Here is a 144,179-nt window from a genome sequence, read left to right on the forward strand (position 1 = left end):
ACACCCCAAAGACGTACAGGTGTGTACGTTAACTGACTTGGTGTAAGTGTAAATTCTCACTAGTGCGTGTAGGATTGTGTGAGTGTGCGGGGATCGCTGGTCGGCACGGACTCAGTGGGTTGAAGGGCCTATTTTTCTGCGCTGTAAACTAAACACCATTCTCTCTGCACAAGCATACATTGTAGTACAAATCTCCACTGTATATTCATCCAGTCTTTAGGATTGAACAAAATATCAATTGAAGGAAGTATTTCCCTGGGAATGTTTTCCTTCTCAGTTGAGAAATAGATGTTGGTTTTTATTTGGTGTGTTATTACTGCTGGTGTGTTATTTTCCTGTCGATAAAACTGACCATATTTTGCTTGGATTCGATTTCTCTCTCTACGTCTCAACATGCTTCCCATTCTGGTTCCATTTCTTTGTTTGTCCGTGCATTTTCCCACATTGCATTCCCAATTTCCATTTCATCTCCTCCAAACCTCTGTCTTTAGGATTAAAGGGGAGGTCATTTAAGACTGTGGTGAGAAAAAAACCTTTTCACCCGGAGAGTTGTGAATTTGTGGAAAATTCCCTGCCACAGAGGGCAGTGGAGGCCAAGTCACTGGATGGATTTAAGAGAGAGTTAGATAGAGCTCTAGGGGCTAGTGGAGTCAAGGGATACGGGGAGAAGGCAGGCACGGGTTATTGATAGGGGACGATCAGCCATGATTACAATGAATGGCGGTGCTGGTTCGAAGGGCCAAATGGCCTCCTCCTGCACCTATTGTCTATTGTCTATTAGAAACATAGAAACATAGAAATTAGGTGCAGGAGTAGGCCATTCGGCCCTTCGAGCCTGCACCGCCATTCAATATGATCATGGCTGGTCATCCAACTCAGTATCCCGTACCTGCCTTCTCTCCATACCCCCTGATCCCCTTAGCCAGAAGGGCCACATCTAACTCCCTCTTAAATATAGCCAATGAACTGGCCTCAACTACCCTCTGTGGCAGAGAGTTCCAGAGATTCACCACTCTCTGCGTGAAAAAAGTTCTTCTCATCTCGGTTTTAAAGGATTTCCCCCTTATCCTTAAGCTGTGACCCCTTGTCCTGGACATTTGTAATGAGGCGAGCACAACTGCACGCTATACTCACGCCTGACCTCTGTCTCTCTCTCTATAGATGCTGCCTGACCCGTCGAGTGTTTTACAGACACTCTCCGGTTTTGGATCAGCTTTGCAACATCTGCAGGGTGCGATTACTTTGCTTTTGTTTCTCCGACTGATCGGGGAGACTGCTTGCGGAAACTCCGGATGTACCAGATCTTCCGCTGGGGTCATCCTGGTTGGCTCAGGTCGGCCCGCAGGAAATTCCGTGAGTAAATATCGGAGAACGGAGGGCATGAGTCATTGTAATCCAACTCCTGCCAAGTCCACAACAAGGGCTTGTCCATATACGTGGCTCAAGCTCCCCCTCTTCTGGCGGGACATCGACATAGCAGGTAGCTGCAAATAATCGGTTTTGTCCTCAGATTGAGGCAAGCGTATTTTATTGTGTTCAAGAAGGGAACTGCAGATGCTGGAAAATCGAAGGTAGACAAAAAGTGCTGGAGAAACTCAGCGGGTGCAGCAGCATCTATGGAGCGAAGGAAATAGGCAACGTTTCGGGCCGAAACCCTTCTTCAGACTGGTTTGGGATAAGGGAAACGAGAGATAGAGACGGTGTCGTGGAGAGATTAAGAACAATGAATAAAAGATAGTCGGCATGAGCAGGAGGCATCACGTTGGGGGGGGAGCAGCGAGAGAGGGCGTTTCAGAACTCTCGTGGGAGAGAGGAGGGAAACTTCTTCAAAGTAGACATACTGTATCTAGGTACACATGACGGTAAGGTTTGGGAGATTTTGCAGTGGAGCGGACAAAATGTGTAGGCAGGAACTGCAGATGCTGGTTTACACCGAAGATGGACACAAAAGCAACTGCAGATGCTGATTTCTCACTTGCAGCAGCACAACAGAATGTGCTCAGTACACAGTGCACAATAGGCAATAGACAATAGACAATAGGTGCAGGAGTAGGCCATTCGGCCCTTCGAGCCAGCACCGCCATTCAATGTGATCATGGCTGATCATCCACAATCAGTACCCCGTTCCTGCCTTCTCCCCATATCCCCTGACTCCGCTATTTTTAAGAGCCCTATCTAGCTCTCTCTTGAAAGCATCCGGAGAACCGGCCTCCACCGCCCTCTGAGGCAGAGAATTCCACAGACTCACCACTCTCTGTGAGAAAAAGTGTTTCCTCGTCTCCGTTCTAAATGGCTTACTCCTTATTCTTAAACTGTGGCCCCTGGTTCTGGACTCCCCCAACATCAGGAACATGTTTCCTGCCTCTAGCATGTCCAAGCCCTTAACAATCTTATATGGTACACAAAATTGCTGGAGAAACTCAGCGGGTACAGCAGCATCTAGGAGCGAAGGAAATAGGCAACGTTTCGGGCTGAAACCCTTCTTCAGACCCGAAACGTTGCCTATTTCCTTCGCTCCTAGATGCTGCTGCACCCGCTGAGTTTCTCCAGCAATTTTGTGTACCTTCTATTTTCCAGCATCTGCAGTTCCTTCTTGATAACAATCTTATATGTTTCAATGAGATCTCCTCTCATCCTTCTAAACTCCAGAGTGTACAAGCCCAGCTGCTCCATTCTCTCAGCATATGACAGTCCCGCCATCCCGGGAAATAACCTTGTAAACCTACGCTGCACTCCCTCAATAGCAAGAATGTCCTTCCTCAAATTAGGAGGAGTCTGCCTCAACACCCGCCGCGCCTCAACATCCATGTACCCACCACCCTTTGTGTGAATATGTTACCCCTCAGACTGCTGTAACATTTTTCCCTCTTCACCTTTATCCTATGCCACCAGGTTCTTGATTCCCCTTCTCTGGGCAAGAGATTTTCTGTGTCTACCCGATCTATTCCGCTCATGATTTTACACACCTCTATAAGATCAGAAGATCATTGAAGTTAGAAACAGAAACATAGAAAATAGGTGCAGGAGTAGGCCATTCGGCCCTTCGAACCTGCGCCGCCATTCAATATGATCATGGCTGATCATCCAACTCAGTATCCCGTACCTGCCTTCTCTCCTTACCCCCTGATCCCTTTAGCCACAAGGGCCACATCTAACTCCCGCTTAAATATAACCAACGAACTGGCCTCAACTACCTTCTGTGGCAGAGAATTCCAGAGATTCACCACTCTCGGTGTGAAAAATGTTTTTCTCATCTCGGTCCTAAAGGATTTCCCCCTGATCCTTAAACTGTGACCCCTTGTTCTGGACTTCCCCAACATCGGGAACAATCTTCCTGCATCTAGCCTGTCCAACCCCTTAAGAATTTTGTAGGTTTCTATAAGATCCCCCCTCAATCTCCTAAATTCTAGCGAGTACAAGCCGAGTCTATCCAGTCTTTCTTCATGTGAAAGTCCTGACATCCCAGGAATCAGTCTGGTGAACCGTCTCTGCATTCCCTCTATGGCAATAATGTCCTTCCTCAGATTAGGAGACCAAAACTGTACGCAATACTCCAGGTGTGGTCTCGCCAAGACCCGGTACAACTGCAGTAGAACCTCCCTGCTCCTATACTCAAATCCTTATTTAATGTGCATCAATGAGATCAAGCACAAACTCGGTGACCACTTTGTCGATCCACTTGGGAGGTCATGTTGCAGTTGTATAAGACGTTGGTGAGACCCCATTAGGAGTATTGCGTTCAGTTCTGGGCGCCATGCTATAGGAAAGATGTTGTCAAGCTTGAAAGGGTTCAGAGAACATTTACGAGGATGTTGCCAGGACTAGAGGGTGTGAGCTGTAGGGAGAGGCTGAGCAGACAATAAACAAGTAGGCTGGGTCTCTATTCCTTGGAGTGCAGGAGGATGAGGGGTGATCTTACAGCGGTGTATAAAATCACTCGAGGAATAGATCGGGTAGATGCACAGAATCTCTTGCCCAGAGTAGGGGAATCGAGGACTAGAGGACCTAGGTTCAAGGCGAAGGGGAAAAGATTTTATAGGAATCTGAGGTGTAACTTTTTTACAGAAAGGGTGGTGGGTGTATGGAACGAGCTGCCAGAGGAGGTAGTTGAGGCTGGGACTATCCTAATGCCCCTGTCCCACTTAGGAAACCTGAACGGAAACCTCTGGAGACTTTGCGCCCCACCCAAGGAATCCGTGCGGTTCCCAGAGGTTTTTGTCAGTCTCCCTACCTGCTTCCACTACCTGCAACCTCCGGCAACCACCTGCAACCTCCGGGAACCGCACGGAAACCTTGGGTGGGGCGCAAAGTCTCCGGGAGGTTTCCGTTCAGGTTTCCTAAGTGGGACAGGGGCATTACTGTTTAAGAAACAGTTAGACAGGTACAAGGATAGGACAGGTTTGGAGGGAGATGGACAAAGTGCAGGCAGGTGCGACTGGTGTAGGTGGGACATGTTGGCCGGTGAGGCCACGCTATATCACTCTATGACTATTACCGAGACCCAGTAGATTTCGTGGTAGCCATACATATCAACAGGGTGGCTCAGCAGTAGAGTTGCTGCCTCACAGCTCCACGGACCCTCAGTTCAATCCTGACAACTATTTTTGTTCCAACTATTTCTGAAATTTCGAAGCCCTCCCTTGTGCAGAGGCAATCGTGTGTCTAAGGTTGACGATAAATATGACACAATATGCTGGTGTAACTCTGGGGGTCAGGCAGCATGGATAAGTGACATTTTGGGTCAGGACTGAGTCATATGATGAGCGATTGACGGCACTGGGCCTGTACTCGCTGGAGTTTAGAAGAATGAGGGGGGGGGGACCTCATTGAAACGTACAGAGTAGTGAAAGGCTTGGATAGAGTGGGTGTGGAGAGGATGTTTCCACTAGTGGGAGAGTCTAGGACTACAGGTCATAGCTCAGAATTAAAGGATGTTCTTTCAGCATGGAGGTGAGGAATTTCTTTAGTCATAGGGTGGTGAATCTGTGGAATTCTTTGCCACTGAAGGCTGTGGAGGCCCAGTGAGTGGATACATTTAAGGCAGAGATAGATAGATTCTGAAGAAGGGTTTCGGCCCGAAACGTTGCCTATTTCCTTCGCTCCATAGATGCTGCTGCACCCGCTGAGTTTCTCCAGCTTTTTTGTGTACCTTAGATAGATTCTTGATTAGTACGGGTGTCAGGGGTTATGGGGAGAAGGCAGGAGAATGGGGTTAGGATGGAGAGATACATCAGCCATGATAGAAACATAGAAACAAAAAAAATAGGTGCAGGAGTAGGCCATTCGGCCCTTCGAGCCTGCACCACCATTCAATATGATCATGGCTGATCATCCAACTCAGTATCCTGTACCTACCTTCTCTCCATACTCCCTGATCCCTTTAGCCGCAAGGGCCACATCTAACTCCCTCTTAAATATAGCCAATAAACTGGCCTCAACTACCTTCTGTGGCAGAGAATTCCACAGATTCACCACTTTCTGTGTGAAAAATGTTTTTCTCATCTCGGTCCTAAAATACTTTCCCCTTATCCTTAAACTGTGACCCCTTCTTCTGGACTTCCCCAACATCGGGAACAATCTTCCTGCATCTAGCCTGTCCAACCCCTTAAGAATTTTGTAAATTTCTATAAGATCCTCCCTCAATCTTCTAAATTCTAGCGAGTACAAGCCGAGTCTATCCAGTCTTTCTTCATATGAAAGTCCTGACATCCCAGGAATCAGTCTGGTGAACCTTCTCTGTACTCCCTCTAGGCAAGAATGTCTTTCCTCAGATTGGGAGAATAAAACTGTACGTAAAACTCCAGGTGTGGTCTTACTAATGCCCTGTACAACTGCAGTAGAACCTCCCTGCTCCTATACTCAAACCCTTTTGCTATGAATGCTATGGCAAGAATGATTGAATGGCAGAGTAGCCTTGATGGGCCGAATGGCCTAATTCTGCTCCAATCACTTGTGATCGTATGAGTCCATTGTCCACCAGGTGGCGGTGTTGCCCACTGCTGTGCTAAACGTATCCAGCATTTTATTAGTAACCCCCCCTCTCTCAGACTAGATTTCTGCAACACCCTCTCTCGCTGTTCCCCCTCTGTGATGCCCCCTGCTCTTTGTACCCTTCGACATCTCTAGTTTAACTCTTCCTTGACTCTCAGTCTGAAGAAGGGTCTCGACCAGAAACGTCACCAATTCCTTCGCTCCATAGATGCTGCCTCATCCGCTGAGTTTCTCCAGCATTTTTGTCTACATTTCCTTGATCATCGTCTGCTTTGATCTGTTGTTTTCACGCCTTCCCCTTCCCCATCTCTACATCTCCCTCTCCCCTGACTCTCAGTCTGAAAAAAGGTCTTGACACAAAACGTCACCCATTCCTTCTCTCCAGAAATGCGGGTGTCAGGGGTTATGGGGAGAAGGCAGGAGAATCGGGTTAGGAGGGAGATAGATTAGCCATGATTGAATGGCATAGACTAGATGGGCCGAATGGCCTAATTCTGCACCTATCACTTATGAACTTAGAAACATATGTTGCCTGTCCCACTGAGTTGATGGGCTGAATGGCCTAATTCTGCACCTATCACTTATGTTGCCTGTTCCGCTGAGTTGCTCCAGCATTTTGTCTTTCTTCGGCTTAAACCAGCATCTGCAGTTCCTTCCAATATCGGACTTGTGAGGACGGGCATCACCGGCTGTTTTTAACAGTTTTAAATACTAAAACGAGCAACACGGTGGCGCAGCGGTAGAGTCGCTGCCTTACAGCGCTCACTGCAACGGTGACCCGGGTTCGATCCCGACTACTGTACGGGGTGCCGTCTGTACGGAGTTTGTACATTCTCCCCGTGACCTGCGTGGGTTTTCTCCAAGATCTACGGTTTCCTCCCACACTCCAAAGGCGTGCAGGTTTGTAGGTTAATTGGCTTGGTATAAGTGTAAAATGGCCCGAGCGTGTGTAGGGTAGTGTTGATGTGCGGGGATCGCTGGTCGGCGCGGACTCGGTGGGCCTGTTTCCGCGCTGTATCTCGAAATTAAACTAAATTTACCCTAACACCGCCATATCATCAATATCATCAAAGACACCACCCACCCAGCACACAAACTGTTCACCCTCCTACCATCCGGCAAGCGCTACCGCAGCATGCGGAACAAAACCACCAGATTCAAAAACAGCTTTTTCTCTCAGGCCATCAGACTACTCAACACACTCAAGAAAATTCCATGAACATTACACAAACAAAGACCAACTGACTGTCAAAATAACTTTAACTCAATGTCTGCAGTATGCTATTTGCACTTTTCTATATTGCACCTTTTATTATTGCACCTTAATAACATACCTCAAAATGTTACTACACTCTGGCACACTGTGAATATTTTATATAATGTATATGTCCATTGTCTATCTTTATTGGTATATAGTCTGTCTGTGTTATAAATATTACTTGCACATTTGGAGTATGGGGAAACGCAATTTGTATTGTATTGTATTGTATTCAAATTTATTGTCATTGTCTCAATTTGAGACAACAAAATGAATTTCCCTTACAGGCAGTATCATTAAAAAAAAAAAAAAAAAAAAATCATTCAAAAAGTAAATAAATAATAAAACATTAAAAATAAAATTGAAATTGAATTTTAAAAAAAGCACAAACACAGGAAGTCCACGACACAACATAACATAAATGGCACCAAGGTGAGGATGGCACCATAGTCCAGCCAGCCTCCCCTCCGTGTCCATCCGTGGTCGGGGCCTTCCGAGCACCCGCAGTCGCCGCCCCGGGTGGCCCGATGTTCAGGCCCTCACGCCGGGCTGGTGGAACGCCGACGCCGAACCCCGACGGTGAGCATCCTCCTCCTCAGCGGCCCGGACCTCTGTGTTTCAATCCTCTGTGTAACTACTTGTTGCATTATTTGAATTGGCAATAAAGTTTAGACTTTGACTTTGATAATGGCACCAATGGAATATGTGAAAGACCCAGTCACTAACAAATACTAAAAAGTTTATTATCTTGCAAAATGCTTTAAAAAACCATGGGATAACGTGTGTGTGAAGTTGGATTTCCGAAAATCATAGAACGATACAGCACAGGAACAGGCCCTACAGCCCACAAAGTCTAATGCTCTAGGCAGAAAACTACCAGTTTGGATGTCTGAAGAAGATGCTGCCTCGCCCGCTGAGTTTCTCCAGCATTTCTGTCCACGTTTGGATGTGGAAACCATTGGTGGGAGTCTCGGACCAGAGGTCATAACCTCAGAATTAAAGGGCGCTCTTTTAGAAAGGAGGTGAGGAGTAACTTCTTTAGTCAAAGGGTAGTTAATCTGTGGCACTCATTGCCACAGGGGGCCAAAAGTCAGTGGATACTTTTAAGGCAGAGATGGACAAATGCTTGATTAGAATGGGTGTCAAGGGTTAGAGGAATGCAGGAAAATGGGACTAGTTGGCAGAGATTGGCCATGATTGAGTATAGAAGTTGGGATGTAATGTTAAAATTGTACAAGGCATTGGTGAGGCCAATTCTGGAGTATGGTGTACAATTTTGGTCGCCTAATTATAGGAAGGATGTCAACAAAATAGAGAGAGTACAGAGGAGATTTACTAGAATGTTGCCTGGGTTTCAGTAACTAAGTTACAGAGAAAGGTTGAACAAGTTAGGGCTTTATTCTTTGGAGCGCAGAAGGTTAAGGGGGGGACTTGATAGAGGTTTTTAAAATGATGAGAGGGATAGACAGAGTTGACGTGGAAAAGCTTTCCCCACTGAGAGTAGGGAAGATTCAAACAAGGGGACATGACATGAGAATTAAGGGACTGAAGTTTAGGGGTAACATGAGGGGGAACTTCTTTACTCAGAGAGTGGTAGCTGTGTGGAATGAGCTTCCAGTGAAGGTGGTGGAGGCAGGTTCGTTTTTATCATTTAAAAATAAATTGGATAGTTATATGGATGGGAAGGGAATGGAGGGTTATGGTCTGAGCGCAGGTATATGGGACTAGGGGAGAATACGTGTTCGGCACAGACTAGAAGGGTCGAGATGGCCTGTTTCCGTGCTGTAATTGCTATATGGTTATGATTGAATGGCGGAGTAGACTCGATGGGCCGAATGGCCTAACTCTGCTCCTCATAGAGCGGAGGGAGACCATCGAGAGAGAGGTGGATCGTTGACAGCGATGTCTGCTGCATGATTTTGACCAGGTTAAGAGTCATAGTCATAGAGTGATACAGTGTGGAAACAACTTGCCCACACTGGCCAACATGTCCCAGCTACACTAGTCCAACCTGCCTGCGCTTGGTCCATATCACTCCCCACCTGTCCTATCTATGTACCTGTCTTACTGTTTCTTAAACGTTGGGAAAGTCCCAGCGTCAACTACCTCCTCTGGCAGCTTGTTCCATACAACCAGCACCCTTTGTGTGAAGCCATTATCCCTCAGATTACTATTAAATCTTTTCCCCTGTACCTTGAACCTATGTCCCCTGGTCCTCGATTCCCCTACTCTGAGCAAGAGACTGTGCATCTACCCAATCTATTTTTCACACAGAGAGTGGTGAATCTCTGGAATTCTCTGCCACAGAATGTAGTCGAGGCCAGTTCATTGGCTATATTTAAGAGGGAGTTAGATGTGGCCCTTGTGGCTAAAGGGATCAGGGGGTATGGAGAGAAGGCAGGTACAGGATACGGAGTTGGATGATCAGCCATGATCACATTGAATGGCGGTGCAGGCTCGAAGGGCCGAATGGCCTACTCCTGCACCTATTGTCTATTCCTCTCATGATTTGTTTTAGTTTTAGAGATACCGCGCGGAAATAGGCCCTTCGGCCCCGGGTCCGCGCCGACCAGCGATCCCCGCACATTAACACTATCCTACACCCACTAGGGACAATTTGTACATTTACCAAGCCAAATAACCTACAGGCTTGCACGCCTTCAATGTACCCATGTACACATGACAAAAAGTATAATTGAATTCCTCACGGTCATCAGACTAACAGTCCTTCCATAAGCTAAGGGTGTAGTCCTGATCTTCCAACCTACCTCGTTGTGGACCGTGCACATTTTTATTTCTGCACTTTGTCAGTAACTGCAACGCTGTAACACTGTATTCTGCAGTCTGGTATTTTTCTCTGTGTTGGACTTGTGTGTGCCTTTCTTGTACTCGTATATGGTATGACTTGACAGGATAGCGTGCAAAACAAAACGTTGTTTACGTGTTTATGTGTTGAAAATAAACCAATATTGACATCGAATCCCACGCTCCGATGTTACTCAACCTTGTCCACTGCCTTTGGCATGACATCTTTGGGTGCAAGCAGTTCTTGAACCCATTCTTTGATGTCACTAATCTCAACTGTTACACAGTCCTCCAGTACAACATGGGACGGCACAATGGCGCAGCGGTAGAGTTGCTGCCGAGACCCGGGTTCGATTCCGACTACGGGTGCTGCCTGTACGGAGTTTGTACGTTCTCCCCGTGACCTTGTGAATCTGTGGAATTCTCTGCCCTAGAAGGCAGTGGAGGCCAATTCTCTGGATGCTTTCGAGGGAGAGTTAGATAGAGCTCTTAACATTAGGGCTTGTACACTCTGGAGTTTAGGATGAGAGGGAATCTCATTGAAACATATAAGATTGTTAAGGGTTTGGACACGCTAGAGGCAGGAAACGTATTCCCGATGTTGGGGGAGTCCAGAACCAGGGGCCACAGTTTAAGAATAAGGAGTAAGCCATTTAGAATGGAGACGAGGAAACACTTTTTCTCGCAGAGAGTGGTGAGTCTGTGGAATTCTCTGCCTCAGAGGGCGTTGGAGGCCGGTTCTCTGGATGCTTACAAGAGAGAGCAGGATAGGGCTCTTCAAAATAGCAGAGTCAGGGGATATGGGGAGAAGGCAGGAATGGGGTACTGATTGGGAATGATCAGCCATGGTCACATTGAATGGCGGTGCTGGCTTGAAGGGCCGAATGGCCTACTCCTGCACCTATTGTCTATTATTGTGCATTGACGGCGTGGGTTTCCTCCGGGTGCTCCAGCTTCCTCCCACATCCCAAAGGCATGTAGGGATGCACGTTAATAGTCTTGTGTAAATTGTCCCGTGTGTAGGGGAGAACTAGTGTATGGATGATGGCTGGACGGCACGGACTCGGGCCGAAGGGCCTGTTTCCGTGCTGTATCTCTAAATTAAACCATATTCTGGACTCTGGCATTTTTCTTTTATCACTTCGTGGTGGGGCGTGGCTGTTGTACTCTATTTATTTTAGACTTCAAAGTTTAGAGGTACAGCGTGGAAACAGGCCCTTCGTCCCACCGAGTCTGTGCCGACCAGTGATCCCTGCACACTAAAGGGCCTGTCCCACTTTCATGACCTAATTCACAACTTGTGGTAATTTTTCATCGGGCTAGAAGAACGCCCCAACCAACTTGATGCCACGAGTACCTACGACTAGCACCACGACCTACCTACGACCTCGTGACGACCATGCTGCGAGGATGAGTCAAGGGCAAACTCTGCAGAGGTCGCGAATTAGGTCGTGAAAGTGGGACAGGCCCTTAACGCTATCCTACACACACACAAGGGACAATTTATAACAATATAACAATTACAGCACGGAAACAGGCCATCTCGGCCCTTCCAGTCTGTGCCGAACACTTACTCTTACCTAGTCCAATCTACCTGCACTCAGAACACAACCCTCCATTCCTTTACCGTCCATATACCTATCCAATTTATTTTTAAATGATAAAATCGAACCTGCCTCCACCACTTCCACTGGAGGCTCATTCCACACAGCTACCACTCTCTGAGTAAAGAGGTTCCCCCTCATGTTACGCCTAAACTTCTGTCCCTTAATTCTCAAATCATGTTCCCTTGTTTGAATCTTCCCTACTCTCAGTGGAAAAAGCTTATCCACGTCAACTCTGTCTATCCCTCTCATCATCATCATGACAATAAAGTTTTCATTCATTCATTCATTCATTCATCCATTCATTCATTTTAAAGACCTCTATCAAGTCCCCCCTTAACCTTCTGCGCTCCAAAGAATAAAGACTTATCTTGTTCAGCCTTTCTCTGCAACTTAGGTGCTGGAACCCAGGCAACATTCTAGTAAATCATCTCTATTTTGTTGACATCTTTCCTATAATTTGGCGACCAAAATTGTACACCATACTCCAGAATTGGCCTCACCAATGCCTTGTACAATTTTAACATTACATCCCAACTTCTATACTCAATGCTCTGATTTATAAAGGCCAGCACATCAAAAGCTTTCTTTACCAATTTTTACCGTAAATTTACAATTTACAGAAGCCAATTCACCTACAAACCTGCACATCTTTGGAGTGTGGAAGAAAACCTACGAGGCAACCAAAACGTACACTGGTTCAAACCCGTTTCTCTGGCGCTGGGCTAACCCCAAAATGCGCGGAAAGCATGCAAAGTTTCACAATGTACCTTGGTACACATGACAATAATAAGCCAATAACGACAGATTAGGGGGTCAGAAACAAGAGAGTCTTCAATGTCTAGATGATGCTGGTATTATTTATTCATGGTACGGGCACAGATAAACACCAAAGTCAATATCCCCCCACCGTCCCGTATGGGGGCTACATGAACGCACATCATTTCATTAAAACCCACTCTTATCTTCAGTACAACTATCCCAATGGATGAGTAACTTAGAGCTTCAAACTTTTTTATTTAAAAAAAGGAAATAAATAAGCAAACAAACCAAACGGCGTGTGTTTCTGGCTCCATCCATTGAATCTGGAGAGGTCCTTGTTCCCGATCCGCCCCTCTCCACTGGGATGGCGCCTTGGATAATGGTGGCCATCTTGGATCGCCATTTGTGGTGGGAGTGGTTGGTTCCCAGGGGGTTTGTCTCCGACAGGCTGGTCGACGTTCGCTGCTGGATGGACGCCAAGGGGCTCGGAGGATGGGGGGGGGGATGGCGTCTCGCCCCATTGCTCCGTCTCACACCACTGAAGCACGGAGAAGGGGGCCATCCTCAAGGTTACCTCGCAGCTTCGCGGCGGCGTTTAGTTTCAGTTCCGGTCGGCGTGTGGAGGTCCCACGGGGTCCCCGCGGTTTCAGGATGAAGGCGGAATGGGAGGGGAGCCGTCCCCTTCTCCGTCACCAAACGACGGCTTTCCGTTGAAGCTGGAGAGTTCCTTGTTGTCGGTACTGCCCCGCTCGACTGGGATAGCGCCATGGATAATGGCGGCCATCTTGCATGGCCATTTAGGGGTGGGAGCAGTTGGTTGGTCAACGTTGGCTGCTGGATGGACATTAAGGAGGGGGGGAAGGAGACTCAGTGCCATCCAGGAGGATGGGAGGGGAGTCCACGCCGTCTTGGCCCATTGTCCCGGCACGTCATCGGAGCACGGGAAAGGAGGCCATTCCAAGGCCACGTCGGAACTCCACGATGGCTTTTAGTTTCAGATCCGGCCAGTGTGTGTAGGTACACGGGGACCGCGCGGTGGCTGGAGGAAGTCAGAGGGGAAGGGTGGGGGGCCGGCCCCAGCCCAGCCCTCGTTGTAACAACATGGCAGGATTTGTCCGCCTGGCGCCTCATCGTCCCCGCTTGTCCCTCACGCTGTATTGCAGGACCATCGGCGTGGGCTGTAAGGATGAAGCAGGTCACAAAAGTGTTAGACAATAGACAATAGGTGCAGGAGCAGGCCATTCGGCCCTTCGAGCCAGCACCGTCACTCATTGTATCATGGCTGATCGTCCCCTATCAATAACCCGTGCCTGCCTTCTCCCCATATCATATAACCATATAACAATTACAGCACGGAAACAGGCCATCTCGACCCTTCTAGTCCGTGCCGAACACGTATTCTCCCCTAGTCCCATCTACCTGCGCTCAGACCATAACCCTCCATTCCTTTCCCGTCCGTATAACTATCCAATTTATTTTTAAATGATAAAAAATGAAATGAAAAAATGAAATGATTCAATTAATTGTCATTGTCAGTGTACAGTACAGAGACAACGAAATGCATTTTTAGCATCTCCCTTGAAAGGGAGACACAGGGCGTCGCGGTGTGCCCGCGCCTGCCGCCGTACATTCCATTTCAGTTCAAAATGTGGGTGAAACTGTGGCCCCTGCCCAAGGACTCCCCCAACGACAGTATGTTTCACTCCAAGCGTCCATTTAGTAACCGGCTACCTTCCGGTGACCAGCTCTCATCCTAAAGCCCATGTGTACAACCTGTCTGCCCCAAAATCGAACCTGCAAGAACCACCTTCACTGGTAGCTCATTCCACACAACCCCAGAGACCACTCTGTACTGAGTAAAGAACGTTCCCCCGTCATGTGGGTTTTCTCCGGGTGTGGTTTCAATCGGTCTCCATTCGTTCTAAATGGTATTACCCTCTTGGAGAATTCAAGAAGGCTCTTCCTGAGGAGACTATGGTCCCCTGGTCCTCTCCTGGACTCCCCCGCTGCACATCGGGAGCATGTTACCAACTGCCTCACAGTATGTGTCCAAGCCCTTAGTAATCTTATACGTTTCAATGAGATGCCCTCTCATCCTTCTAAACTCCAGAGTGTACAAGCCCAGCTGCTCCATTCTCTCAGCACACAAGAAGCACGGTGGCAGTGGTAGTTGCTGCCTCACAACCCCAGAGGTCGAGGAACAGCCCGGGTGTTGTCTGTACGGAGTATGTACGTTCTCCCCGTGACCTGCGTGGGTTTTCTCCGGGTGCTCCGGTTTCAAATCGGTCACCATTCAAATACTCTTGTATTGTTCATGCACTCTTGGAGAATTCATATAAGTCAGAGAGGGATATGGGCCAAACGCAGGCAGGTGGAACTACTGTAGATGGGACATGTTGGGCGGTGTGGGCAAGTTGGGCTGAAGGGTTTGTTTCCACATTGTATCACTCTATGAACCATCAGGCTCTTTAACACTGCAGCACCAACAAAACCGAGGAGCACCTTCATCAATCTGATCATCAATCATCAATCTATTATCTGAATGGTGGCCGATTAGGAAAAGGGGAGATGCAACGAGACCTGGGTGCCATGGTACACCAGTCATTGAAAGTAGGCATGCAGGTGCAGCAGGCAGTGAAGAAAGCGAATGGTATGTTAGCATTCATAGCAAAGAGATTTGAGTATAGGAGCAGGGAGGTTCTACTGCAGTTGTACAGGGTCTTGGTGAGACCACACCTGGAGTATTGCGTACAGTTTGGTCTCCTAATCTGAGGAAAGACATTCTTGCCATAGAGGGAGTACAGAGAAGGTTCACCAGACTGATTCCTGGGATGTCAGGACTTTCATATGAAGAAAGACTGGATAGACTCGGCTTGTACTCGCTAGAATTTAGAAGATTGAGGAGGGGGGTCTTAAAGAAACTTACAAATTTCTTAAGGGGTTGGACAGGCTAGATGCAGGAAGATTGTTCCCGATGTTGGGGAAGTCCAGAACAAGGGGTCACAGTTTAAGGATAAGGGGGAAATCTTTTAGGACCGAGATGAGAAAAACATTTTTCACACAGAGAGTGGTGAATCTGTGGAACTCTCTGCCACAGAGGGTAGTTGAGGCCAGTTCATTGGCTATATTTAAGAGGGAGTTAGATGTGGTCCTTGTGGCTAAAGGGATCAGGGGGCATGGAGAGAAGGCAGGTACGGGATACTGAGTTGGATGATCAGCCATGATCATATTGAATGGCGGTGCAGGCTCGAAGGGCCGAATGGCCTACTTCTGCACCTATTTTCTATGTTTCTATGTCTAACTTCTTCTCCACATCAACTCTATCCAGGCCTTTCACCATTCAGTGAGTTTCAATGAGGTCCCACCCCCTCATCCTTCTAAACTCCAGCCAGTACTGGCCCAGTGCTGTCAAAGGCTCATCATACATTAACCCAATCATTGCGTTTAGTTTATTTTAGAAATACAGCGTGGAAATAGGCGTTTCGGCCCACTGAGTCCACGCAGACTAACGATCTCATAGGAAATAGGTGCAGGAGGAGGCCATTCGGCCCTTCGAGGCAGCACCACCATTCATTGTGATCATGGCTGATCGTCCCCTATCAATAACCCGTGCCTGCCTTCTCCCCATATCCCTTGACTCCACCAGCCCCTAGAGCTCTATCTAACTCTCTCTTAAATCCATCCAGTGACTTGACCTCCACTGCCCTCTGTGGCAGGGAATTCCACAAATTCACAACTCTCTGGGTGAAAAAGTTTTTTCTCACCTCAGTCTTAAATGGCCTCCCCTTTATTCTAAGCCTGTGGCCGCTGGTTCTGGACTCGCCCAACATTGGGAACATTTTTCCTACATCTAGCTTGTCCAGTCCTTTTATAATTTTATATGTTTCTATAAGTTGCCCCCTCATCCTTCTAAACTCCAGTGAATACAAGCCTAGTCTTTTCAATCTTTCCTCGTATGACAGTCCCGCCATCTCCACATACTAACACTATCCTACATACACTAGCTGCAATGTACATTTATACCAAGTAAATTAATCTACTAACCTGTACGTCTTTGGAGTTTGGGGGGGAAACTGAAGATCTCAGAAAACCAACGCAGGTCACGGGGAGAAGGTACAAATTTCCAACAGACAGCACCCATGGTCAGGATCGAACCCAGGACCCTGGCGCTGTGAGGCAGCAACTCTCTACCGATGCTCCACTGTGCCGCACATTCCTGGGATTATTCTCGTGTTACAAGGATTACAATGATTAATTTATTGAATTTGTGATTATTATATTTACCTGTGTATTTAGTTTACAGGCCTTTTAAACTGCTGCAAGTCAGAAGTTCATTGTTACGTTGTCAGTCCATATGACAATTAAACACTCTCGACTGTTTTGGTCGCCTAATTTGAGGAAGGACATTCTTGCTATTGAGGGAGTGCAGCGTAGGTTTACAAGGTTAATTCCCGGGATGGCGGGACTGTCGCATGCTGAGAGAAGTTTACCAGGTTAATTCCCGGGATGGCGGGACTGTCATATGCTGAGAGAATGGAGCAGCTGGGCTTGTACACTCTGGAGTTTAGAAGGATGAGAGGATATCTTATTGAAACATATAAGATTATTAAGGGTTTGGACACGCTAGAGGCAGGAAACCTGTTCCTGATGTTGGGGGAGTCCAGAGCCCAGAACCAGGGGCCACAGTTTAAGAATAAGGGGTAAGGCATTTAGAACAAACACTTTTTCACACAGAGAGTTGTGAGTCTGTGGAATTCTCTGCCTCAGAGGGCGGTGGAGGCCGGTTCTCTGGATACTTTCAAGAGAGAGCTAGATAGGGCTCTTAAAGATAGCGGAGTCAGGGGATATGGGGAGAAGGCAGGAACGGGGTACTGATTGGGGATGATCAGCTATGATCACATTGAATGGCTGAAAGGGCCGAATGGCCTACTCCTGCACCTATTGTCTATTGACTCAGAACAGATTTGGTGCCTGACTCTAGCCTCTCCACTCCCACAAGATATCAACCAGAGAGGCTGCATCTTTACAGTCTTACTTGGATCCCCGCCTAAGTACAGTGCAGAAAAAGCCACTTCGAAAGCCATTCATCAATGTCACTACCTAGTCTTTGGAAAATGTGGTGCTCTAAAAGCATAGCTAACTGTTAGAGAGCGTGACGGCACAGACTTCAATCACTCGTCTCATGCCCTGGAACAAACACACTCTGTCCACCTCCTCCAAACCTCAGCCAGCCTCGTCAACCTTCCTTTGTCATAGAGAGGCACAGAGTGATACAGTGTGGAAACAGGCCCTTCGGCCCAACTCGCCCACACCAGCCCACCACACCACTGGTCCCATCTACACTAGTCCCACCTGCCTGTGCTTGGTCCATATCCCTCCAAACCTGTCCTATCCATGTACCTGTATAACTGTTTCTTAAATGTTGGGATAGTCCCCGCCTCAACTAGTTGGCAGCTTGTTCCATACACCCACCACCCTTTGTGTGAAAAAGTTACCCATCAGATTCCTATTAAATCCTTTCCCCTTCACCTTGAATCTATGTCCTCTGGTCCTCGATTCATCTACTCTGGGGAAGAGACTCTGTGTGTCTACCTGATCTATTCCTCTCATGAAACATAGAAATTAGGTGCAGGAGTAGGCCATTCGGCCCTTCGAGCCTGCACCGCCATTCAATATGATCATGGCTGATCATCCAACTCAGTATCCCGTACCTGCCTTCTCTCCATACCCCCTGATCCCTTTAGCCACAAAGGCCACATCTAACTCCCTCTTAAATATAGCCAATGAACTGGCCTCAACTACCCTCTGTGGCAGAGAGTTCCAGAGATTCACCACTCTCTGTGTGAAAAATGTTTTTCTCAACTCGGTCCTAAAGGATTTCCCCTCTATCCTTAAAGCTGCGACCCCTTGTCCTGGACTTCCCCAACATCAGGGACAATCTTCCTGCATCTAGCCTGTCCAACCTCTTAAGATTTTTGTAAGTTTCTATAAGATCCCCCCCTCAATCTCCAAAATTCTAGCGAGTACACCTGAATTTGTACACCTCTCGTCATAAGACATAAGATCAACCCTCATCCCAGCCTACGGGACCTCTCCCTGTAGCTCAGACCCTCTAGTACTGGCAACATCCTTGTAAACCTTCTCAGCCCAAACCCAATCACAATGGGCCTGATCCCTGAAATACAGTGGACTGCACCATAAAAGCAGGGCGAGAAGAGACAAGCTGCTAAACTCGAGTCTTTGCCTCGGTTAAGTTAATATTTGTCCTAAAAAAAAAATGGGCAGGTCGGTAACGCAGCGGTAGAGTTGTTGACTTACAGCGCTTACAGTAGGTTCGATGCTGGCTGTGGCTGCTTGTCTGTACAGAGTTTGTATGTTCTCTCTGTGTCCGTGTGGGTTTTCACCAGGTTTCTTCCCACAATCCAAAGATGTACAGGTTTGGAGATTAACTGGCTTAATATAAAAAGTTTAAATGATCCCTTATGTAGGACAGTGTTAATGTGCAGGGATCGCTGGTTGGCGCCGACTCAGTAGGCCGAAATGGCCATTTCCGCGCTGTATCTAATTTGAGGAAGGACATTCTTGCTATTGAGGGAGTGCAGCGTAGGTTTACAAGGTTAATTCCCGGGATGGCGGGACTGTCATATGCTGAGAGAATGGAGCAGCTGGGCTTGTACACTCTGGAGTTTAGAAGGATGAGAGGCGATATCATTGAAACATTTAAGATTGTTAAGGGCTTGGACATGCTAGATGCAGGAAACATGTTCACGGTGTTGGGGGAGTCCAGAACCAGGGGCCACAGTTTAAGAATAAGGAGTAAGCCATTTAGAACGGAGACGAGGAAACACTTTTTCTCACAGAGAGTGGTGAGTCTGTGGAATTCTCTGCCTCAGAGGGCGTTAGAGACCGGTTCTCTGGATGCTTTCAAGAGAGAGCTGGATAGGGCTCTTAAAAATAGCGGAGTCAGGGGATATGGGAAGAAAGCAGGAATGGGGTACTGATTGGGGATGATCAGCTATGATCACATTGAATGGCGGTGCTGGCTCGAAGGGCCGAATGGCCTACTCCTGCACCTGTTGTCTATTGTCTCTAAATGAAACGAAATAAAGTTCACAAGTTGCATCTTTGCAGTACTTTCCTCTGGCTTGAGATGTCCATAAGTGATAGGAGCAGAATTAGGCCATTCGGCCCATCGAGTCTACTCCACCATTCAATCATGGCGGATGTCTTTCTCTCAATTCCATTCTCTCACCTTCTCCCCATAACCCCCCGACACCATTACTGATTAAGAATCTGCCTTAAAAATATCCTAAGTCAGCCTCCACAGCCGCCTGTGACAAAGAATTCAACAGATTCACCACCCTCTGGCTAAAGAAATTCCTCCTTGTCTCCTTTCCAATAGTGCGTCCTTTTATTCTGAGTGAAGTCAGGTTGTAGTCTAAAACACAACCCCACAATACCTTGACAGACACAAAATGCTGGTGTAACGCAGCGGGACAGGCAGCATCTCTGGAGAGAAGGAATGGGTGACGTTTCGAGACGAGACCCTTCTTCAGACTAGGGTCAGAAGAGTTTGAGAACCAAAGTCAGTTTAGTCTGTAGAAGGGTTCTCGACCCGAAACGTCACCCATTCCTTCTCTCCAAAGATGCGGCCTGTCCCGCTGAGTTGCTCCAGCATTTTGTTTCTATCTCAATTTAAATCAGCATCTGCAGTTCCTTCCTCCACAACACCCTGATGGAAACCAGAGCATCCGGAGAAAACCCACGCAGCCACGGGGCAGAACGTGCAGACTTCGAACAGACAGCACTCGTAGTCAGAATTGCACCCCGAGTGGGTCTTTGGCGCTGTGAGAGGCAGGAGCTCTGCCGCTGCGCCACCGTGCTGCCCCTCTATTTATTAACAGGTTTGCTTACTGCGGCAAATGTCTCATAGACATAGAAACATAGAAAATAGTTGCAGGAGGAGGTCATTCGGCCCTTCGAGCCAGCACCGCCATTCATTGTGATCACGGCTGATCGTCCCCTATCAATAACCCGTGCCTGCCTTCTCCCCATATCCCTTGACTCCACTAGCCCCTAGAGCTCTATCTAACTCTCTCTTAAATCCATCCAGTGACTTGGCCTCCACTGCCCTCTGTGGCAGGGAATTCCATAAATTCACAACTCTCTGGGTGAAAAAAAGTTTGTTCTCACCTCAGTCTTAAATGACCTCCCCTTTATTCTATGACTGTGGGCCCTGGTTCTGGACTGGCCCAACATTCCTCTCACGTTCTCAGCCAGCCCCTCCATCCACAGTGTCCCATTATGCAGCCGCAACTTACCTTGCCATACCATTTCGAGAGCCAGAGCTGCTTCATGGTCATGTGTTCTGGCAGAGGCTCGTTGTCAAACAGAATTTGCACCTGCATGAAGAAAGGTGAAAGGTGACAAAGAAGGGGGGTGAGGCGCTGTGAACATAGAAACATAGACAATAGGTGCAGGAGTAGGCCATTCGTCCCTTCGAGCCTGCACCGCCATTCGATATGATCATGGCTGATCATCCAACTCAGTATCCTGTACCTGCCTTCTCTCCATACCCCCTGATCCCTTTAGCCACAAGGGCCACATCTAACTCCCCTCTTCAATATAGCCAATGAACTGGCCTCAACTACCTTCTGTGGCAGAGATTACACAGATTCACCACTCTCTGTGGGAAATGAATTTCGTTGTCTCTATACTGTACACTGACAATGACAATTAAATTGAATCTGAATCTGAATCTGAATCTGAAAAATGTTTTTCTCATCTCGGTCCTAAAAGATTTCCCCCCGATCCTTAAACTGCGACCCCTTGTTCTGGACTTCCCCAACATCGGGAACAATCTTCCTGCATCTAGCCTGTCCAACCCCTTAAGAATTTTGTAAGTTTCAATAAGATTCCCCCTCAATCTTCTAAATTCTAGCGTGTACAAGCCGAGTCTATCCAGTCTTTCTTCATATGAAAGTCCTGACATCCCAGGAATCAGTCTGGTGAACCTTCTCTGTACTCCCTCTATGGCAAGCATGCCTTTCCTCAGATTAGGAGACCAAAACTGTACGCAATATTCTAGGTGTGGTCTCACCAAGGCCCTGTACAACTGCAATAGAACCTCCCTGCATCTATACTCAAATCCTTTAGCTATGAATGCTAACATACCATTCCCTTTCTTCACTGCCTGCTGCACCTGCATGCCTACTTTCAATGACTGGTGTACCATGACACCCAGGTCTCATTGCATCTCCCCAATTCCTAATCGGCCACCATTCAGATAATAGTCTACTTTCCTGTTCATTGGGACCTGGCTTGGTGGGGGGGGGGGGGGGGGGGGTTTGTGGTGAGGGAGGCGCTGAGAACAAATAGGGACCCAGTGTGCGGTGAAGTGGGGGGAGGGTCATGAAGGAAGAAGGGACCGTCAGGACTATATTGGATTTTGTTTAAGAAGGAACTGCAGATGCTGGAAAATCGAAGGAAGCCAAAAGTGCTGGAGAAACTCAGCGGGTGCAGCAGCATCTATGGAGTGAAGGAAATAGGCAACGTTTCGGCCCGAAACCCTTCTTCTTTTATCTCCAGAACTTCAGTTCAGTTTAGTTCAATTTAGTTAATTGTCCCGTGTATTGAGGTACAGTGAAAAGCTTTTGGTGCGTGCTATCCAGTCAGCAGAAATACTATACATGATTACAATCGAGCCATTTACAATATATAAGATACATGATAAGGGAATAACGTTTAATGCAAGGTCAAGCCTGCAAAGTTCGATCAAGGGTAGTCCGAGGGTCGTGTGGGGGAGGGGGGTGGACGAGATACAGACGATGATATCGAGGATAAAGAACAAATCAATAAAGGATAAAAACAAAAAAAGTAACGATGACAAAGGAAATAGGCAACGTTTCGGGCCGAAACCCAAGGGGTTTCGGCCTGAAACGTTGCCTATTTCCTTCGCTCCATAGATGCTGCTGCACCCGCTGAGTTTTTCCAGCACTTTAGGACTATATTTTTGGATACTATCTGCAACGTTTTTGGCGGCCTATGCGTGGCGACTCTTTGCATAGTTGTCTTGTACCCAAAACAAAGACTCTCACTGTACCAAAGTACACGTGACGATAACAAATCCATCAAACTATCTACATGAGGTTCGTTGAGCACTGTCCCGCGCCCGACACAGTCACAAAGAAAGCCCACCAACGCCCCTGGAGATTTCTTAGACTGCAGAGGTACAACTTTAAACACTCTCGACTGTTAACAAATTCGCTGCTTGCCTCGACTTTCTCCGCCCTACCTGCTGCTGATCCAACACGTTTATTCGGTGGCACAGGACCCTCCTCAAGTGTCGGATCTCCGCTCGGACTGAACACCGCACGTACTTTTGCTGCAATGGTTGGAAAAAAAATAAAGGTTTACGACGCAAAATGCATGACGGGGATCGAGTTGTGACTTGGGACACTGCACACGCATGTACACACTTCTTCTGCTCACTGCGTGTGCATCTGCTAGCAGACACAAACAAGGCCCGCCAGGGCTTTAGAAACATAGAAAATTGGTACAGGACGAGGCCATTCGGCCCTTCGAACCAGCACCGCCATTCATTGTGATCATGGCTGATCGTCCCCTATAAATAACCCGTGCCTGCCTTAGCCCCATATCCCTTGACTCCACTAGCCCCTAGAACTCTATCTAACTCTCTCTTAAATCCATCCAGTGACTTGGCCTCCACTGGCCTCTGTGGCAGGGAATTCCACAAATTCACAACTCTCTGGGTGAAAATAGTTTTTTCTCACCTCAATCTTAAATGACCTCCCCTTTATTCTAAGACTGTGGCCCCTGGTTCTGGACTCGCCCAACATTGGGAACATTTTTCCTGCATCTAGCTTGTCCAGTCCTTTTATAATTTTATATGTTTCTATAAGATTCCCCCTCATCCTTCTAAATTCCAGTGAATACAAGCCTAGTCTTTTCAATCTTTCCTCATATGACAGTCCCGCCATCCCAGGGATCAATCTCGTGAACCTACGCTGCATTGCCTCAATCACAAGGATGTCCTTCCTCAAATTAGGAGACCAAAACTGTACACAATACTCCAGATGTGGTCTCACCAGAGCCCTATACAACTGCAGAAGAACCTCTTTACTCCTATACTGAAATCCTCTTGTTATGAAGGACAACATTCCATGAGCTTTCTTCACTGCCTGCTGTACCTGCACGCCAACTTTCAGTGACCGGTGTACAAGGACACCCAGGTCTCGCTGCACCCCCCCCTTACCTAACCTAACCTCATTGAGATAATAATCTGCCCCCTTGTTTTTGCCGCCAAAGTGGATAACCTCACATTTATGTGTACTGAGCTGTCGCCACCGACGAGATCCCAGGTTCCAGGGAAGGAACGGCGCACAAAAAGGGCTCAATATCCATTGGGAGAGGAGAATGTCACGCAAACCAACCTCCCCCTTCCCTCGACTCCATCTACACCCTCACAGAGCCGCGTGTACCTACGAGCGAGCGGCCATTACCGTAAATCTCCAGTTCGAATCAGGGCAAACTCAGGAGAACTCTTGGAATGAACTCGTACAGTGGGACAGGGCTATTAGGGGTAAGCCTTTTAGAACGGAGACGAGGAAAAATGTTTTCACACAGAGAGTTGTGAGTCTGTGGAATTATCTGCCTCAGAGGCCGGTTCTCTGGATGCTTTCAAGAGAGCTGGATAGGGCTCTTAAAGATATACTCTCTAGAATTTAGGAGATTGAGAGGGGATCTTATAGAAACTTACAAAATTCTTAAGGGGTTGGACAGGCTAGATGCAGGAAGATTGTTCCCGATGTTGGGGAAGTCCAGGACAAGGGGTCACAGGTTAAGGATAAGGGGGAAATCCTTTAAACCCGAGATGAGGAGAACTTTTTTCACACAGAGAGTGGTGAATCTCTGGAACTCTCTGCCACAGAGGGTAGTTGAGGCCAGTTCATTGGCTATATTTAAGAGGGAGTTAGATGTGGCCCTTGTGGCCAAGGGGATCAGGGGGTATGGAGAGAAGGCAGGTACGGGATACTGAGTTGGATGATCAGCCATGATCATATTGAATGGCGGTGCAGGCTCGAAGGGCTGAATGGCCTACTCCTGCACCTAATTTCTATGTTTCTATAGCTATAGCGGAGTCAGGGGATATGGGGAGCAGGCAGGAACGGGGTACTGATTGGGGATGATCAGCCATGATCACATTGAATGGCGGTGCTGGCTCGAAGGGCCAAATGGCCTCCTCCTGCACCTGTTGTCTATTTATGTACAGTATTATCTGATCTGTTTGGATAGCATGCAAAGATGAAGCTTTTCACTGCACCTCGGTCAGCGTACAGGCAGCAATAACATAATCCAAACATAATTTGAATTCTACTCCACGCAGCAGCTCCAAGATTATTCACTGCACGCACGTGCTCAGCGGATGCAAGGGGGAGGGGAGGAGGGGATGGAGCGGGGGACTCAGTCTGCCTCCTGACAACAGTGGGAATAATTGAATTTTACTTCAGTGATCTGAGAACACAGGACATGGAAAAAAAAAAATCAATAGACCCCCATCTGCTGCAGCGATGTGAAATGATTTGTGACCCCTGAGCCTTCACATTAACTGCAAGCTTTGTATCTGCTTCATGTTAAATATGTTTTGGATTTACTGTGAGTCTGGCTATTGGAACAGACACACACACACACTGAAACAGCTCCTGCATCTGGAAGCGGTGTCAGGGGAGCGCTGACTGCGCTGACGAAATGTTTCCTGAACAGAGAACCAAGTGGTGGAATCACAGAGTGATACAGTGTGGAAGCAGGCCCCTTCGGCCCAACTTGCCCACACTGGCCAACTGCACTAGCCCCCACCTGCCTGCTCTTGGTCCGTATCCCTCCAAACCTGTCCTATCCATGTACTTGTCTAAGTGCTCCTTAAGTGTTGGGATAGTCCCCGCCTCAACTAGTTTAGTTTAGTTTATTGTACAGAGAAGGTTCACCAGACTGATTCCTGGCATGGCAGGACTTTCATATGAAGAAAGACTGGATAGACTCGGCTTGTACTCGCTAGAATTTAGAAGATTGAGGGGGGATCTTATAGAAACTTACAAAATTCTTAGGGGGTTGGACAGGCTAGATGCAGGAAGATTGTTCCCGATGTTGGGGAAGTCCAGGACAAAGGGTCACAGTTTAAGGATAAAGGGGAAATCTTTTAGGACTGAGATGAGAAAAACATTTTTTACAGAGTGGCGAATCTCTGGAATTCTCTGCCACAGAATGCAGTTGAGGCCAGTTCATTGGCTATATATAAGAGGGAGTTAGATGTGGCCCTTGTGGCTAAAGGGATCAGGGGATATGGAGAGAAGGCAGGTACAGGATACTGAGTTGGATGATCAGCCATGATTATATTGAATGGCGGTGCAGGCTCGAAGGGCCGAATGGCCTCCTACTGCACCTATTTTCTATGTTTCTATGTCTAATTTTCTATCCATGTACCCGTTTAAGTGCTTCTTAAGTGTTGGGATAGTCCTCGCCTTAATTAGTTTAGTTTAGTTTATTGTCACATGTACCGAGGTACAGTGAAAAGCTTTTTGTTGCGTGCTAACCAGTCAGCGGAAAGACTATAGGTTTAAGGTGAAGGGAAAAAGATTGAATAGGAATCTGAGGGCTAACTTTTTCACACAATGGGTGGTGGGTGTATTGAACGAGCTGCCAGAGGAGATAGTTGAGGCTGGGACTATCCCAACATTTAAGAACCATTTAGACAGGGACATGGATAGGACAGGTTTGGAGGGACATGGGCCAAACGCGGGCAGGTGGGACGAGTATAGCTGGGACATGTTGGTCAGTGGGGCAAGTTGTGTCGAAAAGCCTGTTTCCACACTGTATCACTCTGTGACTTCGTACAGCCAGCGCCCGTAGTCAGGATGGATCCCGCTGCGCCACCGTGTTCTATTCGCACTGCCTCTTGCCTTTATGTTTAACTTGATTGATTATACTGAAGATAAACACAAAATACTGAAGTAACTCAGCGGGTCAGGCAGCGTTTCTGGGCAAAAGGAACAGGTGACGTTTCGGATCGGAACGCGTCTGAAGAAGTGATGTAATACTGAGGCTCTATAAGGCGCTGGTCAGGCAGCCATTTTAGGCACCATATATATCTGAGGAAGGATGTGCTGGCTCTGGAGAGGGTCCAGAGGAGGTTTAGAAGAATGATCCCAGGAATGGGTGAGTTAGTTAACCTATGATGAGCGTTTGACGGCACTGGGCCTGTACTCGCTGGAGTTTAGGAAGAGTGAGGGGGGGGGACCTCATTGAAACTCACAGAATAGTGAAAGGCCCGGACAGAGTGGATGTGGAGAGGATGTTTCCACTAGTGGGAGAGTCTAGGACTAGAGGTCACAGCCGCAGAATTAGAGGACTTTATTATAGGCAGGAGAATGTTTTTTAGTCAGAGGGTGGTGAATCTGTGGAATTCTTTGCTGCACAAGGCTGTGGAGGCCAGGTCAGTGGATATTTTTAAGGCAGAGATAGATTCTTGATTAGTAAAGGTGCCAGAGGCTATTGGAAGAAGGCAGGAGAATGCGGTTAGGAGGGAGAAATAGATCAGCCATGATTGAATGGCAGAGTAGACGATGGGCTGAATGGTCTAACTCTACTCCTATTGGGCCTGTCCCACTCGAACAATTTTTTTAGGCCACTACAGGCGACTAGGCTGTCACCACATGGTGCCTGTATGGTCGTGAGTCGTCTCCTCAGTCGCCCAAAGAGTCGTAGTTAAAGTAATAGTTAAAATATTTCAAAAACGTAGTTAAAGGGGGGGGGGGGGGGGGTACAAAATTCTGGGGGTTTCGGTGACCCGCAGGACAACTATGACAGTCGGGAAGTCCAGGACAAGGGGTCGTAGCTTAAGACAAAACCGTAAATCCTTTAAAATGAGATGACAGAAAACCTTTTTTCACACAGAGAGTGGTGAATCTCTGGAAGCAGTGCCACAGGGGTAGTTGAGGCCAGCACACTCATATATTTCAGAGGGATTGACTCCCCTTGTGGCTAAGGGTCACAGCTTATGGAGAGAAGGGGTACGGGATTTAAAATCAGAGATGATCACATTGAATTTTTCACACAGAGTGGCCGAATGGCTCTCCTGGACCTCTCTGCTATGAATGCAGTTTCTAAGTAAGATTCATTATTTATATTTACGTCGAGGGGGGGGGGCCCTTGTGGCTATGGGGATTTTCGGGTGATGGACAACTATGACAGTCGCGGGAGACAATTCATTGGATGATCAGCCATGATCCGTATTGAATGGCGGTGACAGGCTTGAAAAAAAGAATGGCCTACTCAGTGCACCTAATTTCTATGTTCTATGTTCAGGATATGACTCTTCATCAGAAGTGAGGCGATTACTATTTTAGGTTTGGAGGGATATGGATCAACCACAGGCAGGTAGGACTAGCAGTGATGGGGCATCTTTGCTGGCATGGACAAGTTGAGCCGAAGGGCCCACTTCCATCTGTATGACTCTATGAGTTGGATCTGCTGACCTAAGCTGGGAGTGATATGAGAATGAGAGCAAGCGAGGCAGAGGAAAAGCTGGGTGAAGGCTTGCAAACTAAGATGGTCCAAGCTCAGTCTTACCGGTAACACCACTTTTCCTTTCTCTTTTCCCAAAGGAGAGCTGCAAGAATCACAAGGAAAAACAATATTAAACGTAGGTGCTGCAAGCCGATTATAGTCATTCAGTATCTTCCAACAAACAATGCACACAGCAGAGAAATGATCCAAACGTTTAGCAATCTATTCGTTATAAGCAAAAATATACAAATGGAGAAATAGATGAATGGGGGACCAGAGGACATCAGTTTAAGCGAAAAAGATTTAAGGGCCTGTCCCACTGTACGAGCTCATTCAAGAGCTCTCCCGAGATTTAAAAAAAATCGAACTCGTGGTAAGTACGTAGCGGGTACGTCGGAGCTCGGGACGTCTCTTAGCGGCTCGTAACGCTAACGGCAGGTACTCGGGAAACGCGGTAAGATCGTGAAGAATTTTCAACATGTTGAAAAATGTCCACGAAACCTCCGAGTACCTACGAGCGGCCATTACCGTAATTCTCCGAGTTCGAATCAGGGGAAACCCGGGAGAGCTCTTGAATTACCTCCTACAGTGGGACAGGCCCTTTAATAGGAATCTGCAGGGTAACTTTTTCACACAAAGGGTGGTGGATGTAAGGAACAATAGGATCATGGCTAATCATCCAAAATCAGTACCCCGTTCCTGCTTTCTCTCCATATCCATTGATTGCGTTAGCTCGAAGAGCTACATCTAACTCTCTCTTGAACACATCCAGAGTTCAGAGGGCAGAGTTGGATTCATGGGAGGTTGGTCTTGGAGGGGAGGATGTTCCTCAAACTGCGGAGCATCCTGGACAATACAGCTCAACCCCTCCGTGACACACACTGGTCAACCTGAGGAGCACCTTCAGCAACAGACTGGTTCCACCAAGATGCAGCACAGAACGCCACAGGAGATCCTTCTTCCCTGTGGCTATCAAACTGTACAACTTCTCCCCCTTCTGTCGTGCGGTAGACTGAGACTGACTCCCCTCCCCCCCCCCTCACCCCCCAATCTTTGCACATCCCCAAGCCTTTCCACTGGTCACTTTAATGTTGTGTTTCATGTATTTTGTGTTTTTTATGACTGTTGACAAATCAATTTCCCTCCTGGGAAGATCTACATGAAGTTCTATCGTATCATATCGTGAGTTCACCTCCCGCTGTAGAACTGCAGCAGTAATGGTCACACGCAGATTATACAATACATCGCATTAGGGCACGGTGGTGCAGCGATAGAGTCGCTGCCTTACAGTGCTTACAGCCCCAGAGGCGCAGGTTCGATCCCGGCCACGGGCGCTGTCTGTACGGAGTTTGTATGTTCTCCCCGTGACCTGCGTGGGGTGGGGAGATTGCAACCTTCATGTGGTCCGCCCTGTTTCAACCAATGCAATCGACCTGGCGTGCACAATCAAATAAGATCAATCAGAACAAGTTGTCCGACAACTTTAGGCTATGCACGCCATACGCAAGAAGAAGAAGAAGTGACCCGCGTGGGTTTTCTCCGAGAACTTCGGTTTCCTCCCACACTCCAAAGACGTGCAGGTCTGTAGATCAATTGGCTTGGTGAAAATGCAAAATTGTCCCTAGTGTGTGTAGGATAGTGTTAAGGGCCTGTCCCACCTACGCGACCTTGGCTCGCAAATTACGCGACCTCGTGGTCGCTTGAGGTGTACGGGCACCGTATGGCCGCTCGCGGCCGGTCCCACTTAGAAGCACGGAGTTGTGCGGGGCTGGTCCCGACATCACGTGGGACTCAGAAATTCTTGCAGTGGCCGAAATCTTTGCTTGCCAACGGCCTGTCGGCACGCAGGTGCATTGCGACGTACGCAGTGTCTTGACATCGTATGCAGCGTCTTGACGGCCTACGCCCAGCACGTGGCGTTGTGTGATGACGTCACCGGCCGGCGTGGCGTCGGCCTGCCTCCTGCCCAGCTGATTGGTAAGAATGACATAAATAACGTCACGAGCGAACTTGCGTGCGTTTGGCGCGACCAACTTCGCACGAACTCTGCGAAGTTCACGCGAAGTTGGTCACGCCAAACGCATGCAAGTGGGACAGGCCCTTTAATGTGCGGGGATCGCTGGTCCCCGTGGAGTCAGTGGTCCGAAGGGCCCGTTTCCGCGTTGTGCCTTTAAACTAAACTACGGGCAGATTGCGGTGACCCCCCAATGTTTTTTTCTTCCTTTGATTTTTGCACAAAATTTCATCCCATGAGCAATGGTTGAATATTAAGCTGATTTACATCAGCCTCCCCGAGTCAGAACAAGGTTACCCCGTCTCATGAATTAAACAGCCCGCATCAATTCTCATTATTGCGCTGGAAGACTTAACTCAATATTTGTGATGAAATTTGCTGTGCCGTTATTCCCTTGTCCCCCCCCCCGCCCCCCCATCCGCTATGTTTATTTTTAAAGCTTGCCTTGGCACCTGGACAGAGCAAAGGGTGAACTTTCAAGAGCCCGGTTCTTCCGCCTGGCATGAAACCAAAAGTGACAATTTTGTGACCAAGGTAGCTGGAAAAAAGCTGGAGAAACTCAGCGGGCGAGGCAGCATCTGTGGAGTGAAGGAACAGGCGACGTTTCGGGTCGAGACAACTTATTTTTCCTTCGCTCCATAGATGCTGTCTCACCCGCTGAGTTTCTCCAGTATTTTTGTCCACCTTCGATTTTTCAAGCATCTGCAGTTCTTTCTTAAACTCTGTGACAAAGATTAATTGTGCTACAGACGGCAAGCAGGTAGACATTCTATTTAGGGGACTGGGGGAAAGGGATGTAAGGGGGCCATGCTGTGGATCTTAGCACCCTGTCCCATTCCAACCTTGCTTCTCCTGTGATATTTTCCACACCAACAGCGTGGAAAATTCCGTAGACACAAAAAGCTGGAGTAACTCAGCGGGTCAGGCAGCATCTCTGGAGAGGAGGAACGGGTGACGTTTCGGGTCGCGAGACTGAGTCAGGGGTTTGGGAAACGAGAGATATAGAATGGACAGAGAACAAATGAGTGGAAGATCTGTAACCCAACCTCCCTTCCATCGACTCACCCCCTCTTTTCCATCAGGCAAGAAATACAGAAGTTTGAAAACGCACACCTCCAGATTCAGGGACAGTTTCTTCCCAGCTGTTATCAGGCAACTGAATCATCCTACCACAACCAGAGAGCAGAGCTGAACTACTGTCTAACTCTTTGGACCTTTGGACTGTCCTTGATCGGACTTTGCTTGCTTTACCTTGCACTAAATGTTATTCCCTTTGCATTTATCTATACACTGTAAATGGCTCGATTGTAATCATGTGTTGTCTTTCCGCTGACTGGTTAGCACGGGACAAAAGCTTTTCACTGTACCTCGGTGGATAGCACGTGACAATAAACTCAACTGAACTGAAACTGAAACTGAGATACAGTGAAACACTATTTGCATTCTATGCAATTACATAGAAATTAGGTGCAGGAGTAGGCCATTCGGCCCTTCGAGCCTTAGTTTAGTTTATCGTCAGTGTTCGGCTTTTTGTCGAGCGCTGTCCAGTCAGCGGAAAACAACCTATGATAATGAGAATAATGTTTAGCGCAAGATAAAGTCCATTAAAGTCCGATTATTGATAGTCTGAGGGTCTCCAATGAGGTAGATGGTGCTTTCACCAGCCGGAGAGCGATCCTGCCCTACCATCGACCTCATTGGAGACCTGCGAGCTATCTTGCACTAAACGTTAGTCCCTTTATCCTGTATCTTTGCACCGTGCTCGGCTTGATTGTAATCTTGTACAGTCCTTTCATTGACTTGATAAGCTCGCAGCAAAAGGTTTTTCACAGTCCCCCAGTACACGTGACAATAATAAACCAAACTAAACATATCCAAATGCCTCTTCAAAGCCACCATCGTATCTGCCTCCGCTTCTTCCCAGCTGTTATCAGGCAACTGAATCGTTCTCTTACCAGTTAAGAGTACGGTTCTGACCACCCACCTACCCCATTGGGGACCTTTGAACCAAAGATCATAGAGCGGAGCTAGGATCTTTGCTTTGAACTATCTATAAGATGTCAGGACTTTCATATGAAGAAAGACTGGATAGACTCGGCTTGTACTCGCTAGAATTTAGAAGATTGAGGGGGGGATCTTATAGAAACTTACAAAATTCTTAAGGGGTTGGACAGGCTAGATGCAGGAAGATTGTTCCCGATGTTGGGGAAGTCCAGAACAAGGGGTCACAGTTTAAGGATAAAGGGGAAATCTTTTAGGACTGAGATGAGAGAAAACAATTTTACACAGAGAGTGGTGAATCTGTGGAATTCTCTGCCACAGAAGGTAGTTGAGGCCAGTTCATTGGCTATATTTAAGAGGGAGTTAGATGTGGCCCTGGTGGCTAAAGGGATCAGGGGGTATGGAGAGAAGGCAGGTACGGGATACTGAGTTGGATGATCAGCCATGATCATATTGAATTGCGGTGCAGGCTCGAAGGGCCGAATGGCCTACTCCTGCACATATTTTCTATGTTTCTGTTTCTATAATCGGACTTTATCTTGCACTAAATGGTGTATCCTTTACCCTGCATCTTTGACAGGATAGCACTCAACAAATGCTTATCGCTATACCTGGGTAAACATGACCACAAACTAAACTAAAACTTAAACAAACAAGGAGAAGAAGTGCCCCTCAATGGCCAGAAAGCCTCTCAAAGCTCATTCAAAAGAGTTGTGTTTAGTTTTAGAGATACAGGGCGGAAACAGGCCCATCGGCCCACCGGGTCCGCGCCGACCAGCGACCCCCGCACATTAACACTATCCTACACCCACTAGGGACAAATGTTACATTTGCCAAGCCAATTAACCTACAAACTTGTACATCTTTGAAGTGTGGAAGGAAACCAAAGATCTCGGAGAAAACTCTCGTGGGTCACGGGGAGAACGTACAAGCTCCGTACAGACAGCGCCCGTGGTCGGGATTGAACCCGGGTCTCCGGCGCTGCATTCGCTGTAAGGCAGCGACTCTAACCACTGCGCCACCGCAACCGTTGAGTATTCTCAATCTGGTTCTCCCTGGTTGCCCTCTCACACGTTCTCTCCATCTCGGGGGGAGGCCATGATTGAAGGGGGAACGCGGTGGGGGGGGGGGGGGGGGGGAGGGGCGTAGAGAATGAAGGTGGGACCCATCATGGGGCCCCTAGACAATGAAGGGGGGGCGGGCAGGGGCCGTCTGCAGCCATGTTCCCAGGTACGAGTAAAAGATAAAGCTTTGAATCCCTTCATCTAAATGATTAAGATGAAGGGATTCAAAGTAACATTAGCAAATTTGCAGATGACACAAAGCTGGGTGGCAGTGTGAACTGTGAGGAGGATGCTATGAGAATGCAGGGTAACTTGGACCGGTAGTTGGGTGAGTGGGCAGATGCATGGCAGATGCAGTTTAATGTGGATAAATGTGGGGTTATCCACTTTTGTAGCAAAAACAGGAAGACAGATTACTGTCAAATTGGGAAAAGCGGAAGTACAATGGGATCTGGGGGGTCCTTGTTCATCAGTCAATGAAAGTAAGCATGCAGGTACAGCAGGCAGTGAAAAAAGCGAATGGCATGTTGGCCTTTATAACAAGAGGAGTTGAGTATAGGAGCGTAGAGGTTCTTCTACAGTTGTATAGGGCCCTAGTGAGACCACACCTGGAGTATCGTGTGCAGTTTTGGTCCCCTAATTTGAGGAAGGACAGTATTGCTATTGAGGAAGTGCAGCGTAGGTTTACAAAGTTAATTCCCAGGATGGCGGGACTGTCATATGCTGAGAAAATGTTGCGGCTGAGCTTGTACGTTCTGGAGTTTAGAAGGATGAGAGGGAATCTTATTGAAACATATACGATTATTAAGTGTTTGGACATGCCAGAGGCAGGAAACATGTTCCCGATGTTGGGGGAGTCCAGAACCAGGGGCCCACAGTTTAAGAATAAGGGGCAAGCCATTTAGAACAGAGATGAGGAAACACTTTTTCACACACAGAGAGTTGTGAGTCTGTGGAATTCTCTGCCTCAGAGGGCGGTGGAGGCCGGTTCACTAGATACTTTCAAGAGAGAGCCAGATAGGGTCTTAAAGATAGTGGAGCCTAGGGATATGGGGAGAAGGCAGGAACGGGGTACTGATTGGGGATGATCAGCCATGATCACATTGATCGGCTCAAAGGACCGAATGGCCCACTCCTGCAATATTGTCTATTGTCTAAAGCCGTTCGATCGACTTTTTGTAACTTTGTCGGTGCCAGAAACGTGGCGACTCTTGTGTACTGCCCAGTTGAGATTTGGTGTGCTGCCTAGCTGCATAACCAGGTTGTATGCCAAAAACAAAGCATTTCACTGCAATGTTAAAAGTACCATTGAATCTTCTCTCCCGAGCTGTGCTCTCTTCCCCAGCAGCTTGTGTGACATCCCATCACTACCGTACCTTCCCACCCCACCCCCAACCTGAAACCACACACACAATCCTCTTGTCCCCAACCAACACTTCTACATCTGCAACCAACCTTTTGCTGCCCATTTCTTCACATTCATTCACCCAGCGTCCAAGGCTGTTTCCTACCACTCGCTGCTTGGCTCCGTAATACGCAATTCGTTGAAATTAAACTCGACATCATCCAAAAGGTATGCGTGCCCACTATGTTCTGGTGTGCTAAAGCAAAGCAAGAATTTCATTGTCCTATCAGGGACACATGACGATAAATTATCTTGAACTTGAACTCTTGAAATGCCGGAAAAGCTCGCCTTGCCCAAGGGAACCTAACAAACCACAGGAGATGCAACACCTGACCCGATACCCTCTCCGTCCAAGGATCCCAATCGTTTTATCAGATGAGGCGGAGGTTCCTCCAACCTCATCTACTGTATCTGCTGTTCCAGGTCTGGCCTCCTGTATACTGGTGAGACCTACACCAAACCCAAACCAATTAGGAGCAGACGAGGGCATTCGATCCAATTTGTGATCCCAGCTACAAAGACAGACGCGTACAGCAATTCGTTCTTCCCCCGCACAATTAAAGCATAGAATAATCTCCCCCCAACTATAGTTACCCAACCAGACGCAACTAAATTTAAAGTAGCTCTTTCTTCCCAATAACCCTTTCTGGCTTAATCCCTCCCTTCACCACCTCCAGTTTAAATTCCATTTGGAATATTTTGGAGGACCAAGAAACCAAGAACCAAGCGCAGGCTCGGTGATTGTCTTGCTGAACACCTCTGCTCAGTCCGCCCAAACCTACCTGATCTCCCGGTTGCTAAACACCCTATCTCCCCCTCCCATCCCCACACTGACCTTTCTGTCCTGGGCCTCCTCCATTGTCAGAGTGAGGCCCAGCACAAATTGGAGGAACAGCCCCTCATATTTCGCTTGGGCAGTTTGAACATTGACTTCTCTAACTTCAAATAGCCCTTGCTTTCCCATTCTCTCCATCCCCTTCCCCTTCCCGGTTCTCCCACCAGTTTGAGAATGTCCCTGATTACATTTTATCCCTGTTGACTTTGTTGTAACCTTCTCCTAGCTAACAATGATCTATTCTACATTTGCCTTGATCTCCATCCCCTTTGATGTTTCGTTCTCACACCTCACACTTCCTTATCTCTGTACCTCCCCCTTCCCCGACTCTCAGCCTGAAGAAGGGTCTCGCCCCGAAACGACACCTATTCCTGCTCTCCGGAGATGCTGCCTGTCCCGCTGAGTTACTCCAGCATTTTGTGTCTATCTTCTAGCAATTCTTCAGTGTGTCCAGCAGATGTTCCATATTAATGGGTATGTATTTTGAGCAGTTTTGGGCCCTATATCTAAGGAATCATGTGCTGGTGCTGGAGAGGGTCCAGAGGAGGTTTACGAGAATGATCCCAGGAATGAGTGGGTTAACATATAAAGAGGGGAGACCTCATTGAAACTTACCGAATGGTGAAAGGCCTGGATGGAGTGGATATGGAGATTGTTTCCACTAGTGGGAGAGTCTGTACCTTTAGGAAGGCGATGAAGAAGAATTTCTTTAGTCAGAGGGTGGTGAATCTGTGGAATTCATTGCCACCGAAGGATGGGGAGGCCAGGTCAATGGATATTTTTAAGGCAGGGATAGATAGATTCATGATTTGTACAGGATTTAGTTTTAGAGGTACAGCATGGAAACAGGCCCTTCTGACCACCAAGCCTGCATCGACCAGCGATCCCCGCACATTAACACTATCCTACACACACTAGGGACAATTTACATTGACACCAAGCCAATTAACCTACACACCTGTACATCTTTGGAGTGGGGGAGGAAACCGAAGAACTCAGAAAAAACCCACGCGGGTCACGGGGAGAACGTACAAACTCCGTACAGACAGCGCCCGTAGTCGGGATTGAACCCGGGTCTCCGGCGCTGCAAGGCAGCAACTCAAGTTCAAGTTCAAGTGAGTTTATTGTCATGTGTCCCTGATAGGGCAATGAAATTCTTGCTTTGCTTCAGCACAACAGAACATAGTAGGCATTTACTACAAAACAGGTCAGTGGGTCCATATACCGTACTTTTAAATATGTACACACATGAATAAATAAAATTATAAATTGCAAATATCAGATAATCTACCGCTGCGCCACCGTGATCGCCCAAGGCAGGGAGGGGTATGGGGAGAAGGCAGGAGAATGGGGTTGAGAGAGAAAGATAGATAAGCCATGATTTGAATGGCGGGGTAGACTTGATGAGCCAAATGGCCCAATTCTGCCCCAATCACTGGTGAACCGATGAACATGTACTGGGGTAATGTTTAAGAAAGAACTGCGGATGCTGGAAAAATCGAAGGAGGACGAAAATGCTGGAGAAACTCAGCGGGTGAGTTTCGGGTTGAGACCCTTCTTCACACTGGGGTAAGGTTCATTCGCACCCAAAGGAGAAAATAAAAAATCAACTTGGAAATGATTGGCAGGCAAGCAGAAAAGAACCAGCCCCCTTACACACCGGCAGTAAACTATTTATCAGAGTTTCCAAGAGCCCTGTGCGAGAGCTTTGCTGATAGCAACACTTCCAAACTAATTGCTTTAAAATTAGTATCGACCCCAGAGCCTTCCAGCTGCTGCAAATTCACCAGATTGAGTGATGAATCTAGACTCGAACAAGCCGCTCGATAAGAATTTTTCTTTTTTTTCTCCCCCCTCTGTGTATTGATTGTACAAGCTCCTGGCCTTCTGTGCTATACACAGCAAACTCTCCCCCTTGCCCATCCCTCGCCTGCTGTCAAGGCAACACTCCACAAGTGCTGTGTACTGTAATTAAAACCAGCGGCGGTGAAAATGCCAAGTAGCCGGGACACACACACGCACACACACACGCACGGGCGCGCGGAGAGTTGTAAAAGCAGAAAGACGGCCACCGAGGGCTTGTACATCAACGCAGGCGCCCGAGGCCAGAGCACAAAAACGGCAATCAGTCTGAAGAAGGGTCTCGACCCGAAACGTCACATTTCCTTCGTTCCATAGATGCTGCCTCACCCGCTGAGTTCCTCCAGCATTTTTGGCCACCTTCGATTTTTCCAGCATCTGCAGTTCTTTTTTAAACATCAGTCTGAAAAGGGGTCTCGACCCGAAACGTCACCTATTCCTATAGGAGTGGAATTAAGCCATTCGGCCCATCAAGTCTACTCTGCCATTCAATCAGGGCTGATCTATCTTTCCCTCACAACCCCATTCTCTTGCCTTCTCCCCGTAACGCCCGACACCCGTATTCATTAAGAATCATCAATCTCGCCATAAATATATCCATTGACAAGGCCTCCACAGTTTTCTGTGGCAATGAATTCCATCCTCTGGCTGAAGACATTTGTCTTCGACAATAGACAATAGACAATAGGTGCAGGAGTAGGCCATTTGGCCCTCGAGCCAGCACCGCCATTCAATGTGATCATGGCTGATCATCCCCAATCAGTACCCCGTTCCTGCCTTCTCCCCATATCCCCTGACTCTGCTATTTTTAAGAGCCCTATCTAGCTCTCTCTTGAAAGCATCCAGAGAACCGGCCTCCACACCGCCCTCTGAGGCAGAGAATTCCACAGACTCATCACTCTCTGTGAGAAAAAGTGTTTCCACGTCTCTGTTCTAAATGGCTTACCCCTTATTCTTAAACTGTGGCCCCTGGTTCTGGACTCCCCCAACATCGGGAACATTTTTCCTGCCTCTAGCGTGTCCAAGTCCTTAACAATCTTATATGTTTCAATGAGATGCCCTCTCATCCTTCTAAACTCCAGAGTGTACAAGCCCAGTCTTAATCTCCTTTCTAAAGGCATGTCTTTTTATTCTGAGGCTATGACCTCTGGTCCTAGACTCTCCCACTAGTGGAAACATCCACTTATCTGGACCAGTAAGGCTGGAGCAAATAAGAATTACATTGTTCTGTTGCCGGTACATAGAACTGTTGAACAGCAAACCCAGAACACAGTAAATCCAGAACAAGACTTCAGGCACAGGAAGACGAGAGTCACCCACAAGATAGAGTTAGATTTTCACGAGTCAAGGGCGTTTTTTATCATGGATATCCCAGAGAGAAAAATTAAATTCTTAATTCTTACTTGCAGCAACACAACACAATATGTAAACACAGTAAACAATGTAATAAATAAGAAAAAAAAAAGTTTTGTGTGCGTATACACGTTCTCACATATATACAGATCATAGACAGACAACAAAAAGCAGGAGTAACTCAGCGGGGCAGGCAGCATCTATGGAGTGAAGGAATGGGTGGCGTTTCGGGTCCAGACCCTGTTTCAGACCTTCATCGAGGGTCTCGACCAGAAACGTCACCCATTCCTTCTCTCCAGAGATGCTGCCTGTCCCGCTGAGTTACTCCAGCATTTTGTGTCTACCTTCAGTTTAAACCAGCATCTGCAGTTCCTTCCTACAATATATATATATCTACAATTCCTACAATATATATATATATATATATATATATATATACACACAAAAAAATATATATATATATAGAGAGAGAGAGAGACATGAAGGGTCTCAACCTGAAACGTCACCCATTCCTTCTCTCCAGAGATGCTGCCTGTCCCGCTGAGTTACTCCAGCATTTTGTGCCTGTCTATATATATATGTGAGTATGTCTAAGCGCACATCTAACTTTCTTTTTTCTCGTTTATTGTATTGTTTACTGTGTTTACATATTCTGTGGTGCTGCTGCAAGTAAGAATTAAGTATTTAATTGTTCTTTCTATACACCCACACACACACCAAATATATACACACTCACACCAAAATAATTTTAGCAAAGGAATGCTTTTAAATGAGCTGTACTGTTTAATTACAAGCACCTATTGGGATGTCTAGGAAGGTATTGGAAATGCTGGTTTAAACCAAAGATAGAGAGTTTCTATCAGCGGGTCAGGCAGCATCTCTGGAGTCAAGTCAGGTTAAGTCGTCACATACATATACGAGATGTGCAGTGAAATAAAAAGTGGCAATGCTCGCGAACTGTGCAAACAAACACACAAACAAACTACAAACAGAATGGAACAGAATCACATATTCACATATTTCATATTTGTGGGAGGGAAGAAAGGAATAGATGACGTTTTGGGTCAAGATTCAAGTGAGTTTATTGTCCTGTGTCCCTGTATAGGACAATGAAATTCTTGCTTTGCTTCAGCACAACAGAACATAGTAGGCATTGACTACAAAACAGATCAGTGAGTCGAGACCTTTCTTCAGACTGAGAGTCAGGGGAAAGGGAAATGAGAAATATAGATGGCACATAGAACAAATGCGTGAAAGATACTGTACGTAAACCAACGTCCCTGCCATTGATTCCAATTAATTCAATGCAAGATATGCATAAAACAACGATGATGAATAATTGATGAATAATAAAAGCCTTGATGAATAATGTTGAGGATATTGCCACGGGGCAGGCACGAAAGAAAACCAACTTGCTGCCCCTTTGCCCTTTGCCAAGATGTTGCTGTGCGCAAAATATGCCTACAAAGCAAGTCACTGAAGTAATTCCTTGCACATGAAGCACTTTGAGATGTTAATGAGTGATGTGATGAGTTGTTATGCAAATACACATCTCTCTCTCTCTCACTCTCTCCTCTGCCCCAGGCAAAGTAAGAGAGTGAACGCTTCCAAAATGCAGCAGGTATTTATGTCCAAATCACACAGCTCATCAGTCACTCTTCAAATTAACACTCACCTCCATACTCGGATGCGCAATTTATTTTCCAGATTCAGAAGATCATAAGTCATAGGCGTAGAATTAGGCCATTCGGCCCATCAAGTCTACTCTGTCATTCAATCATGGCTGAGTCGCTACCTCAAAAAGGCTGGCAGCATCATCAAGGACCCACACCATCCTGGTCACACACTCATCTCCCCGCTACCTTCAGGTAGAAGGTACAGGAGCCTGAAGACTGCAACGTCCAGGTTCAGGAATAGCTGCTTTCCCACAGCCATCAGGCTATTAAACTTGGCTCAGACAAAACTCTGAATATTAATAACCCATTATCTGTTATTTGCACTTTATCAGTTTATTTATTAATGTGTGTATATATTTATATAATGGTATATGGACACACTGATCTGTTTTGTAGTCAATGCCTACTATGTTCTGTTGTGCTGAAGCAAAGCAAGAATTTCATTGTCCTATCAGGGACACGTGACAATAAATTCTCTTGAATAATCTTGAATAGTCTCCCCCTCCTAACCCCATTCTCCTGCCTTCTCCCCATGACCTCTGACACCCGTACTAATCAAGAATCTATCTATCTCTGCCTTAAAAATGTCCATTGACTTGGCCTGCACAGCCTTTCCATGGCAAAGAATTCCACAGATTCACCACCCTCTGACTAATGAAGTCAACATTTGGCAAAAGAAGACGCAATTAGCCTCCGTTTTAGGAATAAAGGTCTTCGCTTCACTAATCGAACATTGACTATTACAGACACCGAGTGCTAGAGTCACTCAGCGTGACAGGCAGCATCTCTGAAACAAAAGTAAGTGTGGCGTTTCTTCAAACTGAAGAAGTGTACCAACCGGAAACGTCGCCCATCCGTTTTCTCCAGAGATACTGCCTGACCCGCTGAGTTACTTTGGGACTTTGTCTCTATCTTCTGTATAAAGCTGCATCTACAGTTCCTTCCTACACATAGACACAGCATAGCACAAGAATAGCTTCTGCCCACAATGTTATAGAAACATAGAAAATAGATGAGGGAGGAGGCCATTCGGCCCTTCGAGCCAGCACCGCCATTCATTGTGAACACGGCTGTTCGTCCCCAATCAATAACCCGTGCCTGCCTTCTCCCCATATCCCTTGATTCAACTAGCCCCTAGAACTTTATCTAACTCTCTCTTAAATCCATCCAGTGACTTGGCCTCCACTGCCCCCTGTGACAGGGAATTCCACAAATTCACAACTCTCTGCGTGAAAAAGTTTTTTCTCACCTCAGTCCTAAATGGCCTCCCCTTTATTCTAACACTGTGGCCCTGGTTCTGGACTCGACCAACATTGGGAACATTTTTCCTGCATCAAGCTTGTCCATTCCTTTTATAATTTTATATGTTTCCATAAGATCCCCCTCATCCTTCTAAACTCCAGTGAATACAAGCCTAGTCTTTTCAATCTTTCCTCATATGACAGTCCCACCATCCCAGGGATCAATCTCGTGAACCTACACTGCACTGCCTCAATCACAAGGATGTCCTTCCTCAAATTCGAAGGCCAAAACTGGAAACAATACTCCAGATGTGGTCTCACCAGAGCCCAATACAACTACAGAAGAACCTCTTTACTCCTATACTGAAATCCTCTTGTTATGAAGGCCAACATTCCACTAGCTTTCTTCACTGCCTGCTGTACCTGTAAGCCAACTTTCAGTGACCGGTGTACAAGGACACCCAGGTCTCGCTGTGCCCCCCCCGTACCTAAACTAACCCCATTGAGATAATAATCTGCCCCCTTGTTTTTTCCACCAGTGGATAACCTCACATTTATCTATATTATACTGCATCTGCCACGCATCTGCCCACTCACTCAACCTGTCCAGGTCACCCTGCAACCTCCTAACATCCTCTTCACAGTTTACACTGCCACCCAGCTTTGTGTAAACCACAAATTTGCTCGTGTTGCTCCTAATTCCCTCTTCCAAATCCTAAATATATATGGTAAACAGTTGCGGCCCCAACACCGAGCTTTGTGGCACTCCACTCGCCACTGCCTGCCACTCTGAAAAGGACCCGTTCACTCCTACTCTTTGCTTCCTGCCTGCCAACCAATTTTCTATGCATGTCAACACCCTATCCCCAATAAAATGTGCTCTAAATTTAGTCATCAGTCCCCCGATTTTAGTCACCAGTCTGCACTTACCTTGCACTAAATGGTATTTACGTTATTCCCTTTGTTCAGTGTCTGTACACTGTGGACGGCTCGATTGTAATCATGTATTGTCTTTCCGCTGACTGGTTGGCACACAACAACAGCTTTTCACTGTACCTCGGTACACGTAACAATAAACTCAAAGCTCTTATCTGCTGGTGTATGACCCACATCCCTCCATTCCCTGCAAATTCATGTCCAAAAGCCTCTTCAATGACCCATTATATCCGCCTCAACCACCAACGTGTTCTGAGCACTCATGGTTCTCCATGTGTAAAAAAAAAAATTGCCTCACATGTCGCCCTTAAAAGTTCCCTCTCGCCTTCACACTACAGTGGCTTGCAAAAGTATTCATACCCCTTGAACTTTTCCACATTTTGTCACGTTACAACCACAAACGTAAATGTATTTTATTGGGATTTTATGTGATAGACCAACACAAAGTGGCGCATAATTGTGAAGTGGAAGGAAAATGATACATGGTTTTCACAGTTTTTTACAAATAAAAACCTGAAAAGTGTGACGTGCAAAAGTATTCAGCCCCCTTTACTCCGATACCTCTAAATAAAATCCAGCGCAACCAATTGCCTTCAGAATTCACCTAATTAGTAAATGGAGTCCACTTGTGTGTAATCTAATCTCAGTATAAATACAGCTGTTCTGTGAAGGCCTCAGAGGTTTGTTAGAGAACAGTAGTGAACAAACAGCATCATGAAGCCCAAGGAACACACCAGACAGGTCAGGGATAAAGTTGTGGAGAAGTTTAAAGCAGGGTTAGGTTATAAAAAAATATCCCAAGCTTTGAACATCTCACAGAGCACTGTTCAATCCATCATCCGAAAATGGAAAGAGTATGGCACAACTGCAAACCTACCGAGACATGGCCGTCCACCTAAACTGACAGGCCGGGCAAGGAGAGCATTGATCAGAGAAGCAGCCAAGAGGCCCATGGTAACTCTGGAGGAGCTGCAGAGATCCACAGCTCAGGTGGGAGAATCTGTCCACAGGACAACTATTAGTCGTGCACTCCACAAATCGGGCCTTTATGGAAGAGTGGCAAGAAGAAAGCCATTGTTGAAAAAAAGCCATAAGAAGTCCCGTTTGCAGTTTGCCACAAGCCATGTGGGGGACACAGCAAACATGTGGAGGAAGGTGCTCTGGTCAGATGAGACCAAAATTGAAGTTTTTGGCCTAAATGCAAAACGCTATGTGTGGCGGAAAACTAACACTGCACACCACCCTGAACACACCATCCCCACTGTGAAACATGGTGGTGGCAGCATCATGCTGTGGGGATGCTTTTCTTCAGCAGGGACAGGGAAGCTGGTCAGAGTTGATGGGAAGATGGATGGAGCCAAATACAGGGCAATCTTGGAAGAAAACCTATTAGAGTCTGCAAAAGACTTGAGACTGTGGCAGAGGTTCACCTTCCAGCAGGACAACAACCCAAAACATACAGCCAGAGCTACAACGGAATGGTTTAGATCAAAACATATTCATGTGTTAGAATGGCCCAGACAAAGTCCAGACCTAAATCCAATTGAGAATCTCTGGCAAGACATGAAAATTGCTGTTCACAGACACTCTCCATCCAATCTGACTGAGCTTGAGCTATTTTGCAAAGAAGAATGGGCAAAAATGTCAGTCTCTAGATGTGCAAAGTTGGTAGAGACATACACCAAAAGACTTGCAGCTGTAATTGCAGCAAAAGGTGGTTCTACAAAGTATTGACTCAGGGGGGCTGAATACTTTTGCACGCCACACTTTTCAGTTTTTTATTTGTAAAATATTTTGAAAACCATGTATCATTTTCCTTCCATTTCACAATTATGCACCACTTTGTGTTGGTCTATCACATAAAATCCCAATAAAATACATTTACGTTTGTGGTTGTAACGTGACAAAATGTGGAAACTTTTGCAAGCCACTGTATGTCCTCTAGTATTAGATTTTTCCATCTTGGGGAGGATAAAGTTCCTACCATCTACCCCATATATACAACTCATAATTTTATACACTTCTATCATGTCTCCCTTCAACCACCAGATTTCAAGAATAAAAACAATCCAACCTCTCCCAGTAGCTTATAGCCGCTAATCTACTATGACTAAGGCGATCTACTTTCATCAACTATATTCATTCCACCCATTTAAATCAATGCCTATTGTATTTGTGCATGGCTTGATGTGTACTCATGTATGGTAGGATTTGATTTAGAATCATAGAGTGATATAGTGTGGAAACAGGCCCTTCGAACCAACTCGCACACGGGCCAACAATGTCCCAGCTGCCCGCGCTTGGTCCATATCCCTCCAAACCTGCCCCATCCATGTACCTGTCTAACTGCTTCTTAAACGATGGGATAATCCCAGCCGCAACTACCTCCTCCGGCAGCAGTGTGAAAAAAGTTACCCCTCGGATTCCTACTTGACTAGATATCAGACAAGCAAAAGCTTTTCACTGTATCTATAAGGGGGGGGGCTTGATAGAGGTCTTTAAAATGATGAGAGGGGTAGACATGGATGAGCTTTTTCCATTGAGAGAAGGGAAGATTCAAACAAGAGGACATGATTTGAGAATTAAGGGACAGAAGTTTAGGGGTAACATGAGGGGAACGTCTTTACTCAGAGAGTGGTAGCTGTGTGGAATGAGCTTCCAGTGGAAGTGGTGAAGGCAGGTTCGTTTTTATCATTTAAAAATAAATTGGATAGGTATATGGACGGGAAAGGAATGGAGGGTTATGGTCTGAGTGCAGGTAGATTGGACTAGGTGAGAGTAAGTGTTCGGCACGGACTAGAAGGGCCGAGATGGCCTGTTTCCGTGCTGTAATTGTTATATCGTTATCTCGGTACATGTGACAATAGTAAACCAGTATCAGAGGAGCAGGCTTTGTAGTCAAGTGTCATACAGTGTCGAAACAGGCCCTTTGGCCCAACTTGCCCATGCCAACCAACACGCCCCATCGATGCTAGTTCCATCTGCCCGCATTTGGCTCCATATCCCTCTAAACCTTTCCTATCCTTGTACCTGTCCGAAAGTCCTTTAAATGATGTTATAGCACCTGCCTCCTCTGGGAGCTCATTCCACATGCCATTCACCCTCTGTGTGAAAAAAAAATGCCCCCTAGTAAATGTTTTGGTCTAGATCTCTCGTTCCCCTTTCCCTTCTCTCAGTCTGACCCGAAACGTCACCTATTCCTTTCCTCCAGAGATGCTGCCTGTCCCGCTCAGTTACCCCAGCATTTTGTGTCAGTCGTTAGTAAATCTTTTCCCTCAACTTAAACTCGTGTCTCCGCCGTTGGTGGTGAGAAAACTGAACAAAACTAGGAAGCTCGGCACAAAAAGTTGGAGTAACCCAGCGGGCCAGACAAAATCTCCGGAGAAAATAGGTGACGTTTTGGGTCAAGACCCTTCTTCAGACTAGAGTAAGGGGGAAAGGGAATCAATAGACAATAGGTGCAGGAGTAGGCCATTCGGCCCATCGAGCCAGCACCGCCATTCAATGTGATCATGGCTGATCATCCCCAATCAGTACCCCATTCCTGCCTTCTCCCCATATCCCCTGACTCCACCATCTTTAAGAGCCCTATCTAGCTCTCCCTTGAAAGTATCCAGAGAACCGGCCTCCACCTTCCTCTGAGGCAGAGAATTCCACACTCACTACTCTCGGTGTGAAACGAGAAATATAGCCTGTGATGTAGATAGATATAGAACAAATGGATGAAAGATATGCAACTAAGATCAGCATCTGCTGTTGCTTCCTAAACTAGGATGCTATCGGCAGTGCGAAAGAGACACAACATGCTGGAGAAACTCAGCCGGACAGCAGTGAGAAGCGTTTAAGAGCTTACCCGTGTCTCTCCAAACATAGTGAAACCTGTTCGTCGTACCGGTAGTAGTGGGCTTTGGAGTGATCGAAGGTGGTGTACGGGGAACTGGCCAGGTCTGGTGTCATAGCTGTGGAGGGAACAAGTAATACGAATGATTACAACGTCTCCGTAAAAGATCAAAATGCATGCACACTCCCCCCCCCCCCCCCCCCCCCAGCTATCCCGAATGTCAAAGCCTTTGCATTTAATCCCTCTGCAGTAAATTTACACGAGCCCTGTACGTGGGAGGAATTGAAAGTCATTCTGACTCGCTTTAGATATCGGGAGAAACTCCAGTTCAATTTTTTTTTTTTTTAATTTAACAATATAGACGTTTTCGAGAAACAGTCAGGTCAATGTTTGAGCAAGACAATGCATCTCAGCTAGTCAGCCACAACTCTGTTTTTCCCTCAAAAGGGCACAAATTGCTGTAGCACGTCCACGGGTCAGACAGCATCTCTGGAGAACATGGATACGTGACTTTTCAGGTCTGGATCAATTGACAATAGACAATAGGTGCAGGAGTAGGCCATTTGGCCCTTCGAGCCAGCACCGCCATTCAATGTGATCATGGCTGATCATCCCCAAACAGTACCCCGTTCCTGCCTTCTCCCCATATCTCCTGACTCTTTAAGAGCCCTATCTAGCTCTCTCTTGAAAGTATCCAGAGAACCGGCCTCCACCGCCCTCTGAGGCAGAGAATTGCAGACTCACCACTCTCTGTGAGAAAAAGTGTTTCCTCGTCTCCGTTCAAAATGGCTTACTCCTTATTCTTAAACTGTGGCCCCTGGTTCTGGACTCCCTCAACATCGGGAAGATGTTTCCTGCCTCTAGCGTGTCCAAACCCTTAACAATCTTATATGTTTCAATGAGAAATCCTCTCATCCTTCTAAACTCCAGAGTGTACAAGCCCAGCCGCTCCATTCTCTCAGCATATGACAGTCCCACCATCCCGGGAATTAACCTTGTAAACCTACGCTGCACTCCCTCAATAGCAAGGATCCTTCTTCAGACCCGGACATCACCTATCCATGTAGCCCGCCAACCCGCAGAGTTACTCCAGCACTTTGTCTCTTTTTGTGTAAACTAGCAGTTCCTTGTTTCAACACTTTCTCCCTCCCAGGTCTGCATCCAGAAATATCTTGTAAAAATAGTAATGATTTAATCCGTCCTTCCGGTACTCAAAGGAATTAGGGGACGTTTGGGTCAAAACCCTGCAAACAATAGTCTCCAGGAAACAGGCCCTTCAGTGGACCATCACTTTAGGGCTCATGCATAAAACAGGCCTGCAGAGGCCATGCTGCCCCTTCATACGAGTTCTATGTTATCCCATTTTCTCAGCCACTCGCAACACACTCCAGGCAAGATGCAGTGGCCAATTAACGTTCAAACCCGCGTATTATTGGGACATGAGAGAAAACGGGAGCACCCCCCGAGGAAACCCACGCAGTCATGGGGAGGACGTGCAAACTCCACACAGAGAGCATCCGAGGTCAGGACCGAATCGGGGTTTCTGGCGCTGTGAGGCAGCGGCTCCACCAGCTGCGCCACCTTGCCCAACTTGTCCAAACTGACCAAGATGCCCCATCTAATCTAATCCCATTTCCCTGTGTTTGGCCCATATCCCTTTAAAGAGAGAGTCGGATATAGCTCTATGGGCTAACGGAATCTAGGGATAAGGTGAAAAAGCAGATTCTGGATGATCAGCCATGATCATATTGAATGGTGGTGCTGGCTCGAAGGGCCTATTCCTGCACCTACTTTCTATGTTTCTATGTGAACCTTTCCTATCCTTGTACCTGTCCAAATGATTTTTAAATGCTGTTATAATATCTGCCTCAACCACCTGCTCCGACAACTTGTTCCATCACCCTCTGTGTGATAAAGTTGCCCCTCTGGTATGTGTTACATATTTCGTCTCTCATCTTAAATGTACGTTCACTTGCTCTCTATTCCCCTACCCTGGATAAAAGACTGTGTGGTGTGGGTGGGTGTGTGGGTGTGTGTGTGTGTGTGTGTGTGTGTGTGTGTGTGTGTGTGTGTGTGTGTGTGTGTGTGTGTGTGTGTGTGTGTGTGTGTGTGTGTGTGTGTGTGTTCACCCTGATCTCTGTGCATTCCTATGGTTTGGAAGAACGCTCTAAACACAATCGTACACACACACACACACTAGGGACAATTTACATTTATACCAAGGCAATTAACTGAACACAATACTCTTAATAGAATAGAGTGCAATTTATTGCTATTTTTAAGAGCCCTATCTAGCTCTCTCTTGAAAGCATCCAGAGAACCTGCCTCCACCGCCCTCTGAGGCAGAGAATTCCACAGACTCACCACTCTCAGTGTGAAAAAGTGTTTCCTCGTCTCCGTTCTAAATGGCTTACCCCTTATTCTTAAACTGTGGCCCCTGGTTCTGGACTCCCCCAACATCGGGAACATGTTTCCTGCCTCTAGTGTGTCCAAGCCCAAGATAAATGAATACCGTTCCTCTCAGCCCTCCTGTGGGCTTTTCTCTGGGTGCTCCGGTTTCCTCCCACATCCAAAAGTGGTAGGTTAAAAGGCTTAGGTAAAATTGTCCCTGGTATGTAGGATAGTGCTGGTGTAACAGGGATCGCTGGCCACCGCGGACCTGGTCAGCCCAAGAGCCTGTATCTGCGCTTTTTCTCTAAATCAAACAACTAAACCATAACATGATCTCCCAACGTCTATACTCAATACTCTGACTGATGGAGGCCAATGTGCCGGAAGCCATTTTGACCATCCCATCCACGTGTGATGCCACTTTCAACGAACTATGTACCTGCACTCCTAGATCCCTCAGCTCTTGCAGTTTCATTATTGTTTTTAAAAACAGAAAGATAAATGAATACCGTTCCTCTCAGCCCTCCTGTGGGCTTTGCTTCCATATTAAATCTGCGATTATTGCCTCGCCGTTTTGTTCTTGGGTCAAAGATTTCCCATCGGGCCCACCTCGCCAGCAGACACAGTCAGTCTGCGAGCTGGCTTCGAATATCTTCCTCATCACACTGCCGCGAAAGGTCACCAACCACCGCTAGATCACTGTCCAGTCAACTGGTTTTAGACTTTAGAGATACAGTGTGGAGACAGGCCCTTCGGCCCACCGACGTTGGTGCCGACCCAGCGATCACCCCGTACACTAGCCCACACACACTGGGGACAATGTTACAACTTACCGAAACCAATTGACATACAAACACGCACGTCTTTGCAGTGCAGCGTAGGTTTACAAGGTTAATTTCCAGGATGGCGGGACTGTCATATGCTGAGAGAATGGAGTGGCTGGGCTTGTGCACTCTGGAGTTTAGAAGATTGAGAGGGGATCTTATATGAAACATATACGATAATTAAGGGTTTGGACGCCCTAGAGGCAGGAAACATGGGAGAGTCCAGAACCAGGGGCTACAGTTTAAGAATAAGGAGTAAGCCATTTAGAACGGAGTCGAGGAAACACTTTTTCTCACAGAGAGTGGTGAGTCTGTGGAATTCTCTGCCTCAGAGGGCGGTGGAGGCAGGTTCTCTGGATGCTTTCAAGAGAGAGCTAGATAGGGCTCTTAAAGATGGCAGAGTCAGGGGATATGGGGAGAATGCAGGAACGGGGTACTGATTGTGGATGATCAGCCATGATCACATTGAATGGCGGTGCTGTCTCGAAGGGCCGAATGGCCTACTCCTGCACCTATTGTCTATTGTGTGAGAGGAAAAACCCCACGCAGGTCACAGGGCTGAAGATACAAACTCCGTATGGACAGCACCCGCCGTTAGGATCGAACCCGGGTGTCTGGGGCTATGTTTAACATCAGAACGCCGCACCAGCAAGTCGGGCCATCGCTGCCTCAGCCCCGAAGACGGCCAGCCTCTCGTTGGTGAGTCCTGGCTGGCTCTGCCTCCGGATCCTCGGGGTCGGTCGCAGGCTGGAGGCCGCCAGCTCCGCCATTAGGCCTCAGCGCAGACGGAGGCAGAGAAGGGGGATACGGCACGAAAAAGTCGCATTCCCCCCGAAGGAAGAGACAGAGAACATGTTTCACCCCCTCTAACACAACCCAACAAACTAAAACTTAACCAAAACAGAAAAAAGTAAAGACAGACGGACTGCAGGCGAGCCGCAGCTGTTAACAGCGTCGCCAGTTCCAGAATGGTTACCCTATGGTCATCATAGGTTAACCCACTCATTCCTGGGATCATTCTTGTAAACCTCCCCTGGACCCTCTCCAGAGCCAGCACATCCTTCCTCAGATATGGGGCCCAAAATTGATCACAATATTCCAAATGCGGCCTGACCAGCACCTTATAGAGCCTCAGCATTACATCCCTGTTCTTGAAATAAATGCTAGAATCGAGTTTGCTTTCATTACTACTGATTCGACTTGCAGATTAATTTTTTGGGAATCCTGCACCAGCAATCCCAAGTCCCTTTGCCCCTCTGATTTCTGGATTCTCACCCAATTCAGAAAATAGTCTACGCCTTTATTCCTACTACCAAAATGCATGACTCCACACTTTGCTACACTATATATTCCATCTACCACTTCTCTGCCCACTCTCCCAACCTGTCCAAGTCCTTCTGCAGAGTCACCTGCTTTCTCCACACTATCTGCCCCTCCACCTATTTTCGTATCATCCGCAAACTTGGCCACAAAGCATTCAATCCCCTCGTCCAAATGGAAGTGGTGGAATATACGATGGCAGAGTCCCGTGTAATGAGTTAGGGACGTGTACACACACACACACACACACACATAGTGTACCTTCATTGACTGGTTGGATGACCCTGTCCAACCCTCGAGACTGATAGAATTCCCGAATTCGTTTCTCTTCACCTGCAAGAGGAAAGGAATGTCACGCTGTCTGAGTGGGAATGTAGAATGAAAAGGGGGCAGTGGGGTTGGGGGAGAGGGGGGGGGGGGGAATTAAACAGTGGGGAAAATAAGCTTTATACCAAATATAAATGATTTTCAGCAATCATGGGTAAAAGAAACACAGCCCAAGGAAATTGGCGGCTTTGCAACTGGACAGACAGTAGACAATAGACAATAGGTGCAGGAGTAGGCCATTCGGCCCTTCGAGACAGCACCACATTTTAAATGTGATCATGGCTGATCATCCCCCAATCAGTAACATGTTCCTGCCTCTCTCCCCATACCCCTGACTCTTATGCCATCTTTAGAGCCCCCTCTAGCTCTCTCTTGAAAGTATCCAGAGCCCCTGCTCCATTCTCTCAGCATATGACAGTCCCGCCATCCCGGGAATTAACCTTGTAAACCTACGCTGCACTCCCTCAGTAACAAGAATGGCCTTCCTCAAATTAGGGGACCAAAACTGCACACAATACTCAAGGTGTGGTCTCACTAGGGCTCTGTACAACTGCAGAAGGACCTCTTTGCTCCTATATTCGATTCCTCTTGTTATAAAGGCCAACATGCCATTCGCTTTCTTCGCAGCCTGCTGCACCTGCATGCTTACTTTCATGTGTGGTTTTGGTGGGAGAGCGGGAGAGACACTATCAAACACAGATAAAAGAATCAAGGCAAATTTGCTTAAACTACAGCTTTAGACTTAGATACAGCGTGGAGACTGGCCCTTGAGCCCACGCAGACCAGCAATCAACCCTAGCATTAGCACTATCCTACACACACCAGGGAGAATTTACAATTTTACCAAAGCCAATTAACCTACAAATCTGTACCTCTTTGGAGTGTGGGAGGCAACTGGAGCACCCGGAGCAAACCCACGCGGTGGGAGAGCGTACAAACTCTGCACAGACAGCACCCGTAGTCAGAATCGATCCCGGATCTCTGGCGCTGTGAGGCAGCAACTCTACAGCTGTGCCGCCGTGCTGCATTAAGCGCCTGTCCCACTTGGACAACCTAATCGACGAGTTTAGAAGACCCTAGACGAGTTGAAAAAAATGTCAAGGTCGTGATGACTCGCCGAAGTAAAAGACCTCCTATGACTATGTCTACGACCCCCCCTCGACCTCAGTCTTCGACACCTAAGACCAACTACGACTAGCTACGAGTGGAAAATGATCACATGATAAAATAATGTCATGTTTGCATTTTTTCTTGGGCCAGTTACCGACCTACGACCACCATCACAACCTACTACAACCTACCTACTAACCTATCTACGAGTAAAAACATAGAAACATAGAAATTAGGTGCAGGAGTAGGCCATTCGGCCCTTCGAGCCTGCACCGCCATTCAATATGATCATGGCTGATCATCCAACTCAGTATCCCGTACCTGCCTTCTCTCCATACCCCCTGATCCCCTTAGCCACAAGGGCCAAATCTAACTCCCTCTTAAATATAGCCAATGAACTGGCCTCGACTACCCTCTGTGGCAGAGAGTTCCAGAGATTCACCACTCTCTGTGTGAAAAAAGATCTTATCATCTCGGTTTTAAAGGATTTCCCCCTTATCCTTAAGCTGCGACCCCTTGTCCTGGACTTCCCTAACATCGGGAGCAATCTTCCTGCATCTAGCCTGTCCAACCCCTTAAGAATTTTGTAAGTAAAAAGTATCAATTCTTTCCATGCCGACCTTTTTTTTAACTCGTGGACATTTTTGATCAGGCTGGAGAAAACGCCGCGACCTACTTGAGGCCACGAGTACGCGGAGACCACTCACGGGCATGAGGAAGAGCGACCTACGACCTCCTGCGACCTTGTGGCGACCACGCTGTGAGTACGAGTCAAGGGCAAACTCGGCAGAGGTCGCCAATTAGGTTGTGAAAGTGGGACGGGGGCTTAATAACAAGCTATAAAAAGGGAAAGACGTAAGATCTGCTGATCAATAGTGGCGCCGCTGGTCGAGCTACTGCCGAGAGTTCCAGAGACTTGGGTTCGATCCTGACCTCCGGTGCTGTCTGTGTGGAGTTTGCATGTTCTCCTCGTGACCATGTGGGTTTCCCCTTTCTGCCATTTGAGTGAATGGACGGTGGTTGGAGGGCTAATTGGTTTTGGCAAATCACAGTGGTGGTAGGAGAATTGGATAAATTTGGGATGGGATAATGAAAGGCCCAACCACTCCCTCTTCTCCCATCTCCCATCTCCCATCGGGCAAAAGGCTTAGAAGTGTGAAAACGCACACCTCCACATTCAGTGTTTAAGAAAGAACTGCAGATGCTGGAGAAATCACAGGTAGACAATGGAGTAGACAAAATGTTTAAGAAAGATTTCTACCTCCAGATTCAGGGACAGTTTCCTCCCAGCTGTTATCAGGCAACTGAACCATCCTACCACACCCAGAGAGCAGTCCTGAACTACTATCTTCCTCATTGGAAACCCTTGGACTATCTTTGATCAGACTTTGCTGGCTTTACCTTGCACTAAACATTATCCCCTTCATCATGTATCGGTACTCTGTGAATGTCTCGATTGTAGTCGTGCATGGCCTTCCTGCTGACTGGTTAGCACGCAGCAAAAGCTTTTCACTGTACCTCGGTACACGTGACATTAAACGTAACGAAACTGAATAGACAGGTGGATGAGGACAGGATGATTCCAATAGTGGGATAGTTCAGGAACGCCTTCGGAAAAATAGGCCCAGCCTTAAAACGGAGATTGATAGGTTCTTGATTAGTACGGGTGCACAGGGAGAAGACAGAATGGGGTTGGAAATCAGAGCTTTCTGCTCCTGTATCTTGTAGTGCTATACCCTAGCTAAACTGATCTCATCATCTGCCTGTAATAGAAGATTGACACAGAATGCTGGAGTAACTCCGCGGGGTCAGGGAGCGTCTCTGGAGAAAAGGAATCGATGACGTACCTTCTTCTTGGGGTTGGCACGTGACATTAAACGTAACGAAGACTGAATAGACAGGTGGATGAGGACAGGATGATTCCAATAGTGGGATAGTTCAGGAACGCCTTCGGAAAAATAGGCCCAGCCTTAAAACGGAGATTGATAGGTTCTTGATTAGTACGGGTGGTAAATGTTACAGGGAGAAGGCAGGAGAATGGGGTTGGAGCGAAAAATAGATCAGCCGTGATCAAATGATAGAGCAGACTCAATGGGCAGAAGGGCCTCATTCTGCTCCTGTATCTTACGATAGTGCTATAGAACAGTACGGCCCACAATGTTTGTGCCGAACATGATGCCTAGCTAAACTGATCTCATCCATCTGCCTGTAATAGAAGAAGGGTTCCACAGCAGAGATGCTGCCTGAGTAAGTTACTCCGCATTTTGCGTCTATGTCAGGGCATCGTCCTCTACAGAAATTTCATCTGCCTGAAAGATCCACACCCCTCTATTCCCTGCATTTGCATGTGCCCAACAAAAAGCCTCTTACACACCACTATCGTTTCTGCCTCCACCACTATCCCAGATCCCCCATCACTCTCTGTGTAGAAGAGAAACTCTCTCCGTATATCTCCATTAAACGTAGCCAGCCTCTGCTTATAACTCGAGCCCTCCAATTCCGGCAATGTCCTTGTGAGTATTTTCCGCACCCTTTCCAGCTTAAATGACATCCTTCCTCTAGCGGGGTGACAAAAACTGCAGACAACAGTACGTGCTTCTCCAGAGCGAGCCAGTGTGCATATCGGGACCTGACTACGGACTTGCACGTGGAAAGAGATCCCAAGCAAAAAACAAACTGTTGGAGGAACTCAGTGGGTCAGGCAGTATCTGTGGAAGGGAAATGGACCCTTGACGTTTTCGGTTAGACTTTAGACTAGAGCTTAGAGTTTACCAATTGGCTTGGTAAATGTAACAATTGTCCCTAGTGGGTGTAGGAAAATGTTAGTGTGTGGGGATCGCTGGTCGGCTCGGTCCCACTGGCTCCTGTTTCTAAACTAAACTACAGCCAGGAAACAGGCTCCAAATATGATGCCAAACAACCTTTATGTTTGCATATAATCGATATAATTTCCAGGCATCTGTGTATAAATGTCATGCATCTCCTTGATGTTGTCCCTCAGTGTGTGTAGGATAGTGTTAGTGTACGTGAATCACTGATTGGCGTTTGTCTTTTCTGTTTTTTGTTTTCTTTTGTCCGTTTTTACAGTTTATTTCGGTTTATTTAGTCGTGTATGTGTGGGGGGGTGGGTGTAACATGTTTTATGACTCTTCCTTCGGGGTGGGATGCAACCTTTCCTGCCGTATCCTCTGTGTCCGTCTGCACTGAGGCCTAACGCGGAGCTGGCGGCCGCCAACTGCGACCGACCTCGAAGCTCCGGAGGCAGAGCCAGGACTTACCAACGCGGCTGGCCGACATCGGGGCTGTGGTTGCGGGGCGACCCAACTTCCGACCCGACTTTGGAGCCTCGGAGGCTCGGCGGCGGGCCAGTGGACGACTTCATCGGGAGCTCGAGTTCTGTTTTCCGGAGCTCCCGCAACTACAGCTGCGTCCGCTGGACTGGAGGGCGGCAGCTTCAGCAGCTTCGACCGCCCCCCGGGCCACGGAGTTTGAACCGGCCCGTTTGCGGAGCACGGATTCATCCGCGGGACTTACTTACCATCACCCGGCGGGGTCACAACATCGGAGGCTTGGATTGCCTCAGCGCAGACGGAGAGCAAGGAGGGAAGAGACAATGACTTTGGGACTTTAAACTGTGTTGAGTGTTTGTTTTTGTTATTTATTCTTTGTTATGACTGCAGGCTAAACCATTTCATTGCACTGAAAAATGCAATGACAATAAATTGAATCCAATCCAAAATTGAATCCAATGAATCCAATCCAATGTAGTCAAGTACGTGTATTGGATTGGTTGAGAGGGATATGGGCCAAACGCAGCCAGGTCGGACTATGGTAGATGGGGCATGTTGGCCGGTGCGGACAAATTGGGTCAAAGGGCCTGTTTCCATGCTGTATGACTATGACACTATAATGTTTAAGAAGCATTTAGACAGGTACATGGATAGGACAGGTTTAGAGGGATATGATACAAACGCAAGCAGGTGGGACTAGTGTAGACGGGACATGTTGGTCAGCATGGGCAAGAAACATAGAAACATAGAAATTAGGTGCAGGAGTAGGCCATTCGGCCCTTCACCGCCATTTAATATGATCATGGCTGATCATCCAACTCAGTATCCCGTACCTGCCTTCTCTCCATACCCTCTGATCCCCTTAGCCACAAGGGCCACATCTAACCCCCTCTTAAATATAGCCAATGAACTGGCCTCGACTACCCTCTGTGGCAGAGAGTTCCAGAGATTCACCACTCTCTGTGTGAAAAAGGTTCTTCTCATCTCGGTTTTGAAGGATTTCCCCCTTATCCTTAAGCTGTGACCCCTTGTCCTGGACTTCCCCAACATCAGGAGCAATCTTCCTGCATCTAGCCTGTCCAACCCCTTAAGAATTTTGTAAGTTTCTATAAGATCCCCTCTCAATCTCCTAAATTCTAGAGAGTATAAACCAAGTCTATCCAGTCTTTCTTCATTTGAAAGTCCTGACATCCCAGGAATCAGTCTGGTGAACCTTCTCTGCACTCCCTCTATGGCAATAATGTCCTTCCTCAGATTTGGAGACCAAAACTGTACGCAATACTCCAGGTGTGATCTCACCAAGACCCTGTACAACTGCAGTAGAACCTCCCTGCTCCTATACTCAAATCCTTTTGCTATGAAAGCTATGAAAGTTGGGCCAAAGGGCCCGTTTCACACTGTCTGACTGGTCAAGGCGAGCAGGTACAAACTCCATACAGACAGCACCCACAGCCTGGATCTCTGGCGCTATGAGGCAGCATCTCTACCGCTGCACCACCCTCATGTCCTGGCGACCATTCGCTGCACACTTCCCCCATAGCAAGCACACACAGAAAATCAGATGGAACAGACTTGCGAAGGAAAGGTTCTCAGGCAAGCTGCAAACATACTTACTCTCCTGCAAGCCGGGCACCAGCTTGAAGACAATGTCTTGCATCACTCGGTCGAGCTTGAGGTTGAGGAGAGGCTGGGTCTCGTGGATTTTGATGTTACACATGGGGCAGTATTTGCTGGTCTGTAGGTACTTCACAATGCAGCTCTTGCAAACTGGAAAAGGGAAAAGGGGGACCTTTGAATTGGCCGTGCTCTCGAGACTCGGGCAAGCAAACTTCTCAGACGGACAGACCGGCTCCGTAGCGGGCCTGGTTCGGCGACTCGGAACGGCCGGGAACGAAGGAGATGGCAAAAAAAACGCGGCTCCATCACGGGTACCGACCTCCCCACCGTCAAAGGGATCTGCAGGAGCCGCTACCTCGAAACTGCAGGCAGCCAGCAGAAGAAACCACACCAGCGCCTCGTCCTTGGAAGTCTGAGGATGATCAGCCATGATCATATTGAATGGCGGTGCAGGCTCGAAGGGCCGAATGGCTTACTCCTGCACCTATTGTCTATGTTTCTATGTTTCTAAGTCCAGCATATCCACTACAACGTTCAAGAAGGATCTGCAGATGCTGGAAAATCCGAAAATGGGTATATATTTATGAAGATGGCAGATGGAGTTTAATGCTGATAAATGTGAGGTGCTACACCTTGGCAGGACAAATCAATATAGGACGTACATGGTAAATGGTAGGGAATTGAAGAATACAGTTGAACAGAGGGATCTGGGAATAACCGTGCATAGTTCCTTGAAGGTGGAATCTCATATAGATAGGGTGGTAAAGAAAGCTTTTGGTATGCTAGCCTTTATAAATCAGAGCATTGAGTATAGCAGCTGGGATGTAATGTTAAAATTGTACAAGGCATTGGTGAGACCAAATCTGGAGTATGGTGTACAATTTTGGTCGCCCAATTATAGGAAGGATGTCAACAAATTAGAGAGAGTACAGAGGAGATTTACTAGAATGTTGCCTGGGTTTCAACAACTAAGTTACAGAGATAGGTTGAATAAATTAGGTCTTTATTCTCTGGGGCGCAGAAGGTTAAGGGGGGACTTGATAGAGGTCTTTAAAATGATGAGAGGGATAGACAGAGTTAATGTGGACAAGCTTTTCCCTTTGAGAATAGGGAAGATTCAAACAAGAGGACATGACTTGAGAATTAAGGGACAGATGTTTAGGGGTAACATGAGGGGGAACTTCTTTACTCAGAGAGTGGTAGCGGTGTGGAATGAGCTTCCAATGGAAGTGGTGGAGGCAGGTTCATTGGTATCATTTAAAAATAAATTGGACAGGCATATGGATGAGAAGGGAATGGAGGGTTATGGTATGAGTGCAGGCAGGTGGGACTAAGGGAAAAAAAGTTGTGTCGGCACGGACTTGTAGGGCCGAGATGGCCTGTTTCCGTGCTGTAATTGTTATATGGTTATATGGTTATTATGGTATATGGACACACTGATCTGTTTTGGAGTAAATGCCTACTATGTTCTGTGTGCTGAAGCAAAGCAAGAATTTCCATTGTCCTATCAGAGACACATGACAATAAACTCACTTGACTTGACCTGAAAATCGAATGTAGACAAAAATTGCTGGAGAAACTCAGCGGGTACGGCAGCATCTATGGAGCGAAGGAAATAGGCAACGTTTCGTCCCGAAACGTTGCCTATTTCCTTCGCTCCATAGATGCTGCCGTACCTGCTGAGTTTTTCCAGCAATTATATCCACTACAACGCTCACTAACTTCCACAGGTGCGCCATAGAAGGTATTCTATTGGGATACATCATGGGCTTGTGTTTTGTTCTGCACTCATTTTTAGCGTAGCTTAGTTTAGAGATACAGTGCGGAAACAGGCACTTCGGCCCACCGAGTCCGCACCGACCAGCGATCCCCGTACAATGGAATTATTTCACACACAAAGGTCAATTGACCTACACAAATCTGTACCCCTTTGGAGCGTGGGAGGACACAGGAGGTCCCGGGGAAAAAAACCCACGCGGGTCACGGGGAAAACGCACAAACTCCGTACAGACCGCGTCCGTAGTCAGGATCGAACCTGGGTCACTGGCATAAGGCAGCGACTCTACTGCAGTTGTACAGGGTATTGGTGAGACCACGCTTGGAGTATTGTGTACAGTTTTGGTCTCCAAATCTGAGGAAAGACATTCTTGCCATAGAGGGAGTGCAGAGAAGGTTCACCAGACTGATTCCTGGGATGTCAGGACTTTCATATGAAGAAAGACTGGATAGACTCGGCTTGTACTCACTAGAATTTAGAAGATTGAGGGGGGGATCTTATAGAAATTTACAAAATTCTTAAGGGGTTGGACAGGCTAGATGCAGGAAGATTGTACCCGATGTTGAGGAAGTCCAGAACAAGGGGTCACAATTTAAGGATAAAGGGGAAATCCTTTAGGACCGAGATGAGAAAAACATTTTTCACACAGAGAGTGGTGAATCTCTGAAACTCTCTGCCACAGAAGGTACTTGAGGCCAGTTCATTGGCTATATTTAAGAGGGAGCTAGATGTGGCCCTTGTGGCTAAAGGGATCAGGGGGTATGGAGAGAAGGCAGGTACGGGATACTGAGTTGGGCGATCAGCCATGATCATATTGAATGGCGGTGCAGGCTTGAAGGGCCGAATGGCCTACTCCTGCACCTATTTTCTATATTTCTATGTTTCTATCGCTGCGCCACCCTGCTGTCCCCTCCCTAATATTGGGTTAATTTATGTATGGAACTGCTGTGTGTGTGTTTTACGATGTTATCTATTGAGAACTGTGCTCATAGTCCCGTTAGGCTGCTGCAAGTAAGAATTTCCTTCATCAGTTTTCGGTACATCTGACAATTAACCACTGTTGACAGAAGCACCAGGCAAAGAATTTGGCTGCTGGCACCACAGACGCTATGCCAGATCTTTGGGACTATCTCTGACTTATTAACAGTCTGCAGGCTTTTGCGCTATTATTGCTGCCGAGGGTCACAGCTATTCATTTATTGATTTTTTTTCAAAATTATATTTTATCTGTGTATTGCATTTCCAGGCATGTTAAGATTCAGCAAGTAAGAATTATATTGTTCTTGCCAAGTGTACAGTCTGGCATTTTTTCCTGAAACATATTATGGAAGCTGATTCATTGGGGACCTGCAAAAGGGAATTGGACTTTAGAAAAATCATTCAAGAATTATTAACAATGAAATTCTTACCTGCTGCAGCTTAACAGGTACATATTAAAACACAGGCAGCATCTCTGGAAAACATTGATAGGTGACGTTTTAGGTCGGGACCCTTCGATTATGGGGTGTTGGAGGGGGGGGGGGGGGTGTCAGGGGGAGGGGAAAGAAAGCTGGAAGAGGCATGGAGCAGGTCAAAGTCTGGCAAGTGATAGCTGGGTGTAGTGAGGGGGGGGGAAGGGAGTGGATAATCAAACACTCTTGACTCTTTGTGTAGGAAGGGACTGCAGATGCTGGTTTACACCAAAGATTAAGACACAAAATGCTGGAGTAACTCAGCGGGACAGGCAGCATCTCTGGTGAAAAGGAATGGGTGACGTTTCGGGTTGAGACCCTTCTTCAGAGGAACGTCACCCACCCCTTCGCTCCTGAGATGCTGCCTGTCCCGCTGAGTTACTCCAGCATTTTGCATCTACTCTTGACTCCTTATGCCCCTGTCCCACTTAGGAAACCTGAACGGAAACCTCTGGAGACGGCGCCCCACCCAAGGTTTCCGTGCTGTTTCCATGCGGTTCCCGGAGTTCTTTGTCAGTCTCCCTACCTGCTTCCACTACCTGCAACCTGCGGCAACCACCTGCAACCTCCGGGAACCGCACGGAAACCTTGGGTGGGGCGCAAAGTCTCCAGAGGTTTCCGTTCAGGTTTCCCAAAGTGGGACTGGGGCATTACTCTGTGTCTTTCCTTGGCAAACCGGCAAATGCTAATCCTTGTTTCCACAGTACCCCGGGAGCATTTGAATCACCGGGTCATAGAAGGCGATGTTCCAAACTCTGTAGAATGGGCTCGGAATAGTTCGGCCCCTTATGGCTAATGTGGTTATAGGGAGGCCAAAGGGCCAGTCTCTATGCTGTACGACTCTCGGCTGCACAGTAAGCTGATCAAATGCATTTTCATGCCTCCGCTTCCGTAGAAGCACAATAACACCTACTTAATAACATGTGCTGCAATATTAACATCCTAACACTGTTATACACTATGTACGACTCTATGACACAGAATGATATCAGGAGAAACAGCAACACCTGGTGGCAAGAGTGTGTATTGCAAGCATAATTTCGTTCAGATTTATACTCTGTGGCTCTCACCAACCTCTACAGACGCCCTGTAGAAAACATAGGATAGGATCTTCCATCGCCTGGCAGGGGCTTCAACATCGGGAGTCTCGATGCAACAATTTCACCGCGGGGCGATGGAAGATCATTTCACCGCGGGGCGATGGAAGATCCCACCGCCGATTTTAAGCCGCGCCGGGCGATGAAAGGCACCGCGAACGGGCTGGTTCAAGCTCCGCTCCACAAGGACCTCCTTCCTCCAATCTTCGCGCTGAATCATCATGTCCTGCCCCACTGTCTCACGGAAAGCGGAGGTTTTTAAATTGTTTTTTTCACCGAATTTCAAAATCTGGTTTACAAAACATGGGGGGGGGGGGGGGGGGGGAATTGTCCCCCATCTCTCAAAACATGGAGGGGGCGTGCCCCCGCCCCCCCCCCCCCCTGGATTTTCCGCCCATGCAGTGAAAAGCTTTTGTTGCGTGCTAACCAGTCAGCAGAAAGACAATACATAATTCCAATCGAGCCATTGGTAGGGAATACAGATGATGATGGGGCTTTCTCACGGGGCGACTTGACGCAAGAGGTAACCAGAGTCGAACATCGTGGGAACCTCGTACGATAACCGTACGGCATTCGTGGACCACCGTGGCGCTAACGGCAGGTACACGTGTAACTTGTTGACTTGGGAGAAAATTCAAGCTTGAATTTCTCCAAGAGTGACTTGAACACTCGTGGTTGTACATTGAAACATTATATGGACGTAGTGGCCAGTGCGGTATCCGTAATAACTCTTGCGTTTACCGTGGGAACTCCTGCGAACGGTGAACCCCGGAAGCTGGACAGAGGGGACAGAAGGTGAGTAAAAAAGGTGGTCTCAATATCGCCACTGGAACATGTGTCCATCGAGGACGTCCCACCTCATTGTCATTTGTTGGAGAATGTTTTTAATTAATCTCACCCTTCTGCCTTCACGCAAGCGTCCTCGATTCACATAGAGGGCTGCTGCATACAGCGCGTCAATGAAAAACACCACCATCCTGTACTCGAGACTATTTAGTACAGGCATGTCTCCAAATGAGCCAATTCAACCAAGGGAGGATATTTATAGTGTGTGAAAAAAAAAGTTACATCATTTGTGCCACGTGATGATTTAACAACACTTCACAGTTCACGATGTTCATTCAAGATTTAACGGGAAAGCTCGGGAGACGGACAAGTCACTCGCACAAATAACAGAAATGCCGAGTACCCGTGGGAACTCTTTATCTACCCCCCGTTATATCGTGTGATATCGTGCTAGACCACGACCACTTCACTCGGGTTACATCTTGCGTCAAGTCGCTCCGTGAGAAAGCCCCATAAGGGAATAACGTTTAGTGCAAGGTGAAGCCAGCCAAGGAGAGCCCAAGGGTCACCAAAGAAGTAGACTGTAGTTCAGCACTGCTCTCTCTGGTTGTGGTAGGATGATTCAGTTGCCTGGGATGCATCTCAGCAAGGTTTGGGAACAGCTCCATCCAAGATCGCAGCCCAGACCATCACACAAATCAACCTCCCTTCTATTGACTCCATTTATACCTCCGTTGACTGGATACCACTTGCAGTTCGTTGTGTCACCACTATACAATATTAGATCTAGATCCATAGGTTTAAGGTGAGGGGGGAAAGAACACAAACTTGAGGGGCAACTTTTTTTTGTACTTAAGGGCGGCGGGTGTATGGAACGAGCTGCCGGAGGAGGTAATAGAGGCAGGTACTATTGCAACATTTAGGAAGCATTTAGACAGGTACATGGATAGGACACATTTGGTGGGATATGGGGGAAATGCAGGCAGGTGGGACGAGTGTAGAGGGACATGTTGGCTGGTGTGGGCAAGTTGGGCCGAGGGGCCTGTTTCCACGCTGACTAAGCAATAACCTCATCCCTGGTGACTGCAACTTGCTTGGAAAGCAGACAAGTCCAGAGCTCTCCAGCGATGGTGATAGGGAGGATTTCCCGCTTCACGAATAGGTCCGTTGTAAACCCATTGCCAAGTCGGGCAGCGTAGAATTGCTGTCTCCTCCCCTTCCTTAACCCTCGAGCTGTCTCCTCCCATCCCCCCCACCCTCGGGCTCCTCTTCCTCCCTTTTTCCTTCCTTCTCTCCCCCCCCACCCTCTATCAGTCTGAAGAAGGGTTTCGTCCCAAAACGTCACCTATTTCCTTTGCTCCATAGATGCTGCTGCACCCGCTGAGCTTCTCCAGCATTTTTGTCTACCTTCGATTTTCCAGCATCTGCAGTTCCTTCTTAAACTAAAACCCTTGCTGTTGCCTGCACCCATTAGTTTAGTTTAGTTTAGGCATACAGCGCGGAAACAGGCCCTTCGGTCCACCGAGTCCATCCCGACCGGCGATCCCCTCACATTAACACTATCCTACAACTTATACATTTACCACGCCAATTAACCCACAAACCTGTACGCCTTTGTCGTGTGGGAGGAAACCGGAGATCCCGGGGAAAACCCACGCAGGTCACGGGGAGAACGTGCAAACTCCGTAGTGGGGATCGAACCTGGGTCTCTGGCGCTGCAAGCACCGTAAGGCAGCAACTCTACTGCTGCGCCACCGTGCCGCCCTTTAGTGGAGGTGCGATGTTGGTCTCTAGTCTTGTCCTTTCCAAGCTTCCCACGAAGTTACGAAACAGTTGGGAGAGGCTGCAGGTAATCGGAACCAGCCAGCCTCACGTACAAGGCAAGAAAGAAAAGGTCCTTGAACAGAGGGTGGCTAGGAATGCTCATTTTCCCTCCAGGAAAATGTGGAGGATCCCTCCAGGAAACTGAGAATTCCTACCAACCCTCCGTTTAACGACCTTTTCTTTCTTGCCTTGTAATGGGGACATTTTAAGTCCTTTAAATGGGGGACATTTTATTGGCCTGAAAGAGAGCAGGTTTACTGAAACTCCACAGGTATCCAACTCTCTGTTACCCCAGCATCCTCATATGGCACCGAGGTTGGGTAGCTAAACGTAGAACAGCACGGGAGCAGGCCCTTCGGCCCACAGTGTCGACGCCAAACATGATGCTAAGATATTAAGGTACACAAAAATGCTGGAGAAACTCAGCGGGTGCAGCAGCATTTATGGAGCGAAGGAAATAGGCGACGTTTCGGGCCGAAACCCTTCTCCAGACTGATGGGGGGTGGGAGGGAGAAGGAAGGAAAAAGGGAGGAGGAGGCCCGAGGGTGGGGGGATGGGAGGATACTAAGATACTGTTGAGTTTAGTTTATTGTCACGTGTACCGAAATACAGTGAAAAGGCTTTTGTTGCGTTCTATCCAGTCAGCAGAAAGATAATACATGATTGCAATTGAGCCATTCACAGTGTATATGATGCATGATAAAGGAATAACGTTTAGTGCAAGGTAATGCCAGCCAAGTGCGATTAAGGATAGTCCGAGATAAATCTCTCAATTCTCTGCCTATCTAGAAACATAGAAACATAGAAAATAGGTGCCGGAGTAGGCCATTCGTCCCTTCGAGCCTGCACCACCATTCAATATGATCATGGCTGATCATCCAACTCAGTATCCTGTACCTACCTTCTCTCCATACCCCCTGGATCCATTTAGCCACAAGGGCCACATCTAACTCCATCTTAAATATAGCCAATGAACTGGCCTCAACTACCTTCTGCGGGAGAGAATTCCACAGATTCACCACTCTCTGCGTGAATAAAGTTTTCCTCATCTCGGTCCTAAAAGATTTCCCCCTCATCCTTAAGCTGTGACCCCTTGTTCTGGACTTCCCCAACATCGGGAACAATCTTCCTGCATCTAGCCTGTCCAACCCCTTAAGAAATTTTGTAAGTTTTTAAAAGATCCCCCCTCAATCTTCTAAATTCTAGCAAGTACAAACCGAGTCTATCCAGTCTTTCTTCATATGAAAGTCCTGACATCCCAGGAATCAGTCTGGTGAACCTTCTCTGTACTCCCTGTACATCTAAAAGCCTCAGAGGCCAATATTGTACCTGCTTCCAGGTAAGTGCGAGGAATGACTCAGCAGTAGTTTCTGCCTTAAAAACATAGAAAATAGGTGCAGGTAGAGGCCATTCGGCCCTTCGAGCCATTGTGATCATGGCTGATCGTCCCCTATCAATAACCCGTGCCTGCCTTCTCCCCATATCCCTTGACTCCACTAGCCCTAGAGCTCTATCTATCTCTCTCTTAAATCCATCCAGTGATTTGGCCTCCACTGCCCTCTGTGGCAGGGAATTCCACAAATTCACAACTCTCTGGATGAAAACGTTTTTAAATGACCTCCCAGACCTTACAGCACCAGAGACCTGGGTTCGATCCTGACTACGGGTACTTGTCTAGACAGAGTTTGTATTTCTCACTGTGACCACATTAGTTTTCCGGTTTCCGCGCACACTCCAAGGACGTGTGAATTGGTTTCTGTACATTGTCCCGAATGCGTGCAGGATAAGACTATTGTTGGCTGGCGCAGAATCTGTGGGAGGAAACTGGATTACACGGAAACAACCCACGCAGTCACAGGAGGAATGTACAAACTCCGTTCAGACAGCGCACTTATTCAGGATCGAACCCGGGTCTCTTGCGCTGTGAGGCAGCAACTCTACCGCTGCACCACCGTGCTGTTTCTATGTATCTGCGTCAAAGTTGAAGTCGAAGTTTCAATGTAAAGTACAGTCTAAAGCTCATCTCTACCACTCTCCTACACTCCCTTCATGGCATTATTCAGCATTTCCTCCATGGGAACTTGTATAATTGATAACTGAGGAACTGATTAAATTTCACAACCCTTTCTCCCAAAATCTGCTAGTCATCTCTTTGATAAAAAAATACGGAGATTTAGATGTGCCAATAAAAGTCACAATTACATTAAGATTTGTGAAGTATGCGTTTTACTGCCAAGACGCAATAATATCAATTGCATTTATTGCAGGTTGTTAAGTTCACCTAGGGAGCAGATATTAATTGATTCAGAGTTTTTCTTTAAAGAAAAGTCTGTGTGAATAGGTTGTGTTCAGAGAGGGCCATTGACGACGGAGGCAATAGACAATAGACAATAGGCGCAGGAGGAGGCCATTTGGCCCTTCGAGCCAGCACCGCCATTCAATGTGATCATGGGTGATCATCCACAATCAGTACCCCGTTCCTGCCTTCTCCCCATATCCCCATGACTCCGGTATTTTTAAGAGCCCTATCCAGCTCTCTCTTGAAAGCATCCAGAGAACCTGCCTCCACCGCCCACCGAGGCAGAGAATTCCACAGACTCACCACTCTCTGTGAGAAAAAGTGTTTCCTCGTCTACGTTCTAAATGGCTTATAACCATATAACAATTACAGCACGGAAACAGGCCATCTCAACCCTTCTAGTCCGTGCCGAACACGTATTCTCCCCTAGTCCCATATACCTGCGCTCAGACCATAACCCTCCATTCCTTTCCCGTCCATATAACTATCCAATTTATTTTTAAATGATAAAAACGAACCTGCCTCCACCACCTTCACTGGAAGCCCATTCCACACAGCTACCACTCTCTGAGTAAAGAAGTTCCCCCTCATGTTACCCCTAAACTTCAGTCCCTTCATTCTCAAGTCATGTCCCCTTGTTTGAATCTTCCCTACTCTCAGTGGGAAAAGCTTATCCACGTCAACTCTGTCTATCCCTCTCATCATTTTAAAGACCTCTATCAAGTCCCCCCTTAACCTTCTGCGCTCCAAAGAATAAAGCCCTAACTTGTTCAACCTTTCTCTGTAACTTAGTTGCTGAAACCCAGGCAACATTCTAGTAAATCTCCTCTGTACTCTCTCTATTTTGTTGACATCCTTCCTATAATTAGGCGACCAAAATTGTACACCATACTCCAGAATTGGCCTCACCAATGCCTTGTACAATTTCAACATTACATCCCAACTTCTATACTCATAAGGGCTTACTCCTTATTCTTAAACTGTGGCCCCTGGTTCTGGACTCCCCCAACATCGGGAACATGTTTCCTGCCTCTAGTGTGTCAATGCCCATAGCAATCTTATTTGTTTCAATAAGATCCCCTCTCATCCATCTAAACTCCAGAGGGTACAAGCCCAGCTGCTCCATTCTCTCAGCATATGACAGTCCCGCCATCCTGGGAATTAACCTTGTTAACCTACGCTGCACTCCCTCAATAGGAAGAATGTCCTTCCTCAAATTAGGGGTCCAAAACTGCACACAATATTCCAGGTGTGGTCTCACTAGAGCTCTGTACAACTGCAGAAGGAATGGCAGTCGATGAAGGAAAGCTAGGGAGCCAACACCATGAACATTCAGCTCAGGTTCTTGCTGGCTGGCTGAAGAGCAATGAATAGAGTCAGAGTCCCACAGCACGGAAACAGGCCATTCGGTCCAACTCGTCCATGCCAGCCAAGATGCCTCATCTAATCTGGCTTCATTTGTTTGTAAATAGACACAGAATGCTGGAGTAACACAGCGGGACAGGCAGCATCTGTGGAGAGAAGGAATGGGTGACATTTCGGGACACTTCTTCAGACTGAAAGTCAGGGGGGAGGGAGACACAGAGATAGTTACGGGTAAGGTGTGAAAATGAGACATCAAAGGGGACGAGGATCAAGGAATATGTAGAATAGATCATTGTGAGTTAGGGAAAGGTGACAACGAAGCATACAAAGATAAAATGTAATCAGGACAGTCAGACTGGTTAGAGAAACCAGTCTGGATAGACTTGGTTTATACTCTCTAAAGACTGGATAGACTTGGCTTATACTCTCTAGAAATTAGGAGATTGAGAGGGGATCTTATAGAAACTTACAAAATTCTTAAGGGGTTGGACAGGCTAGATGCAGGAAGATTGTTCCCGATGTTGGGGAAGTCCAGGACAAGGGGTCACAGCTTAAGGATAAGGGGGAAATCCTTTAAAACCGAGATGAGGAGAACTTTTTTCACACAGAGAGTGGTGAATCTCTGGAACTCTCTGCCACAGAGGGTAGTTGAGGCCAGTTCATTGGCTATATTTAAGAGGGAGTTAGATGTGGCCCTTGTGGCCAAGGGGATCAGAGGGTATGGAGAGAAGGCAGGTATGGGATACTGAGTTGGATGATCAGCCATGATCATATTGAATGGCGGTGCAGGCTCGAAGGGCCGAATGGCCTACTCCTGCACCTAATTTCTATGTTTCTATGTAGAACTAGGATGGAGGAGGGAGAGGGAAAGCAAGGGTTACTTGAAGTTCGAGAAGTCAATGTTCATACCGTGTTCTACAGGTGCGCGATAGAGAGCATACTGACTGGTTGCATCGTGGCCTGGTTCGGCAACTTGAACATCCAGGAGCGAAGAAGACTACAAGAAGTTGTCACCACCGGCTCTGACCTCCCCATCGACGAAGGGATCTATCGTACTTAAAATGGCAGCCAAAATCATCAAAGACCCACACCATCCTGGCCACACTCTCATCTCATCACTGCCATCAGGGAGAAGGTACAGGAGCCTGAAAACTGTAACGTCCAGGTTCTGGACCAGACTCGTCCCTACAGCCATCAGGCTATTAAACACAACAACGAATAAGCTCTGAGCTCTGAACTGCAAAAGACTAAATTATTATTGCACTATATTTGTTATTTATTGAACTTGTTCTTTGTTTTCTCTTCCCCCATTATGTACTATGTTTACATCTTCACATATTCTATTGTGCTGCAACATGTAAGAATTTAATTGTCCCATCAGGGACCTATGACAATAAAACACTCTCGACTCTTGGGTAGCACGGTGGCGCAGCGGTAGAGTTGCTGCCTTGCAGCGCTAGAGACCCAGGTTCAATCCCGACTATGGATGCTGTCTGCACACAGTTTGTACGTTCTCCCCGTGACCTGGGTTTTCTCCAACATCTCTGCTTTATTCCCACAACAAAGATGTACAGGTTTGTAGGTTAATTCACTTCAGTAGAAATTGTAAATTGTTCCTCGTGTGTTGGATAGTGTTAATGTGCGGGGTGATCGCTGGTCAGCATGGACTCAGGGGGCCGAACGTCCTGTTCCCACGTTGTACCTCTAAACTAAACTAAAATCTAGAGTGGGCTCAGGGAAGGGTAGGAGCCGATGATAAGATGGAAGCAAGAGAAAAACAAGGATGGCAGAATAAAAGAGAAAAAAAATAGTTTGGAGAGCTTGCGCTTCTGAACCTTCTGAATTTGTAGTCGGCAGGGCAGTGCTCTGCATATTGCCAACTTGGATGTGTTGTGCATACTAACGTGCTGTTCGTGCCCCCTTAAAACTGTCTCGTGAAGGTGATTTGACTATATTGTTGTCTAATTTATTCCATTCCCTTAAGGTTCTTACAAAGAATGAGTTCTTATAAATATCTGTCCTGGCGAATGGGGTTTCTATTTGCATATCATTTGACTTTCTTGTTCTCCTTTCTGTTGAGTATGTTATGTACCTATCTGCAGTTATGCCCCAACATCCCCTTTTGAATCCTGTACAACATGGCTAGTCTGTTCCTTGCCCTTCTTGTTTCCAGTGTTTCCCACTCCAGGTCAATAGACAATAGGTGCAGGAGCAGGCCATTTGGCCCTTCGAGCCAGGTCGGACAGCATCTGGGCGACACTGCTACCTCTATTGTAGTTCCCGATGCAAAAGCCTGCTGCTTTACTCTGTACCCCTTCTAGAGTGTTGATATGACCAGTCTTGTATGGGTCCCAGGTGCATGAAGCGTATTCCAGTGAGGCTCTAACCAATGTTGTATATGCTGTGGTTTTCACTTTCTTTCGGTGCTGTTTGTGACTAGTTGATTACAAGGTCATTTTTTGCTGGGGTAACATTAGGAAGAGAAGATTCAGGACAGCGCCTGTAAATGTGGGGGCGATATTCTTTTGCTCAAAATGTAGAAACAAAGAACTGGAGATGCAGGTTAATACACAAAAGGGCACAATGTTCTGGAGTAACCAAACAGGTTAGGCAGCATGTTGTTCAAGAAGGAACTGCAGATGCTGGAAAATCGAAGGTACACAAAAAAGCTGGAAAAACTCAGCGGGTGCAGCAGTATCTATGGAGCGAAGGAAATAGGCAACGTTTCGGACCGAAACCTTTCTTCAGACTGATAGGGGGTAGCGGGGAGAAGGGAGGAGAAACTGTCTCCAGAGAGAGGAGGAGAGCTTCTTCAAAGTAGGCATACCTTGAGGAGATTTCGCAGTGGAGTAGACAAAGTGTTCAAGAAGGAGATGCTGCCTGACCTGCTGAGTTACTCCAGCACTTGAATCATCTAGTCATACAGTGTGGGGATCGTGGGGCATAACTGCAGATAGATACATAACATACTCAATAGAAAGGCGAACAAGAAAGACAAATGATATGCAAATAGAAAAGGTTAGGCAGCATCTCTGAAGAAGGGTCTCGACCCAGAATGTCACCTGACCACGTTTCCAAGAGATGCTGCCTGACCTGCTGAGTTACTCCAGCACTTTGTGTCTATGAGTCATCTAGTCATACGGTGCGGCAACATGCACTTTAACCCAACTTCCCCACCTCAACCAACATGCCCCATCTACAATAGTCCCACCTGCCAGTGTTGGGACCATATCCCTCTAACTTACCCTATCCTATTCATGCACCTGTCTCAATGTTTCTTAAAACGTGATAGTCTCTGCCTCAACTACCGCCTTAAATATATCCATTCACAGCAAAGAATTCCACAGATTCACCACGCTCTGACTAAAGAAATTCCTCCTCATCTCATGCCTGAAGGAACGCCCTTTAATTCTGAGGCTATAACCTCGAGTCCAAGACTCTCCCACTAGTGGGAACATCCTCTCCACATCCACTCTATCCAAGCCTACTGTGTTCGGTTCCAGGCACAATGTTACAGGAAAGATGTTGGTTGTCAAGCTGGAAAGGGAGCAGAGAAGAGTTACGAGAATGTTGCCAGGTCTAGAGGATGTGAGCTGTAGGGAGAGGTTAAGTAGGGCGGGTCTAATAGGAATCAGAGGGATAACTGTCGCACAAAGGGTGGTGTATGGAAGGGGCTGCCTGAGGAGGTATTTGAGGAAGGTATTGTCGCAATGTTTAAGAAACATTCAGACAGGCACATGGATAAGATAGGTTTAGAGCGATATGGGCCAAACGCAGGCAGATTTTTTCCTTTCTTTTTTTCTTTAGTTTAGGATGGTTTTGTTTTTTCCTTTTTTCCTCTTTTTTGTCTTTTTATCTTTGTGTTTTATTTCTACATATAAGTTTTCTTTTAAATATTTACATAGAGACCGGGAGGTCTATATTCAATGTGTATTTTGACACTGGACTCATATTAGGTTATACCTGTTGTTAATGTGATCCTGATCCCTATGTATCAATACCATTGTTATCTCATAGAAACATAGAAAATAGGTGCAGGAGTAGGCCAATCGGCCCTTCGAGCCTGCACCGCCATTCAATACGATCATGGCTGATCATCCAACAGTATCCTGTACCTGCCTTGTCTCCATACCCCCTGATCCCTTTAGCCACAAGGGCCACATCTAACTCCCTCTTAAATATAGCCAATGAACTGGCCTCAACTACATTCTGTGGCAGAGAATTCCAGAGATTCACCATTCTCTGTGTAAAAAATGTTTTTCTCACCTCAGTCCTAAAAGATCTCCCCTTTATCCTTAAACTGTGACCCCTTGTTCTGGACTTCTCGTTGCACATATGTGCGATGACAATAAAAGATATTATTATTACTCTTTTTGCTCTGTCTTTTTTGTTTTGTTTTTGTTTTTAGGAAAAAAACGAATAAAAAGATTTTAAAAGAAAAAGGCAGATGGGAATAGTGCAGATGGGACATGTTGGTCGACGTGGGCCGAAGGGCCTGTTTCCACGCTATATCCCTCTATGACTCTATTGACCTGCTGTTGTCTGGCAAGTGCTATGACACAGCAGCCCTCATTTGAAAGCTGAACAGAAAGATTCTTTGCATCGCTACTCCTCCCTCTTCCCCGGACTCCCGGCCAAGGCGGCACGGAAGGTCTATGCCGACCCTTTAATGTTGAGGTCCTGCGAGTCAGCAACTCGGGACAAGTCTCTCTTCAAAAACTCACATGTATGTAAACACTCTGTGATCGTGGTGGCATCGATGAAGTAGCCGGCACACAGATAACAGACGATGTGTTCGTTCAGGTCTTTAATCTTCACTTTTACTTCTTCCTGCCAACGATAAACCATAAGCCCGCGAGTCACGCAACTGATCGTATCAGAGGCCAGTGTTAACACCTTCTCACGATGATACTTAATTGTTGATAGATCTTTCAAAGCCGCAACAATTTATGCCACAGATCTTTACGGCAGAAGAGTCTGATCGCAGGAGGTATAGATTTACGGGCTGATTGAAAAGATGGAGATGATGATTTTTTCAACCGCAGTGGGAGATAGCGTTTTGAATGCAGGACTACAAGGTGCACGGGGAATGTGGGTGACTTGAAATGGGAAAATTCAATGTTTCAGAACTTTTATATTATCATGAAGAAAATGTGGGCTTCATGCGGCAGGGTGAAGCAAAGAATGTGGGCTTCACAGGCTGAGACTGTCATATGCTGTGAGAATGGAGCGGCTGGGGTTGTGTACTCTGGAATTTAGAAGGATGAGAGGATATCTTATTGAACCATATAAGATTATTAAGGGTTTGGACACGCTGGAGGCAGGAAACATGTTCCCGACGTTGGGGGAGTCCAGAACCAGGGGCCACTGTTTAAAAATAGGGGGTAAGCCATTTGGAACGGAGATGAGGAAAAACTTTTTCTCACAGAGCGAGGGTGAGTCTGTGGAATTCTCTGCCTCAGATGGCGGTGGAGGCCGGTTCTCTGGATACTTTCAAGAGAGAGGTAGATAGGGCTCTTAAAGATAGCGGAGTCTTTTATACACATTTTATACATCAATCTCCTGCCAATCTTTTACTTTTAATATACATGTTGAATCTCTTGAGATTTTCCTTTACCTTGCCTGCCAAGTCCATCTCAAGACCACATTTTGTCTCCTCATTTCTCTCTCAAATGTACTCCATCACATCTCGCTTCACTTGATCCAGATTGCCCAAACCAATAGAACATGGAACAACACAGCACAAAAGGCTCACTGCCCCACCATGTCCATGTCGAATGTGATGCCAAGAACATCTCTCATCCACCTGTGTATAATCCATCTCCGTCCATTCCCTGCACAATCATATGCCAACCCAAAAGTCATTCAAATGCCACAATAGTATCTGCCTCAACCACCAACCCTGGCAGCGTGTTCCAGGCACTCACCACTCTCTGTGCAAATGAACCATGTTCCACAAATCTCCATTGTTAGTCTGTGGAATTCTCTGCCTCAGAGGGCGGTGGAAGCAGGTTCTCTGGATACTTTCAAGAGAGAGCCAGATAGGGCTCTTAAAGATAGCGGAGTCAGGGGATATGGGGAGAAGGCAGGAACGGGGCACTGATTGGGGATGATCAGCCATGATCACATTGAATGGCGGTGCTAGCTCGGGGCTGAATGGCCTCCTCCTGCACCTATTGTCATTAAACTTTGCTCCTCTCACCTTGAAGTGATGCCTTCTAGTAATGATTTTGTCCATCCCAGGAAAAAGGTTCTGATTGGCTACCTTATCTTAATTTAGAGATACAGCGCGGAAACAGGTCCTTTGGCTCCGTGCCGACCAGCGATCTCCGTACACTAACACTATCCTACACACACTAGAGACAATTTACGATTTTACCAAAGCAAATTAACCTTGAAACATAGAAGGAGGTTTGTTTGCCAGAATGTAGAAGAGTCCCGACCCAAAATGCAACCCGTCCTTTTTCTCCCCCCAGAGATTCTGCCTGTTCCACTGAGTTACTCCAGCACTTTGTGAATATCTTTATCAGAATGCTGTTTGCATTAGGGGTATTAGCTACAAGAGAGGGTGTACAAACTAGGATTGTTTCCTCCAGAGTTCCGGAGGTGGATGGGAGGCCTGATAGAAGTATATAGAATTATGTCAGGAGTAGACAGTTAGAACCTTTGTCCCCCAGGGTGAAAACCTCAAAGATTTCTACATCCATAGAAATTCGAGGTTATTCCAATTTCGCATTCACTCGGCCGAACGCACTATGGGAACTTCACTCGCCCCCCTGCAGGAACTATACATCAGGAGGTGCAACTACAGAGCCAATAAAATCATGGGAGACCCTTCCATCCCTGCAACGGACTGTTCCAGCTGCTACGGTCAGGCAAACGCCTCCGTTGCCATGCTGTGAGAACGGAGAGGTTGAGAAGGAGTTTCTTCCCAGAGGCCATTCATACTGTAAACTCCTATCTCACCAGGGACTAACTTTACTGAACATTTTTCCTTCCGCCCACAATATTTAATATGTAAAAGAATATGTGATTCTGTTTGTAGTTTGTTTGGTTGTTTGTTTGTTTGTCTTTTTGCACAAAGTCCGCGAGCATTGCCACTTTTCATTTCACTGCACATCTCGTATGTGTATGTGACGAATAAGCTTGACTTGACTTGACACTGTGTGAAAAAGTGTTTCCTCATCTCCGTTCTAAATGGCTTACCCCTGATTCTTAAGCTGAGGCCCCTGGTTCTGGACTCCCCCAACACCGGGAACATGTTTCCTGCCTCCAGCGTGTCCAAACCCTTAATAATCTTATATGTTTCAATAAGATCCCTTCTCATCTTTCTAAACTCCGGAGTATACAATACTCTGTATACAATAGACAATAGGTGCAGGAGTAGGCCATTCGGCTCTTCGTGCCTGCACCTAAGGGGCAATTTGCACATGAGGGGCAACTTATAGAGACCAATTAACCTACAAGCCCACATGACCTTGGAATGTAGTAAGGAACCAGAGCACCCGGAGGAAACCCACACTGTCACGGGAAGAACGGCCAAACTCCACAGACAGCAGCAGAGGTCAGGATGGAACATGGGCCTGTGGCACTGGGAGGCAGCAGCTCTACCAGCTGTGCCCCGCTGCCTTGTGGCCTTTGCAGCTAAAGGAACACCTGCCACTGCTAGTATGATTAAAATCAGAGATTATTTTCTAGATTATAGCTGTAGGAACATAAATCTTCAAATTACAGAGCTGGAAGAGATAGAGAGATATGAAGTGGCGAGACCATACAAGGATTTGAAAACAACAGGTAGAATTTTAAACAAGAAATATTACTTAACCCTGATAGACACAAAGTGCTGGAGTAACTCAACGGCACAGGCAGCATCTCTGGGGAGAAGGAGTGGATGACGTTTTGGGTCGAGACCCTTCTTCAGACTAGTCAGGGGAAAGGGAAACGAGAGATAGACAATGATTTAGTTTAGTCTTTTTTAGTTGAGAGATGTAGCGTAAAACAGGCACTTAGGCCCACCGAGTCCATGCCGACCAGTGATCCCTGTACACTTGCACTATCCTACACACACAGGGACAATTTTACAATCGTTACCGGAGCCAATTAACCTACAAACCTGTACGTCTTTGGAGTTACGGAGGAAACCGGAGCACCCGGAGAAAATCCGTAGTCAGGATTGAACCCGGGTCTCCAGCGCTGTGAGGCAGCTACTCTACCGCTGCGCCACAGTGCCTTAACAGATCTTGTGTGACCATAACCAGTCTGGTCAATAAAGGTGACCAGACTGAAATAAATTAAGCCCGTAATAAAAATTAATCAGTTACAAATTTAAAGTTAACGATCAATATCCCTTTCACTGCAGATAATTCCAATTTCTCCAGCTGTTCTTGCTTTACCAAGCAAGAACGTGGCTATTGCAACGTTTAAGAAACATTTAGACAGGTACGCACATGGATGGGGAAGAGGGATATGGGCCAAAGTCAGGCAGGTGGGGCTAGTGTAGATGCAACATGTTGGTCGGTGAGGTGAAGTTGGGCCGAAACGCCTGATTCCATGCTGTATAATAATAATACATTTTACTTGTATAGCGCTTTTCAAGGATTCAAAGTCGCTTTACATGGTGAGTCAAGAACAAAACAAAATAGAGCAGTAAGACAGAGATGCAAAGGGGAGGGGGACATGGGACTAAGGGTATGCAGAGGTGAAGAGATGGGTCTTGAGGCGGGACTGGAAGATGGTGAGGGACTCAGAAGTTCGGATCAATTGTGGGAGGGAGTTCCAGAGCCTGGAAGCTGCCCTGGAGAAGGCTGTGTCTCCAAAAGTGCAGAGGTTGGATTTCAGAATGGAGAGGAGACCAGCTGAAATGGATCTGAGGGACCGTGAGGGTTGGTAGGGGGAAGAGGAGGTCAGTGAGATAAGGGGGGGCCATGTGGTTGAGGGCTTTGTAGGGGAGGACCAGGATTTTGTAGATGATCCGGTGGGAAATGGGAAGTCAGTGAAGTTCTTTGAGGACTGGGATGATGTGGTGCCAGGATTTGGTGTGGGTAATGAGTCGGGCAGCTGCATTCTGGACCAGTTGGAGTCGGTATGACTCTATGCTCCTATGACTTATGAACATGAATTTATTGTTGAGGGCGGTTTAGGGCGGTTTAGTTTTAGTATAGAGATACTGCGCGGAAACAGGCCTTTCAGCCCATCGAGTCTGTGCCGACCAACGATCCCTGCACACCAACACTATCCTACACACACTTGGGACAATTTACAATTTAACCAAGTCAATGAACCTACAAACCTGTACGTCTCTCGAGTGTGGGAGGAAACCCGAGCACCCGGAAAAAACCCACGCAGGTCATGGGGAGAACGTACAAACTCCGTACAGACAACATCCGTGGTCATGATCAAACCCGGGTCTCTCGCGCTGTGAGGCAGCAACTCTACCGCTGCACCGCTGAGCCGTACTGAAGTTGGCAGTCATCTATATCAATGTCATATCCTGAGCAAGACGGGCTCTCCAAGGGGACAATTTGGTGGGTGGATGGTGGATAGGTTTCAACAACATGATCCACCTCATAGTACCCACAAGTCAAAGCCATGGGACAGGAGTGAATATGACCAAGATTGATTCAAGGGACAAAAAAAACTGAGAGATTGTTACACTTTATATCTGAAAGCCTAGAAAATGAGGCAGTTATTTCAGAGCCAGACAATTGGTAGCATGCTTACCAATTAGTTCAAGTTCAAGTGAGTTTATTGTCATGTGTCCCTGATAGGACAATGAATTAGATCAGCCATGATTGAATGGCGGAATAGACTTGGTGGGCCGAATGGCCTAACTCTGCTCCTAGAACTTATAGTGAACTTACCATAGAATGAAACGTTAAAAAACGGCAATTTTTGATTTGCTACATGTCGATAGGGCACCTTCCATCAGAAAAGCTCTCACCATCTAGACAGCGGCCCTGACCCACCTTGGAGATCCTCAGATTATCTTAAATCTGACTTCATCTTGCACTAAAAGTTACTTCCCTGACCGCGTATCTGTACACCATGGACAGTTTGATCGTAATCATGTGTAGTCTTTTCACTGACTGGATGCAACAAAAAAGCAGTCTCACCATCCCAGGAATTAACTTCATGAACATACGCTGCACTCCCTCAAAAGCAAGAATGTCATTCCACAAATTAGGAAACCAAAACTGCACACAATACTCCAGGTGTGGTCTCACCACGGCCTTATACAACTGCAGAACTGTACAACTTTGCTCCTATACTCAACTCCTCTCGTTATGAAGGCCAACATGCCATTAGCTTTCTTCACTGCCTGCCGTACCTGTATGCTTAATTTCAGTGACTGACCAGGTCTTGGTGTACCCTTTTCCTAACCTGACACCAATGAGAGGGGATCTCATTGAAACATATAAGATTGTTAAGGGCTTGGACACGCTAGAGGCAGAAACATGTTCCCGATGTTGGGGGAGTCCAGAACCAGGGGCCACAGTTTAAGAATAAGCAGTAAGCCATTTAGAACGGAGACGAGGAAACACTTTTTCTCACAGTTGTGAGTGTGGAATTCTCTGCCTCAAGAGGGCGGTGGAGGTAGGTTCTCTGGATGCTTTCAAGAGAGAGCTAGATAGGGCTCTTGAAAATAGCGGAGTTAGGGGATATAGGGAGAAGGCAGGAATGGGTACTGATTGGGGATGATCAGCCATGATCACATTGAATGGCGATGCTGGCTCGCAGGGCCTACTCCTGCACCTATTGTCTAATAATCTGTCTTCCCGTTCTTGCCTCCATAGTTGATAACCTCACATTTATCCATCTTAAACTGCATCTGCCATGCATCTGCCCACTCACCCAACTTGTCCAAGTCACTCTGCATCCTCATAGCATCCTCTTCATAATAATCAGTCATAATCATACTTTATTAATCAAGTATGTTTTGCAAAATATGAGGAATTTGATTTGCCATAGAGTCATACTAATAAAAAGCAACAGAACACACAAAATACAATTTAACATAAACATCCACCACAGTGACTCTTCCACATTCCTCACTATGATGGAAGGCGAAAAAAAAGTTCAATTTCTTCCCTTCACACTGTACAAAGTTCACACTGCCACCCAACTATGCGTCATCTACAAATTTGCTAATGTTACTTTCAATTCCTTCATCTAAATCGTTAATGTATATTGTAAATAGCTGCGTCCCAGCACCGAACCTTGCGGCACCCAATTAGTCACTGCCTGCCGTTCTTAAAGGGACCCGTTAATCCCAACTCTTTGTTTCCTGTCTGCCAACCAATTTTCTATCCATGTCAATACCCTATATGTTAATGTGTGTTTATTGTTGTTTTATTGTATGGTATTATATGTATGACTGCTGCAATTTCGTTCAGACTAAGTCTGAATGACAATAAAAGGCTATCTATCTATCTACCTCCAATACCATGTGCTCTAATTTTTACACTTATCTCTCGCGAAATGTCACCCATTCCTTCTCTCCAGAAATGCTGCCTGTCCCGCTGTCCCAGCTTCCTACCACAGGCTGTGAGGCTGCTAAACAGTCACTCTGTACTCACAGTCACTTGATTCTGCGGCTGGCACTGGCCACTTTAATAACTGGCACTGGCCACTCAAATCAGTTGCCCCGGACAATTTTATGATTGGTTTATTGTATTTTAACGTTGTGTTTTACCTGCTTTTAACTATTTATTTATACTGTTCCATCAGGGACTGGATTGTTTTGAGTGTTACGATGTGTGAAACGTTTTAAATTTCATGTGCGATGCTCCGCTATTCCCTGGGAAACGTCTTTTCATTTTGCACTGTACAACTGTAGCTTGCAAGATGACAATAAAGGTTGATTGATTGATTGGATTGATTGAGTTACTCCAGCCTTTTGGCAGGAAACATGTTCCCGATGTTGGGGGAGTCCAGGACCAGGGGCCACAGTTTAAGAATAAGGAGTAAGCCATTTTGAACGGAGACGAGGAAACACTTTTTCTCACAGAGAGTGGTGAGTCTGTGGAATTCTCTGCCTCAAAGGGCGGTGGAGGCAGGTTCTCTGGATGCTTTCACGAGAGAGCTAGATAGGGCTCTTAAAGATAGCGGAGTCAGGGGATATGAGGAGAAGGCAGGAACGGGGTACTTGGTTCTTGGTGTCTTGGTCCTCCAAAATATTCCAAATGGAATTTAAACTGGAGGTGATGAAGGGAGGGTTTATTGTAGATTATGTACTGATTGGGGATGATCAGCCATGATCACATTGAATGGCAGTGCTGGCTCGAAGGGCCGAATGGTCTATTAATCCAGAGCTCCCAGGCTCTGGAACTCCCTCCCCAAACTGATCCGCAATTCTGTGTCCCTCACCATCTTCCAGTCCCGCCTCAAGACCCATCTCTTCACCTCTGCCTATCCTTAGCCCCACGTCCCCCTCCCTTTTCATATGTGCATTAATTGCCTCATATTGTGTTTTGTATTGTATTCTGTCTTTACTCTGTGTACTAGTCATGTCTCTACTATTTATTTAATTCCCCTTACATGTTTTTCCTCTACCTGCTAAATTTTTGTAAGGTGTCCTTGAGACTCTTGAAAGGCGCCCATAAATAAAATGTATTATTATTATTATTATTATGCAGGAACGGGGTACTGGGTACTTGGTTCTTGGTCCTCCAAAATATTCCAAATGGAAATTAAACTGGAGGTGGTGAAGGGAGGGCTTATTGTGGATTATGTACTGATTGTGGATGATCAGCCATGATCACATTGAATGGCGGTGCTGGCTCGAAGGGCCGAATGGTCTATTATTTATTGCCACCAAAACTAATTACACCACGCGCACGCGCAAGACAGCACAGAACTGGCGCTGTGGCGCAAGCGCGGCCCGACCTGGATGCTGACGCATGCGCACTACGCACGACAGTGCCGGAGCTCCTGCACCAACATGGCGGCGAGGAGCGGGAGCAGCGGCCTTGCAGCCGGTCGCCCACTGCCCCCTCCGTAAGGCGACAGCGTTGTAAACCCGTGCAGCCCACCCCGTCCCGCGCCGCGCCGTCCCCTGCCCGCCCCTGCCCGCCACCATCCACCCCCACCCCGGCCGTTGATGTGCGCACCTCGTTCCGCAGCGGGTCGAGCTTGTACACCGTCTGCAGCTGGTTGCGGAGCCGCATCGCGTTCGCCATCGGAGCGTCAACCGCCATCGCGCTGCGTCGCCCGGCCTCACGCGTCATCACGCAGACAGCGTTGCGGGCCGTCGCCCCACAGGGCGTCACCGCGTAGGGCGTGTGCGAGTGTCATCACGCAGACAGCGTTGCATCACGCAGACAGCAGACAGCCTTGCGGGCCGTCGCCCTCACAGGGCGTCACCGCGTAGGGCGTGTGCGAGTGTTGACGTCATCACGCAGACAGCGTTGCGGGCCGTCGCCCCACAGGGCGTCACCGCGTAGGGCGTGTGCGAGTGAACACGTCATCGCGCAAGGCGTCCTGGTCTGGGCCAAGGGGGTGCGCTGTTGCCATGGAAACCAGGGAGGTGACCACAGCCAGGGCTGGGTAACTGAATAGTAATAATATTAATACATTTTATTTTCGGGCGCCTTTCAAAATCTCAAGGACACCTTACAGAAATGAACAGAAGAGAAAAAACATATAGTCGGAGGCAAATAAATAACAAGGACATCACCAGTACACAAATTAAAGACAGAAATCGCTCCAAAGACAAAAAATCAAAAAACACAATGTGAAGAGAAAGCAGCGGCAGCTAAAGCACGCCAGCGTCCACTCTCCCTTCCGACAGCCATCTTGGACACAGACTAACATATTAACTTACACACAAAAAAATCATCCCCCCACAGTGGATACCACTGTGGGGGAAGGCACAATGTCCAGTCCCCATCCCCAGTTCACCCAAAGTCAGGCCTATTGAGGCCTCCGCAATTGCCTCTACGGAGGCCCGATGTTCCTGGCCGTTCTGGCCGGGTGGTGTTGCCCCGGCGTCGGGAGAGTCCTCACAGCGGCTGGGCCACCTGGAACGGCCGCTTCCTGACCGGGGACCGCAGCTTCCGAATAGTAAAGTTGGACACAAACAACTTCCAGGTTCAGTTTGCACATGGCACTAAAGTGTGTGGTATTGCACATAGGAAAACAACTCATTGCACTTATGAGCAATGACAATAAAATATATTATTATTATTATCAAAAATTGCAGCAGGATCGAGCCCGGGTCTCTAGTGCTGTAAGTAGCAATGTTACAAAATTTTGAGATTTTGAAAAACAAGTCTGCAATTTATCCCATAGATAAAGCATAAAAAGAAGTTTAATTTGAAACCTAATTCGCTTTCATATCTTCAATATTAAAAAAGTTATGGTCATTTTCATACTCTGAAATTAGCATCTTGTTCCCGATAGGGGGGTTGCACATAAGGTCACTGGGTCATAGGGCTTGACGCACGGAGCCACTCAATCCATCTGGAGGACATCCGTAACTTCCGGTATATGATATTAATGCAAGAAACGCATACTTTCCTACCTGTTAAAAACCGCCAAAATGATGAAATTTTGCGCTGAAAATAATTGTGGAAGTCGGGGTAAGTGTGAGAGACATGTACCCAACTCTGTACCCAACATGTACCCAACCAAAAGTGAAGCGAAATGAAGGTAAAGCAAGTGCTGAAGGGACAACAACAGCTAAAGTGCTTGGTGAACATTGGCCATGCAGATATCAGAATTGAAAATATTGTGAATTATCGTGTTTGCTCACTGCATTTCATCAAAATTAAGGCATTATTTGTGTTTTTTCTTGTGTTTTTCCTTTAGTATCTAAAAAGTCTAAGAAGTGATAAATGTGGCTGTAGATTTGTCTTCAGATGCGTTTTCATTTTGTATGTAAAAAACCCACGAGAACCATGGGTGATTTAAAAAATTTATAGCCAGATTTATCACTTCTGAAACTTTTTAGATGCCAAAGGAATCAAGAAAAAACACAAAAAATGCCTTAGTTGATGAAATGCAGTGAGCAAACGGCCAATGTTCGCTAAGCACTCTGGCTGTTGTTGTCCCTTCAGCTCTCGCTTCTATCTACCATCATTTCTCCTCACTTTTGGAATTCTGAAGTAGGCTAAATGTCTCACACACTTATCCCGATTTCCATACTTATTTACAACGCAAAAATTGACATTTTCGGCGGGTTTTAACGGGCCCGCTATGCTGGAAACAATGGTAAGTGCTTACCTGCAGTTCATCGCGTGAACTCCATTTGGAGTAGCGTAGCTTCAGCACGGGTCATGGGTCGTGACCCGACTGCCGTGAAACCTCCCTATTGCTTTTCCATTGACTTAACTCACAAGCTGTGATCAAGGACAGTCAAAAGCCCATAACTTTCTTAAAAATTAAGTACTGAATGACATTTTCAGTTATTATAGATTGAAGCATTCTGAAACAAATATCAAACAATCTTACTTGGATGACCCGAAATTAAAGCATATAATTAGTTAGCTATCCAATTGTAGCTAATTACAAAATTCAATTACTAGATCTAAACATCTATCCATTTCTCAAGAAAAAGTTAACATTTTTAAATAGCCTAAGTGTTCAAATAACATTCACACAATAATTCACAATATAACATGATATTTAAATCTCATGGTCATGAATCTATAGGCCAAATGGAAGGAATTTGGGGGGCAGTGTTAGCTGTGAGGAGGATGCTAGGAGACTGCAAGGTAACTTGGATAGGCTGGGTGAGTGGGCAAATGTTTGGCAGATGCAGTATAATGTGGATAAATGTGAGGTTATCCATTTTGGTGGCAAAAACAGGAAAGCAGACTATCATGGCCGACTAGGAAAAAAATGCTATTATCTAAGGGTGTCCGAAAGAAAATGCAGGCAGCAGATGCAGAAAGCGAATGGTATGGAGTCATATTATCCTAAATGGGAGATGCAGGAACGAGACCGCGAGAACCTGGGTGTCATGGTACACCAGTCATTGAAAGTAGGCATGCAGGTGCAGCAGGCAGTGAAGAAAGCGAATGGTATGTTAGCTTTCATAGCAAAAGGATTTGAGTATAGGAGCAGGGAGGTTCTACTGCAGTTGTACAGGGTCTTGGTGAGACCACACCTGGAGTATTGTGTACAGTTTTGGTCTCCAAATCTGAGGAAGGACATTATTGCCATAGAGGGAGTGCAGAGAAGGTTTACCAGACTGATTCCTGGGATGTCAGGACTGTCTCATGAAGAAAGACTGGATAGACTTGGTTTATACTCTCTAGAATTTAGGAGATTGAGAGGGGATCTTATAGAAACTTACAAAATTCTTAAGGGGTTGGACAGGCTAGATGCAGGAAGATTGTTCCTGATGTTGGGGAAGTCCAGGACAAGGGGTCACAGCTTAAGGATAAGGGGGAAATCCTTTAAAACCGAGATGAGAAAAACATTTTTCACACAGAGAGTGGTGAATCTCTGGAACTCTCTGCCACAGAGGGTAGTTGAGGCCAGTTCATTTGGCTATATGTTTGTGGTGTTTTTGATGTTTCTTTATTTTACGTGTCTTTTCCTACTATTTCTTTTGATTGTTATTTTTGGTGTGTATTAACTTTTTTTGTCAATGATTAGAGATGTACAGCACTTTGTTGCAGCTATGTTTGTTTTTAAAGTGCTCTATAAATAAAATTATTATTATTATTATTATTATTATATTTAAGAGGGAGTTAGATGTGGCCCTTGTGGCTAAGGTAATCAGAGGGTATGGAGAGAAGGCAGGTACAGGATACTGAGTTGGATGATCAGCCATGATCATTTGAATGGCGGTGCAGGCTCGAAGGGCCGAATGGCCTACTCCTGCACCTAATTTCTATGTTTCTAATTTAGTGTTTAATTCCTGTAAATTAATGGCCATTTTAATCATCTTGCGAGTGGGTTTTTGTGGAACGCGCTGGTCTGGAACGTTGCTTTTGCGGTGAATTTAAACCTCATATCGGCAGGAAAAATACTGCCGGTTCGTATATTTACATTATGACATTTTCGCAACGTGAAATTTTGATTAAAGGCATCCTTAGAAGCAAGTTTATATATAAAATAAACGGCTTTCCTTTACCTGTCCCGTACATGAAATCCGTCCCCGTTATCGAAGTTGACAGTTTAGAAAATTATTTTTAATTTACTCCTGTTTGTAAAATTCAGTGCAGTTTAAAAGAAACTGAATTAAATGGCAGTCGAAGCAATTATTCTTTAGCAGCTAAACAGCCTGACAGAAATCGATTCGATTAGGCTGGAGAAACAAGGCATTTTAAACCCGCCCCCCTAAAGTCACGTACACGGGCAGCGACAGATCTGCAGCGCTGCTGAAGGTAGGTTTTGTAACATACCTACTGTAAGGCAGTAGCTCTACCTCCATGCCACCCTGTTATTAAGTTGGAAGGTGTGCAGAGAAGTTTTACAAAATGTTAAATGGCCAGCTCGACATAGATTACAAAACCTACACCAAACCCAAACCAATTAGGAGCAGACGAGGGCATTCGACCCAATTTGAGATTCCAGCTACCAAGACAGATGTGTACAGCAATTCGTTCTTCCCCCGCACAATTAAAGCATGGAATAATCTTCACCCTACCATAGTTACCCAACCAGATGCAACTAAATTTAAGGTAGCTCTTTCTTCCCAAACAACCCTTTCTGGCTTAAGTCCTCCCTCCACCACCTCCAGTTTAAATTCCATTCGGAATATTTTGGAGGACCAAGAAACCAAGAAGATTTATAAGGATTTTGCCAGGACTCGAGGGCTTGAGCTATAGGCAGTGGTTGAGTGGGTTGGGACTCTATTCCCTTGAGCGTAATCTGGATCTGAATGTAGTACGGCGAAAGGTCCAGGCAGGGCATCATTCAGCACTAGACAATTTTTACATTTTAACTAGCCAATTAATCAAGCGGGAAGAACGTACAAACACCATACAGACAGCACCCGTAGTCGGGATCGAACCCGGGTCTCTGGCGTTGTATTTTGCTGTAAGGCATCAGCTCTACCGCTGCACCACCGTGATTGACTAAGAGGATGAGGGGTGATCTTATGGAGGTGTATAAAATCATGAGAGGAATACATTGGGTAGACGCTCAGAATTGTCCAGAGTAGGGGAATCGAGATCCCGAGGACATGGTTTCAAGATGATGGGTGATATTTAATAGGAATCTGAGGGGTAACATTTTTACACAAAGGGTGGTGGCTGAATGGAACGAGCTGCCAGCGGAGGTAGTTGAGGCAGGGACTATTGCAGTGCTTATGAAGCAATAAGACAGGTACATGGATAGGGCAGATATGGGTACATGGGTAGGACGCAATAACCTACCTGAACTCCCGGTGGCTCAGCACTTCAACTCCCCCTCCCTTTCCCAATCTGACCTCTCTGTCCTGGGTCTCCTCCATTGCCAGAGTGAGCAACACCGGAAATTGGAGGAACAGCACCTCATATTCCACCTGGGTTGCTTGCATCCTGATGGCATGAATGTTGAATTCTCCCAATTTTGCTAGCCCTTGCTGTCTCCTCCCCTTCCTTAACCCTCGAGCTGTCTCCTCCCATCCCCCTGCCCTCGGGCGCCTCCTCCTCCCCTTTTCTTCGCTCCATAGATGCTGCTGCACCCGCTGAGTTTCTCCAGCAATTTTGTGTACCATGGGTAGGACAGGTTGTTTTTAAGAGAGAGTTAGACATACAGGCTTACAGAATTAAGGGATGTGTGGAGAAAGCAGGAACGGGTTATTGATTTTGGATGATCAGCCATGATCATATTGAATGGCTCGAAGGGCTGAATGGCCTACTCCTGCAACAATTTTCTATATTTCTATGTTTAGAGTGATATGGGACAAACGCAGGCAGGTGGGACCAGTGTAGAAGGGACATGTTGGCCGACGTGGGCAAGTTGGGTCGAAGGGCCTGTTTCCACGCTGTATGACTCTATGACTCTATAATTGGGAGTAGGCCATTGCATCCTTTCAGCCGAGATATCTCACGCCCGATCGACCTGAACTCCATTTGCCTGCCATTGTTCTGTAAAACTGTAATTCCATTAGTCTCTGTTTTCAAGATGTTGTGATGGGGTGATAGGGGAAACCATAATTCCATCATCTTTTGTTTTGAAGAAGTGCTCCTTAAAATTACATCAGACTGACCTTGCCCTATTTTAAAATAATATCCCATTTATTGGACCACACACACACATACTTAATCTAAAACTATCCATTTCTTTAGTACACTTAACGGCCTTAAACAACTCAATTAAATCAGCCCTCAATCTTCTGAACTCCATTACAAATTGACCTCATAATTTCAATTTTACCCAATTAGTCCAAGTATTTTTCTGATTAGACTGACATGGGATTGCCAAGTTTAATTGTGGTGCTTTCTGCTCCCAGTAATTTACTTAAACTGGGAAGGCATTTTACCGGGATGCATCACAGCATGGGTCGGGAACAGACAAAATGTGTAGGAAGGAGCTGCAGATGCTGGTTTATACCGAAGATTACCTCTCACCCTCCTGTGCTCCAAAGAATAAAGTTCCAACCTGTTCGACGTCTCCCTATAGCCCAGGCCCTCAAGTCCTGGCAACATCATCGTAAATGTTCCTTGCTCCTTGTGTCTCCATACCCATTAACCACTTCTGTAACCCTTTAGTGTTTAATTTAGTTTAGTTTATTGTCATGTGTACAGTGAAAAGTTTTTGTTGCGTGCTAACCAGTCAGCAGAAAGACAGTATATCATAATCATAAATGCTGGAGAAACTCAGTGGGTGCAGCAGCATCTATGGAGCGAAGGAAATAGGCAACGTTTCGGGCCGAAACCCTTCTTCAGACTTTGAAATTTGATTTGCCATACAGTCATACGAATAAGAAGTAACAAAATACACAAAATACATTTCAAGATTTAAGATTCAAGAGATTCAAGAGAGTTTATTGTCATGTGTCCCAGATAGGACAATGAAATTCTTGCTTTGCTTCAGCACAACAGAACATAGTAGGCATAAATAAATACAGAACAGAACAGATCGGTGTGACCATATACGTGTGTCGAGTATACAATTGACTACTTATTTTTACCCCCTCTCCTCCACCTTACAATCTTAATATCTCTTCTTTCATACATATATATACACACACACATAAATAACAGATAAAGTGCAAAGGGCTATTAACGATCATGAACATCCACCACAGTGACTCTTCCGCATTCCTCACTGTGATGGAAGGCGGAAAAAAGTTCAATCTCGCCCGTCTTTGTTCTCCAGCGGTCGGGGGCCTCTAAACGTCCGTTGACGGGACGATTTTACTCCCGTAGCCAGCGGCGGGCCTCCTCGTCAGGGCGAACAAGCTCCTGCATCGGGGGGGGGGGGGGGAAATCTCAGCCCCTCACGCCGGGCGACCTAACCTTGGTCGGGGCTAGTCGAACGTCTTGCGGCTTTTGGAGGTAGGTCTCAATCCGAGACTGCAAGCTCCTTGATGTTAAAGTCCGCAGGCCGCGGTTGGAGCGTCGATCCCAGGCAAGGGATCGGCTCAGATGGTAAGTCCACGGCCCCGCAGTGGGGCTCAAAGTCAGTCCAGAGCGAGGCCTTCAGCTGCACAATGTTAGGCCGCAGAGCAACCGGAGATACGCCCTAGAAAACAATTGCATCTCTGGCAAGGTAAGAGATTGAATAAAAGTTTTCCCCACCCACCCCCCACATAAAACAAACCAGAGAACATTAACACAAACATTTAATACACACTAAAAATAAAGGCATTTAATTAATTCCCCCTCGAATCCATCTCTCTTGCCCCCTCACCTCGTGTTTCTAGCTTCAGGTTCCTGGGAGTCAACATCTCCGATGACCTCTCTTGGACCCACAATACCTCTACTCTGATCAAGAAGGCTCATCAGCGTCTCTTCTTCCTGAGGAGACTGAAGAAGGTCCATCTGTCTCCTCAGATCGTGGTGAACTTCTACCGCTGCACCATCGAGAGCATCCTTACCAACTGCATCACAGTATGGTATGGCAACTGCTCTGTCTCCGACCGGAAGGCATTGCAGAGGGTGGTGAAAATTGCCCAACGCATCACCGGTTCCTCGCTCCCCTCCATTGAGTCTGTCCAAAGCAAGCGCTATCTACGGAGGGCGCTCAGCATCGCCAAGGACTGCTCTCACCCCAACCATGGACTGTTTACCCTCCTACCATCCGGGAGGCGCTACAGGTCTCTCCGTTGCCGAACCGGCAGGTCGAGGAACAGCTTCTTTCCGGCGGCTGTCACTCTACTCAACAACGTACCTCGGTGACTGCCAATCACCACCCCCCCCCCCCCCCCGGACACTTATTATTATTTAGTCAAATCGTTTGCTATGTCGCTCTTCCAGGGAGATGCTAAATGCATTTCGTTGTCTCTGTACTGTACACTGACAATGACAATTAAAATTGAATCTGAATCTGACCTCATGTTCATGTGATAGACCCAAAATGCTGGAGTAACTCAGCGGGACAGGCAACATCTCTGGAGAGAAGGAATGGGTGACGTTTCGGGTTAACACCTTTCTTCAGACAGCAGCTGAATTAGCCATTCGGCCACCTAGACCTTCCACTCCACCATTCATTCATGGCTAATCTATCTCCCTCCTATCCCCATTCTCATGCCTTCTCCCCATAACCCCTGACACCCGTACTAATCAAGAATCCATCTATCTCCGCCTTAAAAATACCTATTGACTTATTCAAACGTCACCAGTTCCTTCTCTCCAGAGATGCTGACTGACCCGCTGAGATACTCCAACATTTTGTGTCTACCTTTGGTGTAAACCAGCATCCGCAGTTTCTTCCTACACAAATCAGGCAATACTATATATAAATACTATCAAGCCAAACCCAAGTACAAATGGTAGGGCAACGGGGAAGATACAGAGTTTAACATTGAGGTCACTTTAGCCACTGACTCTTCTTTACGTTACAACTCTAACTACACTTTTCAATTATATAATTGGCTCGGAAGCACTCTGTGGAGACTTCAGGTTTTATAGTATTTTGCCATGATCCCGCTGAGTTACTCCAGCATCAGCCATGATCTTATAGAAACTTACAAAATTCTTAAGGGGTTGGACAGGCTAGATGCAGGAAGATTGCTCCCGATGTTGGGGAAGTCCAGGACAAGGGGTCACAGCTTAAGGATAAGGGGGAAATCCTTTAAAACCGAGATGAGAAGAACTTTTTTCACACACAGAGAGTGGTGAATCTCTGGAACTCTCTGCCGCAGAGGGTAGTCGAGGCCACAGTTCATTGGCTATATTTAAGAGGGAGTTAGATGTGGCCCTTGTGGCTAAGGGGATCAGACGGTATGGAGAGAAGGCAGGTACGGGATACTGAGTTGGATGATCAGCCATGATCATATTGAATGGCGGTGCAGGCTCGAAGGGCCGAATGGCCTACTCCTGCACCTAATTTCTATGTTTCTATGATCACATTGAATGGCGGTGCAGGCTCGAAGGGCTGAATGGCCTACTCCTGCACCTATTTTCTATGTTTCTATGAAAGAGAAAGCAGAGACCCAGATGGTGATGTAGGGAGACAACATAATTTCGTTCAGACCGAAAGGTCTGAGTGAAAATAAAGGAATCTAATCTAATCTAATATAGAACAGATGAATGAAAGATATGCAAAAAAAGTAGCAATGATAAAGGTAACAGGCCATTTCAGCTGTTTGCTAGGAGCCAGGCTGTTTGCCAAATTGTAATCATGTATAGTCTTTCCACTGACTGGTTAGCACGCCACAAAAGCTTTTCACTGTACCTCGGTACACGTGACAATAAACTAAACTAACCAGCTAACTAGCTTCCTTTTCTCACGCGCTTGAGGCCTGGAGATTTTAGTCCCTAGAAGGCCAGTAGGTGGCACCGGCTTTCAGATAATCAGATCCAAAGGCTGTAGATTGAACCATGTTTATTTTGTATCCTCCAATGTGTTGTAGTCTGGTCTGTTCCTATAGTTGTCACATGTACTGAGGTACAGTGAAATTCATTTTTGTATACAATTCAGTATGTATCATTGTACATAAACACTTAGATACATCTTAGGTAAGGTGGATGATCAGCCATGATCATATTAAATGGCGGTGCAGGCTCGAAAGGCCAAATGGCCTACTCCTGCACCTATTGTCTATGTTTCTAAAAGCATCTCAGATACAGTACAAGTGTATAGCAGTAGTGCACTGAGACAGTATGCAGAGTTTGAAGAAGGGCCTCGACCCAAAACGTCTCCAGAGATGCCGCCTGTCCCTCTGAGTTGACATAGATACATATACATAGATACATAGACAATAGATGCAGGATTAGGCCATTCGGCCCTTCGAGCCAGCACCGCCATTCAATGTGATCATGGCTGATCATCCACAATCAGTACCCCCGTTCCTGCCTTCTCCCCATATCCCCTTGACTCCGCTGGCCCGAAGAGCCCTATCCAACTCTCTTGAATGCATCCAGTGAATTGGCCTCCACTGCCTTCTGAGGCAGAGAATTCCACAGATTCACAACTCCCCGTGTGAGAACGTTTTTCCTCATCTCAGTTCTAAATGGCCTACCCCTTATCCTTAAACTGTGTGTTGCCCCTGGTTCTGGACTCCCCCAACATCGGGAACATGTTTCCTGCCTCTAGCATGTCTAATCTCTTAATCATTTTATTTGTTTCTATAAGAGTCCCTCTCATCCTTCTAAATTCCAATGAATACAAGCCCAGTTACAACCAGCATCTGCAGTTCCTTCATACACAGTGTACAGAGTCGCCAGTTTGGCTCCATTCTCAAGTCCCAGTTGTTGTAAGTGCAGGGACCTGTCATATTTCTACTCTTATCTGGAGTTAAGATAATTATTGATCAAGTGTAGGATAAAAGGTAGACACCAGCAGCACAGCGGTAAAACTGCTGCATCACAGCCCCCGAGACACATGAAGATGATGCCTCACATCGCCAGTCGGGTTCGATTCTGACCTCAGACACTGTCTGTGTGTGGAGTTTGCACGTTACCCCTGTGAGGGCACGTTACCCCTTAGGTTTCCTCCGGGTGCTCCGGTTTCCTCCCACATATAACCATATGACAATTACAGCACGGAAACAGGCCATCTCGGCCCTTCTAGTCCGTGCCGAACGCTTACTCTCACCTAGTCCCATCTGCCTGCACTCAGACCATAACCCTCCATTCCTTTACCGTCCATATACCTATCCAATTTCTTTTTAAATGATAAAATCGAACCTGCCTCCACCACTTCCACTGGAAGCTCATTCCACACAGCTGCCACTCTCTGAGTAAAGAAGTCCCCCCTCATGTTACCTCTAAACTTCTGTCCCTTAATTCTCAAATCATGTCCTCTTGTTTGAATCTTCCCTACTCTCATTGGAAAAAGCTTATCCACGTCAACTCTGTCTATCCCTCTCATCATTTTAAAGACCTCTATCAAGTCCCCCCTTAACCTTCTGTGTTCCAAAGAATACCTTTGTCTGTAACCCAAAGATTTATAGATTAATTGGGCCGAAGGTCCTGTTTCCATGCTGTACCTCTGAAGTAAAAACTAAACTATGTTGGTAAGAGTCGTTAAAGACGTGCCAATGTTTCTTAAAGAATTAGGCAAATATTAGTCCGATTTTTTTTGTCCAAAAGTTAAAATTCATCAAATTGACACATGCTTAGGGTAAGTAAGTAGTAAGTAAGTTTTATTTATATAGCACGTTTTAAGTCAACTCGCATTGACACCAAAGTGCTTTACATAAATTAAATAATAAGTTCCATTACAAACCATAGAAAAAGGTTACAAAAAAAGAATGAATAAAATGGACACAACACATTATAGAGTTCAACACAAACGTCCCCCCACAGCAGTATCAAAACTTTCCACTGTGGGGAAAGGCACCAGAAAGTTAAGTCCTCTTCCTCTGTGAAACACCCGAGGTCGGGGCCCATTTGTGGCCGTGCAGCCAGTCCGATGATTTTCAGGGCCCTCTTGCCGTGAAGATGGAACTTCGTCGTCGGGTGAAACATTCCTCAAGCGGCTTGGAAAAGTCTGGAGCGGCTGCCTCCTCCCCGGAGACCGGGGCACTCGTAGTCCTCAGGCCGCGCCGGCTGGAGCTCCGACCCTGGTGAACTCGATCCCTGGCTCTGCGGCGCTCCAAATCCAGCGCCGCCCGCAGCCCCAGCTCCGCGATGTTGGGATCGACGGCCACAACGCTCCGGAGCCTACCGCACGGCGACCCGACAAGGCATCGCCCGCTCCGTGTTGGTATCCCAGCGCTGCGCCACCGCCGCCGAAGCTGTAGTCCCGGCCGGTCCCGACAGGAAACGCCGCTCCATTCTCGATGGTAGGCCGCGAGGACGGGGCGAAGAAACAGCTTAGAGGGATGCTGCCTCTCCGACCAGGTAGGGGACTAAGAAATAAAGTTTCCCCCTTCCCCACCCCCACCCCCCACATAGAAGACCTCCACTAACATTTTTTAACAGGACTTAAAATAAAAAAGGTGTAGAGACGGACTGCGGGCAGGCTGCCATACACAGACGGCGCCCACTCCTGCACATCCAATGGGAGTATTCAATAATTGTTCATTTAATCCAGATATTCTGAAGGCAGAATCTACTTGAACGACTTCATAAGCAATGAATAACAGCTGTGGAGAGAATAACAAATTAGCTGAACTTAGTATCAGTCGAAGGAAATAAGCGACGTTTCGGCCCGAAACGTCGTCTATTTCCTTCGCTCCATAGATGCTGCTGCACCCGCTGAGTTTCTCCAGCATTTTTGTGTACCTGGCAACAATTAGTATCAGCCATTTTACAGTTTTGGATAAAGTAACGCAAATCTGATAAGTGAACACATTCTAATGACCTGCATGGTCAGATTCAGATTAGTTTATTGTCAGATACGTCTGGTGCTTGATGGTCATAGAGTAAAATGTACCTGGTAATCATATTACCAAAGAAAATAGGTGCAGGAGTAGGCCATTCGGATAGAGGGGCCGAATGGCCTACTCCTGCACCTATTTTCTATGTTTCTATATAATATAACAAGTGTAAAAAACAGAAGAATGGTATTGGTATTGCCTTATTATTAGTGTACACTAATAGAGAGAGTACAGAGGAGATTTACTAGAATAGTACAGAGGAGATTTACTAGAATAGTATTTACTAGAATAGTAATAAGTTAGGTCTTTATTCTCTGGAGCGCAGAAGGTTAAGGGGGGACTTGATAGAGGTCTTTAAAATGATGAGAGGGATAGACAGAGTTGATGTGGACAAGCTTTTCCCTTTGAGAATAGGGAAGATTCAAACAAGAGGACATGACTTCAGAATTAAGGGACAGAAGTTTAGGGGTAATATGAGGGGGAACATCTTTACTGAGAGAGTGGTAGCGGTGTGGAATGAGCTTCCAGTGGAAGTGGTGGAGGCAGGTTCGTTGGTATCATTTAAAAATAAATTGGATAGGCATATGGATGAGAAGGGAATGGAGGGTTATGGTATGAGTGCAGGCAGGTGGGACAAGGGGAAAAAAAGGTTGTTCAGCACGGACTTGTAGGGCCGAGATGGCCTGTTTCCGTGCTGTAATTGTTATATGGTCATATGGTACTGAGATATATAATGTATTTTATCAGGGATGCATCACAGCTTGGTTTGGGAACAGCTCCATCCAGGACCACTAGAAATTGCAGCAAATTGTGGACGCAGCCCAGACCACCGCACAAACCAACCTCCCTTCTATTGAAGGTAGACAAAAATTGCTGGAGAAACTCAGCGGGTGATGCAGCATCTATGGAGAAAAGGAATAGGTGACATTTTGGGTCTATTGTTCCAGCATCTGCAGTTCTTTCTTAAACTCGACATAGATTACAAAACTCGACATCGATCACAAAACCTACACCAAACCCAAATCAATTAGGAGCAGATGAGGGCATTCGATCCAATTTGTGATCCCAGCTACCAAGACAGATGTGTACAGCAATTCGTTCTTCCCCCGCACAATTAAAGCATGGAATAATCTCCACCCTACCATAGTTACCCAACCAAATGCAACTAAATTCAACGTAGCTCTTTCTTCCCAAAAACCCTTTCTGGCTTAAGTCCTCCCTCTACCACCTCCAGTTTAAATTTCATTTGGAATATTTTGGAGGACCAAGAAATCAAGAAGAAACACTCCCTTCTATTGACTCCATTTATACCTCACGCTGCCTCTGCAAGACCAGCAGCATCATCAAGGACAAGTCGCACCCTGGCCACTCCCTCTTCTCCCCTCTCCCTTAAGGCAAAAGGTGTACAAAATCACGAGAGATTGGGTAGATGCATGGAGTCTCTTGCCCAGAGTAGGGGAATCAAGGACCAGAGGACATAGGTTCAAGGTGAAGGGGAAAAGATTTAATAGGAATCCGAGGGGTAACTTTTTTCACACAAAGGATGGTGGGTGTATGGAACAAGCTGCCAGAGGAGGTAGTTGAGGCTGGAACTATTCAATCATTTAAGAAACATTAATTAGACAGGTACATGGATAGGACAGGTTTGGAGGGATATGGACCAAGTGCAGGCAAGTGGGACTAGTGTAGCTGGGACTTGTTAGCCGGTGTGGGCTAGTTGGGCCGAAGGGCCTGTTTCCACACTGTATCACTCTATGACTAAGTGTGAAAACGCACACCTCCAGATTCAGGAACAGTTTCTTCCCAGCTGTTATCAGGCAACTGAACCAGCTAACCACAAGCAGAGAGCAGCGCTGAACTACTATCTAACTGTTTGATGACCCTTGGACTGTTCTTGATCAGACTTTGCTTGCTTTACCTTGCACTAAATGTTATTCCCTTTGCATTTATCTGTACACTGTAAATGGCTCGATTGTAATCATGTATTGTCTTTCTGCTGAGTGGATAGCACGGGACAAAAAGCTTTTCACTGTACCTCGGTACACGTGACAATAAACTTAACTGAACTGAAACTGAAACTGAGATATAGTGAAACACTATTTGCATGCTATGCAATTAGTTTAGTTTATCGTCAGTGACAGGCTTTTTGTTGTGCGCTATCCAGCCAGCGGAAAACATAGAAAATAGGTGCAGTAGGCCATTCGGCCCTTCGAGCCTGCACCGCCATTCAATATGATCATGGCTGATCATCCAACTCAGTATCCTGTACCTGCCTTCTCTCCATACCGCCTGGTCCCTTTAGCCACAAGGGCCACATCTAACTCCCTCTTAAATATAGCCAATGAACTGGCCTCAACTACCTTATGTGGCAGAGAATTCCAGAGATTCATCACTCTGTGTAAAAAAATGTTTTTGTAATCTCAGTCCTAAAAGATTTCCCCCTTATCCTTAAACTGTGACCCCTTGTTCTGGACTTCCCCAACATCGGGAACAATCTTCCTGCATCTAGCCTGTCCAACCCCTTAAGAATTTTGTAAGTTTCTATAAGATCCCCCCTCAATCTTCTAAATTCTAGCGAGTACAAGCCGAGTCTATCCAGTCTTTCTTCATATGAAAGTCCTGACATCCCAGGAATCAGTCTGGTGAACCTTCTCTGTATTCCCTCTATGGCAAGAATGTCTTTCCTCAGATTAGGAGACCAAAACTGTACGTAATACTCCAAGTGTGGTCTCACCAAGACCCTGTACAACTGCATGTGTTGTACAGATGTTTGTGTTCAATTTTTATGGTGTGTTGTGTGTTCTTTCTCATTGTACTGCTGCTGACAAATTCATTTCACTTGCACTTTATGTGCAATGTGATGAATAATACCGTATTGTATTGTATTGTATTGTATTGTAGTAGAACCTCCCTGCTCCTATACTCAAACAACCCATGATAATGGGAATAATGTTTAGTGCAAAATAAAGTCCAGTAAAGTCCGATTAAAGATAGTCTGAGGGTCTCCAATGAGGTGGATGGTAGTTCAGGACCGCTCTCTAGTTGGTTGGATGTTTCAGTTGCTATCCATGAATCTATTTAAGAGGGAGTTAGATGTGGCCCTTGTGGCTAAGGGGATCAGGGGGTATGGAGAGAAGGCAGGTACGGGATACTGAGTTGGATGATCAGCCATGATCATATTGAATGGCGGTGCAGGCTCGAAGGGCCGAATGGCCTACTCCTGCACCTAATTTCTATGTTTCTATGTAATCTGGAGGTGTGCGTTTTCACATTTCTGTACCTCTTGCCCGATGGGAGAGGGGAGAAGAGGGAGTGGCCGGGGTGTGACTGGGCCTTGATGATGCTGCTGGCCTTGCCGAGGCAGCATGAGGTGTAGATGGAGCCAATGGAAGGGAGGTTGGTTTGCGTGATGGTCTGTGCTGCGTCCACCATTCTCTCCACTGTTCTGAAATTGTATGGAAATCTGGTAACATTGCACATGAATATATTCAAGCTACACGCAATAGGTAGACATAGCGTGGTAGTGTTGCCGTCCAAACATCCAATGTCCACATTGGAGGTAGGTCGGAAGACCAGGACTACTCCTTAGGCTTATGGGGGAACCATAAGGGCTGGCACATAAGAGTGGTGGAGTTGCCACCCTGCAGCCAGAGACCCGGCTTTGATCCCGGCCACGGGTGCTGCCTGTATGGAGTTTGCACGTTCTCTCCCCGTGACCAGGTGGGTTTTCTCCGAGATCTTCAGTTTCCTCCCACACTCCAAAGTCGGGCAGGTTTGTAGGTCAATTGGCTTGGTGTAAATGTAAATTGTCCCTTGTGTGTGTAGGATAGTGTTAATGTGTGGGGAGCGTCGGTCGGTGAGACGAGGTTCCTGATTCCCCGCTGTATCACTAAACAAAATAAACTAAAGTAAACCAGGCCAACGCCATAGCTTATGGGAGAACCATTCAAGAAGGGAAACATAGAAACATAGAAATTAGGTGCAGGAGTAGGCCATTTGGCCCTTCGAGCCTGCACAGCCATTCAATATGATCATGGCTGATTATTCAACTCAGTATCCCGTACCTGCCTTCTCTCCATACTCTCTGATCCCCTTAGCCACAAGGGCCACATCTAACTCCCTCTTAAATATAGCCAATGAACTGGCCTCAACTACCCTCTGTGGCAGAGAGTTCCAGAGATTCACCACTCTCTGTGTGAATGAAGTTCTTCTCATCTCGGTTTTAAAGGATTTCCCCCTTATCCTTAAGCTGTGACCCCTTGTCCTGGACTTCCCCAACATCGGGAACAATCTTCCTGCATCTAGCCTGTCCAACCCCTTAATAATTTTGTAAGTTGCTGTTTCTGAGTCTGGTGGTGCAAGCTTTCCAGCTTGTCTGAGCACCAGGCAAGGGTAGAAGAGGAAATGACCGCGGGTGAAAACGGGCTTTCATTAGGATGGCTGCTTTCCCCGAGGCAGCGCGAAGTGTAGATGGAGTCAATGATGGGCTGTCTGGTCTGTGTGATGAACTATGCTGCATCCACTGCTCTCTGCAATGTATTGGGTGTATTGGACAGAGCTGTTCCCAACCAACCCAAAAGTATACCTTCTATGGTGTAAGAGTTGGTAAGAGTTCGATGGTGCTTTTTTTTGTCACATAGAATCTTACAGCGTGGAAACAGGCCCTTCGGCCCAACTTGCCCACACCGGCCAACATGTCCCATCTACTAGTACCACCTGCCAGCGTTTGGTCCATATACCCCTAAATGTCTAAACTATCAGTTCTCACAAGCAGTGCCTGATCCAGGTGAGTCCCAGGCTGCTGCGGGGCAATGAATTCCACAGATTTATCATCAAGTCTGCTCCACCATGGCTGATCAATTATTCCCCCCCTAACCCCATTCTACTGTCTTCTCCCCATAACCACATTTTAAGAATAAGGGGTAAGCCATTTAGAACGGAGACGAGGAAACGCTTTTTCTTTTTCTTTTCTTAATAATCTTTTTATTAGAAGCAGGTACATATCATATTAAAAACATTTCATGTATATCATTCCTACATTTTATTAATATTATCAATTGATATTAACTGCTTCTAGTATTATTATTATTTTTTAATATAGATAGAAAATAAGAAAGAGAAATTAAAAAAAAGAAAAAGGTATGATAGAGAAGGATGGAATAATTTACTAAAAATACAACTTTAGAGATAAGCTCACAAATCATAAAGTATAACTTTTCATCTAATCCTTAATTCGAGTTTCAGTCAGGTTTAGAACGGAGACGAGGAAACACATTTTCTCACAGAGAGTGGTGAGTCTGTGGAATTCTCTGCCTCAGAGGGCGGTGGAGGCCGGTTCTCTGGATGCTTTCAAGAGAGAGCTAGATAGGGCTTAAAAATAGCGGAGTCATAGGATATGGGGAGAAGGCAGGAACGGGGTACTGATTCGGGATGATCAGCCATGATCACATTGAATGGCGGTGCTGGCTCGAAGGGCCGAATGGCCTACTCCTGCACCTATTGTCTATTGTCTAACCTCTGACACCCATACTAACCAAGAACAGGAGATAGGACATGTTTAGAGAGATATGGGCCAAGCACAGGCAGGTGGGGCTAGTGTAGATGGGACATGTTGGTCGGTGTGGGCAAGTTGTGCCAAAGGGCCTGTTTCCAAGCTGTATCACTCTATGACTCAAAGGAACTGCAGATGCTGGTTTATATTGAAGATCGACACAAATAGCTGGAGTAACTCAGCGGGTCAGGCAGCATCTCTGGAGGAGATGAATGGGTGACGTTTCGAGTCGAGACCCGTCTGCAGACTGAGAGACAGGGGGAATGGGAACGAGAGATATAGACAGCGATATAGAGAGACATAGAACAAATGAATTGATATATTTAATTCCTTTGTTCTATATCTCTACATCGTCTCATTCTTCTTAAGACCTTTGCTCCTCTAGGCAGCATAGTCCATTGGCAAATGTCCTCCACCTCACTTGGCTGTTAGCAGTTCTTTCAAGATCTCTCCATATATCACCGTCTATATGTTATGTTTCCCTTTCCCCCGACTCTCAGTCTGAAGAAGGGTCTCGACCCGAAACGTCATCGAGTTCAGAGAAACGTCATCTTTTCTCCAGAGATGCTGCCTGTCCCGCTGAGTTCCAAATTATGAAAGTTATTGATTTAATTTAAGTCGTTAAGATTATTCAGTCGGACAGAGATCTGTATCCCAGGAATGGAGCTTCCAAGACCCAGTTAACCTGCTCCAGTTGTTTGCAGTTCAGGCTGACTACCGAACTTGGCAAACAAAACATAGAAACATAGAAACATAGACAATAGGTGCAGGAGTAGGCCATTCAGCCCTTCGAGCCAGCACCGCCATTCAATATGATCATGGCTGATCATCCAACTCAGTATCCTGTACCTGCCTTCTCTCCATACCCCCTGATCCCTTTAGCCACAAGGGCCACATCTAACTCCCTCTTAAATATAGCCAATGAACTGGCCTCAACTACCTTCTATGGCAGAGAATTCCACAGATTCACCACACTCTGTCTGAAAAATATTTTTCTCATCTCGGCCCTAAAAGACTTCCCCTTTATCCTTAAACTGTGACCCCTTGTTCTGGACTTCCCCGACATCGGGAACAATCTTCCTGCATCTAGCCTGTCCAACCCCTTAAGAATTTTGTAAGTTTCTATAAGATCCCCCCTCAATTAAGTTGGCATCCAGCAAGTTTAGTTTAGTTTAGAGATACAGCGTGGAAACAGGCCCTTCGGCCCACCGAGTCCGTACTGACCAGCGATCCCCGCTCACTAACACCATCCTACAAACTACGGGCAATTTTTACGTTTAGACCAAGCCAATTAACCTACAAACCTGTACGTCTTTGAAGTGTGGGAGGAAACCGGAGCACCCGGAGAAAAAACCCACGCAGGTCACGGGGAGAATGTACAGACAGCATCCGTAGTCAGGATGCAACCCGGGTCTCTGGCGCTGGGAGGCAGCAACTCTGCCGCTGTGCTGCCCCTTTACTCCAGCATTTTGTGTCTATCCCTAAGCAATGCGACAGGCCTTATCTCTCCAGCAGCCCCATTCAAAGGAACAACTGCACCCGCTGTGACTTGAGGCACGGTGGCGGAGTGGTAGAGTTGCTACCTTAAGGGCCGGTCCCACGAGCATGCGACTCCATGCGGCGAGCGCGACCAAACCAGAAGCGGGGGCCGCGCGGAGGTCGAGTGAGTGACATGAAGTTCGAGCGAAGTCCGCGGGAAGTTCGCGCGTGACGTACGGCGTAGAGACGCTGCATACGGCGCCAAGACGCTGCGTATGCCCGTCAAGGCACTGCGTACGGTGTTGAGTCGGCTGCGGGCCGGCAGACCGTTGCCGCGCTGACTTTTTGAACACGGTCAGTTTTTCGGAGCCCGCGCGATGTCGGGACCAGCTCCGCACAACTCCATACGGCTCCGGTGATCGAAGTGGGACCGGCCCCGCGAGGCCGAACGGCTCAAGCCACCACGTTAGGTTGCGCTTGCCGCATGGAATCGCATGCTGGTGGGACAGGCCCTTTATACCCTCACTGTCCATCTTCAAATCCAGTGTTAAAACACATTTGTACTCCCTGGCTTTTGACCATGCCTGAGGCTTTGCTTCTGTTTGTGGTGTTTTTGATGTTTCTTTATTTTACATGTCTTTTCCTACTATTTCTTTTGATTGTTATTTTTGGTGTGTATTAACTTTTTTGTCAATGATTAGTGATGTACAGCACTTTGTTGCAGCTTTGTTTGTTTTTAAAGTGCTCTATAAATAAAATTATTATTATTATTATTATTATTATTATACCCGGGTTCGATCCTGACTACGGCTGCTGTCTGTACGGAGTTTGCACGTTCTCCCGTGCGACCTGCGTGGCTTTTTTATCTCCGGGTGCTCCAGTTTCTTCCCACACCACCAAAAATGCACAGGTTTGCAGGCAAATTGGCTTGGTATAAGCGTAAATTGTCCCTAGTGTGTGTGTAGGATAGTGTTAACGCACGGGGATCGCTGGCCGGCGCGCGGACTCGGTGGGCGGGCCGAAGGGCCTGTTTCCGCGCTGTATCTCTCAACCAAAACCAAACTGAACCCTCATTGTGCGGTGGGACAGGGAGGCAGGGTTACCTGCAGCAGAAACCAAGCCACTAAACCATTGTACCTGAAAGCACTTAGCACTGACTCCAGCCCTGTTAAGTACTGCCATCACATCAAAGCAGAAGTGATTAATAAGACGGCAGAGAAAATATAAAAAGCAACTGGAACGTTGAAATAAATTGTAACAAGGGGCGGAAGATAACAGTGCCTTTGAAGCTCCGGTGGGTTATTATTGTCCAATTTTTTTCCTGCTCGCTTTGTGCACAGGGCCCATCTCTGAGGACAGATTAAAGGATCCCATATCTTGTAGATCATCAATAATAGAACTCAGTGTCAGTGCATTCATTTTTGCATTCCTTTTCATCTTTGTTTAGCAGCATGCAGGCATACTTTAATCTTCGCCTAATTCTCCGCGTGCCCTTCTGGAGGCACCGAGGGAAATAGTTTCCTTGCCCCCACACAGGTACGCTCTCCCGACAAAGAGCTCTCCTCCTTTCCGCGGAGTTTTGTTACCGGGAGGCATCGCCGCTCGGTTCGGGAACAGCTCCGTCCGAGACTGGGAGAGATTGCGGAGGGTTTTGGAGGCGGCCCAGACCGTCACACGGACCAACCTCCCCTCCATCGACTCCATCTACACCTCACGCTGCCTCGGCAAGGCCAGCAGCATCATCAAGGACCAGTCGCACCCCGGCCACTCCCTCTTCTCCCCTCTCCCATCGGGCAAAACATATAGAAGTGGGAAAACGCACACCTCCAGATTCTGGGACAGCTGTTATCAATGATGTACAATCATTAAATAGAAACATAGAAAATAGGTGCAGGATTAGGCCATTCGGCCCTTCGAGCCTGCACCGCCATTCAATATGATCATGGCTGATCATCCAACTCAGTATCCTGTACCTGCCTTCTCTCCATACTTCGTGACACCTTTAGCCACAAGGGCCACATCTAACTCCCTCTTAAATATAGCCAATGGACTGGTCTCCAATTGGTGCAGGAGGAGGCCATTCGGCCCTTCGAGCCAGCACCACCATTCATTGTGATCACGGCTGATCGTCCCCTATCAATAACCCGTGCCTGCCTTCTCCCCATATCCCTTGACTCCACTAGCCCCTGGAGCTCCATCTAACTCTCTCTTAAATCCATCCAGCGACTTGGCCTCCACTGCCCTCTGTGGCAGGGAATTCCACAAATTCACAACTCTCTGGGTGAAAAAGCTTTTTCTCACCTCAGTCTTAAATGACCTCCCCTTTATTCTAACACTGTGGCCCCTGGTTCTGGACTCGCCCAACATTGGGAACATTTTTCCTGCATCTAACTTGCATCCAGTCCTTTTATAATTGTAGATGTATAATTTTCTAATCATATCTCATGATTGATGACTGTGATTACTGCACTAAATGATTAAATGATGACTAAATGGTTGATGAATGTGGGCCCTGGGGATATTGAAGACTGACGGATTACCTAATGTCAATCCTACCTTTCAATATCGCTACTTTGAACCAGTGCTAACAGCAATGTGACTACATAGACTTTCATTGTTATTATTACACTATTATTGTTTGTTTGTCTTGTATGTGTACGTACGTGTGTGTATATGTACATACACTTAACTTTTCTTTCATTTATTGCATTGTTTACCGGGGCCCACAGTTTAAGAATAAGGAGTAAGCCATTTAGAACGGAGACGAGGAAACACTTTTTCAGATTCAGATTCAGATTCAAACCTTATTGGCATTGTGCAGTGTACAGTACAGAGACAACGAAATGCAGTTAGCATCTCCCTAGAAGAGTGACATAGAATATGAGCAATAAATAAATATATTTACGTGCATAGAGACATAGTAGTGCAATTATTTTCTCACAGAGAGTGGTGAGTCTGTGGAATTCTCTGCCTCAGAGGGCGGTGGAGGCAGGTTCTCTTGGTACTTTCAAGAGAGAGGTAGATAGGGCTCTTAAAAATAGCGGAGTCAGGGGATATGGGGAGAAGGCAGGAACGGGGTACTGATTGGGGATGATCTGCCATGATCACATTGAATGGCGGTGCTGGCTCGAAGGGCCGAATGGCCTCCTCCTGCACCTATTGTCTATTGTCTATTTACAGTGTACTATGTTCACCTATTCTGTTGTGCTGCTGCAAGTAAGAATTTCATTGTTCGATCTGGGACACATGACAACAAAACATTCTTGACCGCCATGCACTTAACATATCTGTTACCCAACTGACTGCAATTGTTCCCAATGTTGGGGAAGTCCAGGACAAGGGGTCACAGCTTAAGGATAAGGGGGAAATCCTTTAAAACCGAGATGAGAAGAACTTTTTTCACACAGAGAGTGGTGAATCTCTGGAACTCTCTGCCACAGAGGGTAGTCGAGGCCAGTTCATTGGCTATATTTAAGAACGAGTTAGATGTGGCCCTTGTGGCTAAGGGGATCAGGGGGTATGGAGAGAAGGCAGGTACGGAATACTGAGTTGGATGATCAGCCATGATCATATTGAATGGTGGTGCAGGCTCGAAGGACCGAATGGCCTACTCCTGCCCCTAATTTCTATGTTTCTATGTTTCTATAATACATGGTCTGTCCCACTTTGGCTACTTTTAGGCAACTGCCGGCGACTGTCATAGTTGTAGCGGGTCGCCGAAAAACCAGCGACTGGACCCCCCACTATGATATAAAATCTGAAATAGAATCATTACTTTACCAACAACAAAAAAACGGCAAAAAAAGTCAGCACTGGCGGCAACCTACGTGAACCTGACAACAACCTACGTTAACCTGGAGACAACTACGACAGCACCTACATCAGGAGAAGTCAAGCTACGCTCATTGGCGTCAACCCCACTGTCGACGACTGTCTCCGAAAATGTTTCAACGTGTTGAAAATCCAGCGGCGACCAGAAAGCCGCTACGACTCTTTGGGCGACTGAGGAGACGACTCACGGCCATACAGGCGTCACCCCGGTGACCATGTGGCAACAGCCTAGTCGCCTAAATAATAGTCTAAGTGGGACAGGCCCTTAAATTTACCTTTCAATTAACTTCCTTCCAAAATGTTCAAAGGTTATTTTATTAGTCACATACACCTAGGTGTAGTGAAATGCTTCTTGCCAATGCAGCACATAAAGAAAGAATACAGACATAACAGTAATAAACATTTAAACAAAAAACATCCCCCCACCATGGTTCCCATATTATGAGGGAAGGCACAGTGTCCCGCTCCCATCCCCAAAAATGGTTCCGGTTAACCATATAACCATATAACAATTACAGCACGGAAGCAGGCCATCTCGACCCTTCTAGTCTGTGCCGAACACGTATTCTCCCCTAGTCCCATACACCTGCGCTCAGACCATAACCCTCCATTCCTTTCTCGTCCATATAACTATCCAATTTATTTTTAAATTATAAAAACGAACCTGCCTCCACCACCTTCACTGGAAGCTCATTCCACACAGCTACCACTCTCTGAGTAAAGACGTTCCCCCTCATGTTACCCCTAAACTTCTGTCCCTTAAATCTCAAGCCATGTCCCCTTGTTTGCATCTTCCCTCCTCTCAGTGGGAAAAGCTTATAGATATATGTCAACTATGTCTATCCATCTACATGAAACTGAAAGACTGCTCGTACTCAGTCCCCCCATACAATTTTGCACAAAAAACAGAAACAGAAAAAAAAACAGAAGGGGATTGGGGGGGGGGGAAATAGGTGCACAAAATTCTACGGCGCTACATACATATATACATATATACAGATGGAAGTCCGTGTTGGGCGGTGTAGTCAGTGCATGTGTGGATTTGAATTTCTGGTAGATATTTTGTCGGGAAGCACTACTCCTAAGTCTGTTTGTCCTGGATTTGATGCACCTATAGCGCCTTCCAGAGGGCAGCAGGTCGAACAGTCCAAACGCACGATGGGAGCTGTCTTTGGTGACTACTTTGCCCTGCTAAGGCAGCGGGAGGTGTAGATGTCCATCTCAACCAATGACCTCTGCGCTGTCCTGGTTTTCTGAAGCCTCTCCCTGTCTGCCATGGTGCAGCTGCCATACCATGCTGTAATGCAGTATGTCAGCAGGCTCTCGATGGACGAGCGGTAGAAGGTCAGCAGCAGGTTAGAGTCTAGGTTGTGCTTCCTGAGGACCCTCAGGAAGTGCAGCCGCTGCTGAGCCTTCTTGATGACCGCTGTCGTGTTGTCCGTCCAGGAGATGTCAGCCGCGATATGGACGCCGAGAAACCGGAAGGTGTTGACCCTCTCCACACACTCGCCGTTAATGTGTAGGGGGACTAAGTCGGTGCTGTGCCTCCTGAAGTCGACAATGAGCTCTTTTGTTTTCCTGGTGTTCAGAGCCAGATTGTTTTCTGAGCACCAGGTTGTCAACTTCAGGACTTCCTCTCTGTAGGCTGCCTCGTCTCCCCTTTGAAATAAGTCCGACCACAGTATGTCGTCAGCAAATTTGACGATGCGGTTGTTGTTGTGGGCCGGACTACAGTCGTAGGTGTAGAGACAGTCAAGAGGGGGCTTAGCACACAGCCCTGTGGGGAACCGGTACTCAACCTGCGAGTGGAGGAGAGGTGGGGGCCAAGTCTCACAGTCTGGGGCCGGTTTGTGAGGAAATCCTTAATCCAGGCACATGTGACAGTGGGGAGGCCGAGAGTGACCAGTTTGCCAATGAGGATGTCCGGGATGATTGTGTTAAAGGCTGAACTAAAATCCACAAAGAGCATCCGGACGTAGCTCTGCCCCTGCTCCAGATGGCTCAGCACAGAGTGGAGAGCTACGGTGATGGCGTCTTCTGTGGATCTGTTTTGGCGATAAGCGAATTGGTGGGGGTCGAAGTCTGGTGGTAGATAGTCCTTGATGTGCTGGAGGACCAATCTCTCGAAGCACTTCGTGATTACCGGAGTGAGGGCAACGGGACGGTAGTCATTAAGGCTGGTGATGGGAGACTTCTTCGGCACAGGGACGATTGTGGCTGATTTTAGGCAGGACGGAATGACTGCCTGGGCCAGGGAGAGATTGAAAATTCTGGTGAAGATGGCAGTGAGCTGGTGGGCGCACGCTTTGAGCACCTTACCAGGGACTCCATCTGGGCCGGTAGCCTTCTTGGGGTTCACTGCCAGGAGCACCCGTCTGACATCGTGCTCCCTGACAGTGAGTGGAGTAGTACAGGAGCCAGGTGAGGGTGGGAACAGGGCTGTAGCAGGTGAGTGCTGCTGTTGTGATGTTTCAAAGCGGGAGAAGAAGCAATTTAGCTTTTCTGCCAGCGGCGCACTCAGGTCTTCTGACTTTGTGGCACAGCCTCTGTAGTTGGTAATGTCTTGTATGCCCCGCCATACCTCCCGTGTATTATTGCTGGACAAGTGGGACTCTATGCTCCTCTTGTGATCCGCCTTAGCCTTTTTAATACCACTTTTCAGGTCGGCTCGAGCAGCCCTGTACAGAGCTCTGTCACCTGACCTGAAGGCAGCATCGCGGGCTCTGAGGAGTGTGCGGACCTGGCTGGACATCCAGGGTTATCCACATCAACTCTGTCTATCCCTCTCATCATTTTAAAGACCTCTATCAAGTCCCCCCTTAACCTTCTGCGCTCCAGAGAATAAAGACCTAACTTGTTCAACCTTTCTCTGTAACTTAGTTGCTGAAACCCAGGCAACATTCTAGTAAATCTCCTCTGTACTCTCTCTATTTTGTTGACTACTCTCTCTATTTTGTTGGTTCTCAGTCAGTTATTCCAGAGCACTACATGCAGCACGATGGTAGTGCCTGACTACGGGCGCTGCTGTACGGAGTTTGTACGTTCTCTCCCCGTGACCCGCGTGGGTTTTCTCCGGGTGCTCCGGTTTCCTCCCACACTCCAAAGACGTACAGGAATGTAGGTACAAGAGTCATTGGCTTTGAACAGATTCAGGGACAGTTTCTTCCCAACAACTGAACCATCCTACCACAACCAGAGAGCAATGCTGAACGACTATGATGGTGGATGTGCAGGAGTGGGCGCCGTCTGTGTATTGGTGCCAATGCGAGTTGACTTAAAACGTGCTATATAAATAAAACTTACTTACTTACTACTATCTAGCTCATCGATGACCCTCGGACTATCCATGATCGGACTTTGCTGGCTTTACCTTGCACTAAACGTTATTCCCTCATCATGCATCTGTACACTGTAAATGGCTCGATTGTAAAACTGTATTGTCATTCCGCTGACTCCTGTTACTCAGCGGGACAGGCAGCGTCTCTGGAGAGACGGAACCGCTGACGTGGTTCCCGGAGGTTGCAGGTGGTTGCCAGAGGTTGCAGGTAGTAGAAGCAGGTAGGGAGACTGACAAAAACCTCCGGGAACCTCCGGGAACCGCACGGAAACCTTGGGTGGGGCGCAAAGTCACCAGAGGTTTCTGTTCAGGTTTCCTAAGTGGGACAGGGGTAGCAACTGAGATCAGATCAGGGCAAGTCACCGGACAAAAGGATGAATTAGTCGTCTGATCTTCAGTGACTTATTTAATATCCATTTTGGGAACTTGCAAGAATTGTTATTTAATTCACCCCAATGACAGAAAGCTCAGATAGACACAAAAAGCTGGAGTAACTCAGCGGGACAGGCAGCATCTCTGGAGAAAAGGAACAGCTGACATTTCGGGTCGAGACCCTTGTTACATAGAAACATAGAAACATAGAAAATAGGTGCAAGGGGATGCTATTTGGCCCTTCGAGCCAGCACCGCCATCCATTGTGATCATGGCTGATCGTCCCCTATCAATAACCCATGCCTGCCTTCTCCCCATATCCCTTGACTCCACTAGCCCCTATAGCTCTATCTAACTCTCCCTTAAATCCATCCAGTGACTTGGCCTCCACTGCCCTCTGTGGCAGAGAATTCCACAAATTCACAACTCTCTGGGTGAAAAAGATTTTTCTCACCTCAGTCTTAAATGGCCTCCCCTTTATTCTAAGACTGTGGCCCCTGGTTCTGGACTCGCTCAACATTGGGAATATTTTTTCCTGCATCTAGTCTAGCTTGTCCAGTTCTTCAGACATTTACTTATATGAAAGCTTGTATTTCAGCAGATGCAGGGGCTGTTTCTTCCCAGCTGTTAACAGGCAACAGAACCATTCCACCAATGACTAGAGAGCAACGCTAAACTACTATCTACCTCATTGAAACCCCTCGGAATATCTTTGATCAGATTTATCTGGCTTTGTCTTGCACTAAACGTTATTCATGTTATTCCCTTATCATGCATCTGTACACTGTAAATGGCTCGATTGTAATCATGTATTGACTTTCCGCTTACTGGTTAGTACACAACAAAAGCTTTTCCCTGTACCTCGGTACACGTGACAATTAACTAAACTGAGACTGAACACGTATACATAGCTGAAGCAGGTTTAACGGCCACTTGGTAGGGAATGAAGTCCTGTTTGCATTTCACAGGGTTGAATACACACTTGCAAGTGCATGTTCGAAGAACTTTACTCAACTGAGATGGGCACGGATAAAGGTATATTAACGTTAACACCAGTGAACGCCCTGAGCAAATTCAACTGTGAAAGCACTGGGCCATTTCTTTCACAATGCGAGTGGCGGAGAGTTGACAGAGATATGTCCATAGATTTAGTTTGTGATATTTGTTTGTTGCCAGTTTTTGTTGTTTGCACAAGGGCGGCACGGTGGCGCACGGTGGCGCTGCCGCACAGCGCAACAGAGACCCGGGGTCAAACCTGACTATGGGTGCTGTCTGTACAGAGTTTGCACGTTCTCCCCGTGACCGTGTGGGTTTTCTCCAGGTGCTCCGGGTTCCTCCCGCACTCTAATGACGTTCAGATTTCTAGTTTAATCGGCTTCTTAAAATTGTCCATGGTGTTTAGTTTAGTCAATAAAATGAGATGCTTTTAAAAGCATGATAGTGAGAATTGAAGGTATACATGTTCCTGATGGAAACATAGAAACATAGGTGCAGGAGTAGGCCATTCGGACCCTCGTGCCAGCACCGACATTCAATACGATCATGGCTGATCATCTAAAATCAGTACCCCGTTTCTGTTTTTTCCCCGTATCCCTTGATTCCTTTACCCTAAGAGCTACATCTCTCTCTTGAAACTATCCAGTGAATTGACCTCCACTGCCTTCTGTGGCAGAGAATTCCACAGATTCGCAACTCTCTGCGTGAAGTGGTTTTTTCCTCATCTCAGTCCTAAATAGCTTATCCCGTATTCTTAAACTGTGACCCCTGGTTCTGGACTCCCCCAACATCGGGAACATTTATCCTGCATCTAGTCTGTCCAATCCTTTAAGAATATTATACGTTTACCTCTCATCCTCCTAAATTCCAGAGTGTACAAGCCCAGTCGACCCATTAACTCAGCATATGACAGTCCCGCCATCCCGGGAACTAACCTGGTGAACATAAGCTGCACTACCTCAATAGCAAGAATGTCCTTCCTCAAATTAGGAGACCAAAACTGCACACAATACTGCAGGTGTGGTCTCACCGGGGCCCTGTACAACTACAGAAGGACCTCCTTGCTCCTGAACTCAAATTCTCTCGCAATGGAGGCCAACATGCCATTGGCTTTCTTCACTGCCTGCTGTGCCTGCATGCTTAGTGTGCAACACCATTCTGGCACACTGGCATCGATCAGTCAAGCAATTGAGTATAGAAGTTGGGACATTATGTTAAAAGTTGTACAAAGACGTTGGTGAGGCCGCACTTGGGAGTTTGTAAATTCTCCCTGTGAACACGTGGGTTTTCTCCGGGTCCTCTACTTGTTCTGGTCCAGCCATATTGAAGCAATAGCCAAGAAAACACACTAATGCCTCTACTTCATAGGAGCTTTAGGAGGTTCATGGTATGAAATATTTGATATTTTTTCAAAATTGATCAAAATAAAACTGGTACCAAAACCAGAATGGATTATCTTCGGAATATCGGAAGATAACCCTGAATTAAACGTGTTTCAGAAGAATTTATTTAATTACGGGCTAATAATGGGAAAAAAGCTTATACTTAAATTCTGGAAAAATGCGCCGACACCAACAATAAAAATGTGGATATCAAATATGTTTGAAACATTACACCTGGAAGAGATGAGATTCCTCCTAGCAGGTAAAGCAGACCAATTTCAAAAGACGTGGTCTATGTTTCTGGACCTATTACAAGTATGAGGTGCAATAGTAATCTAAAAAAAAAAACCAAATATATAAATAAGCGGAATCAGGACCTGGTAACGGGAGGTAAAATAACAAAAACAGACTTGGTTGGTAGTCCCCTCTCTGCGGAGTTTAATGTTATAATAGAGCGATTGTTTCTACTTTCTCCTTCTTTTCTTTCTAGGGTCTATTTTCTCACTTTACTTCCTTCTCTAACTTCTTTCCTAAGGGGCTTTCTTTTCCTTACACTCTCGCACTGCACGATTCTCTTGCACTTTCTTTACTTTCCTAACTTCTACTTTTTTTCTTAAAGCTCTAAAAAAAAAAAAAAAAATGAAGCGGTATAAAAAATGTATCAAGATATATGTGTTGTGTAGAATTGTAATTTACCGTACTTCTAATAAAAATAAAAAAAAAAAAAAAAAAAAAAAAAAAAAAAAAAAAAAAAAAAAAAAAAAAAAAAAAATAAAAAAAAAATTTTAATTGTCATTGTCATTGTCAGTGTACAGTACAGAGACAACAAAATGCATTTAGCATCTCCCTGGAAGAGCGACATAGCAAATGATTTGAATAAATAATAATAAGTGTCCGGGGGGGGGTGGTGATTGGCAGTCACCGAGGTACGTTGTTGAGTAGAGTGACAGCCGCCGGAAAGAAGCTGTTCCTCGACCTGCTGGTTCGGCAACGGAGAGACCTGTAGCGCCTCCCGGATGGTAGGAGGGTAAACAGTCCATGGTTGGGGTGAGAGCAGTCCTTGGCGATGCTGAGCGCCCTCTGCAGTCAACGCTTGCTTTGGACAGACTCAATGGAGGGGAGCGAGGAACCGGTGATGCGTTGGGCAATTTTCACCACCCTCTGCAATGCCTTCCGGTTGGAGACAGAGCAGTTGCCATACCATACTGTGATGCAGTTGGTAAGGATGCTCTCGATGGTGCAGCGGTAGAAGTTCACCACGATCTGAGGAGACAGATGGACCTTCTTCAGTCTCCTCAGGAAGAAGAGACGCTGATGAGCCAAGAGAGGTCATCGGAGATGTTGATTCTCAGGAACCTGAAGCTAGAAACACGTTCCACCTCCGTCCCGTTAATGTGGATGGGGGTGTGCGTGCCGCCTCTGGACTTCCTGAAGTCTACAATGAGCTCCTTGGTCTACTTGGAGTTAAGGGCCAGGTTGTTGTCAGCGCACCATGCTGCTAAGTGCTGGACCTCCTCCCTGTAGGCCAACTCATCGTTGTTGCTGATGAGGCCAATCACCGTTGTATCATCTGCATACTTGATGATGGTGTTAGTACCATGTACAGGTGTGCAGTCATAGGTGAAGAGGGAGTAGAGGAGGGGGCTCAGCACACAGCCCTGTGGAACGCCGGTGTTCAGGGTGAGGGTTGAAGAGGTGTGCTTGTCTAACCTCACAGACTGGGGTCTGTTGGTTAGAAAGTCCAGTATCCAGTTGCAGAGGGAGGGGTCGATGCCCAGGTTACCGAGTTTGGTGATCAGTTTTGATGGTATAATGGTGTGGACGTGACGTCGAAGGAATGAAGTCAAAGCCAAATAACCGAATGGAAACGAAGCAGAAACGCCAACGAACCGATAGGCTGCGTTGCCTAAAAGGAAAGTCACCAAATGGTCCGCTCTGCCAAAACGCCACCGGTGGCGGGTGTATGGAACGAGCTGCCATAGGAGGAGGAGGTAGTCGAGGCGGGGACTATCGCAACGTTTCAGAAACATTTAGACAGGTACATGGATAAAACAGGTTATGAGGGATATGGGCCAAATAAAGGCTAATGTAGATGGGACATGTTGGCCGGTGTGGGTTAAAGGGCCTGTTTCCACACTGCATCACTCGATGGCACATGGATAGGACAGGTTTCGAGAGATATGGACCAAGCACAGGCAAGATGTGGACGCTTATACATCGGCGAGACCAAACGCAGACTGGCCGATCGTTTCGCTGAACACCTCCGCTCAGTCCGCCTTAACCAGCCTGATCTCCTGGTGGCTCAGCACTTCAACTCCCCCTCCCATTCCCAATCTGACCTTTCTGTCCTGGGACTCCTCCATTGTCTGAGTGAGGCCCAGCGCAAATTGGAGGAACAGCACCTCATATTTCGCTTGGGCAGCTTACACCCCTGCGGTATGAACATTGACTTCTCTAACTTCAAATAGTCCTTGCTTTCCCTCTCTCTCTATCCCCCCCCCTTCCCAGTTCTTCCACCAGTCGTACCGTCTCCGACTGCATTCTATCTCTGTACCGCCCCCTACCCTGACATCAGTCTGAAGAAGGGTCTCGTCCCGAAACATCACCCATTCCTTCTCTCCAGAGATGCTGCCTGTCCCGCTGAGTTACTCCAGCATTTTGTGTCCACCTCAGATTCAGAGGGATGTGGGGCAAATGCTGGCAGGTGGGACATAGTGTAGAATTCCATCTGTGGGGCTTGGATACGCTAGAGGCAGGAAACATGTTCCCGATGTTGGGGGAGTCCAGAACCAGGAACCACAATTTAAGAATAAGCAGTAAGCCATTTGGAACGGAGACGAGGAAACACTTTTTCTCAGAGAGTGGTGAGTCTGTGGAATTCTCTGCCTCAGAGGGCGGTGGAGCCAGGTTCTCTGGATACTTTCAAGAGAGAGCTAGATAGGACTCTAAAAGATAGCGGGGTCAGGGGATATGGGGAGAAGGCAGGAATGAGGTACTGATTGGGGATGATCAGCCATGATCACATTGAATGGCGGTGCTGGCTCGAAGGGCCGAATGGCCTACTCCTGCACCTATTGTCTATTGTCTATTGTAATCGATCCACACTCATAAATCTTTATTCCTACAGCAACATTTCTTCCCTTATCATGTATCTATACACTGTAAATGGATCGATTGTAATCATGTATTGGGCATGTTGGTTTGAATGGGCAAGTTGGGCCGAAGGGCCTATTTCCACCCTGCATGACTCTATCTAAGCATTTTAGAATTGGAATGGAGGGTGGAGCTAGAGGGGAAATGTGAGACACAGCAACTCACTCCAGGGAAGAGCTTTCGAGATATGAGGGCCTAATCTTTGCTTCACATCAGATATATTTCAAAGACATCGACCAAGTGGAAAATATCCTTTGAGATTCTTAACGAAAATTACCGTGAGAGATTCAGTAACATCCTGTGCTGATAAAATAACTCCCAATTCGCGATAAGTTGTGAGGCAGGATCCCTACATGTGCTTTAACTAGATAAACATTTTGCCCTGTCAATGGCAAAATACACAGGGCTGCAGGGACATACCGGGTCGAACGGCATCTATGAAGGGAAAGGAATTTAGTTTTAGTTTCATGAGACACAGCGTGGAAACAGGCCCTTCGGCCCACCGAGTCCGCGCCGACCAGCGATCACCCCGCTCATTAACACTATCCTACACACTCTCGAATTAAGTTGGGGACCTGAAGGTACACAAAAGTGCTGGAGAAACTCAGCGGGTGCAGCAGCATCTATGGAGCGAAGGAAATAGGCAACGTTTCGGGCCGAAAGCCTTCTTCAGACTGATGGGGGGTCTGAAGAAGGGTCTCGACCCGAAAACGTCACCCCGCATTCCTTCCATCCAGAGATGCTGCCTGTCCCGCTGAGTTAATCCATTGACTTCATTTACACCTCACTCTGCAAGAAGGGTTTCGGCCCGAAACGTTGCCTATTTCCTTCGCTCCATAGATGCTGCCGCACCCGCTGAGTGTCTCCAGCACTTTTTGCCTACCTTCGATTTTCCAGCATCTGCAGTTCCTTCTTAAACAAGTTAGAGACCTGCACGTCTTTGGAGTGTGGAAGGAAACCGGGGCACCCGGGGAAAACCCACACAGGTCACGGGGAGAACGTACAAACTCCGTACAGACAGCACCCGTGGTCAGGATCGAACCCGGGTCTCCAGCGCGGTGAGGCAGCAACTCTACCGCTGCGCCACCGTGCCGCCCTTCCTATCTTCACTGGGAGGTTCATGTTCATAAGTTATAGAAGTAGATTCAGGCCATTCGGCCCATCGTGTGATCCGCCATTCAATCATGGCTGATCTATCTCTCTCTCTCAACCCCATTCTCCTGCCTTCTCCCCATAACCCCTGACATACGCACTAATCAAGAACCTGTCTATCTCTGCCTTAAAAATATCCATTGACTTGGCCTCCACAGCCGTCTGCAGCAGAATTCCACAGATTCACCACCCTCTGGCTAAAGAAATTCCTCCTCATCTCCTTTCTAAAGTTATGTCTTTTCATTCTAAAGCTATGCCCTCTGGTGCTAGACTCTCTAGTGGTTTTGATGGAACAGTTATAGAATCAGGAGGTGTACGTTTTCACACTTCTGTACCTCTTGCTGGTTTGGAGAGGGGAGAAGAGGGAGTGGCCGGGGTGCGACTGGTCCTTGATGATGCTGCTGGCCTTGCCGAGGCAGCGTGAGGTGTAAATGAAGTCAATGGATTAACTCAGCGGGACAGGCAGCATCTCTGGATGGAAGGAATGGGGGGGGGTGATGTTTGGGGGCGAGACCCTTCTTCAGACCTGCCCCGCTGAGTTACTCCAGCATTTTGTGTCTAACTTCGGTGTAAACCAGCATCTACATTTCCTGCCTACAGTACAGAAAATGCTTTACTAATCTATGCTGGACCTGCCTTTGGTTGCAAAAAACTTCAACTCCCACTCCCATTCCCACACTGACCTTTCTGTCCTGGGCCTCCTCCACTGTCAGAGTGAGGCCCAGCGCAAATTGGAGGAGCAGCACCTCATATTTCGCTTGGGCAGCTTACACCCCAGCGGTATGAACATTGACTTCTCTAACTTCAAGTAGCCCTTGCTTTCCCACTCTCTCCATCCTCTCCCCCTTCCCGGTTCTCCGACCAGTCTGAATGTCCCCGATGACATTTTATCTGTGTGTGCTTCGTTGTCACCTCCCCCTCGCTAACAACGATCTATTCTACATTTTCCTTGTTCTACATCCCCTTTGATGTTTCGTTCTCACACCTTACACTTCCTTATCTCTGTGTCGCCCGCTCTCTTGACTTTCTCAGTCTGAAGAAGGGCCTCGACCCAAAACGTCACCCATCCCTTCTCTCCAGAGATGCTGCCTGTCCCGCTGAGTTACTCCAGCATTTTGTGTCTACCTGCCTTGGAGAAGTTTGATGCCGCAGAGTCGAGGGAGCATTTGTCTGTAAACAACCTGTATTGTCTCACCCCTGGGAGTGAGCTAGTTGTCTGGAGTATTGTGTGCAGTTTTGGCCCCCTAATTTGAGGAAGGACATTCTTGATATTGAGGGAGTGCAGCGTAGGTTTACAAGGTTAATTCCCGGGATGGCGGGACTGTCATATGCTGAGAGAATGGAGCAGCTGGGCTTGTACACTCTGGAGTTTAGAAGGATGAGAGGGTATCTTATTGAATCATATAAGATTATTAAGGGTTTGGACACGCTAGAGGCAGGAAACATGTTCCCGATGTTGGGGGAGTCCAGAACCAGGGGCCACACAGTTTAAGAATAAGGGGTAAGCCATTTAGAACGGACATGAGGAAACACTTTTTCATGCAGAGAGTTGTGAGTCTGTGGAATTCTCTGCCTCAGTGGGCGGTGGAGGCCGGTTCTCTGGATACTTTCAAGAGAGAGCTAGATCGGGCTCTTAAAGATAGTGGAGTCAGGGGATATGGGGAGAAGGCAGGAACGGGTAACTGATTGGGGATGATGAGCCATGATCACATTGAATGGCGGTGCTGGCTCAAAGGGCCGAATGGCCTACTCCTGCACCTATTGTCTATTGTATGTTCTCTGGAATCTATCAGTCACAGGCCAGGGTTTTCTCGATCACACCGTGCAAGTTTTACTGCCAACTAGCAGCTTGGTGGCGCAGCGGTAGAGCTGCTGCCTCACAGCGCCAGAGACCCGGGTTTGATCCCGGCTACGGGCGCTGCCCGCACGGAGTTTTGTACGTTCCGCCTTCGCGACCTGCGCGGGTTTTCTCCGAGACTCCCACACTCCAAAGACGTACAAAGGTTTGTTGGCTATTTGGCTCGGTATGAAAAAAAACGCGACTGGTGTGTGCAGGATAGTGTTAATGTGCGGGGATCGCTGGTCGGCGCGGACTCGGTGGGCCGAAGGGCCTGTTTCCACGCTGCATCTCTGAACTAAACTAAACCCTCTCTGGTGAATAATTCCTTCCAATCCCTTGAGAGGAGTCACAGCGAGGGGTTAGTTGTAGCCCAGGTCAATATATCAACTCTTTAGACACGGCTGTTGCCACAGTTACTGTCCAAAAACAGAACTGTTTATAAGATTTCATTCATCATCTGTGCTCATAATAGGCCCCTGAGTTCCCGTAATCACACTTGGAACCTTCCCAATCAACTGATCCAAGTTCCTCAACACAGCCGTGCCAACCAACGTTTGTTTGGAGAGTGTCCCGTGGGATATTATTTACACGGAGACCACAGTCGTTGGCGAGGTGGGGCTTTTCCAACAAGATATGGTTTGTTTTTAACCACTATTTGATTAATCTTTTGCAAACCAAGGCTGAACGTGAGTAACTATTTTTCTTGGCCTGTTTTCCAACTGAGAATAGGTACGTGCGACTGGGAGGCCAGTGGGCTTCCAAGATGGCCGCCCAACACAGGCGACACGTTTCGTGCCGGCCACAGGAGCAGATCTACAAACTCATGTTGAGCTATGAGAATGCAGGGTGACTTGGACAAGTTGGGGGAGTGGGCAGATGCATGGCAGATGCAGTTTAATGCGGATAAATGAGAGGTTATCCACTTTGGTAGCAAAAATAGGAAGGCAGATTACTATCTAAATGGCGTCAAGTTGGGAAAAGGGGAAGTGCAACGGGATCTGGGGGTCCTTGTACATCAGTCTGTGAAAGTAAGCATGCAGGTACAGCAGGCAGTGAAGAAAGCGAATGGCATGTTGGCCTTTATAACAAGAGGAATCGAATATAGGAGCAAAGAGGTCCTTCTGCAGTTGTACAGAGCCCTAGTGAGACCACATCTGGGGTATTGTGTGTGGTTTTGGTCTAATTTGAGGAAGGACATTCTTGCTATTGAGGGAGTGCAGTGTAGGTTTACAAGGTTAATTCCCAGGATGGCGGGACTGTCATATGCTTAGAGAATGGAGCGGCTGGAGTTTAGAAGGATGAGAGGAGATCTCATTGAAACATAGAAACATAGAAATTAGGTGCAGGAGTAGGCCATTCGGCCCTTCGAGCCTGCACCGCCATTCAATATGATCATGGCTGATCATCCAACTCAGTATCCTGTACCTGCCTTCTCTCCATACCCCCTGATCCCGTTGGCCACAAGGGCCACATCTAACTCCCTCTTAAAAATAGCCAATGAACTGGCCTCAACTACCCTCTGTGGCAGAGAGTTCCAACCTGTCCAACCCCATTAAGAATTTTGTAAGTTTCTATAAGATCCCCTCTCAATCTCCTAAATTCTAGAGAGTATAAACCAAGTCTATCCAGTCTTTCTTCATAAGACAGTCCTGACATCCCAGGAATCAGTCTGGAAACATATAAGATTGTTATGGGTTTGGACACGCTAGAGGCAGGAAACATGTTCCCGAAGTTGGGGGAGTCCAGAACCAGGGGCCACAGTTTAAGAATAAGGAGTAAGCCATTTAGAACGGAGACGAGGAAACACGTTTTCTCACAGAGAGTGGTGAGTCTGTGGAATTCTCTGCCTCAGAGGGAGGTGGAAGCAGGTTCTCTGGATACTTTCAATAGAGAGCTCGATAGGGTTCTTAAAAATAGCGGAGTCAGGGGATATGGGGTGAAGGCAGGAACGGGGTACTGATTGGGGATGATCAGCCATGATCACATTGAATGGCGGTGCTGGCTCGAAGGGCCAAATGGCCTCCTCCTACACCTATTGTCTATTGTCTATTACAATCGCTCCACACTCTTAAATCTTTATTCCTACAGCAACATTTATTCCCTTATCATATATCTATACACTGTAAATGGATCGATTGTAATCATGTACTGTCTTTCCGCTGACTGGTTAGCACGCAACAAAAGCTTTTCACTGTGCCTTGGTACTGAATTAAAGGAAGGAGATGAGGAGAAATTTCTTTAGTCAGAGGGTGGTGAATCTGTGGAATTATTTGCCACAGACGGGTGTGGAGGCCAAGTCAGTGGATATTTTTAAGGCAGAGATAGATAGATTCTTGATTAGTGTGGGTGTCGAGGTTATGGGGAGAAGGCAGGAGAATGGGGTTAGGAGGGAGGGATAGATCAGCCATGATTGAATGGCGGAGTAGACCTGATGGGCCGAATGGCCTCATTTGACTCCTATTCCTTATGACCTTATCACATGTGACAATAATCTAAACTACACATAGCCATTACTGAAAATCGACACAAAATGCTGGAGTAACTCAGCGGGACAGGCAGCATCTATGGAGAGAAGGAATGGGTGACATTTTGGGTCAGGACACTTCTTAAGACAGATGTTTCAGGTCGAGACCCTTCTTCAGACTGAAGCCTTCATTACTGAAACCTGTTTGAGAGAGGGCAGGACTGGCAGGTCAAAGTTCTGGGGTACAGATGCTTCAGGGGCGAGAGTAAAAGAGGAGGGGGCATTATTGGTTAAGGAGGATGTCACGGCAGTGGTCAAAGATAACATTTAAAAAAATTAACAGGGATAGAACAGGTTTAGAGAGATATGGGCCCAATGCTGGCAGGTGGGACGTGTAGCTGGGACATAGAAACATAGAAACATAGAAATTAGGTGCAGGAGTAGGCCATTCGGCCCTTCGAGCCTGCACCGCCATTCAATATGATCATGGCTGATCATCCAACTCAGTATCCCGTACCTGCCTTCTCTCCATACCCTCTGATCCCCTTGGCCACAAGGGCCACATCTAACTCCCTCTTAAATATAGCCAATGAACTGGCCTCAACTACCCTCTGTGGCAGAGAGTTCCAGAGATTCACCACTCTCTGTGTGAAAAAAGTTCTCCTCATCTCGGTTTTAAAGGATTTCCCCCTTATCCTTAAGCTGTGACCCCTTGTCCTGGACTTCCCCAACATCGGGAACAATCTTCCTGCATCTAGCCTGTCCAACCCCTTAAGAATTTTGTAAGTTTCTATAAGATCCCCTCTCAATCTCCTAAATTCTAGAGAGTATAAACCAAGTCTATCCAGTCTTTCTTCATAAGACAGTCCTGACATCCCAGGAATCAGTCTGGTGAACCTTCTCTGCACTCCCTCTATGGCAATAATGTCCTTCCTCAGATTTGGAGACCAAAACTGGGACATGTTGGTCGGTGTGGGCAAGTTGGGCCGAAGGGTCTGTTTCCACGCTGTATCAGACTCTATAAACTCCCTTGCAGATGTTCATGGAGCCATCATGTTGTCAAATGAAACTATAAAATTTGACATAGTAGCAGAATTAGGCCATTCGGCCCATCAAGTCTACTTTGCCATTCGACCATGGCTGCATCTCTAAACTAAACTAAACTATGAAACAGCACTGAAACAGGGCACTCCTAGAAGGAAACTGGCCCTTCGGCACGGTGGCGCAGCGGTACAGTTGCTGCCTTACAGCGCTTGAGGTGCCGGAGCCCCGGGTTCGATCCTGACTACGGGCGCTGCCTGTACGGAGTTTGCACGTTCTCTCCCCGTGACCTGCGTGGGTTTTCTCCGAGATCTTCGGTTTCCTCCCACACTCCAAAGACGTACAGGTATGTAGGTAAATTGGCTTGGTGTAAATGTAAAAATTGTCCCTCGTGTGTGTAGGATAGTGTTAGTGTGCGGGGATCGCTGGTCGGCGCTGACCTGGTGGGCCGAAGGGCCTGTTTCCACGCTGTATCTCTAAATTATACTAAACTAAATCAAGTCTGTGCCGACCAGTGGTCCCCGTACACTAGCACTCTTCACATACACTGCTCCTACAACTTATGAATGTGAACTTTTACTGTCAATGGACAATAGGTGCAGGAGTAGGCCATTTGGCCCTTTGAGTCAGCACCGCCATTTCAATGTGATCATGGCTGATCATCCCCAATCAGTACCCCGTTCCTGCCTAATAGACACAAAAATCTGGAGTAACTCAGCGGGACAGACAGCATCTCTGGAGAAAAGGAATAATAATAATAATAAATTTTATTTATGGGCGCCTTTCAAGAGTCTCAAGGAACAGGTGACGTTTCGAGGTTGTGACCCTTCTTCATCACCTATTCCTTCTCTCACCTGGCGGTGCAGGCTCGAAGGGCCGAATGGCCTACTCCTGCACCTATTTTCTATGTTTCTATGTTTCTCCAGAGATGCTGCCTGACCCGCGGAGTTATTCCAGCTTTTTGTGTCTATCTTCGGTTTAAACCAGCATCTGCACTTCCTTCCTACAAGACCTATAACCATATAACCATATAACCATATAACAATTACAGCACGGAAACAGGCCATCTCGGCCCTACAAGTCCATGCCGAACAAATTTTTTTCCCCTTAGTCCCACCTGCCTGCACTCGTACCATAACCCTCCATTCCCTTCTCATCCATATGCCTATCCAATTTATTTTTAAATGATACCAATGAACCTGCCTCCACCACTTCCACTGGGAGCTCATTCCACACAGCCACCACTCTCTGCATAAAGACCTATCCTTTCAAATGGGTCGTGGATAGTGTCTTGATAAGGAATAAGCTTCAAGAATCTGGGGTTACGGGGAGAAGGCAGGAAAATGGGGTTCAGAGGGAAAGACAGAGCGGCCATGGCAGATTATACATGATGGGCCGAATGGCCTAATTCTGCTCGTAGAACTGATGACCTTATGATGTTCCATTTCAGGCATCAGACTTTCCAGATCATAATAGCTTCCTGCATAAAAAAAAAACTCTCCTCATCTGACCCTTGGCTTTCCTCCACTTCCACTGTTTGCCAACTCATCCAGATGGAAACGCTACCCCTTTCCAAGTTTGTTCTTTCAGAAAGGGCAGTGGAGGCCAATTTCTCTGGATGCTTTCAAGCAAGAGCCAGGTAGGGCTCTTAAAAATAGTGGAGTCAGGGGATATGGGGAGAAGGCGGTGCTGGCTCGAAGGGCCGAATGTCCTACTCCTGCACCTATTGTCTATTGTCTATCCAAGTACCTGTCCAATGTCTTTTAAGTGTTGTCATCGTACCTGCCTCAACTACTTCCTCCGGCAGCTCGTTCCAAATACCCAACACCCACTGTGTGGAAAAGATGGCCAACAGGTTCTTATTAAATAGACAATAGACAATAGACAATAGGTGCAGGAGGAGGCCATTTGGCCCTTCGAGCCAGCACCGCCATTCAATGTGATCATGGCTGATCATCCCCAATCAGTACCCCGTTCCTGCCTTCTCCCCCATATCCCCTGACTCCGCTATCTTTAAGAGCCCTATCTAGCTCTCTCTTGAAAGCATCCAGAGAACCTGCCTCCACCGCCCTCTGAGGCAGAGAATTCCACACACTCACCACTCTCTGTGAGAAAAAGTGTTTCCTCGTCTCCGTTCTAAATGGCTTACTCCTTATTCTTAAACTGTGTGGCCCCTGGTTCTGGACTCCCCCAACATCGGGAACATGTTTCCTGCCTCTAGCATGTCCAAACCCATAACAATCTTATAAGTTTCAATGAGATGCCCTCTCATCCTTCTAAACTCCAGCCGCTCCATTCATGTTTCCTGCCTCTAGTATGTCCAAGCCCTTAACAATCTTATATGTTTCAATCACAGGCTTAGCCTCCAGGGATGCACTTGTTCCCAGCTGCCTACACCTGTCCCATGCACCCTTCTTGTTTTCGACTAACGTCTCAATTTCCCTCGTCAGCCAAGCTTCCTTACGTTTGCCTTGCTTGGCCCATCACTCTAACGGGGACGTACGCATCCTGAGCTTCCGTCAGCACACTTTTAAAAACATCCCACTTGGCCGATGTTCCTTTCCCCTCAAATAACCTGCTCCAGTCAACTTGACCGAGACCTTCTCTCATACCCTCAAAGTTGGCCTTACCCCGGCCACTCCCTCTTCTCCCCTCTCCCATCAGGCAAGGACTACAGAAGTGTGAAAACGCACACCTCCAGGTTCAGGGACTGTTTCTTCCCAGCTGTTATCAGGCAACTGAACCATCCCACCAACAACTGGAGGTCAGTCCTGAGCTACTATCTACCTCATTTGGAGACCCTCGGACTATCTTTGATCGGACTCTATCGAGCACTAAATGTTGTACCTTTTATCCTTGCGCTGTGGAAGGCTTGATTGGAATCATGTATACTCTTTGACTGGATAGCACACAACAATCTGGAAGGCAACTCCGGACTGTCAAAGCTGCCACAGCCAGACATAAAAACAGTTTTTATCCACGAGTAGTTGCTCTACTCAACAGCCAAAAATCTGTAGCCTCCCTTTGATCTGGTATTTTGTTGGTTCACATGCTTGATCAATGGTGTTTTATCATTAGTGTTTTATTATTCTTAATGTTTAGTGTTTTCTGAGTCATTCGTAACTGTCACTGTGTGTCATGTTGTTACTTGTGGGCGGAGCACCAAGGCAAATTCCTTGTATGTGAATACTTGGCCAATAAACTAACTAACTTACTTACTTACAAAAGCTTTTGAACTATACCTTTGTTCACATGACAATCATTTTAGTTTAGTTTAATTTAGAGATACAGCGCAGAAACAGGACTTTAAGACAACTGGGTCCGCGCCGACCAGCGATCCCCGCACACTAACACCATCCTACACACACTAGGAGGGACAATTTACACATACACCTACATACCCATTTACACATTAATCTATATACCTGCACGTGTCTGGAGTGTGGGAGGAAACTGACGATCTCGAAGAAAACCCTCGGGGAGAGCGTACAAACTCCGTACAGACAGCACCCGTAGTCGGGATCGAACCCGAGATTTCGGCGCTGTGAGGCAGCAACTCTACCGCTGTGCCACCGTGGCTGCCAAATAATAAAATAAACTAAACTAAGCTAAAATTTAGGAGCGGCACGGTGGCGCAGCGGTAGAGTTGCTGCCTCACAGCGCCAGAGACCTGGGTTTGATACTGACATCAGGTGCTGCCTGTACGGAGTTTGTACGTTCACCTAGTGACCGCGTGGGTTTTCTCCGGGTGCTCCGGTTGCGTCCCACACTCCAAAAAGGCGTGTGGGTTTGTAGGCGAATTAGTTTCCTTAAAAATTGTAAATTGTCCCTAATGTGGATTATCTGAATGGTGGCCGATTAGGAAAAGGGGAGATGCAACGAGACCTGGGTGTCATGGTACACCAGTCATTGAAAGTAGGCATGCAGGTGCAGCAGGCAGTGAAGAAAGCGAATGGTATGTTAGCATTCATGGCAAAAGGATTTGCGTATAGGAGCAGGGAGGTTCTACTGCAGTTGTACAGGGCCTTGGTGAGACCACACCTGGAGTATTGCGTACAGTTTTGGTCTCCTAATCTGAGGAAATACATTCTTGCCATAGAGGGAGTACAGAGAAGGTTCACCAGACTGATTCCTGGGATGTCAGGACTTTCATATGAAGATAGATTGGATAGACTTGGCTTGTACTCGCTGGAATTTAGAAGATTGAGGGGGGATCTTATAGAAACATACACAATTCTTAAGGGGTTGGACAGGCTAGATGCAGGAAGATTGTTCCCGATGTTGGGGAAGTCCAGAACAAGGGGTCACAGTTTAAGGATAAGGGGGAAATCTTTTAGGACCGAGAGGAGAAAAACATTTTTCACACAGAGAGTGGTGAATCTCTGGAACTCTCTGCCACAGAAGGTAGTTGAGGCCAGTTCATTGGATATATTTAAGAGGGAGTTAGATGTGGCCCTTGTGGCTAAAGGTATCAGGGGGTATGGAGAGAAGGCAGGTACAGGATACTGAGTTGGATGATCAGCCATGATCATATTGAATGGCGGTGCAGGCTCGAAGGGCCGAATGGCCTACTCCTGCAGCTATTTTCTATATTTCTATGATAGTGTGATCGCTGGTCGGCACAGTGTCGGGGGTGCGGAAGGGCCTGTTTCTGCGCTGTATCTGTAAACTAAACAAATGTACTCACATTTTCACCAGTTTTGGTAGATTGGTGTTTTTAGTTTGAGTTCAGTTTATTGTCACGTGTATCGAGGTACAGTGAAACGCATTTGTTGTGTACTAACCAGTAAGTGGAAAGTCAATACATGATTACAATCGAGCCATTTACAGTGTACAGATACATGATAAGGGAATAACATGAATAACGTTTAGTGCAAGACAAAGCCAGATAAATCTGATCAAAGATATTCCGAGCGGCTTCAATGAGGTAGATAGTAGTTTAGCGCTGCTCTCTAGTCATTGGTGGGATGGTTCTGTTGCCTGTTAACAGCTGGGAAGCAACAGTCCCTGCATCTGCATAAATACAAGCTTTCATATAAGTAAATGTCTGAAGAACTGGACAAGCTAGACTAGATGCAGGAAAAAATATTCCCAATGTTGAGCGAGTCCAGAACCAGGGGCCACAGTCTTAGAATAAAGGGGAGGTCATTTAAGACTGAGGTGAGAAAAAACTTTTTCACCCAGAGAGTTGTGAATTTGTGGAATTCCCTGCCACAGAGGGCAGTGGAGGCCAAGTCACTGGATGGATTTAAGAGATAGTTAGATAGAGCTCTAGGGGGCTAGTGGAGTCAAGGGATATGGGGAGAAGGCAGGCACGGGTTATTGATAGGGGACGATCAGCCATGATCACAATGGATGGCGGTGCTGGCTCGAAGGGCCGAATGGCCTCCACCTGCACCTATTTTCTATGTTTCTATGTAAGAAGGGTCTCGACCCGAAATGTCAGCTGTTCCTTTTCTCCAGAGATGCTGCCTGTCCCGCTGAGTTACTCCAGCTTTTTGTGTCTATCTGAGCTTTCTGTCATTGGGGTGAATTAAATAACAATTCTTGCAAGTTCCCAAAATGGATATTAAATAAGTCACTGAAGATCAGACGACTAATTCATCCTTTTGTCCGGTGACTTGCCCTGATCTGATCTCAGTTGCTACCCCTGTCCCACTTAGGAAACCTGAACGGAAACCTCTGGGGACTTTGCGCCCCACCCAAGGTTTCCGTGCGGTTCCCGGAGGTTTTTGTCAGTCTCCCTACCTGCTTCTACTACCTGCAACCTCTGGCAACCACCTGCAACCTCCGGGAACCACTGTCAGCTGTTCCTTCTCTCCAGAGACGCTGCCTGTCCCGCTGAGTTACTCCAGCTTTGTGTGTTAATCTCAGATGATTATCGTCTGATTAAAGTAACGATGGCAACTGCACCAGCAGGTGGCATAGTTGCACTATATCCCCCTCCATTCTCACACAGATGGTAACATTAATTTTGCCCAATGGTCAGAACAGAGTCAAGATTCAATATCACCAAAGCAAACTATTCAATTCTAGATTGTACATAGGCACAAAAGGCTGGAGTAACTTGTGTTCAGTTCTGGACACCGTGTTATAGGAAAGAGGTTGACAAGCTGGGAAGGGGACAGAGAAGATTTACGAGAATGTCAATAGACAATAGACAATATACGTTTCGGTCCTGAAACGTGTCCTATTTCCTTCGCTCCACAGATGCTGCTGCACCCGCTGAGTTTCTCCAGCATTTTTGTGTACAATAGACAACAGGCGCAGGAGTAGGCCATTCGGCCTTTCGAGCCAGCACCGCCATTCAATGTGATCATGGCTGATCATCCCCAATCAGTACCCCGTTCCTGCCTTCTCCCCATATCCCCTGACTCTGCTATTTTTAAGAGCCCTATCTTGCTCTCTCTTGAAAGCATCCAGAGAACCTGCCACCACCGCCCTCTGAGGCAGAGAATTCCACAGACTCACCACTCTCTGTGAGAAAAAGTGTTTCCTCGTCTCCGTTCTAAATGGTTTACCCCTTATTCTTAAACTGTGTGGCCCCTGGTTCTGGACTCCCCCAACATGTCCCCCAACTGTGTGGCCCCTGGTTCTGGACTCCCCCACCATCGGGAACATGTTTCCTGCCTCTTTCTGCAAAAAGGTAATGATGATCAAGGAAAGGTGGAGCCCACAATGGTCCATTGTTGGGTGTAGGCCTGAGTTATACAGACAGTGAAACTCAACAGAACGACTGTGAAACTAGTACAACGACTAGGGTGGAGGAGCGATGGAGAGAGAGGGAATGCAGAGGTTACTTGAAGTTAGAGAAATCCTCATACCGCTGGGGTGTAAGCTGCCCAAGGGAAATATGAGGTGCTGTTCCTCCAATTTGCGTTTGGCCTCACACTGTCCGTGGAGGAGGCCCAGGACAGAAAGGCGGTGGGGAGATTGCAACCTTCACGTGGTCCGCCCTGTTTCAACCAATGCAATCAACCTGGCGTGCACTATCAAATAAGATCAAATTGAACAAGTTGTCCAACAACTTTAGGCTGTGCACGCCACACGCAAGAAGAAGAAGAAGAAGAAGGATAGAAAGGTCAGTGTCGTAATGGGAATTTAAAGAGTTAAATTTGTTGATTGTATTCATTTATCGCCCTTCGTTCTCACCTCCCACAGCCAACAATGGACCATTGTGGGCTCCATCTTTCCTCGCTGGCTCTGATTTGTTCTGAATGATTTCATACTTCTAATTTCCCTCTCCCCTGACTCTCGGCCTGAAGAAGGATTTGAGTATAGGAGCAGGGAGGTTCTACTGCAGTTGTACAGGGTCTTGGTGAGACCACACCTGGAGTATTGCGTACAGTTTTGGTCTCCAAATCTGGGGAAGGACATTATTGCCATAGTGGGAGTGCAGAGAAGGTTCACCAGACTGATACCTGGGATGTCAGGACTGTCTTATGAAGAAAGACTGGATAGATTTGGTTTATACTCTCTAGAATTTAGGAGATTGAGAGGGGATCTTATAGAAACTTACAAAATTCTTAAGGGGTTGGACAGGCTAGATGCAGGAAGATTGCTCCCGATGTTGGGGAAGTCCAGGACAAGGGGTCGCAGCTTAAGGATAAGGGGGAAATCCTTTAAGACCGAGATGAGAAGAACTTTTTTCACACAGAGAGTGGTGAATCTCTGGAACTCTCTGTCGCAGAGGGTAGTCGAGGCCAGTTCATTGGCTGTATTTAAGAGGGAGTTAGATGTGGCCCTTGTGGCTAAGGGGATCAGGGGGTATGGAGAGGAGGCAGGTACGGGATACTGAGTTGGATGATCAGCCATGATCATATTGAATGGCGGTGCAGGCTCGAAGGGCCGAATGGCCTACTCCTGCACCTAATTTCTATATTTCTATGTTTCTAAGAAGGGTTTTCGACCCGAAGCGTCATCGATTCCTTTTGGCCCAGAGATGCTGCCTGACCCGCTGAGTTCCTCCAGCATTTTGCGTCTATCTTCAATGAAGTTCTTAGGTGCAGCAGCACTAAAGGTTTATAAACACGCTACTCAGCATAATAGGGTGACACAGTGGTGCAGCTGGTAGAGTCGCTGCCTCACAGCGCCGGAGACCAGGCTTCGATCCCAACCTCGGGTGCTGTCTGTGTGGAGATTGCACGTCCTCGCTGTGACTGCGTGGGTTTCCCCCGGGTGCTCCGCCTTCGTCCCGCATCCCAAAAACATGTGGGTTTGTAGGTTAATTGGCCCCAATGTATAGGGAGTGGATGAGAAAGTGAGATGCCATAGAATTCAATGAAACTTAATTGATACATAGAAACATAGAAAATAGGTGCAGGAGTAGAGGCCATTCGGCCAGTTCATTGGCTATATTTAAGAGGGAGCTAAGGGGATCAGAGGGTATGGAGAGAAGGCAGGTACGGGATACTGAATTGGATGATCAGCCATGATCATATTGAATGGCGGTGCAGGCTCGAAGGGCCGAATGGCCTACTCCTGCACCTAATTTCTATGTTTCTATGTTTCTATGATCATGGCCAATCATCCACAATCAGTACCCCGTTCCTGCCTTCTCCCCGTATCCCCATTGGGCTGAAGGGCCTGATTCGGTAAGTTTTGATGAGGTCCCTCCACATCCTTCTAAACCCCAGCGAGTACAGGCCGGCCCAGTGCCATCAAACGCTCATCGTATGTTAACCCACTCATTCCTGGGACCATTCTCCTTTGCTGCATTTCTGTCTCATGCCAGCCCACGCCCCAATTCTATAGGCTTGTAAACGTTTTACCTTCAACTATGTATCAGATTCCACTTACATAGAAACATAGAAAATAGGTGCAGGAGTAGGCCATTCGGCCCTTTCGCCCAGCACGGCCATTCAATGTGATCGTGGCTGATCATCCAAAGTCTGTAGGAAGGAACTGCAGATGCTGGTTTAAATTGAAGATAGGCAGAAAATGCTGGAGTAACTCAGCAGGAAAGACAAGTATCTCTGGAGAGAAGGAATGGGTGACGTTTTCATAGAAAATAGAAAATAGGTGCAGGAGGAGGCCATTCGGCCCTTCGAGCCAGAACCGCCGTATGAAGAAGGGTCTCGACCCCAAACGTCACCCATTCAATAGACAATAGACAATAGGTACAGGAGTGGGCCATTCGGCCCTTCGAGCCCATTTGGCCCTTCAATGTGATCATGGCTGATCATCCACAATCAGTACCCCGTTCCTGCCTTCTCCACATATCGCCTGACTCCGCTATTTTTAAGAGCCCTATCTAATTCTCTCTTGAAAGCATCTCTCCTTCTCTCCATCATTCCTTCTCTCCAGAGATGCTGCCTGTCCCGCTGAGTCCACCATTTTGTGTCTATCATCCAAAATCAGTACCCCGTGCATGCTTTCTCCCCATATCCCTTGATTCCGTTAGCCATAAGAGCTAAATCTAACTCTCTCTTGAAAACATTCATAGAAACATAGAAAATAGGTGCAGGAGTAGGCCATTCGGCCCTTCGAGCCTGCACCGCCATTCAATATGATCATGGCTGATCATCCAACTCAGTATCCTGTACCTGCCTTCTCTCCATACCCCCTGATCCCTTTAGCCACAAGAGCCACATCTAACTCCCTCTTAAATATAGCCAATGAACTGGCCTCAACTACCTTCTGTGGCAGAGAATTCCACAGATTCACCACTCACTGTACGAAAAAAGTTTTTCTCATCTCGGTCCTAAAAGATTTCCCCCTTATCCTTAAGCTGTGACCCCTAGTTCTGGGCTTCCCCAACATCGGGAACAATCTTCCTGCATCTAGCCTGTCCAACCCCTTAAGAATTTTGTAAGTTTCCATAAGATCCCCCCTCAGTCTTCTAAATTCTAGCGAGTACAAGCCGAGTCTATCCAGTCTTTCTTCATATGAAAGTCCTGCCATCCCAGGAATCAGTCTGGTGAACCTTCTCTGTACTCCCTCTACGGCAAGAATGTCCTTCCTCAGACTAGGAGACCAAAACTGAACGCAATACTCCAGGTGTGGTCTCACCAAGACCCTGAGTTGGCCTCCACTGAGTTGGCCTCCACTGAGTTGGCCTCCACTGCCTTCTGTGGCAGAGAATTCCACAACTCACAACTCATTTTGAAATCCACTGTCACCACTCCACTACCTGGCAGTTGTTGCGTAAATCGTATTTCTCATCCTTTACTGCCTGGGATTTGTGCCATTTATCTTACATCTCTATCTGTTAGTTACCAGGAGAAACATTTTCTTCTGTCAAAACTCTTCATAACAAATAACACAATAATGCACATATTCCATTTGCTGAGAAGAAGGACCTGTAAAGCTATAAATGAGCTGGTATTATTTCCACGGTTCTGCAGGAACAAACAACTATTTGCATTATAACCATATACCCATATAACAATTACAGCACGGAAACAGGCCATCTCGGCCCTACAAGTCCGTGCCGAACAAATTTTTTTTTTTTTTTTTTCCCTTAGTCCCACCTGCCTGCACTCATACCATAACCCTCCATTCCCTTCTCATCCATATGCCTATCCAATTTATTTTTAAATGATACCAATGAACCTGCCTCCACCACTTCCACTGGGAGCTCATTCCACACCGCTACCACTCTCTGAGTAAAGAAGTTCCCCCTCATATTACCCCTAAACTTCTGTCCCTTAATTCTGAAGTCATTATTCGTTCCTGCTTGCCCATTTCCCATGCTCTGGACTTGCTCCAGACCATAGCCCATATGAAATAGGAGCAGAACGAGGCCATTCTGCCCATCGAGTCCAATCCGTCATTCAATCACGGGTAGCCTAGTTCCCCTCTCAACCCCATTCTCCCGCCTTCTCCCCATAACCCCTGACACCCCGTACTTATCAAGAATCTATTCATCTCTCTTCTCCGTGGATTGTCACCTTGTCGAGGTGGAGAAGCTTGTGTGGTCCTGAGATCCTGAGAGCGATGCCGTCTGGTGCTATCTACGCTCCTGGTAGGGCCACCCATGGCGGTAAGGTCGAGTGGGGAGGTCCCTGACAAAGAGCAATCCAACCAAGACCTCAACGGTGGAACAGGCGGAGGACGATGGCTGACCTTAGTGGAGCTAACGTCACAACGGCTGGGAAGGCGGATGAAGGCTGCGGCAGAAAAGGGTCTTCGGTCGTCTTGGACTCCATGTCACTTGATCCCGACCCAGATCTGTCAAGGACCGTGGGGTGGCTGTCTGTGCACCAGTCTCCCCACGTTAAACAAAGTCACGCACAGGCGTCCTCCATGAGAGGACGGACAGTCACACTCGTTTCGAGTGAACGCCGATGATAATTAATCTCTGAGTTATGGAGACGTACAGCGTGGAAACAGGCCCTTCGGCCCAACCTGCTCAGGCTGACCAACATGCTCCATCTCCACTAGTCCCACCTGCCTGCGCTTGGCCCATGACCCTCTAAATCTAATCTATGCATATAGCTGTTCAAATATCTTGTAAACGTTATACTAGTAGCTACCTCAACTACCTCCCCCGGAAGCTTGTTCCATACACCCACCAACCTTTGTGTAAAAACGGTATCCAGCTGGTTTCAATTAAATATTCCCCCCCACCTTACCTTAAACCAATGTCCTCTGGTACTCGATTTTCCTACTCTGGGCAACAGACTGTGCATTCATCCAATTATTCCTCTCATGATCTTGGACACCTCTATAAGATCACCCCTCATCCTCCTGCTATGCAAAGAATAAAAAACATAACAAGAGGATTTCAGTATAGGAGTAAAGAGGTTCTTCTGCAGTTGTATAGGGCTCTGGTGAGACCACATCTGGAGTATTGTGTACAGTTTTGGTCACCTAATTTGAGGAAGGACATCCTTGTGATTGAGGCAGTGCAGCGTAGGCTCACGAGATTGATCCCTGGGATGGCGGGACTGTCATATGAGGAAAGATTGAAAAGACTAGGCTTGTATTCACTGGAGTTTAGAAGGATGAGGGGAGAATCTTATAGAAACATATAAAATTATAAAAGGACTGGACAAGCTAGATGCAGGAAAAATGTTCCCAATGTTGGGCGAGTCCAGGACCAGGGGCCACAGTCTTAGAATAAAGGGGAGGCCATTTAAGACTGAGGTGAGAAAAAACTTTTTCACCCAGAGAGTTGTGAATTTGTGGAATTCCCTGCCACAGAGGGCAGTGGAGGCCAAGTCACTGGATGGATTTAAGAGAGCGTTAGATGTGGCCCTTGTAGCTAAAGGGATCAGGGGGTATGGAGAGAAGGCAGGTACAGGATACTGAGTTGGAAGATCAGCCATGATCCTATTGAATGGCGGTGCAGGCTTGATGAGCTGAATGGCCTCCTCCTGCACCTATTTTCTATGTTTCTATGTTTCTAGGGGCTAGTGGAATCAAGGGATATGGGGAGAAGGCAGGCACGGGTTATTGATTTGGGGACGATCAGCCATGATCACAATGAATGGCGGTCGAAGGGCCGAATGGCCTCTTCCTGCATCTATTTTCTATGTTTCTAGAACGATCCTGTTCAACGTCCCTTTATAGCTCGGGCCCTCGAGTTCTGGCAACAGTAGAGTTAGATTTAGCTCTTAGGGAATCAAGGGATATGGGGGAAAAATCAGGAACAGGGCACTGATTTTAGATGATCAGCCATGATCAGATTGAATGGCGGTGCTGGCTTGAAGTACCGAATGGCCTACTCCTGCACCTATTTTTCTATGTTTCTATGCAACATCCTCGGGTGTCAAGGGTCATGGGGAGAAGGTAGACAAAAGTGCTGGAGAAACTCAGCGGGTGCAGCAGGAGCGAAGGAAATAGGTAACGTTTCGGGCCGAAACCCTTATGGGGAGAAGGCAGGAGAGTGGGATTAGGAGGCAGAGATCAGCCATGATTGAATGGTGGAGCAGACTCGATGGGCCGACTGGACTAATTCTACTCCTTTAGAAACATAGAAACATAGAAATTAGGTGCAGGAGTAGGCCATTCGGCCCTTCGAGCCTGTACCGCCATTCAATATGATCATGGCTGATCATCCAACTCAGTATCCCGTACCTGCCTTCTCTCCATACCCCCTGATCCCCTTAGCCACAAGGGCCACATCTAACTCCCTCTTAAATATAGCCAATGAACTGGCCTCAACTACCCTCTGTGGCAGAGAGTTCCAGAGATTCACCACTCTCTGTGTGAAAAAAGTTCTTCTCATCTCGGTTTTAAAGGATTTCCCCTTTATCCTTAAGCTGTGACCCCTTGTCCTGGACTTCCCCAACATCGGGAACAATCTTCCTGCATCTAGCCTGTCCAACCCCTTAAGAATTTTGTAAGTTTCTATAAGATCCCCTCTCAATCTTCTAAATTCTAGAGAGTATAAACCAAGTCTATCCAGTCTTTCTTCATAAGACAGTCCTGATATCCCAGGAATCAGTCTGGTGAACCGTCTCTGCACTCCCTCTATGGCAATAATGTCCTTCCTCAGATTTGGAGACCTTTAACTTGTGAACTTGTAAATCTTCTCTGCACTCTTTACTTTTTGCACATTTTCCTTGCTCTGGGCTACCTTAAGACCAGAAGTCCATGAATTCCTTCCTCTCACTTAAATGTGTATCTTGTTCTTATTGATACTTTGACCGTGGAAATAAGATTTGGTTTATCTATCCTTTCCATGCCTCATATCTACTCTGCCTATGGAAGGATATGTTCGTTCATGTCATAAAAGCATTGTTAGGCCATTTGGCCCATCAAGTCTATTCTGTGGCTGATCCATCTCTCCCTCCAAACCCAATTCTCCTGCCTTCTCCCCATAACCCCTGACACCCGTACTAGTCAAGAATCTGTCAATCTCCGCCTTAAAAATATCCACCGACTTCCACAGCAATGAATTCCACAGATTCACCACCCTCTGCCTAAAGAAATTCCTCCTCATCCTCTTTCGAAAGGTGCATCCTTTAATTCTGAGGCTGTGGCCTCTGGTCTTGGACTCTCCCACTAGTGGAAATATCCTCTCCACATCCAAGGCTTTCACTATTCGGTAAGTTTCAATGAGGTCCCCCCTCATTCTTCTAAACTACCATACCTGTATAACCATATAACCATATAACAATTACAGCACGGAAACAGGCCATCTCGGCCCTACAAGTCCATGCCGAACAAATTTTTTTCCCCTTAGTCCCACCTGCCTGCACTCGTACCATAACCCTCCATTCCCTTCTCATCCATATGCCTATCCAATTTATTTTTAAATGATACCAATGAACCTGCCTCCACCACTTCCACTGGGAGCTCATTCCACACCGCTACCACTCTCTGAGTAAAGAAGTTCCCCCTCATATTACCCCTAAACTTTTGTCCCTTAATTCTGAAGTCATGTCCTCTTGTTTGAATCTTCCCTATTCTCAAAGGGAAAAGCTTGTCCACGTCAACTCTGTCTATCCCTCTCATCATTTTAAAGACCTCTATCAGGTCCCCCCTTAACCTTCTGCGCTCCAGAGAATAAAGACCTAACTTATTCAACCTATCTCTGTAACAGCGAGTACAGGCCCAGTGCCGTCAAACGCTCATCATATGTTAACCCACTCATTCCTGGGATCATTCTCGTAAACCTCCTCTGGACCCTCTCCAGAGCCAGCACATCCTTCATCAGATATGGGGGCCAAAACTGCTCACAATATTCCAAATGCGGCCTGACCAGCACCTTATGGAGCCTCAGCATGACATCCCTAACATTGTATTTGCCTAAACTCACTGCCGATTTGACTTGCAGATTAACATTATGGGAATCCTGCACCAGCACTCCCAAGTCCCTTTGCACCTCCAATTTCTGAATTCTCACCCCATTTAGAAAATAGTCTACGCCTCTATTCCGACTACCAAAATGCATGACTCCACACGTTGCTACTCTATATTCCATCTGCCACTTCTCTGCCCCCTCTCCCAACCTGTCTAAATCTTTCTGCAGAGTCCCTGCTTTCTCTGCATTACCTGCGTAGTCAACTTTGAATCCCCTTGTCCAAATCAACGTGACATACAACGTGAAGGGTAGCGGCCCCCATGGTTCTGGACTCCCCCAACATCGGGAACATGTTTCCTGCCTCTAGCGTGTCCAAGCCCTTAACAATCTTTCATGTTTCAATGAGATCCCCTCTCATCCTTCTAAACTCCAGCCGCTCCATTCTCTCAGCATATGACAGCCCCACCATAGAAACATAGAAAATAGGTGCAGGAGTAGGCCATTCGGCCCTTCGAGCCTGCACCGCCATTCGATATGATCATGGCTGATCATCCAACTCGGTATCCCATCCCTGCCTTCTCTCCATACCCCCTGATCCCTTTAGCCACAAGGGCCACATCTAACTCCCTCTTAAATATAGTCAATGAACTGGCCTCAACTACCTTCTGTGGCAGAGAATTCCACAGATTCACCACTCTCCCATCCCGGGAAATTAACCTTGTAACCCTACGCTGCACTCCCTCAATAGCAAGAATGTCCTTCCTCAAATTAGGGGACCAAAACTGCACACAATATTCCAGATGTGGTCTCACTGGGGCTCTGTACAACTGCAGAAGGCCCTCTTTGCTCCTATATCCTCGGAGCCTGGATCGCCTCGGCGCAGAGGGAGAACATAGAGGGAAGAGTTGCAAAGTGTAGGAGTAAACGGGTCCTTTTCACAATGGCAGGCAGTGACTAGTGGGGTACCGCAAGGCTCAGTGCTGGGACCCCATCTATTTACAATATATATTAATGATCTGGATGAGGGAATTGAAGGGAATATCTCCAAGTTTGCGGATGACACTAAGCTGGGGGGCAGTGTTAGCTGTGAGGAGGATGCTAGGAGACTGCAAGGTGACTTGGATAGGCTGGGTGGGTGGGCAAATGTTTGGCAGATGCAGTATAATGTGGATAAATGTGAGGTTATCCATTTTGGTGGCAAAAACAGGAAAGCAGACTATTATCTAAATGGTGGCCGATTGAGAAAGGGGGAGATGCAGCGAGACCTGGGTGTCATGGTACACCAGTCATTGAAGGTAGGCATGCAGGTGCAGCAGGCAGTAAAGAAAGCGAATGGTATGTTAGCTTTCATTGCAAAAGGATTTGAGTATAGGAGCAGAGAGGTTTCTACTGCAGTTGTACAGGGTCTTGGTGAGACCACACCTGGAGTATTGCGTACAGTTTTGGTCTCCAAATCTGAGGAAGGACATTATTGCCATAGAGGGAGTGCAGAGAAGGTTCACCAGACTGATTCCTGGGATGTCAGGACTGTCTTATGAAGAAAGACTGGATAGACTTGGTTTATACTCTCTAGAATTTAGGAGATTGAGAGGGGATCTTATAGAAACTTACGAAATTCTTAAGGGATTGGACAGGCTAGATGCAGGAAGATTGTTCCCGATGTTGGGGAAGTCCAAGACAAGGGGTCACAGCTTAAGGATAAGGGGGAAATCCTTTAAAGCCGAGATGAGAAGAACTTTTTTCACAGTGGTGAGTGGTGAATCTCTGGAACTCTGCCACAGAGGGTAGTCGAGGCCACAGTTCATTGGCTATATCTAAGAGGGAGTTAGATGTGGCCCTTGTGGCTAAGGGGATCAGGGGGTATGGAGAGAAGGCAGGTACAGGATACCGAGTTGGATGATCAGCCATGATCATATTGAATGGCGGTGCAGGCTCGAAGGGCCGAATGGCCTACTCCTGCACCTATTTTCTATGTTTCTATGGTGGGGCTGTCATATGCTGAGAGAATGGAGCGGCTGGAGTTTAGAAGGATGAGAGGATATCTCATTGAAACATGAAAGATTGTTAAGGGCTTGGACACGCTAGAGGCAGGAAACATGATCCCGATGTTCCCGATTAGATGTTCCCTAATTTCTATGTTTCTATGTTTCTAAAATTTCGTTCGGACCGAAATGTCTGAATGACAAATAAATTCAATTCTATTCGATTCGATTGTTGAGTGCTTGCGGCTTGTCGCACTGTTGGGGAGCCTCACAGTGCATGTGGTACTGGGGCCGTGACAAGTTTCACCCTGGTTATCTCCTAATGAGGAAGACAGAGGGCTGCACCTATTTCAAAGCGGTCACCGTGACAGAGGCCCAGCACACAAAAGACTTCGATGGTTCTGGAAGGGTGCACTGGAAATATGCGGCCATCGTTCCCATCGACAGGGGTGGCGGGGAACGCCTGCTTGTGAGGCAAGGCCCGCTTTGCAGACGTCACATTCTTTGTCTCCATCCAGCCGTGGCTAGGTCACAACATTCCAGGCATCTGCAGACCGTCCGTGTTGTCTGACTCACACCGCAGGTGAAGGCCCCTGTCCCACCGTACGTGTTCAATTCCAAGAGCTCTCCCCGAGTTTAAAAACAAAATCAAACTCGTGGCAAGCACGGAGAATGTACGCAGCGGGTACGTCGGAGCTCGGGGACATCTCTTAGCGGCTCGTAACGCTAACGGCAGGTCCTCGGGAAACGCGGTAAGCTCGTGAAGACTGACATGTTGAAAAATGTCCACGAGAGCCCCGAGTACCCACGAACGGCCATTACCGTAATTAGACAATAGATAAAAGATACTAGGCGCAGGAGTAGGCCATTCGGCCCTTCGAGCCAGCACCGCCAATGTGATCATGGCTGATCATCCCCAATCAATACCCCGTTCCTGCCTTCTCCCCATATCACCTGACTCCGCTATCTTTAAGAGCCCTATCTAGCTCTCTCTTGAAAGCAAGTCAAGTCAAGTCAAGTCAAGTTTATTTGTCACATACACATACGAGATGTGCAGTGAAATGAAAGTGGCAATGCTCGCGGATTTTTTGTGCAAAAGACAAACAACAAAACAACCAAACAAATTATAAACACAATATAAGCATTATATAAGCATCCAGAGAACCTGCCTCCACCGCCCTCTGAGGCAGAGAATTCCACAGACTCACCACTCTCTGTGAGAAAAAGTGTTCCCTCGTCTCCGTTCTAAATGGCTTACTCCTTATTCTTATATAAACTGTGGTTCCTGGTTCTGGACTCCCCCAACATTGGGACCATGTTTCCTGCCTCTAGCGTGTCCAAGCCCTTAACAACCTTATACGTTTCAATGAGTAATTCTCCGAGTTGGAATCAGGGGAAACTCGGGAGAATTGAATTACCTCGTACAGTGGGACAGGCCCTTAACTCACAGAGACATACAGCGTGGAAACAGGCCCTTTGGCCCAACTTGCCCACACCCACCAATATGTCCCATCTACCCTGGTCTGCGTTTGGTCCATATCCCTGTAAACCTGTCACAGAGTCGTAGAATAGAGTCATGCATCGTGGAAACAGGCCCTTCAGCCCAACTCTGGGCACCAGACTCGGTGTGCCGACCTGATCTGTTCATCTCATACTTTTTACTCACCTCTATTTTTTATATTGAGGGGACTGTGCACTGGTGGTTAGGCAAAAAGAATTTCACTCTGCTGTGCCTACATGACAATAAAGAACTATTGAAGCATGTTCTCCAGAGATGCTGCCTAACCTGCTAAGGTACTGTAGCTAGGGTTGACAACTGTCTTAAAGAAACTTACAAAATTCTTAAGGGGTTGGACAGTCTAGATGCAGGAAGATTGTTCCGGATGTTGGGGAAGTCCAGAACACGGGGTCACAGTTTAAGGATAAGGGGGAAATCTTTTAGGACCGAGATGAGAAAAACATTTTTCACACATAGAGTGGTGAATCTCTGGAATTCTCTGCCACAGAAGGTAGTTGAGGCCACAGTTCATTGGCTATATTTAAGAGGGAGTTAGATGTGGCCCTTGTGGCTAAAGGGATCAGGGGGTATGGAGAGAAGGCAGGTACAGGATACTGAGTTGGATGATCAGCCATGATCATATTGAATGGCGGTGCAGGCTCGAAGGGCCGAATGGCCTACTCCTGCACCTATTGTCTCTGTTTCTATGTTTCTATGTTATTGGGCTAAAATTGGTTTGTGTCGTACGGGACCGCACTTGTCCCGTATTTGACCGCTACTACTCGGGTCGAGGGGACTGTCGGGTCGGAGCACCGCGTCCGGCCCCCGCCTCACCTGTCCAGACGTACTGCAGCCCATGGAGTGCAGCAGCAGAGCCTTGCCCCTGGCCCCGTTGGTCGACCTTCGGACCTTCAAATCAATTCAATTCAATTCAGTTTTATTTGTCATATAGAAACATATAAACATAGAAAATAGGTGCAGGAGGAGGCCATCCGGCCCTTCGAGCCAGCACCACCATTCATTGTGATCATGGCTGATCATCCCCTATCAATAACCCATGCCTGCCTTCTCCCCATATCCCTTGACTCCACTAGCCCCTAGAGCTCTATCTAACTCGCTCTTAAATCCATCCAGTGACTTGACCTCCACTGCCCTCTGTGGCAGAGAAATCCACAAATTCACAACTCTCTGGGTGAAAAAGTTTTTTCTCACCTCAGTCTTAAATGACCTCCCCTTTATTCTAAGATTGAATAAAGACTGTGGCCCCCTGGTTCTGGATCCGCCCAACATTGGGAAAATTTTTCCTGCATCTAGTTGGTCCGGTCCTTTTATAATGTTATATGTTTCTATAAGATACCCCCTCATCCTTCTAAACACCAGTGAAAACAAGCACATATGTAGGTTAACACAGGGTCAACGGTACAATGTAATGCGTTTGACAAGACAATGGGTCACCTCAGCAATGATATTACAAGGATAAAATAAGATAAAAATGACATTACTAAGGCAAAAAAACAATAATAAAATAATACAGTGGCTTGCAAAAGTTTTCATACCCCTTGAACATTTCCACATTTTGTCACGTTACAACCACAAACGTAAATGTATTTTATTGGGATTTTATGTGATAGACCAACACAAAGTGGTGCATAATTGTGAAGTGGAAGGAAAATGATACATGGTTTTCAAATATTTTTACAAATAAAATACTGAAAAGTGTGGCGTGCAAAAGTATTCAGCCCCCTTTACTCTGATACCCCTAAATAAAATCCAGTGCAACCAATTGCCTTCAGAAGTCACCTAATTAGTAAATAGAGTCCACTTGTGTGTAATCTAATCTCAGTATAAATACAGCTGTTCTGTGAAGGACCCAGAGGTTTGTTAGAGAACATGAGTGAACAAACAGCATCATGAAGCCCAAGGAACACACCAGACAGGTCAGGGATAAAGTTGTGGAGAGGTTTAAAGCAGGGTTAGGTTATAAGAAAATATCCCAAGCTTTGAACATCTCACGGAGCACTGTTCAATCCATCATCCGAAAATGGAAAGAGTATGGCACAACTGCAAACCTACCAAGACATGGCCGTCCACCTAAACTGACAGGCCGGGCAAGGAGAGCATTGATCAGAGAAGCAGCCAAGAGGCCCATGGTAACTCTGGAGGAGCTGCAGAGATCCACAGCTCAGGTGGGAGAATCTGTCCACAGGACAACTATTAGTCGTGCACTCCACAAATCGGCCCTTTATGGAAGAGTGGCAAGAAGAAAGCCATTGTTGAAAAAAAGCCATAAGAAGTCCCGTTTGCAGTTTGCCACAAGCCATGTGGGGGACACAGCAAACATGTGGAGGAAGGTGCTCTGGTCAGATTAGACCAAAATTGAAGTTTTTGGCCTAAATGCAAAACGCTATGTGTGGCGGAAAACTAACACTGCACATCACCCTGAACACACCATCCCCACTGTGAAACATGGTGGTGGCAGCATCATGCTGTGGGGATGCTTTTCTTCAGCAGGGACAGGGAAGCTGGTCAGAGTTGATGGGAAGATGGATGGAGCCAAATCCTGGGCAATCTTGGAAGAAAACCTATTAGAGTCTGCAAAAGACTTGAGACTGGGGCGGAGGTTCACCTTCCAGCAGGACAACAACCCTAAACATACAGCCAGAGCTACAATTGAATGGTTTAGATCAAAGCATATTCATGTGTTAGAATGGCCCAGTCAAAGTCCAGACCTAAATCCAATTGAGAATCTCTGGCAAGACTTGCAAATTGCTGTTCACAGACGCTCTCCATCCAATCTGACTGAGCTTGAGCTATTTTGCAAAGAAGAATGGGCAAACATTTCAGTCTCTCGATGTGCAAAGCTGGTAGAGACATATCCCAAAAGACTTCCAGCTGTAATTGCAGTGAAAGGTGGTTCTACAAAGTATTGACTCAGGGGGGCTGAATACTTTTGCACGCCACACTTTTCAGTTTTTTATTTGTAAAGAAATTTGAAAACCATGTATCATTTTCCTTCCACTTCACAATTATGCACCACTTTGTGTTGGTCTATCACATAAAATCCCAATAAAATACATTTACGTTTGTGGTTGTAACGTGACAAAATGTGGAAATGTTCAACGGGTATGAAAACATTTGCAAACCACTGTATCCATTCCCTACTCCCAATTCCTCCGCCTACGCCGCAATTGTTCCAAGGATGAGAAGTTCCACACCAGGGCATCGGAAATGTCCTCGTTCTTCAGGGAACGGGGATTCCCCTCCTCCACCATAGATGAGGCTCGCACCAGGGTCTCATCCATACCCCGCAACACTGCTCTCTCTCCCCATCCCTGCACTCGCAACAAGGGCAGAGTCCCCCTGGTCCTCACCTTTCACCCCACCAGCCGGCAAATACAACAAATAATCCTCCGCCATTTCCGCCACCTCCAACGTGACCCCACCACTCGCCACATCTTCCCATCTCCCCCCATATCTGCCTTCCGCAAAGACCGCTCCCTCCGCAACTCCCTTGTCAATTCTTCCCTTCCCTCCCGTACCACACCCTGCCCGTGAACTTTCCATTGCAACCGCAAGAAATGCAACACCTGTCCCTTCACCTCCCCCCTCAACTCCATTCAAGGACCCAAGCAGTCATTCCAGGTGCGACAGAGATTCACCTGTATCTCCTCCAACCTCATCTACTGCATCCGCTGCTCTTGATGTCAGCTGATTTACATCGGGGAGGCTAGGCGGAGGTTGGACGATCGTTTCGCCGAACACCTCCACTCAGTCCGCAATAACCTACCTGAACTCCCGGTGGCTCAGCACTTCAACTCCCCCTCCCATTCCCAATCCGACCTCTCTGCCCTGGGTCTCCTCCATTGCCAGTGAGCAACACCGGAAAGTGGAGGAACAGCACCTCATATTCCGCCTGGGTTGCTTGCGTCCGGATGGCATGAACGTTGAATTCTCCCCATTTTGTTAGCCCTTGCTGTCTCCTCCCCTTCCTTAACCCTCGAGTTGTCTCCTCCCATCCCCCCGCCCTCGGGCTCCTCCTCCTCCCTTTTTTCTTCCTTCTCCCCTCCCCCCACCCCCCATCAGTCTGAAGAAGGGTTTCGGCCCGAAACATCGCCTATTTCCTTCGCTCCATAGACGCTGCTGCACCCGCTGAGTTTCTCCAGCATTTTTTGTGTACCGTATATGATGTGAAATGTGTTTATGAGTTCAGAAGCCTGATGGCCTGATGCTAAAAACTGTTCTTAAGTCTGGTGGTACGTGCAGCCTATATCGTCTGCTTGACGGTAACAAGGACAACAGTCTGTGTGCTGGGTGGCTGTGATCCTTGATGATGCTGTGTGCCTTCCGCAGGCACCGCCGGTGGAAAATGTCCTGAATGGCCGGGAGACAGTTGCCAGTGATGTGATGTGCTGCCTTCACCACTCTCTGTAGTGATTTGCGGCTTTGGGCAGAACAGTTCCCGTACCAGACTGTGATGCGGCCCGTCGGCAGACTTATCGATGGTGCATCTGTAGATGTTTGTGAGGATGCTGCCGTTCATCAAGTCAAAGAGTCAAGAGAGTTTATTGTCATGTGTCCCAGATAGGATAATGAAATTCTTACTTGTTGCAGCACAACAGGATATTGTAGGCATGAATACAGAACAGGTCAGTGTGTTCATATAGCATAGAGCATATACACACATAAATAAACAGATAGTGCCTATAGGCTGTTATAGTTCAGAGTTTGTTTGAAGTTGTGTTTAATAGTCTGATGGCTGTGGGGAAGCAGCTATTCCTGAACCTGGTCGTTGCAGATTTCAGGCTCCTGTACCTTCTACCTGAAGGTAGCAGAGAGATGAGTGTGGGGCCAGGATGGTGTGGGTCCTTGATGATGCTGCCAGCCTTTTTGAGGCAGCGACTGCGATAGATCCCCTCCATGGTGGGAAGGTCAGAGCCGATGATGGACTGGGCAGTGTTTACTACTTTCTGCATTATTTTCCGCTCCTGGACGCTCAAGTTGCCGAACCAAGCCACGATGCAACCAGTCAGCATGCTCTCTACTGTGCACCTGTAGAAGTTAGAGAGAGTCCTCCTTGACAAACCGACTCTCCGTAATCTTCTCAGGAAGTAGAGGCGCTGATGAGCTTTCCATATAACTGCATCAGTGAGCTGGGACCAGGAAAGATCGTCGGAAATATGCAGGCCCAGGAATTTGAAGTTCTTGACCCTTTCCACCATGTAAATGGAATTGTGGGTCCCCATCCTACCCCTTCCAAAGGCACAATCAGTTCCTTGGTTTTACTGGTGTTGAGGGCCAGGTTATTGTGCTGGCACCATTTGGTCAGTCGGTCAATCGCACTACTATACTCTGACTCGTCACCATCAGTGATACATCCCTCAACAGTGGTGTCGTCAACTAACCTGATGATGGATTTCACACTATGTCCGGCTACACAGTCATGGGTATAGAGTGAGTACAGCAGGGGGCTGAGCACGCAGCCTTGAGGTGCTCCCGTGCTGATTGTTATCGAGGCTGACACATTTCCACCAATTCGAACAGTCTGTGGTCTGTGAATGAGGAAGTCGAGGATCCAATTGCAGAGGGATGCGCAGAGACCCAGTTGTGCGAGTTTGGTAACCAGCTTGGAGGGGATGATTGTGTTAAATGCCGAGCTGTAATCGATGAATAAAAGCCTGACATAGGAGTTTTTGTTGTCCAAGTGGTCCAGTGCGGAGTGGAGGGCCAGCGAGATCGCATCCACCATTGATCTGTTGTGGCGGTAAGCGAACTGCAGTGGGTACAGGTTTTTGTCGAGGTAGGAGTTGACTTGCTCCATGATCAGCCTCTC

The 144,179-nt window shown here is 46.9% G+C and overlaps 1 protein-coding gene across 2 annotated transcripts; it reads right to left on the reverse strand.

Moving 5' to 3' along the window:
- Nucleotides 1–12,657: 12,657 nt before the first annotated feature.
- pcgf1 (polycomb group ring finger 1) lies at nt 12,658–80,967 on the reverse strand. 2 transcript variants are annotated; one of them, XM_055665027.1, is made up of 9 exons: nt 80,816–80,967; nt 72,431–72,536; nt 57,105–57,257; nt 51,025–51,096; nt 46,241–46,346; nt 28,066–28,105; nt 22,715–22,804; nt 20,742–20,822; nt 12,658–13,598 (listed from the first exon to the last, which is right to left on the reverse strand). In XM_055665027.1, the coding sequence occupies exons 1-9, from the start codon at nt 80,930–80,932 to the stop codon at nt 13,548–13,550; spliced, it is 816 nt and encodes a 271-aa protein (XP_055521002.1). In that variant the 5' UTR covers nt 80,933–80,967; the 3' UTR covers nt 12,658–13,547. The 2 variants fall into 2 exon arrangements, with proteins under 2 accessions (XP_055521002.1, XP_055521003.1); XM_055665028.1 differs by lacking the exon at nt 57,105–57,257.
- Nucleotides 80,968–144,179: the final 63,212 nt, after the last annotated feature.

The sequence above is a fragment of the Leucoraja erinacea genome, unplaced genomic scaffold (assembly GCF_028641065.1).
Source record: "Leucoraja erinacea ecotype New England unplaced genomic scaffold, Leri_hhj_1 Leri_103S, whole genome shotgun sequence".
In the NCBI taxonomy this organism is placed as follows: domain Eukaryota; kingdom Metazoa; phylum Chordata; class Chondrichthyes; order Rajiformes; family Rajidae; genus Leucoraja; species Leucoraja erinaceus.

What these genes read in the sequence shown, in the direction of transcription:
- pcgf1 (XM_055665027.1), bottom strand. Translation starts at nt 80,932, where the DNA reads ATGACGCGTGAGGCCGGGCGACGCAGCGCGATGGCGGTTGACGCTCCG. An exon ending in AAGGAAAAGTGGTGTTACCG is followed by an intron (nt 22,805 to 28,065) that starts GTAAGACTGAGC and finishes CAACCATTGCAG; the next exon opens with CAAAAGTACGTGCGGTGTTC. An exon ending in TCTCGAAATGGTATGGCAAG is followed by an intron (nt 13,599 to 20,741) that starts GTAAGTTGCGGC and finishes TCATCCTTACAG; the next exon opens with CCCACGCCGATGGTCCTGCA.